This window comes from Leuciscus leuciscus (assembly GCF_965113295.1).
Source record: "Leuciscus leuciscus genome assembly, chromosome: 7".
In the NCBI taxonomy this organism is placed as follows: Eukaryota; Metazoa; Chordata; class Actinopteri; order Cypriniformes; family Leuciscidae; genus Leuciscus; species Leuciscus leuciscus.
This window is the reverse complement of record NC_138731.1, coordinates 2,811,121-2,952,322: the sequence shown is the minus strand read 5'-3', so window position 1 is coordinate 2,952,322 and position 141,202 is coordinate 2,811,121. Positions and strand designations below refer to the sequence as shown.

Sequence of the window (141,202 nt, the reverse complement as noted above, 5' to 3'; positions counted from 1 at the left end):
TTCACATGCAATAGAAAGTCACTCTGTGTGCATCTCACAACAGTTCATATATGAGCAATTTATAGATTTATCATGACAGAATATCCTAATTGAAGATAGTTAACTCCACATCAGTAACATAAATTCATCAACTAACCATTCAGAGACGTCCTGTTGCATTCTACATGTTGTCACTTCTTCTTGAGTCTCTCCATCCTTATCTGACTCCGTTTAACATTAAAGGCAGAACAGTTTCTGTCATTTTAGTGTGTCTGCGTGAGGTAACAGCAGCTGCTAACAGACACGAGCTCTTGAAACCCCGCCCTCTGCAGCAGCTCATTTGCATTTAAAGGGCCAGGCACAAAACGGTGCATTTTGCAAACCCTCAAAAAGTGACAACTTTAACTTGCTATATAAAAATATCTGTGGGGTATTTTGCGCTAAAACTTCACACACACACTCTGGGGACATCATAGATATATTTTACATCTTGTGAAAAGGGCATTATACCACCCCTTTAATACACACAAATATCGAAATGAAAGAATCTTTCGAGTCGAATCTTTTTAAATGATTCGGCTGCGATTAAAAGCTATCAAGAGGTAAGCTCATCAGTGATTATAATATAACGTTAACGACTTAAATTGCAGTTTGTTCGTCACATAAAGCTATCATATGAATAAATAACGATATTAATATAACGGACGAGTCGTATTAGATCACTTTTATGATACTTTTGTGATTTTTTTTTTGTCTTTTATTATTATTATTTTTTGCGTGACAGCCCCCAGTAGGCTAATCTAATGTTACTCATTCACTTTCATTACATCGACAAGAAGAGTCTCCATTAGGCTACATATACAAAAATGTCCCTTTGTCTTCCACGGAAAGTAAACTTAAGGATTTGCACATGAAGGTGAGTAAATGACGGCAGAATTATCATTTTTGGAAGAACTAGTCATTTAATATGCATTTCAAGGCTGAGATTATGCATCGTCTGCAGAGCTAACGTTAACGTTACTTACACAAAATAACATCTAAAGCGCATGTGACGAAGACAATATCTTTATGAACTTCAGAAAAATATTTATTAGATTTAGGTAGGTATTAACTAACAGACAGACAGACAGTTATATTCAAAACAACCCCAAATCTTACTAACTTACCATGATAAAGTGCATTTAAACAGATCCAACAATAAAATGAAGACAAAACATTATATGTCGATATCTGTCTGTATAATGTTGGCCACTGAGAGTATAATTGAAATATAATTAACCACAAACCAACATGAGACTTCAAGTCTTTTAAATAAATGATTCTCTCTTCTTTTGGTATAGAATAAAATACCAGTTCAGGGTTCCTCTTGCGGCTGTTGTTGCAGCCAACTGCACAACATATTGCAGGCATTACTGACACCGTCGGTCGCAAAGATGGCGGCGCAAAGCTACAGTGACGTCATGTGAATCGAATGAATAGGCTATTATGTTATACCCAGATATGACGACGCGCTGGAACACGCATCACCGCAGATGAGCAACTGCATCAAGCCAACGTGCAAATATCGCAAATCAAAGTGAAAGTAAGTCGCAGCCCAGATAGCAAACAGTCATTGAAACTATGTTAAATCAACATTCCTTTTTCAACAATAAGTCATTGAATCAACATCGAAATCTGATGTTGATTCTACATCATTTTGCACCCTGTTTTAATATTGAAACAACGTTGAAATCCTGTCCATAGATCAACGGAATTTCAATGGTATTACAATTATCAGGAATATTGAAACAATGTTGAAATTTCAACTAAACTAAGGATCAACGTGATTTCAATGGAATTTCAATCATTTTTAAATGTTAATTTTAAATGTAATGCCATAATTTAAATAGCCTGCTTTATCTACAGCCAGTAGTAGGAGAACATTTGAAATCTCGTATAAAACACTGAACACACCACACTAAAACAAATTCATTTTTATAAGCCTTTTTATTGAATTATTTGTACTCTTTATTTACACTTCAATGTCCTCTGATGCCGAATATTTTGTCGTCCAGTCCCTCCTGCCCGGTCTGGCGCATAGCACAGCCACTTTTGCACAGCCTGTGGGTGACGGCGGCTGTCCCCATCTGCTGAGTAGAGCATCTAAAACAGAAAATAAAATCACAATGCAAAAATTAGCATTTAAGTTAAACAGAACACATATTTAAACACTTGGAACAAATTCAAATTCAATAATAACGGGATACTTATAACTAAGTAAATAGTAAATGTATTGATTAGAGTTACCAGACAAAAGTTTTTTTTTTTAAATGATTAATTTCTGCTTAAATACTGGGTGCATGGAGGAATATAGCATACGCCCGAGCACATGCGTAAATCTCACCGCAAATCTCAGGCAAAAACAGGCTAATAATAATAAATAGGCTATTTCTTTAAAATTAACGAGGCATTTTAATTGTTTCTATGAAGTATTTGGGGCTAAGCCCCCCTTGTCGCCAGGCCTGGTTGTCAGGCGCTGACAGTGCGCGCGCGCTTCCCCGCGCTCAGAAAAGGTGCAGAACAGAACGCCAATGAAATGTTTTCCTCAAAAGCAGATCTTGGAGAAGATCATCAAAAATCGTGATATCGCATAAGCACTAGTATAAAACGATTGTTATCATTTCTGAAAACAAACACAATTGAGTTACAAAACTGTATCGCACACATATCGCAGCCCTGCTCGAGGATTATTAATATTTTGTATTTGTATTACGACGAGATGGTCTAATCGGCATTTCGTGGCGGTGCTGTGTTATTAAATTTCACGACACTAGCAATGGGTACAGACATGTATTTTGAGCTATCACAAAAATAGACTGGACTCTGAGGTTTTGCTAACTTTATAGCCTTAGATGAGAACCACATAGTAGCCTAGTAGGCCTAAGCAAAAACTTTTCTCTTTATTTCTCTTTACTGGTATCTTTATTCTATTGTATTTATTTGTGCTACTTTTTTCAATTTAATTCAAAGATTGAAATCAAGCTTCCTTGTGTTGTGTAAATTCTTTAGACCAAAAAGTCTAAACTCCCCCCTCAAATTACCCCCCCACCCCCCATAAGAATCACCTAAGGGGGGATTTCCCCCCCATTTTCCAAAATGAAATTCAGGCCCTGAGTGAATATTAAATTATTTCAATTACTTAGGTTAAATATTACATATACTCATGTAATATAATGTGCATTTCCATCACAGGTTTGGTCTTAAATTTCATTCAAAGTGGCATTAAAAAGGTCTTAAAAAGTCTTAAATTTAACTTGTTTGTATCTGTAGACACCCTGGCCTACGTTTGGCAGATTTTGACGCATGGTAAAACAAAAATCTATTTCAGTGACCAGCACTGCGTCGGTTACACTAAGCATTATGTTAATGATCAGCCTAATAGTATTTGATTAGGTACAATTCATTCATATGATCGAACATTAAGCAAGCTTACCTGTACGCTTGTGGCAAGGGTCCAGAAACGAGCTGTGTCCGGTGCTGTATGTTGGTGTTGATCTCTCGGTCAACCAAAAATCGATAGATTTTCAATCACATTTCCCGGTCAACTATATATCGATGCATTTTCAATCATATTTCCCGGTCAACTATATGTCGATGACTTTTCAACAATGCGTCGTTTCCCGGTCAACTATAAATCAATGACTTATCAACACATTCAGTGATCGCCCGGTAAACCAAATACCAATGCTTAATCAATCATAAAGATAACTATAGATCAATGTTGTTCCAATATTGTTGCCATCAACATTAATAACATCAGGTTTTCATCGATATGGTAATGTTGATTCAACATTTATTTTACATTGAAATTTCAATATCAACCATAATGATGATTCAGATGGAAAAACAATGTTTATTCAATGTTGGCTTGCTGTCTGGGAGACGCTTAACACACAATCTTCATCATTAAAAGTAAAGAAACGAAATGATCTTACATTTACATTTAGTCATTTAGCAGACGCCTTTATCCAAAGCGACTTACAAATTAGGACTAAATTCAGCGAGTCATCATAAAGAGGCAAAAGCAACAACAACGCAGTGCTCAAAAGTGCTCAAAATACGAAGTTCAGGTATTATTCAGAGTAGCCTAAGCCTGATAAGTGATGTTTCAAAGGGAAAGTTTTTTTTTTTTTTTTTTTCTATAAGGTTAAGTGCTCACGGAAGAGATTGGTTTTCAGCTGTTTTTTGAATGTTGTCAGGGATTCTGCATTCCGGATGAGGGTGGGGAGAGCGTTCCACCAGCATGGTACTGTGAATGAGAATGTTCTGGAAAGTGATTTTGTGGCTTTCTGTGATGGAACCACGAGACGTCGCTCGTTGACCGATCGTAGGTGTCTGGTAGGGATGTAGACTCGTAGGAGTGAGTGAAAGTAGGAGGGAGCTGAGCCTGTGATAGTTCTGTAAGCAAGCGTCAGTGCCTTGAACTTGATGCGAGCAGCTAGAAGTAGCCAGTGCAGAGAGATGAACAGAGGAGTAACGTGGGCCCTCTTGGGCTCGTTGAAGACAAGACGAGCTGCAGCATTCTGGATCATCTGTAGGGGTTTGGTTGCACATGCTGGAAGTCCAGCCAGAAGAGCATTGCAGTAGTCAAGCCTAGAGATGACCAGGGCCTGGACGATAAGTTGTGTTGCATGCTCAGTTAGGAAAGGCCTGATCTTCCTGATGTTGTGCAGTGCAAACCTGCATGATCGAGCTGTCTTTGAAATGTGATCTGTGAAGGTCAGCTGGTCATCAAACGTTACTCCAAGATTTCTGACCGATCTTGATGGGGTGATTAATGATGACTCTAGCTGGATGGTGAAGTCGTGCTGTAGAGATGGATTGGCAGGGAGGACGAGAAGCTCAGTCTTTGCCAGGTTGAGCTGCAGGTGATGTTCCTTCATCCATGTGGAGATGTCCGCCAGACAGCTTGAGACCCGTGCAGCTACTGTGGGATCATCTGGTTGAAAGGAGAGGAAGAGCTGTGTGTCATCAGCATAGCAGTGGTAGGAAAAACCGTGTGCCTGTATGATGTGTCCCAGTGATGTGGTGTAGATGGAGAAGAGGAGGGGACCAAGAACTGAACCCTGGGGAACCCCTGTGGTCAGCTGATGTGCTCTGGATACCTCACCTCTCCATGCGACCTTGAAGGACCTACCTGTGAGATAGGACTCAAACCAGTGGAGTGAAGTTCCTGTGATGCCCAGTGATGAGAGGGTGGACAGAAGGATCTGATGATTCACCGTGTCGAAGGCAGCAGACAGATCCAGGAGAATGAGGACTGAAGATTTGGAAGCAGCTTTTGCGATCCGTAGGGCTTCTGTGACTGACAGTAATGCAGTCTCAGTTGAATGTCCTTTCTTGAAGCCAGATTGGTTGACATCCAGCTGGTTGTTTAGAGACAAGAAGGATGTTAGTTGGTTGAAGACAGCTCTTTCAAGTGTCTTCGCAATGAATGGTAGGAGAGAGATAGGTCTGTAATTCTCTACAAATAATGTGTTTAGCGTTGGTTTTTTGAGCAGTGGAGTAACCCGAGCCTGCTTGAATGCTGTAGGGAAGGTGCCAGTGTGGAGGGATGAGTTGATGATGTGTGTGAGTGATGATCTTACCAGGGCTATTACTGCTCTCTCTTATTGCGGTCTTCGATTTTGAAATTTTAGCTGATGATCTATAAAATGCAGCTCATATCTCGGTGACGTGCACTCCATTAAATCTGCATATAGCGCGAGAATTGAAGATCGAATTTAAATCCGTTTCGCAAAAATACATTTATGTGACCAGGTGTAAATGGAATCGTTTTGATAAATCAGATAGCTATGCCTCACGAATTAGTTTGCCAGCTGAACTCAGGTGTTGTGAGGTGTATTTATCACGTAGTCCTGAGGGATATCAAACGCTGTTGATTGATTCCTGCGATTATCATGAGAACAGCTTTCAATATCTCACATAATTATCATAAATAAGCCTAACGTAGATGTTGTAAATAGTGTAAACGAGCACAATTTGCAAACTATTATGATAAATTGCAATAATCATGTCTAATGACATCATAACGGCCAATGTTATGAAATAATGCGACGTACATTTAACTTAATTGATGTTATCTGGCATTTTGTAATGTTTACATTCCAATAAAAACAACACAAATTAAATTATACAGTAGGCCTAGACTATAGACTATTTACTTGTGATTTAGCTGCAATCATGTAAAAATGTTATAATATAATTTACGACAGTGCAAGTATTCCACAGCGACTCTAGGGGTCGCTGTTTGACAAAAACACAATTTCTACTTAGTGTGGCTTTAAAAGTAGAAATGATTTGAACTTGAGCGCAGAGTTTTTAGAACACCATGTCATGCGTGAGTTTTACAACATTTGTGTGTGTTTACTCGTGGTTTATGAGGACATGAATTGGTTTATGGATTATTGTATGTGACTTAGCAGTAGCAAGCGGAACAGTTTTGCACATCAGACCAGTATTTTCATAGAAAAACAATGGAATAGTAGCGCATTTCAATGAAGAAGCGCGCTTTGTGTGAACTAGGTTTATTATGAAATAATTCATTTATTTCAACATATTTTCACACTCTTTGTGTATTGTTGTTTGGAGTGGTTTTACAATAAACAAACAGACACCTACAGTGGCCAGCTAAACAAATGTATTTAAACACACACACACCATACATCACATGCTCCATAGATACATTAACTATGTGATCATGTTGTTTACTTGCTGTGCTTACGCGCCGATAGCTAACAACACACAGACATTTGAAGCAGTTTTACTCACCGCCTGCGGTTCCAACGCACGACCGTGAACCTTTATCGTTGGGACTGCTCCATCCTTAAGCATAACGCCTGGTTCACACCGGACGCGGAAGCGGCGCGGAACGGAAAATCACGCGCGGTCCGGCACCTGCCTGTTCACACCAGACGCGTATTCTTCGCGGAGGTCGACAAGCGCTTCTGCTCAGTTGTTGTTTATACAGAGCTATTTTTTACATCATGGGTAAGTAAATAACCTCATAAAATGAATACACCATGTTTCTGTAACCAAGAAGTTTGTACACTTCTTTTATTAATCCGTTGTCGAGACACACACGCAGCCAGCGTATCAACTCCTGTCTGCCTCTCTCTCTCGCTGTTTCCCTGTTTGTTTGTGTGTTCGCATTTGTTACTTGCGGTATTTTAATTTGAAAATTGCTTATATTTTGACAATTGACCGGATTGTCTCGTGTTTCTTGGTGTGACTTCCTGCCGGAATTGACGCGGATCACTCGCGGCTCGCGCAAAAAATAGACCAGACGCCGAAACTGGCGCTTCACGGCGCGGGCCGGCCGTGGCGTGCCGTGGCGCTCCGCGTCTGGTGTGAACGACACCATAGGTTAACATGGGCGCCGAAAGGAAGCGGCCTCCGTTCCGCGCCGCTTCTGCGTCCGGTGTGAACCCGGCCTAAGACGATCTGCAAATCCGGCAAATACTTCCCTAAAGCCGAGCACAGCGCTTTGATGGGCGTACTGCTTTCGCTCTCTCGCTCTGGTCTACGGGTGTGCGCGCGCGCCCTTCCGGGAGAAGTGCCCTTAGGACCCGTATGAGAACTAAGCTACTGAAAGAGATGCTTCCAGAGGTCACAGATCCTCTTCTTAATATCATTAATTCGTCTTTGTCTCTAGGATATGTACCAAAAACTTTTAAGCTGGCTATGATTAAACCGCTTGTTAAAATACCGCAACTTGATCCTACAGAATTAGTCAATTACAGGCCGATCTCGAATCTACCTTTTCTGTCAAAGATACTAGAAAAGGTGGTATCCTCACAACTATGTTCCTTTCTAGAAAGAAATTATATCTGTGAGGATTTTCAGTCAGGATTTAGACCGTACCATAGTACTGAGACAGCTCTCATTAGAGTCACACATGATTTGCTGTGGTTGTATCTCGCTATTAGTGTTACTCGATCTTAGTGCTGCATTTGATACTATTGACCACAACATTCTTTTAAATAGACTCGAAAATGATGTTGGCATTAGTGGAATTGCATTAGCATGGTTTAAATCATACTTATCTGACCGTTATCAGTTTGTAGCAGTAAATGAAGAGATGTCTTATCGATCACAAGTTCAGTATGGCGTACCACAAGGCTCAGTACTAGGACCGTTGCTGTTCACTCTGTACATGCTACCCTTAGAAGATATCATTAGGAAGCATGGCATTAGTTTTCACTGTTATGCTGATGATACTCAGCTCTATATTTCTTCAAAACCTAACATAACCTACCAATTCACAAAATTAACGGAATGCATAGCTAATATAAAAAAATGGGATGATTAGTAAATTCCTACTACTTAATTCTGAAAAAACAGAGATTCTAATTATTGGGCAAAAACTTCCTCACTTAATAATCTAGAATACTGTCTAACACTTGATGGCTGCTCTGTTAAGTCTTCGTTGTCGGTTAGGAACCTGGGTGTGCTCTTTGATACCAATCTTTCATTTGAAAGTCACGTGTCTAGTATCTGTAAAACCGCATTTTTCCATCTTAAAAATATTTATAAATTATGTCATATGCTGTCATTGACAAATGCAGAACAATTAGTTCATGCGTTCATGACATCAATGCTAGATTATTGTAATGCTCTAATGGGTGGTTGCCCTGCATGTTAATAAACAAAGTACAGCTAGTTCAAAACGCAGCAGCTCGAGTTCTTACCAGAACCAGGAAGTATGACCATATTAGCCTGATTCTGTCAACACTGCATGGGCTCCCTATTAAACATGGTATACATTTTAAAATATTGCTGATCACTTACAAAGCACTAAATGGTTTAGCTCCGCAGTACTTGAGCGAGCTCTTAACGCATTATAGTCCTTCACGTCTATTGCGATCTCAAAATTCCGGCCAGTTAATAATACCTAGAATATCAAAATCGACTGTTGGCGGTAGATCCTTCTCCTATTTAGCACCAAAACTTTGGATCAGTCTTCCTAACATTGTCCGGGAAGCAGACACACTCTGTCAGTTCAAAGCTAGATTAAAAACACATCTCTTCGTCTACGCTAATATTAGTCTCTCTGTTTATACCGAGGTTTACCTCAGTCCACCGGATCCAGGCCGTATCCAGACCTGATGAACGACCTGTGCCTGGACGCGACGACAACGCAGTGCTGAAGTGTCAACCAGTCTCTCCGTTTCCTGAAGTGAGGTGGACCCCGGCCGTATCCAGATCAGATGGTGGATCTGCACCTGGACCCAACCATGACGCATCCCTGAAGTGCCAGCCTCTTCAGCCCTGTGAAGGCCTCATCGACACGACCAATCTGACTTCTGACCTGTAACACTGCCTGGATCATAATCATACACTGTTCGCTCGTTGGCCAGAGGAGATCTGGCCCCCAACTGAGCCTGGGTTCTCCCAAGGTTTTTTTCTCCATTCTGTCACCTGATAGAGTTTTGGTTCCTTGCCACTGTTGCCTTGGCCTTTGGCTTGCTTAGTTGGGGACATTAAGGCTCAATCCCAATTCACCCCTTGCCCCTACCCCTTGGCCCTACCCCTCCGTTTTACGCGTTCCCGTGAAGGGGTAGGGTTGTCTCGATTCTCTTTTGGATTCTCTTACGCTCTGCTCGCGTGCAGTGTGAAACCGGCGTAACTCTGTGCCACCGCATAACTATAGATGTGTTAAAAAATAATGAGAATATATATACATATATATCCGAGTCCTGATCGGGAGGTAACGTCCGATTCCGATCAGTCTGAAAACACGTGATCGGGCCCGATTTCCGATCACGTGATCGGATCGGGACATCCCTAATTTTCACCCCTACGCCTTGCCACTCTGTTTCAAGGGGCAAGGGTAAGGGGTAGGCGAAGGGGTATAAAATAGAATTGGGATTGGGCCTTAATATTCAACAATATTATTGATCTGCCTTATTTGGGGTGGACGATGATGCAATTTTCTTCTAGAAACAAACTTTGTTGTATTATTTTCATGTTATCACTGTGAAGCTGCTTTGATGTAATCTGTATTGTAAAAAGCGCTATATAAATAAAGGTGATTTGACTTGACTTGACCTCTTCCACGTCTGGCATTCAAAACAATCAGTCACCAGCGGGAATAAGATAAAGTAAATTCACAGAATGGAAGTACATAGTTTTTTTGTTGTTTTTTTTGCTTTGTTAAAAACTCTGTGAATGCCAATAAAATAAGAAAAGAAAAAAACATCCACATTCAAAGAGTGAGTGGATGTGCTTTTATTTGTTTGTGGGAGGTGTGATCATGATCAGGTCATGTTCACACAGTGACTACGTTTACATGCTGTCAAATATCGGGTTATGGTCGGGTTAAGGTCACTATTTGGGTTTCTGAAACATTCAGAATAACCCGTTTACATGCGTGAGTAGAGAGAGTTACTCCTGTATACATGGAATTTGTAATCAATTGGCAATATCCCGATGTAAACGGCGACGCACGGATAGCGTCTGGACGTACGGACAACGTTAAGACGCAATGTGCGTCATTTCCGATTCTTCTTCCTGTATCCAAAGGCAACAACAACAGCAGCAGCATGCGGATAATGAATAGTTCGGGGCAGATAGCGATCGCCTTTGTTTGCGCTTTCCTCCTCGCTCCAAAAGTGTGGTGCTGTGCTGCGTCTCGCCATGTTTACCTCTACTTCTTGTTTACTTCCGGTATACTGCACGCGGGTTTTTGTATGCGCCGTCTCTACTCAAAAGACCAAGATTCCTTGCGAATAGAACATGCGCAGAACACAAATCAATGTTCCTTGTGATGGGGATATGCCGATACGCGTTTACATGACCAAATATTCGGGTTAGAAAAGGGGTACCCCAGGGATAATATCCGGGTTTTTAAAAACCGGGATATGAGCATATCCGGGTTTTTGCCGGTGTTTACATGGCCGTGCGCGACCGGGTTATTGCTAATATCCCGGTTTTGAACGGGTTATTGGCTGCATGTAATGGTCTCACTCTCTCCTTCTGCTCTGGGGTGAACAGCAACAGATTGTCTGACATCTGAAACACAAGGTTATGGACAAATAAAAAATGTAAATGCTGACAACTCTCAGAAAGAGTGATAGAGTAGTCGTCCCCCCAGTCATGGAAAACAAAATGGTTTTCTTTTTTTTTTCTTTTTCTTTAGGAGAACAGGGAGGCCCCTTGGGTTGAGTGATTTGGCTGCCGTCCCCAATTTCCGTCGCCAGGAGTGTCCAATTTTGAATATCCTTTTTGTTGATAGTTTTTTTTTTTTATTATTGTTTGGATCATTTTAATCAATAAAAGTGATTTTATTGTTTGTATACCTCACCCACGTCTCATGCCTGACTCCAACCGATACGAGCCTGTGAGCTCGTGTGTGCTCCTAGTGTGTCTTGGGCGATTCCCTGGTAATAAGCCCCCGGGATGGCGTAGTTGTTTTATTTATCTGGTATCCCTGTTTCTGAACCCGATCGCCACACTGGGATAAACTCTCTTACATCATAACTCAGATATCCCAATCTTACTTTCTTTGGCATAACTTTTCCAAATTCAAGAACTACTGATAGGCTATCACAGTTTTCACCCCTTTTCTTTGTGTTTGCAGTCTTGTGGCTTTCACCACTTTTCCTCCTTTCACTTCCTGAATTATCTCCTCCATTGTCATTGCCAAAGGAACATCATAAATAACACCTCTAAGCTTTGCTGCATTTCCAGGGATATGAGCACTGATCCTTTCCCCATTAAGTGTTTCTGCTCTGAGAAACCTATCTCTTTGCAGTTGATCTGTAACAAAGACCAGCTGCCTCCTATTACTCAAATATTTGGCAAACTTGATCTTACCCATTTCCTTCTCAATTGCTTTTGTTAGTTTTAGTGGGTGAAAATGCCCCCCTTCTTTTTCTAATGTTATCATCACTTTCCATTCAGTTTGTTCGTCCTCCTTTCTCCCATTTATCATTGTAGACTTCACTTTTTTGGACATGTCGCCCACCTCCACATCATTAGGTTGAACTTCCAGAACTATCGCACCTTCCTTTCCTCTTATTATTTACATCCTGCCATGGCATACTATCACCATCTCCATCTGGAATATTTCCCATGATAATTACACTCATGGTACAGTTGTTGCTAATTCGCCAAATACCAGCGCTCGTTCCCTGACTGAGTACTGATTCTGAAGTCGTTTGATGTCTGTTTCCTTTGTATCCACTCAACACTTTCACCTGCCGGCGGTCCTCTCCGTCGCTCGCACTGCTCGTTTGCTTTGGCCAGTTTAACAATACACACATGCGAGTAAACCTTTGTTATGCTTCCCTATAATGTGTAAAGTATGATTTAGATTTGAATGTCCTGTTCTTAAATGTGTGAAAATAACTTGTTCTCTTCTACTTAAGCTGTGAATTATATTGCCACTCTTTATGGTCTTTTGGACCTTGTAATAGTGCCGACCTGTATGACACGAGTCCCGAACTGTCTGCCATTTCTTATTGCACGCTTCTGAAATAAAATGTTTTCCTCTGATCTACTGAGTGAAATGTTTATATTTGGTTCTTTCATTTTTAATGATTCTTTGGCTATTTTGTCTGCTTCCTCATTACCTTGAATTCCCACGTGTGCTGGAACCCACATAAATCACATTATTATTCCCACCTGTCGTAAGCTGTATAACCTGATCATGATTTCTGTTAAAATGTCTGTTCTATTTGTTTCCAATGATTGTAAACTCCCAAGAACTGCCACTGAATCAGATCATATTATTACTTTATCAGGTCTAACTTCATAAACCCACTCTAGTGCCATTAGAATAGCTGTGATCTCAGCTGTATATGCTGATGTCTGTTATCATTCCAGCCTTCCTCACCTTAAACTCTGGATCATACGAGTCTCTGACCTTCCAGTCTCTATACTCTTCGAACCATCTGTACAGTATATATTTGAAGAAATGAGTAGTGTGAGTTTTTATATACTCATTAACATATTTGTTTATACTTAAAATTCATCCATTTCCCTTCTGTTCTCGTGTAATTTTATGTCAATTTCAGATTGAGCTAGAATCCAAGGTGGAATTGGGGATATTACTACTGTTGGTGCAAATGATTTTGAGTCTAGACCATCTTCATTAACCCAGCCCTTTATTTTCCATGCAAAGCCTTTACCTGTTGCATTTAAAACTTCCCAGCAATCATTCAGGACTTCCCTTACAGGATGATTATCTCTTTGTCCCTGTAAATTTATCCAGTATGCCATAGCCAATTTTTGTCGTCTTATAAATAATGGCATTTCTGCTGTTTCTACTTGCAATGCTGCAATGGGTGTGCTTTTAACTGCTCCTAAAATGATTCTTAATGCCTTAGCTTGCATGACATCTAGTTTCTTTAACAACGTTGACGATGCTGACTCATTAACAATGCATCCATAGTCTAATGTTGATCGCATAAGACCAATATAAATGCCCTTTAATGACTGTTTGTCAGCACCCCAATCTTGTCATTCAATTTAAAACTTTACCACATTTCTTTAATATATAATCTATATGGTCCTTCCAGATTAATTTGTCATCAAACCACAATCTTAGATACTTAAATGTTGTCACTTTCTCTATAAAGACCCATATAATTTTAGCATTTTATTCTCTTTAATTTTCTTCCTTGTAAATATCTGGTAACATGTTTTAGATATTGAGAATCTGAAACCCCATTCTAATGACCATTTTCCAACTACTTCTACAGCTTCTTGGATTTAATACATTTTAAAATATACAGTATATTCCCTCCTCTTTTCCACATTATTCCATCGTCTGCATGTAAGCCAGTGTTAATTCCCGGAGCCAATTTTCCAAAAAATTTCCGTTAATCATAATATTAAATAATATCAGTAGTATATATGCTATGGCAAGTGTCAAAATGATTGATGGCTTCCGGTTGTCATTGACCTTTCCGGTCGCCCTTCCGGTCACTATTGTAATGGATTGACCTATTGCCCCTTCCTATCCGTCGATCATGTGGTTTTGACAGTTAGTTTTGACCTATTGCCCCTTCCTATCCCTTCGATCATGTGTTTTGACAGGTTGACCTTCCGGTGTCTATCCGGCATATGTTGTTATGGTTTGCCCTATTGACCTAGCTATTCTTTAATCATGTGTTTTTGACATAATCTTTTGCCCTATTTGAACCTTTTTAGCCCTAGATCATGTGTTTTTGACAGAAGCTTTTGCCATTTAACCTTTTTAACCCTAGATCATGTGTATGACAGAAAGTTTGAAGGCGCTGTTAGGATATGTGTCAGCATCTCCTCCGCATTCCAGCACATTGTGTGCCCCTGCGGAAAAGTGAGAAGAAAAAGACTGTGTAAGTGTGTCATACTACATTGAAAAACAATTATACAAGCAGTTAAATGTTTATAGAGCGCTGAAGAAAAAACTGTTTATGAAAATCAGTGTGGTGTCTATCACACAAAAGAAAAATGATTAAGGATAAAAAGAATACATCACACAATATATAATATCATACTAAAACATACCACAAAAAGTTGAAAACATACTGTTCTTTAAAAGTATAAATGAAATGGTTATAAAATAATTTAACTAAAGTTGAAAAACATTCTGTTCTTTAAAAGTATATAAAATAAAAAACTACTGAAACCAATTGTTTTAGTTTTAGATAAACAAAATAATAAAATCACAGAGTGGTTCTCTCTTACAGCACCACCTGACGGTCTCTGACTCCTAGGGTTTATTCAGCGATCAGAATGAGACATTGTGTTAGGGCTAAAATTATTTCAAAGTTTAAATGATATCTTTATAAAAAAAATGTAATAAAATTTAATACATTATTAAAAGTCGTAATAATGTTTTAATAAACAATTTTATTAAAGTCTTAATAAAAAAGTCTCTCAAACAGGGGCCCCCGCTCGTGTCTGTCAGCAGGCGCGCGTCTATCTATCTCACCAGTAAAGGAGCCACGCGCGTGTCTGTGTGTCTCTACATCCTGACACCCCCCTCCTGCTCCTCCGCATTCCATAGGTAACAGTGAATTTATAAAAGTATATAAATTAAATGGTTATAAAAAATATCTACTGAAACCAATTGTTTTAGATAAACAAAAACAATAAAATCCATCTTACATGTTTAGAGAGTTACAACGAAAATGACTACATAGGACTATCTTCAGAGAGAGCAACCATGAAAACATTTAGAGACTGTCCCGCTGATAGGATACTTATAAGGTCCTTCCGATCAGCGCTGCGTCTTCTGAGAAAGAAGTTACTTGACAATAATGATAGCTTCAGGATATCGGGTGACAGGTCAGAGGAGCCTCATGTCACAGTAAATCTAGTCTGCGTTCCAGAGTACATCCAGAGTTTTATACTAAATTCATTTCAAAATATAATCGTAAAAGTTTAAATATGATCTTTTAAAATGAAAGACTGTTTAAATTAAATCTTTAAAGTTTGAATACATACGCATCTTCTATTTATCTTTTAGAAGATTACTGTAATGATTTTGTTTAACGGTGACTTAAAGTATAATTGTTATTAAACAATGTCTGTTCAAAAACTTTAGATTGGTGAAAAACTGTACTTAGTCGTCTTAAATCTCATTTATATGAAGAGATTCAATCAGCATTTTTTGTCCATGCGGGGTTTCAATTTTTATGGCTTTCCATAGCCATAATGATTTTTGTACCGTAACTGCATATTCAATCTTGTACACCTAAACACGACCATCACAGAAAACTATAAAATAAATTAATAATTTAATATAATTTCGGGGACAATGTCACAGTAAATCTAGTCTGCGTTCCAGAGTACATCCAGAGTTTTATACTAAATTCATTTCAAAATATAACCTTATAAATTAGATATTTAAAAATTAAAGACTGTTTAAATGAAATCTTTAAAGTTTTATTAAAATCATATCTTCTATTTATCTTCTTAGAAGACTTATGTATTATTTTTACTAAACAGCATCTGTTCAAAAACTTTAAATTTAAATAAAAGCAAAAAGTATGCTTAGCCATCTTAGATCTTATTTATACAAAAATATTTCAAACAGTAGTTTTGTCCATACAACATGTAACATGTTGTCAAAGTTTGTCACAATGTTTTTGTTGCTGTTATGTTGTTTTAAGAAATCCAAGGACTCCACGTTGCTCTTATTTAGACTAAGTTTGTATCATTTGGAAAATCACCACACAATTTCAGAGACGCGATGTGTGATAAGTAAAGTTGGTCTTGAGCGAATATTTAATTTTACTCGTCTTAATTCAAAGCATGATCTTACTGGTAGCTATGATCTATTACACGTATAAGATCATTTTTACTTGTATCTCCCGAACCATCCTTAAACTTAGAATATAAGCATGTAATTTTTCATATACTCCTGAGTGTTTTCCTAGGTTATATTCACTTTGTTTATGACGTTTATTTGAATGAACAAACCTTAAATGTGTGTAATTATGCATATCTTATGTAACTTGGTGTCCCTACAATCTTCATATGACAAGTTTCATATCTCTGTAAACCTCGCAATCTAACAGAGTTGGATTTCGATAGCAGAATGCAATAATGTACATTGTTTTACACTTTTCATATTTCTGGAGCTGAACAGCTTACTTTCATCTCCTCATGACTCATTCAAGTGGGCGTGTCTGACAAGACAAAGAAAAATCTTCCCGCCCGAGATGCTCTAAGACGATTGGTCCGCGTACGCAGAGTAGGTGTGAACCCATCTTCTCCATAAAAGACCGACTCATGAAATCTTCAGGGAGCACTTTTACGAACCCTCTTCGTCAGCGAGAAGATCCACATGGCTCCCTTTTAGGGAGCATTCTCCGTTTTCTCTTTTCTTTTCTTTAAGTCTTTTCTTTATTTTCGTCTTCGGACTCTACCTACGTTCAGTGAAATTAACGTAGCCGGCAACCTCAACTTTAAAGAGACTTGAACATCCCGCGGCCGCGCTCACAGAAGCCAGCCCTGCTTTCTTAAAGAAACACGCACGCTGCTCTTAGGACACACGCCCGAACACGACTCGGCGTTCTTCAGCAACAAAGAGAACCATTTAGCAAGATAAGTTATTGAACTTTTAATGTAATCTGATTTCTTGTTGTCTCTCAAGGTTACAGTGCCTGTGATTTTTCCATGCTGAGATCATCTCGGTGATCTCTCATCCTGAACTTTAGTTTCACTTTCTCCCTTTCATCCTCTCCCTCTCTCATCTGTTATCCGTTTAGTCTTGTATTTGTTTACGTGTTCTGTATATACATACATATTTACTCTGTGTGAATCGTAGTTATGTATTCATTAGTTCAATTGTATTAAAACCTATATACTTGATTGATCCTGTCTATAATTCTCACATTACGAGTCCCTGAAATGTTTGATCTAGCTACAGGCTTTACAATTTGATTATGGTTTAGTAACCTAAATTTATAAGGAAAGGAGAATAGTTTTCATTGTGATGAAACAGAGAGGTCCAGAGACGAGAAGCAGGTACAGTTCTTTTAATGGAAACAAGGTAGACGCCGTACAGGCTGATAACAGAAAGTCACTTCTCAAATAATCAAACAAAGATATTGTTCGCTGCTTCTCTCAAAGTATGTAGAAACTGAAGAGAACACTGTCGATCTGGAACACTCCTGAGTAACGAGGACTGGGTAGCAGGTGAGCAGTGGAACCCTCTGCTATTCTCCACGGAGAACACTGGGTACACTACAGAAGAGGTAACTCACAGCAGTAGGTAGCAGTTGAACAGTATTCAGTAGGACCAGACAGGACAGGACAAGACAAGGTAATCTTTCAGCGCAATAACAGCAGACGTGCATCACAGAGAAACAATAATCCGACAATACAGACACGAAAGGGAGAACTAGATATAGCGAAGACAAAAATGACAGATAGAGAACAGGTGTGTAGATGGGAGGCGAATGAGAACCAGCTGATGGTAATGAGGTGAAGCGTTAAAGAGTGTGTGCGTAAGTGTGTGAGAAAGGAGGTAGTAAGGCGTAAAACAGCCAGCAGAGGGAGACAAAGGGAAGAAAAAATAGAAGGAAAGAGCCAGGATCATGACATTTCATGGCCAGAAAACTGATCTTTCTGGAATTATAAGAAGTGGTAACTTTTATGGGAAAGTTGGTGAGTTAATCTTATGGTCGTTTGCGGGACAAACGACTGTTCGGTAATTACATTAATTTTCCATTAAGGGTTATCTCATAATCGATCTGAAATAGGATTATTGATATATGAATGATGAATTAGAATTCGTTGTGATTGATTATTCATATATACAAATCGATCTATTTTCAACTTCGAATAAATTAACGTAACGGTAATATGCAAAATATTAATCATATTCATGATTAATTATTACAATTCCCTATAGATCATTTGAGCTAATATTAATATTAATGTACAACCCATTGTTGCTACATGGTCAAGGAGAGGGAGCTGTGGATGATGGAGGATCACTGCGGGATTCTTGCGTCTCTTGCTGACAGATTTAAGAAGAGGTGCAATATTTCAGGGACCAGAGCACCAAAACAAATTGTCATTAGATGTAAATAGTATGTATTTACAGCAGTCACTGATCCAACATATGAAATAATTTAGTAACTGGTGTAACCATAACCAGTTTATTAAGATTAATCAGAATGTTATACATGTAATCATCTACTAAAAAGTTACGTAAGGATCTAATCAAAACACTATTACAGCCATAGAGTCAAGTCATCTTCATTTATACAGCGCTTTTAACAATATAGATTGTTTTAAAGCAGCTTTACAGTGATAATAGATTACAGTAACAGAGATTGTTTTGGCTTTACAGCAGCTCTAGAATAAAGTTATTGTCCAGCTAAAGTTAGTTTTGATTGATTCACTTCCGTTGCAAAGATCATTAGTTATTATCTTAGGGGCCGCTAACACACACTGTTCTCACAGAAAACCCTTAACACGCTCCGGCCGCTCATTCACACAACAGTGTCTGGTGACTCGAGAACACAAACCTTGAAACAAGAGTAATATAAAGTATGTATGTGTAGGAATAAGGGAAGAATATGTAAAGTTTGGGGAATAAAGGGGTTACAACCAGGAAAATTAACTAATTATTTACACTGAAAGTATTTTAGAAATAAAGGGGCACTTATTCTTCTATTATGATACAACACTCCTACATTTGGGAGCAATTTAGCGAGAACATACTGCATAGCTTTTTGTTATAATAGTGTACTAATATGTAAAGGCTTATTTAAAATTACGGGGTACATATCTGTACATTTATACAGTAATTTTTTTGATAGCAAAAGTGCACTGATTAAGTTTGAGCTTCTGTGTTTCAAGGCAAGTAAAACTAAACCTGTTTCAACTTTTTAAATACTGGGGAAATACCCTCTTGTTCATGTAGTTACAGGGTCAGTGCGGGCTGTACATTAAAGTGCTGCTTGTTTCACTCTTTTGTAGTCGACTCTCCATCACTATCTGACCAGCACAAATACAAGTGTGTTTATTCCAGACTGATTCACAACAACATCCCATAAAACCCTGAAACTGAGAGATTCCTCTGATCTCTTATTCATGAAGACAAACATGTGACACCCCACAATCAGAAGATTCAGGAAATAATAAGTAATATTACATATAAAAACACATAAAATGACATGAATAATAATCAAATGAATGAATGATAAAGTGTGTAAATCAAATGACAGCTACATACGATTATACATGATTTTAAAATCAAATCAAAGAAACTAAAGCACAACACAGATGTATGGTTGAAGTAACACACACACACACACACACACACACACACACACACACACACACACACACACACACACACACACACACACACACACACACACACACACACACACACACAGGTTTGAGATCCTCAGATCCTTCAATTACACAGGAATTGATCAACAAACTGCGACTGATTCATTCTCTTGAATTTGTGTCTTAATTCCCTCAACTCTGATATTCTGTTCCTGTATTTCTTTCCTTGTTGCTTCTAAATTAACGTCTTTGTCTTTTGAGATCATCTTTGAATGTCTTAAATTCAGTTTTGAGTTGAAAGTCTTGGATTTGCTCGTATCATCCAGACATGTTTGTAGTGAGTCTCTTTGTGTCTCCATCTTCTTCTGTCTCATATTTCCTCTCTCTTCTCTCTTAGTATCCTGGCCTGTTTCTTCACCTTGTGTCTCTCACTCATCCTTACACCGTGTGCTAACTACATGCGACACGATAAAAGCCTCTTTTCCATGTTAATTCGAGTTTTTGTCCTAACCAGTCGCGACACGCGACGACTATTTTAGAAACGGTTTCTATTTTTCTGCGACGCTGGAACAACAAACACAAAGTGTGGCAATGATGATCTCAGGTACTGTTTATGTGCTTTAATTAATGTTAAAAGCATGTAATGTGACTTTGAATATCATGTAGTGCTCCAGCTTTGTAGCTGTAAAAGCAACAATGGATAATTCACCTCAGATCTTAAAAATTAAACAAATGGAAACACGAAAGTTCAAACTTTGAACAAACAAGTGTATTCTTTGACAAAGATTGTTTTAGTAACTCAGTATGTATTTTTACTAATGTTTAAGGGGCTGTTTACACCTGGCCACTTCATGCGTTTTCTGTGATCGGATAGCTATCCGATCGTGAAAAGACCAGGTGTAAATGCCCTCCGAAACGCATTCGAGACGGATTTGAATCCGATCCCTCAAACCACTTCAGGAGGAGGTCTGGGCCGCATTCCAGACGAAGCTGGACAAGTGTAACTGCATCTGGTTGTTGAAACTAGGGCTGCATCTAACGATTATTTTTGTTGTCGATTAATCTATCGATTATTTCTTCGATTAGTCGACTAATCTAACGATTATTTTTCCGGTTAATCTAATGATTATTTTTGGGATTAGCTGATGTATGCATTGGCAAACTTTCCAATAAATAATAAGTACAACAATATATCAGCTGTATTTTGAAGAGGGTAGTCCATCTGTATATTATTTTAACATGAAATCTATAAATGATGACAAAAAAATTGTATTTCAGAAAGGGTAATTGTCATTTTATAATGAAATATGTGAACAGGAAGCATTTTTAACTTTATTTTTAACTAACGGTACTATTTCATAAAATGTAAGATACACAGGCCTATTTAGGAAATTTGTTTACTATAGTCTGTTATTAATTACCGTAGTGGGAGTATGATTTACTCAATTAACTTGTCCGAAAATGCACTTGTGTTTATCTGCAAAAAGGTTCACATACACTAGATTGCAGCCTAGGCTACTGTTAATGTAAATATAACGTTAGTCGTTTGTTTTTAAAGTCTACATTAGAGACCTGCGCGGGACGGATTTCTCCCTTAATAATTCCTAAAAAGCTGACATCTCAGTTCATCGCGATCTCACAAATCTCTGTTATTATCAATGAAACTGGCTGCACAATGAATCTTTCATAATATCTACACTTTGTTTGCTATAATCAGATGATTTGCCAGTATGCAGAATTCAGCACTGAACAAAAAGTAAATTTTGAGCGGTGAGGGGATTCTATCTTAAATGCATCTGATTGGCCATTGCGTTCAAGAAATCAACACATATGTCTGTGATTGGCTACATTGTTCAACGCTGCAAACATGTTATAAATAGATAGAGACTCTGGCCTGTAAATCGTTTTTATTTTGTTTTAGTTGTTCTTGTTGCTTTTGTGCAACAGATGAATGACAATTTATTAGTTTTTAGATGTTCAATTTATAGATAATTCTATTTTGCGGGAGTCCCGCGAATCGTTTTATTCTCCCGCAACCAGCACACACACGAGTGCATTACCGCCCGCGCCCGCACTCGGCCATCAGATCTATATTCCCGCGCCGCACTCGGCCATCAGATCGTGGGTCCCGCGGGAGTGCAGGTCTCTAGTCTACATGTGCATACACAACTTTTAAAAACTGGCAAATGCACTGAAAGCTTCGTTAACAGATTTAAGTTTAAGTTATAAATTAAAGTCCATTTTATCGTCGCCGAATGGGGCATAGTTTGCATAGTGAACAAAGCACCTTTCTGTTCGGCCGTAGTTTAAAGTATTCCCATACTTTGGATGATCGTGGTCTGTCATTTTCACCATAAGAGGGAGCAGAAGCTTTTAGAATACACTCAATATTTAAACGTAAATAATTAATGTGACGCGTCGACGCATTTCATGCGTGTCGACGTATTTTCATAGTCGACGTAATCGATGACGTCGACGCGTCGTTGCGGCCCTAGTTGAAACCACATATGTAAATTTTACTTCTCCGAAAATGGCAAAAAAAGTGTCGCTTGAGAGTGTGTTATAGGCTATATGTCTTGTTATAGCCAGATATGACACATGCATCACCGCAGATGAGAAGCTGAGCATCTATTCATCAAGCCAATGTGCAAACTATCACAAATCACAGTGAAAGTAAGTCGCAGACGCTTAACACACAATCATCATCATTAAAAGTAAAGAAACGAAATGACCAGGGCTGTTACTGCTCTCTCTTATTGCGGTCTTTGATTTAGAAATTTTAGCTTATGATCAATAAAATGCAGCTCATATCTTTTGCTTTCAGTGACGTGCACTCCATTAAATCTGCATATAGCGCGAGAATTGAAGATCGGATTTATATCCGTTTTGCAAAAACACATTTATGTGACCAGGTGTAAATGGAATCTTCTTGATAAATCGGATAGCTATCCGATCTGAGAAAATGCATGAAGTGGCCAGATGTAAATAGCCCCTAAATGGTGTAATATTTGTGAATCTGATTATGAACTTATCCCTTTTCTTGCGAGTGCCGTCAAGATTACTCTCTGGTGCTGTGCGCTCGCCGCGAGACTCCGCCCACACGCTGTTCTGATTGGCTGTGGGTTTTGATTGATTTTGACCCATCTCGTTGTCGTGTCGCTTCTGGTGTTGACTGGCAAATAGCTTGTCCCTGGAATTGCATCGTGTCTGGTAGGACACAGTGTTAAACATGCGATGGGAGTGAAGTATTATAATGGTTATTGAGATGAATGCATTTTTGATATACATTTTAATGTTATATTGTTGGTTCATTGATCAAGTGTTGGTATTGCCAAGCTCGTTTTCCTATAATACATCTGTTGACAGACTAATCAGTGATCCAGTGTGATAGGCTGGTTAGGAAACAGGTGGGGACTGTTGCCCTTTAAGACCGTGCTTAATGGAGATGTGTCGTTTGTGACTGCGTCAGTCACGTGGAGGTCGACGTCCTGTAGAGCGGTGGTGCGCAGGCGCTGGCGTCTGAGAAGGAACACAGAGTGGCAGTGACAACCGAACATTGTACGGCTGTGCGGTGACGAGTGAGTCGAGGTGTGGTGAAAACGGCGACGCAGAGTAATCACGTTCACAGCTGTTTGGAGACGAGCGAGTCAGAGAGTGTTCGGAGACGAGTGCATCAGCGGGTGGTGAGCACAACGGCGACTCAGAGTAACCATGTTCACAGCTGTTTGGAGACGAGCGAGTGTTCGGAGACGAGTGAATCAGCGGGTGGTGAGCATGACGGCGACGCAGAGTAACCACGTTCAAAGCTGTTTGGAGACGTGCGAGTCTGCGAGTGTTCGGAGACGAGTGTATCAGCGGGTGGTGAGCACGACGGCGACGCAGAGTAACCACGTTCACAGCTGTTTGGAGACGTGCGAGTGTTCGGAGACGAGTGAATCAGCGGGTGGTGAGCACGACGGCGACGCAGAGTAACCACGTTCACAGCTGTTTGGAGACGTGCGAGTCTGCGAGTGTTCGGAGACGAGTGTATCAGCGGGTGGTGAGCACGACGGCGACGCAGAGTAACCACGTTCACAGCTGTTTGGAGACGTGCGAGTGTTCGGAGACGAGTGAATCAGCGGGTGGTGAGCACGACGGCGACGCAGAGTAACCACGTTTACAGCTGTTTGGAGACGAGCGAGTCAGCGAGTGCTGTTCAGAGACGAGTGAGTCAGCGGTTGGTGAGCATGACGGCGACGCAGAGTAATCACGTTCACAGCTGTTTGGAGACGAGCGAGTCAGCGAGTGTTCGGAGACGAGTGTATCAGCGGGTGGTGAGCACGACGGCGACGCAGAGTAACCACGTTTACAGCTGTTCAGAGACTAGTGAGTCAGCGGTTGGTGAGCATGACTGCGACGCAGAGTAATCACGTTCACAGCTGTTTGGAGACGAGCGAGTCAGCGAGTGTTCGGAGACTAGTGCATCAGTGGTCGGTGAGACGGTGACGCAGAGTATTCACATTACTGGAAATTGACTAGACTTGGTAGTAGGAACTGCTAACTGGTCATATTGTGAGTACAACCCCAGTGAGTACAACCCCAGTATACCTCTGATATTTGAAGATCATCTGATGGATATTGTTGTGATTATTTTGCATCTAAATTCATAACTTGTAGAAACTAAGAACTAATTGCCAGTACACTAGCCATAGCTCTTGGTTTTTCTTTGTAGTGCTGTGATTTATTTGGGTTGTGGTGTGTATTGGTTGGTGTGGGTATTTGTGTGCACAAGTGAGAGTGGTAGTAGGCTAACGTTAGCTTTGTGTTTGCAATTGACTGGAGATACTGGCAGTTTGTTTATTTTCCCTCCAGTAAACTACTGCCCAGATATGTTGTGGCATACGTGCTGTGGGACCAACCCAGGACATTCATTCGTTGACCATAAAGACATCATACTGGACTGTGCTAAGGACTGCATCTCTTTTTGATAACTTGTTTTAATATCTAGGTTATCCTGGTTTTATGGTAATAAAAGATGTTGTAATTCAATCTACTGTTTGAGTGTCAATAGTGTCCAGCCCTCCGTGAGAATAATTGAATTGGGTTAAATTGAGTCCTGGGTTTCAGTAATCAACCTAGGTGGCGTAGTCGGCTACTTTATTTGGGTTTAAAACCAACAGTATTGCTGGTTTCTGTCATAGGAAGAAGTATTATTAAAACCTTTTATCATTCCGTTTTCCACTCCCTATCACGCCACATCTGGCACAGTCGGCAGGGTTATCTGTTGAACCTGTGTGAGAGACTGAGGATGTTTTTTGACACTCACGTGATAGATTGAACTAGGGTGTTGCAAAAATGTTGATGCCAGTTTTCCCTGGGGCTCCTTGGGTTCCCAAATTTAGTGGGACAGGTGGTGATTTGAGTTATGGGGATTGGAAGGAGCAAATGCAAGGACTTTTAGAGGCTCAAGCATAGGCGCAATTTGCGGGTGGGACGGGTGGGACATGTCCGTTGCGGATACTCTCTATTCGTTCTGGAGAAATCACAAAACGTAATGCACACAAACGTGTCCCTGCTTGATATAAAACCACTGATGAACATAATCGGTTTTGATGAGAAAAAAAAAAACAATATGAGTGCGGATTAGAACCTAGAACCTCTGACACGCTTGGCGAAAGTTCTACCACTGGACCATTAAGATACATGTTGGTTACATAGGCGGATCTATGTATTGATCTACGTCTTATTAAACGACTAATTAAACCCCATGTAGCCTACAATTTAAATCGATTGCTGGACATCGTAATGTTATTGTACATATATCTGATTTAGCATTGTATTAGCAACCCTCACCCCACCTGTCCCACCCACTTTTTAAAACAAAGTTACGCCACTGGGCTCAAGAAATGAATGAAGCAAAGAAAGTAAAGATTTTATTAGGTGCTTTGAGTGGGGATGCAAAACGAGAGATAAGTGTCTTGGCAGAGGAAGAACGTGATAAGTTGACCAAGATTTTTGACCAGTTAGATGCTCTGTATGTTGGAGAAACCCCTTTGCCTGTTCTCCGGTCACAATTTTTTAGCTGCAGGCAGAAGTTAGATGAGTCTTTTCAAGCTTTTGTTTTACGGTTGAGAGAACTCTTTCATAGGTTACAGCGGCGCAGCCCAGAGGGAACCCTTGTGGAAGACCAGCTAAAGGAACAGCTATTGATGGGGATGGAGGATGGGCCGATGCGGAGAGCCTTGAAGACGTATGCCTGCCATCACTCAGAAGGGACCTTTGCAGAGCTGCATTAAGGGGCGTTGTTGCTGGAGGTGGAGTATGGCCATGGGAGGTATGAGATTGCATGTGCTGCCATAAGTCAGTTTGATGCACCGAATCCATGCCCACACAGGCCTGACAGGAAAGCTGAGTTAAAGCGTGAGGAAGTTATGGAGGAAGTTAAGGGCCAGATTCAAGAGTTGACTCAGGAAGTGGTAAGACAGATGATGACTTCTAACTCTGCAGCCCCTGTAAATCATGCCTCCTCACAACAGTCGGCTTTTCCTGTGCCTAGGAGGAGAGAGTATTACCGATGGGACCCTGATGGTAGACCCATTTGTTGACGCTGCCAGCAGCCAGGTCATGTGGCCTGTTATTGTAGAGAGAACAGAGAGCCCAGACAAACTTTAAAAGAGAATGCCCTGTTGTAGAGGTCCAGACGACAGGGTTACGTGCTCCAACTGATAATCAAGGGACCCACTCCTTTATTGATAACCACTCCTTTATTGCTGACTGCCCTATGGTGGATGTTGTGATTCAGAGTGTTCCTTGTAAAGGCCTGTTAGACACGGGGTCGCAGCAGAGCAATTTCGCTCCGCTCACACCACGAGTCTGAAGCATGCTCAGTCAAGCCTGACCCAGAATCCATCTGTCTTGCACAGTCATCAACAATAGACTATTTTCATTCAAAACTCGGCTCAATAATGGAGTTCAAAAAGTACTTCAAAAAAGAAAACGAGAAGTCATACAGGTGTACTATTAAAATAAAACTAACTAACAATGATAATGTGGTACAAGAAAACGAATGTGGAGACATCGTTTCAGTAAGTAAAGATTAATTTTGGAATCTAAAAAGACACATTTCTCGAAAACATGAAAGTGTGCTACGTGAACACGCTGGGAAGAAAGCAAAAGGTTACCAAATTGAATACGGTAACTTGTAACAAAGTGTAAATTAAATATAGCGTAATATTCAAACAAATTCGTTTTGTCATTCAAGTAGGCCTAATGGTTTGTTTTATTTCATTTGTGTCATCCGTGAATTTGTATTTGATAGAGCGAGAGGAGGAGCAGCAGCAACAGGAGAAAACGGTTGAGGAATTCAAGTTTCTTCACTGCACGCAAAGGCCCAACCATAACAAGAGAGAGAAAAAGAGAGCTGGATGTAGCATTTTTTTTAAATATTTACATGGACTATGAACCGCTGAGTAAAGGAGAACGCGAAGGGATGCAACACGCCAGCGCAGCTCAACCGGGCTACACACCCCCATGCTACAACACCGTACGGGACACGCTCATGCCACATGCCCTTGAAGAGATGGAAGCCAAACTGCAAGACCTACTGCAAAATGGTGTTGGGCTCGTTCTGTCAGCGGACATTTGGACCAGTAGAAGAGGGCACAGCTTCCTTGGCATCGTGGCCAGTTTCATTGATGGGACGTTCCGGGGGCACACGGTTTTGTTGGGCTGTGAGCACATACAAGGGCACCACACCGCAGATCGTATTTATCAAAAGTATGAAAGTGTACAGAAATATTGGAACGTGCAACAACGTGTGATTCGGGTTGTCACTGACAGTGGCAGCAACATGATCAAGGCGTTTAACCTCCTCTCTGGCACTGAAGAGGAGGCAGAGGGTGAAGTGACCGCGGATGCCAGCAGCAGCGCAGAACATGAAGAGGAGGATGAGGAACCACCTGCGCCCTCGCAAGTCCATGTGGAAGTGATAACAACTAATGTAGAAACTATGATAAATCAGTACTTTACTGTGTCAAATTTACATCTGAGATGCCCCATTCACATGCTTCAGCTGGCGATCAAAGATGCCGTTAACGAGCACAACAACATTAATAGGCTGTTAGTGAAAGTCGGCAAGCTGGTGAAAAGTGTACGCAAGAGCACTCTGAACACAGAGGAAACAGACCAATTAGGGGTCCGCCTCACATATGCCTGCGCCACTCGATGGAGCAGCCAGCTTCGGATGATTCAGTCGGTCATCCAGTTGTTCCAAAAAGACCCGTTATAACAAAACAAACTCAAGTCTAATGTTGCTAACATCACCCTGAATCAAGTACGCCAGCTGACGCACCTTGTCAGTGTGCTGACACCTCTGGCAGACCTCACAGAAAAAATGCAGAAGGAGCTGGGGAACCTGGGGATGATCCTCCCTGCTGTCACAGAAATAAAATCCCTGCTCACCGATGACACTCACGCTGCACCTCCAATGGGCATCACTGCTTTTGCAGAAACATTGGCAAACAACGTGTCAACTCGCTATGGAATATGCTATACTGATAAACATCTAATTTTAGCATCAGTGTTAGATCCCCGTTTCAAGACAGAATGGATAATCCGAGATGAGTCTGTATGCAACAAACTCGGGGAGATCCTTGACCTCCTCATAAAAGAAGTGGAGGAAATTAACGCTCCCAGTGGGACACCCGAGACCCATTCATTCGTTAAATTTTTTTTACAATTGATATAAGCCAATTTTCATTTTAATCCTGCGCGCTGCACAAAAGTTCAGTTATAAGAATTTTGGCCTAATAGTAAATTTACTTTTAAAACGTTTATGTATATTTTTTTATATTCTTGTTTATATACATTTTTATTTATATTATTAGGGCCATTTATTCGTTTAATTTTACAGGACTTTTTGGGACTTTTTTTTTTACATAGGCCTAATTTGTAATTTGAAATAAAACATTTCTATTTGAAAAATTTTGTTGTTGCTCATTAGTTCTTTAGGAGGTAAGGCTGTGGTCTAAGCTAAAAGTGATATACATGTAGATTTTTTTCCTTTTTTGGAGCGAGTGGGGGAGATTTGAGTGGAGCACGAAGCAAACTGCGTTGAGCGCTGAGCGATAATGAGCGGAGCGGCCTGATGTAACCGGTGGAGCGTAGGGGTGAACAGTTCCGTGAGCGATGAGCTGAGATTCTCACCGCTCCACTCCACTCATATGCTCTGGGTCGCAGGTAACCTTAATGTGACAGAGTATGCTATTAGAGACTTTTCCTAGCTATAGATTGGGTGATACCCCTCTGTTGACACTGAGAGCTGCAAATGGCCTGGAAATCCCTTACGTGAGGTATGCACTATTGGACTTTGAAGTGGCAGGCATCCAACTTCAGGGAAGAGGTGTTGTGATTGTGAGGGATACATTTTCCACTAATCCTTTAATTATTGGAAGGAATGTTATCTCCTCATGTTGGAATGCTCTTTTCCAGGGCTCCTCTCAGTCTTTCTCATTTCAGAACCCTACAGAACAGCGGGTGTGGAAATGGGCCATGGCAACATGTCAACGCATTGCTGCTTGGACTCGAGATAATGGGTTCCTAGGCTATGTGTGGCCAGCTAGTCGCCGCAGGAGATGGATCCCACCCCAGAGCGAGGTCATTGTTTGGGGCCGTGTCCTAATGGGCTGACAGAACCGCAGTTACTGTGGATTGGTGGAACCCTTGCTAGAGCCGGATGGGTTGACTCCTGCCCGGACTGTGGCTATCATTAAGGATGGTAGGATCCCTATCAGATTGTGTAATTTGCAGCCTTATAAAGTGTCTGTAGGCCGTTACCAGAAGCTTGGTCGGCGTCGATATCTATGTCCAAAGAGATCTTGATTTGACTAGTGTAGTGGAAGCTGGAAGCCCTGAAGAGGAGGAAGCTCAAGTTTTTGATGTACTTTTGAGGAAGTGGAGTGGAGTGTTTGCTAAGAGTGAGGACGATTTGGGTTTTAATGAGACTGTCCTGCATAGGATCTATACTGGCGCTGCACCTCCTGTCCGGGAAAAGTTCCACCCCCTACCCCCAATCATGTATAAGGAGATGAAACTACTGTTGGCAGGTATGTTGGAAAGAGGAGTAATTTCTGAGAGTAAGAGTCCATGGGCAGCCCCAATAGAAAGATGGAAGTTGGCGCTTCTGCGTTGACTACAGACAGTTGAATGCCATTACACACAAGGATGCGTTCCCCCTTCCCCGAACAGAAGAAACGTTGACCAACTTAACTCAAGCTGAATGGTTTAGTACCCTGGATTTGGCAAGTGGCTATTGGCAAGTGGGGGTGCATGTGGACAATCGTCCAAAGACTGCGTTTACAACTCCCCTGGGGCTATTTGAATTCCAGCGTATGCCATTTGGCCTGTGCAATGGACCAGCTACATTTCAGAGATTAATGCAGCACTGTTTGAGTGACTATATTGTAGATTTTCTGTTGGTCTATTTGGATGATGTCATTGTATATTCCATAGATTTTTGACACCCATCTTCATCATTTGGAGCGAGTATTCCAGCAGCTATTACAGTATGGACTGAAGTTGAGGCTGGACAAGTGTCAGTTCCTTCAACAACAAGTGAAATTCCTGGGGCATGTAGTGGACAAGACCGGCATCAGCCCAGATCCTGGTAAAACAGCGGCTGTACGAGAGTGGCCTGTTCCCACCACAGTTCGAGAGGTGAGGGCATTCTTGGGCCTGGCTGGCTATTATAGACGGTTTATTGCCAATTTCGCTCGGCTAGCACAGCCGTTAAATGCCCTTTTAGTAGGAATTCCAGCCAACAAGAAGTCAAGCAATAGTAGGATTGAGTGGACTGCAGAGTGTCAAGCTGCATTTGAAAAACTAAAAATCTGTCTCTCTCAGGCTCCTATTCTAACATTTGCTGATTTTTCCCTGCTGTTTGTTCTTTATACTGATGCTAGCCACCAGGGACTGGGAGCAGTGTTATCACAGGTCCAAGACGGGCAAGAGCGGGTGATCGCCTACGCAAGCCGCAGCCTCCATCCTGCGGAACGGAACAATGCCAATTATAGCTCTTTTAAGTTGGAGTTGCTAGCTTTAAAATGGGCCATTACAGAGATAATAATCCGGTGGCCCACCTACAGACAGCGAGACTTGGAGCGGTGGAACAGCGCTGGACACCCCAACTGGCGAATTTCGACTTCACAGTGAAATATCGAGCTGGGCGTGAGAATGCTAATGCTGATAGTCTGTCCAGTTTCCCAGTAGATCGAATAGCTCCTATTGAGGTACGACAAGTTGAGGCAACAGAAGATGCCTGTCAGCCAGTGATTCACCTCCCAGATGTTGAGGAGTGGCGTAAGAGCCAAGGTGAAGATGAGGAACTTCAACAGGTATGGAAGTATGTGGAGTTAAGTAGTGTGCCCACAGCTATGGAGCGAGCCAATATGTCTCTGATGGTGAAACAACTATTTCCACATAGTGCTAAGCTTGTGATTCAAGATGGTGTGTTATACAAAAGAATGATTGACCCCAGTACCCATGAGTTGCACCTGCAGATTATCTGTCCCTAGCTCAAAGTAGGCTAACGTTAGCTTTGTGTTTGCATTGGACTGGAGATACTGGCAGTTTGTTTCTTATTTTCCCTCCAGTGAACTACTGCCCAGATCTGTGGAGGCCTACGTGCTGTGGGACCAACCCAGGACATTCATTCGTTGACCATAAAGACATCATACTGGACTGTGCTAAGGACTGCATCTCTTTTTGATAACTTGTTTTAATATCTAGGTTATCCTGGTTTTATGGTAATAAAAGATTTTGTAAGTCAATCTACTGTTTGAGTGTCAATAGTGTCCAGCCCTTTATTTAGCCCGTAGTCGGCTACTTTATTTATTTGGGTATAAAACCAACAGTATTGCTGGTTTCTGTCATAGGAAGAAGTTTTATTAAAACCTTTTATCATTCCGTTTGCCACTCCCTATCACGCCACAAACATGCTCTGACTTTTATTATGGAGTTTAGTGGGATCTCATCGTTCACTCCACCAACACGGCTCTAGCACTCGACCGGAACGACCGGAACAACCTGAACATGTTATTTTACTGACAGAAGTTCAGCTGTAGTATTATTCCATAGCAACCTTTGTTTGTAACCATGACAACTTATCACCATCACCTGTCCTTCATTCAGTCTCTTGTTATCTAGTGTATATAAACCCTCAGTCATCTGATGTTCATGTCCTGTTCAAATCAGAACTGCTCCCACAATATCTATTTTTAAATCTAAGTTAAAATCTTTTTTATTTGATCTGGCTTATAATTCATGAGTTCAGTCTTTCTATGCTTTGTTGTTTACTTGTGTCTTTGTCTATATTTTACTTAATGGTTATTCATTCTGTACAGCACATTGGTCAATGGCAGTTGTTTTCAATTGTGCTTTATAAATAAATTCAAACTGAAATTGTGTTAATGTTTTGTGCTGGTGTTTATTAAATGTAAGTGTTCATCGTCTTTCTGCGTCAAGCCTCTTATCTTGGATTATCTAGTCAAGCCAGTGTGTGACAGTCACTGATCTATCATGCAGCTCAAAGCATTATGGGTAGAATCTCTCTACAATCTATCCTGATTCATCAACAAAGTTTCACTGATCCATTATAAACCCAAAACCCAGGATAGAGCGGTTGAGTGAATGTGGTCTGGACTGTGTGGATGAGGCTCATTGTGTCAGAGACGCTGTAGAAGGACAGAGTTCCTGCACTGTGATCCACATACACTCCTATTCTCCTGTGATCCACACACACTCCTGTTCTACTGTGATCCACACACACTCCTGTTCTACTGTGATCCACACACACTCCTGTTCTACTGCTGATGGGCTTTACAGGGAGTTCAGTCTGTATGTTATTGTGTATGAATGAGTAACTGGAGGAAGAGCAGATCAAACTCCAGGACTGATCATTACGTCCAAACACACACTCATTACCCCGTCCCTTCCTGCTGATGCTCTTATATGACACTGATATATACACACCATATTCACCACTCCACTCAATTTCCCAGTAACAGTGTCCACACACACTCTCTCTACACAACACCTGAGGATACACATCAAATCTGTCTGGATGATCAGGATACGACTGAACTTTGAAAGTGCAAGTAATCACTCTGTTCTCCTCAGACAGACGGAGGAGTTTATTCACTGTGTTCAGATCCAGAGTGAGCTGATGGGAATCTGATGGAGATAAAACACATCAGAATCAGGAATTATGAATCTGTCTGATCTTTTAATGTATCTGAACTCTTCATGTTCAATATATCATCAGTGTCTCAGTGCAGTTTACCAGATATCCTGAGCAAATCATCATTTACATGATCAACTCTAAAACTCTTCTGTCATGTTTTCTTTCACTTCTCCAGGAAGAACCTGAACACACTCAGTGAGTTTTTCTGCTTGTTTTCTCAGTGACTTACATTGTAGGAAGTCGTTCCTGGTCCTGGTCCTGGGAACAATGTTGGAGAAAGTGACTGTGGAAATCAACAGACATGAAGAGTGTGATTATCATGTCAAGAGAAAATGATCCCTGCATCCGTTCCTAAGACATTTCTAATATGATCTTCTACATGATCTGAGATGATGGAGGATCATTTCTGAGAGCAGAATCTCCAGGACTTTACCTCTGTCAGAGATCTTCTTCAGCTCCTCTTTGCAGAAATCCTCCAGTTTGTCTCTCAGCTGACGGACAGATTCTCTCACGCCATCAAAAGAGGAGAGAGAACTGAAGAGATTGTCATTTACGTCTGTAGATTCAGGAGGAGCTGAGAGAGACTGGAAACTCTAGAGAAAACAGAAATCAAAGCTCATCACCTCCACACTTCATCAATAACCTGCTCTACTGTCAGATTTGTGCGGCTCTTGTTGATCTTTAGTAACTCTCCTCAATCCAGCACTTTCACAGCATCAGCTTCATTCTTCTCATATTCATTATGTGACATTAGAGACACAAGTTCTAGTGAAGGTGAAGAAATGATACTGCTGTATTAAAGGAAATAATATAACATTTCTCATTTTATTCTATTCCTTGTCCATTTATTTTTCGTTGAATACATCGTGTGTCTAGAGATTGGCTTTATTTAAAAGCACACTGGATTAATTTTGACATGGAGTGAATACAGAGTGAGGTTTTTTATTAGTGATCGGCAGCGAGTGATGATGAGAGAGAAATGATCAACTAGAAATCTCTATAGAAAATAAACTGGACAATCAATTTACTAAAAATGAGTTTAGATATGGATACTGTGAACTGGAACCTGTGAAACTTTCATTGATAACAAACTACGCTGAACCACCGAACGTGTTGTTCCTACAACCAATATGAGAACAGAAAAAAATAATGAATGTACATCAGTTGGGAATCATTTCAATGTTAACCCTCTGGGGACCAAAAACGCGCCCGCGCGTTTTGCTCGTTTTTTTTTTTAGCAATGAAAAATAAACACAAAATGCTCTGTTAATTTTGATCTTTCATTTTCGTGTAATACATCAATCGATCCTGTTCAGTTTCTATTTTTTTTCTGTATACTCACAATACAAATAAAGTGTTTTGCTTTTTGACAAATAAAGAAAAACTAACATGATGCTATTTCTGCCTTCTCTCTGTCAGTAAACTCCCATTTGAAACGCGTTCGAAAATTATCTATAACTCCGCGAAAATTCAGTCAAACAGGCAAACAGACCCACGGGCATAAAGCTTGAGATCGCAGCTTTTAAATGAAGTAATTTATATAAAAAACAAATATTATCAGCTTCTGTAATCTGTATAAAAAGAGAGCGACTCCAGTCGAGCTCATTAGGAGCCATTCAAAAGTAATTTGACCACGCCCCGGAGAGCGCGTGCTATTCAAACGCAAATTCTGAGAACCATTTCAGTCTGTGAAACGCCCCCACATCAGCTGTAAACAAAGAGGCATAATATAGCCTACCTTATGGAGAAAATTTTCCGTGCTGATATGAGGAGCAGATCCCGCTGAGGAGTGAGGTAGGCTAAGTTATCCTTTCTCAAGTGTTAATGTGGAATAACGTTATGGAATAACGTTGTAGGCTTATGTAAACAAAAAGATGAATCGCGTTTCTATAATATGAATCGCGTTTCTGTGAGATGAATGAAGGGTACATATTTGTAAAGACTGTTTAGCCTAAATATGAATCGCGCGTCTGTGTGTGAAAGAATAAACTGCTTTTACAGTTACAGTTACTGCGTTACAGTCAGGCGAAGTATGAAAGACAACATTTTGTTGACTAGATTTGGGTACAGTTTTTACTGTAGAATATACTGTCACATCAAATAAGCTTTTCTGCTCATATATATAAAATACTATTTTGTCAAAAATAAAGTCATAGACTAAGATGTTCCAATGTTGGCTATATTCAAACTAATGAATACATATGATAAAATGTAGGCCTATAATCTTTTTTTTTTTTTTTTTACAAAGAAAGAGTACTTTTTTTGCAGAAATATTGCTGAAATTGTAATTATTGTTGTAATTGTAACCTTTTTAATAAAATAGCAAAACATATTTACAAGATAGATGTAAGCAAAATCTTAAATGGTCAATATAAGTCTTCTTCTAAATATATAGGCTATTTTGTCCTTGCATTGTGGCTCAGTCAGTGTCACACCTGAATGAATGGCTAATTATGCAGAGTCATTATGCAGAGTGGGTGGGACTGGGTAATCTAAGGTGTAAACTACTCCTCCCCCTCGCATATTGGCTTTCCAAGCAAAACCTGTTTTACACCATTTAAATCAATGTATTTTTTTTTTGTGAACGATAAAGCAAGACTATTTTCACATAATTTTGAAGCTAGAACTCCAAGAGAAAACATCCATTAGTCAAAAGTCTTGTGGGCACATATTTTGTATGAGTTTTGTGGTCTTATTTCAGCAACTTTCATTTTTATTTTTTTAAATAACCACGCATAAACATTATTCTCTTAAAAATACAAACATCTACATACATGTTGCTCGCATATTATGGTAGGCCTGTTTGTGCTATATAGAGTGAATTTACACCTTTGCCATTAACATGTTTATAAATAACTGAAAAAAGCACAAATGTCAGAGCATGTCAGAACATCTCAAGGGCCCCAAAAACAGCTTGGTCCCCAGAGGGTTAAGAAACAACCTATTTATATAATTTGTAAAAGTACCAAATCAATGCTTAGAAACGTTGCTATTTAAGTTTTGAGAGTGTAAGTTTTGGGAAGGGGCAAAATGTTGAGAAACGGCCCTGGTCTCATTGTAGACTTGAGTAGATTCGCTCAGGAAAAGCAGTTCAAAATCTACGAGCAGATTGAACATTATTTATAACTTTTGAGCAGTTATTGACACTGAAATCCACAAGGACTCTTAGGACACGATCCCAAGGTCAGGTTTTGTGTGGTTTCAGTATGTTGAAGCATTGCTAATATACAGACTTCATGTTTAGGGTCTTCATGGTCAAATTCATCAACATGTTAAAGGCAAACAATTATGAAAATACTGTCAATTCTGTCAAGTTTGAAGATCATCTGATCCAACTTTGATGAATATTACTCAAATTGCTACCATGAAGTTCACTGATTTCACCATTATATAAGAAATCAGAAGGAAAAATGAGGTAAAAAAGTTGAAATGTGAGTGAAGATGATCAGATGAGAGTCTGACTGATGATTCTATAATAACCGAACACACAGATCAACACTTCAGTCAGCGGCTCATTCTGCTCTCATGAAATGTTTCTCTGAGAGTCTCTTGCTCAAGTCCACTATGATCCTGTTCTTCTCGATCTCTGTTACCTGCAGGAAATGTATGTGATCCTGTGTGTGTGAAAGCTGCTCCAGCTCAGCGTCTCTCCTCCTCAGATCATTGATCTCCTGCTCCAGTCGCTCCAGTCGTTCTTCAGCTCGACTCACTGCAGTCTTTTCCTGATCTCTGATCCGCTGTGTCGCCTCAGAGCGGCTTCTCTCAATGGAGCGGATGAGCTCAGTGAAGATCCTCTCACTGTCCTCCACTGCTGTGTGTGCAGAGCGCTGTTAGGACACACATCACAATCACACAGTGAGCTTCAGTGAGTCCTGACTGAGACTTCTCAAACTTCTCTTCTTCTCCAGACTCACCTTATGAGACTCTACAGCCTCTCTCAGCTGCTGAAGATCTTTCTCTCTCTGCTGGATCCTCTGCTGGAACGACCTCTGCGTCTCCTTCAGCTGCTTCTGCAGCACAAACCAATAACACAGATGGCACTTTATACTGGCACTATATCATCATGTGAAGAGTTGAATCCAGTAACAGTAGAATTAATAATATGGAAATAAAATAATGTCAAATGTTTTTGAAATAAAAAGCCTGTTGAATTGCACTACTTGAAAAAAAATAGGCATTGCATTAACCATGCTTGCATTTTAGTGCATTGTATTTTTAGTGCTTACATTTTTATGGGCTGAAATTCAACATGATTGAATATTTAAGCTGTGAATATTTCAATTAAAAACATTTCAAACACCTTTTCATTATTAAAAATTCAATAATCCATATTCACCTTTCATATTTCACTTCCAAAATATTCAAACTGTTTAAAAATACAACCAATAATATTCAACAGGCAATTTTCGGTCCATTTTATTTCGCTTTGCAAATTCGCTTCCACAAATTCAGTGGTTCAAATTCGACAGTAAATTCAACATTGACGTCCAGGAACTGCAGGAAAAGCAGTAGATTGCCGAGCATACTCTCCATCTGCTGTTAGTCGACCTCACCAGCAGATGGTGCAAAAGCGCGTGTTGAAGACCAGCAACAGTTAGAACAAGTCATTCATTCATTCATAAAACTCATTTACAGCAATGTAAGTGTATTTGTGATTATTATGACGGCTGTTTTATGTTAAATTCAGTGCCTTCACGGTTACTTTTCCTGTGTAGCCTACATGCATCTTTCTCTACCGTGAACGAGATTATAATGTCATTCCCCGATGCGGATATACAGATCCAATGTTACATTTTTGAGGTTGACATATATTTCTCTTGGTTGTTTAGTTGCCTTAACTTTATATTGTGGCGATGTGCTGCATGCAGGCTATTAGGGTTTCTGCTGGATACAACGCTTAACGTAGCTTAATGGACTACAGTGATGTAAAAGACCAAACTCGCAGGCAAGCAGATGGACTCAGAATAACGCGCAAAGCTTAATGCTGAGCGTTTCCCAGTGATAGATTGGCATACAGATGGCTTGATGTTGGACATTCGCACATTTAGGGACCGTCTCTAAAGTGTATACGACTTTGGTATACACGTTTCTAACTCCGATAGCATTTGAATAGAACGACTTACAGTCATAAAACCAACTGTAAAGTGTTCATTTAGTGTCAGGCATAATGCGCACCCTTTGTATTTTTGATATTTATTCAAATAAATGTAAGTTTGCTATTGAAGTTAGAAACGTGTATGCCAATGTTGTATGCAACTTTAGAGACGGTCCCTAAATGTGCGAATGTCCAATGTCAAGCCAATTTTTACATTTAGTCATTTAGCAGAAGCTTTTATCCAAAGCGATTTACAGTTAAACTAACAATAGGAGGACAATATGCAAGTGCTGTGACAGTTTAAGCTAATGCAATACACGAATGCATACTATATATATATATATGTATGTGTTGATTTTATGCCAGTAAATCACGAAACGCTCAGCATGAAACTTTGCGCGTTAAGTTCATATTCTGAGTCCATCTTCTTGCCTGTAGCCTATATAATAGCCTACAGCCTACTTCCCTAATAAGGTGCAAGATTGGTCAAGTCAAGTCAAGTCAAGTTTATTTGTATAGCGCTTTTCATAATACAGATTGTATCAAAGCAGCTTCACAGTATTAAATTTAAATAATACAACAAAGTTTGTTTCAAGAGGAATTTATTGATTGATCAAATTAAAGTAAATATCCCCAACTGAGCAAGCCAAAGGCAACAGTGGCAAGGAACCGAAAAACTCCATCAAGTGACCTAATGGTGTCCTAAAACTCCATCAGGTGACCTAATGGAGAAAAAAAAACCTTGGGAGAACCCAGGCTCAGTCGGGGGCCAGTTCTCCTCTGGCATTTATGAGCTAGAGGCCGGATTGTAGTTTGAACTGTAGGATTATATGAATGCCTGGCTGAAGAGATGCGACTTTAATCTAGTTTTAAACTGGGAGAGCGAGTCTGAGCAACGAACAGTATCAGGAAGACTATTCCAGAGTTTTGGAGCCAAATGTGAAAATGCTCTCCCTCCTTTGGTGGTTCTGAATATCCTAGGTATGACCAAAAGCCTTGAATTTAGTGATCTTAAAGAGCGCGATGGATTATAGGGTGATAGAAGATCCGTTAAATAGACTGGAGCTAAGCCGTTTAGGGCTTTATAAGTCAGTAGCAATACCTTGTAATTAATACGGAACTTTATAGGTAACCAATGCAGTGATGATAAAATCGGTGTTATATGATCATATTTTCTTGATCTCGTAAGAACTCTAGCGGCGGCATTTTGGACTAACTGTAGCTTGTTTATTGAGGATGCAGGACAACCAGCTAATAAAGCATTACAGTAATCCAGTCTCGAGGTCATGAATGCATGAACTAACTTTTCTGCATCAGAAACTGATAGCATATTACGTAGCTTAGCAATGTTTCTAAGGTGGAAAAAGGCTGTTTTTGTAACATATGAAATATGATTTTCAAAAGACAGGTTGCAATCGAGTATAACACCCAGGTCTTTTACTGTAGAGGATAAAGTAACAGGACATCCTATGATGTTAAAGTTGTATTGTGCGAGGTTTTGTGGGCGGTTTTTTGAACCGATAAGTATTACCTCTGTCTTGTCTGGATTTAATAAAAGAAAATTACGCGTCATCCAATCTTTTATATCTTTAACACACTCTGTCAATTTGGAAAATTTAGCGTTTTCATCCGGCCTTGATGAAATATATATTTGAGTGTCATTTGAAATATATATTTGAGTGTATTTTGATTGGTCTTTCATATCACTATCAACGGAAGGGAAATCCTTGAGTATGAGGTATTGAGGGAAACCGATTATAATCCTGTTCATGGTAGAGAAAGCTGATGACATGTAGAATACACAGGGAAAGTAACAATGAAGTTATTGAATGAAACATAAACACAGCTTTTGTGTGTTTATCATCTTTTCCGCATATACTGACACAGATAATCATTTTCATTTTATGAATGAATGTCTTCGTCAGCAACAAGCACTTTTGCACCATCTGCTGGTGAGGTCGACTAACAGCAAATGGAGAGTATGCTCGGCAATCTACTGCTTTTCCTGCAGTTCCTGGACGTCAATGTTGAATTTACTGTCGAATTTGAACCACTGAATTTGTGGAAGCGAATTTGCAAAGCGAAATAAAAATGGACCGAAAATTGCCTGTTGAATATTATTGGTTGTATTTTTAAACAGTTTGAATGTTTTGGAAGTGAAATATGAAAGGTGAATATGGATTATTGAATTTTTAATAATGAAAAGGTGTTTGAAATGTTTTTAATTGAAATATTCACAGCTTAAATATTCAACCTTGTTGAATTTCAGCCCATAAAAATGTAAGCACTAAAAATACAATGCATTAAAATGCAAGCATGGTTAATGCAATGCCTATTTTTTTTTCAAGTAGTGCAATTCAACAGGCTTTTTATTTCAAAACATTTGACATTATTCTACTTCCATATAATAACCACTGGCTGGAGGTTCAAACTCCTGAAGGGATGATTGATCAGTTTTACCACCATTGTACATGAATTTACATGAAGCATAAGGCCTGTTTCACACAAAAAGCATCAGTATCATAAAAGTGAAACTGACTCAGATGTAAAGCTTCACAATGACAGAGTTTCTGCTGAATAACACTATATAACTGCGGCTCTATATAGTTAAAATGGACTGAGTCAGATTTACTGAACAGAAACTCTGTGTCTGTCGCTGCATTGAACTTGCGTTATTCTTGACAGAGATATTTTGTCAAACAATGGGTGAATATTTTCCATTATTTTATGTCGCTTCATTAAAGGGGTCATGAACTGCATTGTTTTATCATTTTATAATGTTTCCTGGGGTGTGCACTTATAATGTTAGTATGATTTTGACATCACAAATTGTCATAATTTATAAATAAAAGGCATTTTTGCTACCCTGATTTTAGCCTCAGCGTAAGTCACTGATAAACTCACGATGTTTGATTGACAGTTCCAGCGATTATATAATTTATTCACAGTTTAAATAACAGAATATTTTAATCCTACTAAGAGAAACTATGTGAAGTTGATCGTTTAGTCACTGGTTTGATTGACTGACACATAGACAAAGAACATCTGACTGTACATAAATGATTACATCAGAAATCACTGGTCACAGATCAGGCATTAGAATTAACAGTTACTCACATGTTGTGGCATTACTATCGAGTCCATATCTTAGAAGTCTGTTTGCAATGCCGAAATTCCACAGTGAACTGTAGCGAATACACATAAATAATGCTCAACTGGCACATTCACATAAATAACCACATTCCTAGCATTACGATCCTTTAGAAGATAATGTTGTTTTTAGTCAGTGATCCTGCATCTTCTCTCCTCGTGATCTGATCTCTCTAACACGCCAGTGGACGGGGCCAACGTTACGATGATGAAGTAGGCCTTGATTGTCTTCTGCAGAGGCGTCACTATTACCTTATAAAGAGGCACATTCCACAACCAGTTGTTCGCTTGGATTGGTTACAATAAAAACTGTTTTTAGACTAACAAGAAAGTTTTCAGTTCTGAACTTACAGGACATTCTTATAGAATGATGACGTATTATATGTGAAAAGCTCAAGGAAAATTTGAATTCTCAGTTCATGACCCCTTTAAAGCCTGTTTTACAAAAGTTTGTGTTGATCAATGTTTACGGTGTATTTTCAGCATATTTTCTGTTAAGTTAAATGCGAAGCTCAAATACGCTCAGCAGTGAAAGTCCACTTACAGCTTCTGTTCACTTCTGTGACGTCTGCAGTGTGAATGATGTTTCCTGATCATATGGTGCCAATATAAATAGTGTCAAAATTATTTCATCAGTGTGTAGTTTCATACCTGTTTCTCTGTCCTCTGTGCTGCAGCTGATACAGTGTTGTGGTTTTTATGATCGTCCATCGTACACAGCACACATATAAACTTCTGGTCAGTGCGACAGAAAACCTCAAGGAGTTTACCATGTGTTTGGCAGATCATCTCCTGCAGTCGTCCAGTGGCATCAGTCACTTTATGTGGCTTACGGGAGTGAAAATCCTCATGACGGTCAAAATGAGTTTGACAGTAAGACTCCAGACACACCAGACAGGACTTGACGGCTTTGTGTTTTCTTCCAGTACAGACGTCACACTGCACATCTCCAGCTCCAGCGTAACAGTCAGCAGGAAGTTTAGTCTTCTTCAGTTTCTCCACCAGTTCAGCCAGCATGGTGTTTTTAGCTAAAGCAGGTCTTGGACTGAAGGTCTGTCTGCACTGAGGGCAGCTGTAGACTCTCATCTGATCCTCCTGATCCCAGCAGCCTGTAATACAGATCTTACAGTAACTGTGTCCACAGGAAGTGGTCACTGGATCCTTCAGGAGATCCAGACACACTGGACACAGGAACTCATTCTGATCCACTGAAATTCTGGCTTCTGCCATTTTACTGCATGAGACACACAAACACACCTAACAGCTCAACTGCACTTCAGTTTCTCCTTCCCTGAACTCATGTAATTCCTGGTTCTGTGTTTCAGTGACGTGTGCAAAACAGGTTTATCTGCAAGTCTGTAAAGCAGGTTCCTCATTCCTGGTCCTGGACAGCCTTATTCCTGTAGAGTTCAGTTTCAACCGTACTCCCACACACCTGGGCCCGTATTCTTAAAGGCTCCTAATTTAGCTCCAAATAGAGCAACTCTGAGCAAGGAAAAGACAAAAACTTTCATCTTAGTGAGGAGGCGGGGCTGACCTCGTTGCTATGTCTGAAACAATCTTTTGAAGAATGTGATTGGTTGGTTGTCCAAGAAGGAAAAAAAAAAGAGTGATTTTAAGTATAGGGTCTAAGTATGAGCGCCTCATTCCCTGCCTTCTGCTCTAACACCATCCCTAATAGACAAAACACTGGAGATAGAGATGGATGTCCTAAAGCAGCAGAAAATAGTACTCCATTTACAGGAGGAGGACTACAAACTAAAAAATGAGCTACTCAAAAATAAAATGGTGCGGACCATGGTAATCTGTTTAATGGTGCGGACCATGGGAATCTGTTTAATTAAAACAAAGCATCACGAAGGCCCCGGCGGGTGTTGACACGATGTGATTTCTGCCCAGTGCTCTGAATCTCAAAGTGAAGTAATTCAATGAAGCGTGTGTAAACGGCGGGACTAACTATTACTCTTAGGGAACCTCTTAAGAAGGGAGACGCCCAGACGGAGGTCCCGGCCCGCCGCATGTCCAGAGTCGCAAATTAGTAAACTGGGCTCTGTAAGGATTTCCACTTTGGGACAGATCCCTCCCTTGTGGAGGGTATTCTTCATCATCCTCTTCATCAGCCCGATTGTCCGTGGGAGGGTCTGCAATTTGTCTAGCTTTACAGATGTAATGAAGCACTGCACAGGCTGTTATCACTTTGCAGACCTTTCCTGGCGCCAGTCGCACCTCTCCATGCAAAATGTGAAAGCACCTCTTTAGTTGACCAATACCTCACTCAACTACGGCTCGTGTTTTCTTGTGAGCTCTGTGAGTTCATGAAAATGAACAGAATTCAGTTGATATTTTCAAAACATAATGGTAGGCTATTTATGGGAAGTAGAGTAGCCTACATATACTACTGCAACACATTTGTTGTTCTCTAAATTTGAAGTCCACACACATTAATTGTATGTTGTCACTGTTACCTGTTGTAATTTAGCTGTGACTCCTGGTCGAGACAGAGGTAAGGTGTGAGGAGCCATGGTTTACAAGGATAACCACTGTCCCCAAACAAGTGGCAATTCATCACGATTCTACGTCATGAGCGTCTGAGCGACTCTCTGCATTTATTCTTTAGTGTATGTTTCCTCAGTAACACAAGAGTGCCGTTTGCATTTTCCACACGATGCGTTTAGAGTTGGAGTTTGACTGCAAATACATGGGAAATATGTAAAATATGACTTTTTGGCATGTTGCCATGCAAATGCATCTAAAGTCCTTCGTGTGAATTATGTACAAATCCGGGATATAGTTCAGAGAATATGTGATGCGATCTGGGAAAACCCACCACATGGTGAAATTTTACGTATTACAGGTTTTGATATAATATGGAATCTGTTTTTATTTTTATCATAGCTTGTTGGTAGCAAAAGTTATGTTTATCTGAAGTCGGCTGATCGCTATGATTTTCTGGAACGGAATTTTGAGAAAAACAGGTTTAATAACACGCTTGGCACTCTTTTTTTTAAACAGGATTGGCGCGAAATGCACACTAATGCACATTCACTGTACATGTTATGTGGTTTATTTTATAGGTAAACTATCTTTGTAGTGTTAAGAGACGGACAGGTGTATGGGATATACGGCGATCACCTCTGCCGGGCGTTAGAGAAAATGGTCGCATAGAATGCATTAGAGAAAGAGAGTATTTTCAGCTTGACACTATCGCTGTTTTTCTGCACTAAACAATGGAATTTTGCCGAGATATTTTCAGAGATAAGAGAAAAGATGTTATAGAATAATAATTTAATGAAAAAAAAAAATTTGACAAAAAACTGACATTCAAACTATTTTGGAATTTACTGAAAATGGCCCAGCACGACATCCGACGGGGTTTCCCAGATCGCATCACACATGGTCTGATACAGGAGACAAACGGGACAGGCAATGAGACAGCAGCACTGCTCAAAATTGGGCACTCTTGACGTCAATTGACTGTCATTTCGAATTTGAATTGACATTTCAAGGTGGATTGACTTGACTTAAAAAATTTTCATAATTCCTGACACAAATTTAGACATAACTGCCACTATAAGATTTTCAGAATAAGATAAAGATCAAAATACTGAAGCTTGAGTCTTGAGATTTTCTTAATGTTGTATAGTTTGTCGAGGTAATTACAATCTTTTACATTAAAACTTTGAACTAGTATAAACAAAGAATGCTTCAGTGCGCCATCATTCTTGTGAAGCTTAAGAGGTTAACTTCTGTTCTTGCACAGGCGCAGTGAGGGATCGTGAGGGATCAATGAGTTCGTAGCTCTGCTTCAACTGTGCGATATCCTCACGAGGAGCGACCAACATTTCTGACAGGCCAGAAATTCATTCGACCATCCGATTGCCGATCCGGAGAGGTTTATCGCCTCTCGTTTCCCCCATATACACTGCACAAACACTGCACTACAAACGACACACAACAAATCTAAAAATCAGCCTGACTAAAAAAAAAAGAGTCGCATTAGTCGGAATTTGGCTCAAAATCGGTCGAAAATCACACACTGTATGCCCAATCTTAATTGGTTCACATGTATATTTAGTAATGAACATGCATGTTATTGCTATCGTATCCAATTCAAAATACTACTAAGCTACAGTACATGAAATCATGGTATTTGGGGTTTTATAAAGGGCCCCTGATGTGGAACTCGGTAGCTTTTGTCAGAAAAATAGCTGGTTGACTTTAAAAAAAATTTCACATGTATATTTCAGTAATGAACATACATGTTATTGTTATCGTAGTCAAAATACTATTAAGGTACAGTACCTTATTATCTGAATAGATTTTTAGAAAGCACATTAGCTTCTTTTCCATCAATCGGTTCAAATGTATGTGCTGTATAATGGGCTGAATGAAACAGCAAATTCACTCTTTGACAGTAGGTGGCGTTTATGGAAAAGCAGAAATACCCTGGTAATCCTGGTTACACCTGATCATGTTGGGTTAGGGATGTTTTCATGCAATATGCAGACAATTAACATGTTTCTAAAATGCTTAAATTTTATTTTCTTAGAAGCTTACCCAATATCAAAATAATGAATCTTTCTTGTCTTATTTACAAATGCTTAAACACAGCATGACTGTTACATCCGCGATTGTCTGTATTTCTCCTGTTCTGTATTTCCGTGTCTTGTTATCCTAGGTCAGTTCCTGTGCTTAATTGATGGGATGTGCCGGCGCGCGAGGCGTGTCCCAGCTGGTGGCATAAAGAGAGCTTGGTTTTGGCGCGTTGGGCAGGAGAGAGCGGCTTTGTTTTGTGTTTGAATTGTTGTTTTAAGTTGATCCTTGGTTATGTAAACTTTTGAGTTAACAAATAAATCCTTAGACATTTGTTTGCCGAACTTTCTCCTGCTTATTTTGTTACTATTTGAGAGCCAGTAGTAACAAAGTGGGGGCTCGTCTAAAAACAATTTAGCCTATAATCTGGCGTTGTTGGGTTTTTTTGGGGCGATTGCAAGTAATGTGAACAGCGGAAGAAGCTGTGCGGTCGGACAGTAGGCTAAACCTAAACGTTATATATTGTGCCTTGTGCGTTTCTGGGACTAATATGAATGTTTGTTGTCTTGTTGAAGCCAGGACAATAGATTTTCTATTGTAAACAGAGGCTACACGGGAATGTTGTACATGGAGGGTAAGTTCAGCGATATGTATTTAATCAATTAGCCATTACCTTTCTTTTTGTGCTTACATGGTAGGTTCCGTGTTTTTGGGTCGTGTGGTTTTTTGTTTTTGAACAGGTCTGTGGCTAGAGCATTGGTCTCGGGGGCACTACCGAGGAATTGGGGAAATCGCCAGATTACTGGTTGTTTAGCCACTCCTGCGGGCTTGGTGTTTAATCCATCCCACCGCAGACCTGTTTGAAGATCCGCGCCTAGTTAAGTGGTATGGGGTATTTTTGTAAGCTTAAGAGAAATGGTTGTATGGTTTTTGAAAATGTCGCTGGTCTGCCCGGCTCATGTTTGATTCATTCAGATTGTACAGATTGTAATAAGAAACGTTGATTTGAGTTCTTAATAATAGCGGTCTGCATGGTTTGAAGGATGGCGTCACCGGTAAAAACCTTTGTAGAGGAACCCTCGAAGTTTTTGTTAAATGCATTGACAAAAGAGCAATTAATAGAACTTGCTGATCATTATAAAATAGAGCTTATAAGTAAGCGATATAAAAAAAGAGATCAAAAGTATAGTGAATGGAGCCTTGTGCGCCAAGGGTTTGCTGATAGCGTCTGCCGATGCATCTGAAGATGATGATGATGAAATAGTTTCTAAGACTTCAGTTCATGCTGAAAACTTAACCTTTGCTGAACAAAAAGAATTGTTACTCTTACAATTAGAAAATCGTAAGTTAGAACATCAAATGCATATGGACAGGTTGCGTCTAAACGAACAAAATGAACGTGCGAAACGAGCACTAGAGCAGCAAAAGCTTGAACTTGAAGCTGAACGTTTGGATCTAATAAAACAAGGGAGAATGTCTGGTTTAGGGGATTCGAAGTTCGATATCTCCACTAGTTTACGGCTTCTTCCCTCATTTAATGAGAAGGATGTCGACACTTTTTTCCTGTTATTTGAAAGGGTGGCAGACGCGCAGGGTTGGCCTGATATACATCGCGCTCTTATGCTGCAGTGCACTCTCACGGGGAAAGCACAGAGAGCGTTTTCCGCTCTCAGTGTGGATGATGCGAAAGACTACGAAATCATAAAGGCTTCAGTTTTAAGAGCATTTGAGTTGATTCCAGAAGCCTATCGGCAGCGATTCAGAGGTATGCGAAGACGTTTCGATCAGACCAATGTGGAGTTTGCGAGAGATTTGCGGTTACAATACCAACGCTGGTGCGTCGCCTCTAATGTTCAAACAGTTGATAACATGACAGACTTGATAGTCTTAGAGCAATTTAAAAACACATTGCCGGAGCGTGTTGCGATGTATATTGCTGAAAAGCAGGCAACAAATGAGGCTGATGCTGCTGTGTTGGTAGATGAGTACGAACTAACACATAAAGCTCATTCTGGCGAACGCGTGCGTTCAGTAAGTGGACAAAGAGATGCATTTTCTTTTCGCAATAAAACTCCAAACGTTAATCCTCTACCAGTAAATCAGCTGTTCCTAATTATCTTCCATTTATTTCAGATGGATTTGTTTCACTACTTGGCAACGAGGAGAAGTTTCCTGTAAAAATCTTGCGTGATACAGGAGCATCAGAGTCCTTTATTTTGGAGTCTGTGTTGCCGTTTTCTTCTTCCTCAAGGTCCGGGAGGTCACTTTTGGTGAGAGGTATTGATCTTAGTACTTTAGAAGTCCCTTTCCATAAGGTTGTGCTCTACTCTGAGTTGGTAAAGGGGGAAGTTGAGTTGGGAGTACGCCCGGCCCTCCCTGTTGATGGGGTGTCTGTTATATTAGGGAACAATCTGGCTGGCGGCCGTGTTTGGCAGACTAGTCCTATTCCTGTGGTGACTGATTCTCCTCAGCTGGGGAATGAATCTGATGACTGCTTTAAAGAATTTCCTCAGGTGTTTGCTGCTTGTGCGGTGACTCGTGCTGCTAGTCGTGCTGACGTGGAGGACCTGGGGGTTAGGGCTGCTGCAGGAAAGGTTAGCTTTACTTTAACAGATTTTCCCTTGACTCTTTCTCAAGAAGAGCTAGTCAAGGAACAGCATACAGATCAATCTCTGTCTTCGTTGTTTGAGCGAGCTGTTCCTGCTGACTGTTTTGAGAGCGTGGATCATGGTTATGGAGTTCTAGATGGCTTGCTAGTGAGGAAATGGACACCCGCAACAAACATTTCACTGGGGGAACCATGGTTTCAGGTTGTTGTGCCTATCACGATTCGACAGGTGGTGTTAAAGACTGCTCATGACATGTTGGGGCATTTGGGGGTGAGAAAGACGTATGATCGCATTATGCGTCATTTCTATAGGCCAAAATTAAAAAAAGATGTTGCGGCCTACATTAAAACCTGCCACATTTGCCAGATGACTGGAAAGCCCAATCAGGTTATAAAGCCTGCACCTCTGCATCCAATACCTGTTGTAGCTGGTCCTTTTGAACATTTACAGTTGGACTGTGTAGGGCCATTAGTTGGTGCTAAATCTGGGTCTAGGTATTTGCTGACCGTAATGTGTCAGGTAACCCGTTATCCTGCTGCCTACCCACTACGCTCTATCACTACCAGGGCCATTGTAAGGGCTCTTACGCAGTTTTTTTCTATATTCGGTATACCAAAAGTTGTCCAGACTGACCAGGGCTCAAATTTTATGTCTGGTGTTTTTGCTCAGGTCTTACGCCAGCTTCATATTAAACACAACAAAGCCTCGGCTTACCATCCTCAGAGTCAAGGTGTTCTTGAACGTTTCCACCAGACACTGAAGTCCCTTCTCCGTGCATATTGTATGGAGTTGGGACGTGACTGGGAGGAAGGTTTGCCATGGCTGTTGCTTGCCTCTAGGGAAGTCGTTCAAGAGAGTACAGGGTTCAGCCCTAATGATTTAGTGTTTGGCCATTTTGTACGTGGTCCTTTGGCTGTCCTAAAAGATGGTTTGGACCTTAAAGAACCACCAAAAGCCTTGTGTGATTATGTCAATGGTTTTAGGAGACGTCTTTATGAGGCGGGGAGGTTGGCCCGTGAGAAGTTAACAAACACTCAGTCTAAAATGAAGGAGCAGTATGATAAGCGAACGGAGCGTCGGGTTTTGGCAGTCGGTGATAAAGTGTTGGCTCTTCTGCCGGTTGTGTCATCTCCTTTCCAGGCAAAGTTTTCTGGACCGTATACGGTTGTTAAGAAGGTTTCAGATGTTAATTATGTAATTGCCACTCCGGACAGAAGGAAAAGTACTCAGTTGTGTCACCTTAACCTGCTTAAGCCATATCACGAACGTTCAGTTGCATTTAAGAGTAAAACTGCTGCACAGCCTGTAGCCCTAAGTGATGCCAGGTTGTCTCCTGTTTTTTCTCTTGTTCCTTCGGTGGCAGCGCAGGAGCAAGAGGAGATCAGAACTCCTGATGATGGGGTTTTGCGTGCGCGTTTGCACAATTCTGAGACATTGAAGCAACTTCCACAGTTGCTGCAGCACTTGTCTGGGGAGAAGTGTGCTGAGATTATTAATTTAATTACTGACTTTCCAACTCTCTTCTCAGATACTCCGACTCAGACGCATCTCTTGGAACATGATATAGATGTTGGTGAGGCTTCTCCAATTAGGCAGCGGTTTTATCGTGCTTCTCAAGAAAAGCGGAAGTACATCGACACAGAGGTAGAGTACCTTCTCGACAATGGGCTGGCTGAACCTTCTGCATCAGCCTGGGCATCACCATGCCTTCTGGTTAACAAGCCAGATGGTACCTTTAGGTTTTGCACCGACTATCGGAAACTTAATGCGGTTACAAAGCCAGATAGTTTTCCCTTACCTCGTATAGAGGATTGTGTAGACCAGGTTGGTGCCGCGACATTTGTTAGTAAATTCGACCTCCTTAAGGGCTACTGGCAGGTGCCCTTGACTGACCGTGCAAGAGAGGTGTCCACTTTTATCACTTCACAAGGGTTGTTCTCGTATAAGGTAATGAGTTTTGGGTTACGAAACGCTCCTGCCACCTTCCAGCGACTGATGAACACCGTGGTCGCTGGTCTAGAGGGTTGTGCAGTGTACTTAGACGATGTGGTGGTCTTTAGTAACACTTGGGGTGAACACTTGGACTCTATTAGAGCTCTGTTCCAGCGCCTTGCACAGGCTCACTTAACTATCAATCTCGCAAAGTGTGAGTTTGCGAGGGCGACGGTAACCTACCTGGGAAAGGTGGTAGGCCAAGGACAAGTGTGTCCTATTCGTGCTAAGACTTTAGCCATAGATCAGTATTCGTCACCTACAAATAAAAAGGAGTCGATGAGGTTCTTGGGTATGGCGGGGTTTTATCGTTGTTTCTGCCCAAATTTTTCTTCGGTTGTTGCTCCGCTAACTGACCTACTTAAGTCCGGTGTTAAGTATAGCTGGACACCTGTTTGTCAGTCTTCCTTTGAGACCGTTAAAGCTCTCTTAACCTCCTCTCCTGTCCTTGCAGCACCACAGCTGAACCAGGCGTTTAAGCTGCAAGTTGATGCTAGTCAGGTAGGAGCTGGGGCTGTTTTGCTCCAGGAAGATGAACACGGTGTTGATCGTCCGGTTTCTTTTTTTTCTCGAAAGTTTCTTTCTTATCAGGCAAATTATTCTGTCATTGAGAAAGAGGCTTTGGCGTTAATCTGGGCGCTTCAACATTTTGATGTATATGTAGCTGGTGCCTTTTCTCTGGTGGTCTTTTGTGACCATAATCCGTTAACTTTCTTGCACTCCCTTCAAAATCCAAATCAGCGCCTAATGAGATGGGCTCTTTTTCTGCAACCATACCATTTGGAAATTCGTCACATTAAAGGCACAGATAATGTGATTGCAGATGCCTTATCTCGTGCTCCCGCTGGTTAATGTTTTGCTGTTTGTTACCCTATGTGTTTTTTTGTCTCTTCTGTCTTCCAGGGCCCGGATTACAGAAGTTGGACAGTTGTGAGTTGCGTCTGAATAAAGGGGTTACAAAATTTGTATATAGTATGTTTTTGTACATATCTTTTGAATGTTTTCCACATTTTTCTGCACTAAATTTTCACTTTTAACACCATGGTACTACGGTTCCTGTAGTGTTATTCACATTATGGTTGTGGTGTAGCATAGCCTCCAAGACCCATTTTTTAAGGGGGGGGGGTGTTACATCCGCGATTGTCTGTATTTCTCCTGTTCTGTATTTCCGTGTCTTGTTATCCTAGGTCAGTTCCTGTGCTTAATTGATGGGATGTGCCGGCGCGCGAGGCGTGTCCCAGCTGGTGGCATAAAGAGAGCTTGGTTTTGGCGCGTTGGGCAGGAGAGAGCGGCTTTGTTTTGTGTTTGAATTGTTGTTTTAAGTTGATCCTTGGTTATGTAAACTTTTGAGTTAACAAATAAATCCTTAGACATTTGTTTGCCGAACTTTCTCCTGCTTATTTTGTTACTATTTGAGAGCCAGTAGTAACAATGACAGAAATGAAGAGCTAATGCTCCAAACCTTAAATATAGTAAAAAGCCTCTATTTCTGCAACCACTACAGCACAAAAGTTTAGAAAAAAAATTTTAAATAACAAAAACTTTGAAACAGCAGATTTTAAGTAACAGATCACTGAAATATTGAGTCAGTCAGAGGCATAGTCAGGTTTTGAAGTTCTTTCCATTACATGAACATACACAGTAAACAATGACTCTTTTAGCAGCCATTAGCAATCATGGGATTCTCCAAGCACATGCAACCCTGGGGCCATACAATACTGAACATCTTCTCACATTTCTGGATGGTGTAAGAAATGTTTTGTTTGAGCGAGAGCAGCAGTGCTTCCCGTCTATGTCGTGGTTTGGGACAATGTCAGGTTTCACTGTAGTGTCCGAATACGACAGTGGTTTAGCATCAACGACCAATTCATAAATGCATTCCTTGCACCATACAGGCCTTTCCTCAACCCAATAGAAGAGTTTTCCTCTGCGTGGAGGTGGAAAGTCGATGACCCAAACCCATATACCAGGGAACATCTACAGCAACTGGCCTGTGTCGACATCAATGTGCAGCTTGTCAAGGCTCCGCCACACCTGAGGGGTTTTTGAGCATTACCTGGGAAGAGCTAGCAGTGCCTGTAACGCAGATGAAGTCCTCTGGCCGAACCCAGCTCTAAGACATGATCCTGAGGCAGAATAAACGTCCTCATTTTTCTTTTTTCTTTTTTTGAGAGTAACATGGTTTGAGTATATTCACCATACTTGGGTGTGATTTTATTTAGTTTAACATGACAAAATGTGTTTACTATACACAATAAAGATTTTTCTTTGTAACTACATGCTCTGGACACTGTGTTCTCCATTTCTTGATGTAATGTCTATTGCATGATCTGTAGTGTTTATATATTGACTGGTTGTGTGTATGATTTGAAAGCACAGATTAAAATGGTTTTGAGGCAATTGTTTAAATGTAGTTTAAAGATTTGGTTTTGTGTTTAAGGTTTTGAGAAAGTTGGCGAAGCTTTCAAGAAATGTGTTTACTATTATAGTTTTGCGTAGGAGCGCCGTGGGCGCTGAGCGAGCAGGTACGAGTAGTGAGTTGTTGTCGAAAAAGATGGACAAAGCACAAAAGCTGTCGGGGACTAAAAATAGGAAAAGAAAGAGGGAAAAGGAGAAGGCATGTCAACAAGGGGTGCGACTGCAGCTAAATAAGGGGATGGTGAAAGGCAACAGGTCGGATTTAAAGTGTGACGTCTGTGCTTGGAGGCTTGCAAATATTCATGTTAACAGACTAGCTAGCGTTTGCTAACACTGGGAATGTAGCAGCCAAATGGGGGTTTAAATTACGGCTAGCTTAGAATATGTAAAACTGAGGTTGCTGAGCTCAAAACTGGAAAATATAAGGTAGCATGTACAATAAATGACTAGAAGCTGGAAAACATAACTTATGCCATAAGTCTGGTTTACCATGGAATCATTAATAGATTTCATGTTATGGCTAGTTCACACTACAGGATTTTAAGCCCGATTTAAGCCCGATTTAAGCCCGATTTGCAAGTTAACGAGCTCGCCGACAGGTCGGGCTGTAATCGCGTGAAAATCTGCGTGTGATCCGCTCTCGCCAATCTTTAAGTGTGAAATACTTAACGACGCATCAAAAAAGCTCGCTGACACATCGCCGACGCGTCGCTGACGCCAGACAAATATCTAGCATGCCAAATATCTGGAGCTGTCGGCCGACTCGATAGCCTGTGGTGTCACGTGTCGCGACGAGCAACAGCCAATGATCAGCTTGTTATGACATTACAAAAGCCTTTTGTATTTGTAACCATCGTTGCCAAACCACAACAGGCAGCTGCTTTTTCATTATAATGTTTTACTCACCTCCAACTCTCTCTGACAGACAATCCCTGCTGCCCGCGTGTGCTTATCCATCCTTTCAACCCATATTCTTTTTTTTTTTCGGGGTTCTAAACAGATCATTGCGCAAACAATATATATATATATATATATATATATATATATATTCAGAATTGGTGATGACGGTTATGACGTGAGTCAAATGACAAAACTCATCATCCGCACCAAAGTTTTTTGACAAAATTTCAAAGCCGCACCCGCCCGCCATCCGCTGATTGTTTTGCGGTCTATGGACGATAGAGCAATGCTCTGCTGATGCGAGCCGCAAGAAAGCCCTTGTCTGTTCTAGAAAGGATTCAGCAAAGATATTTAATGCTAATGTATGAGGCATTGGCCTACGCTGAGTTTCATTCATTCCAGTGAGATGCGCTCTAGTTCACAATGCAATGAAGTGAACGTGTCACGGTTATTATATTGTCTATTTGCTTTTTATTTATTAAATACATGAAATTGGTTGATGAAACATTTATTAAAATTAAGATACAATTTGTACAAAACGAAATTCGCTTTAAAGAAAGGCTTTTAACAATGCAATGCAAGTGAACGCAGCGCACCGGCGCCTCAATGTCACGTAAGGGTCACTACGCGAAGCGGAGTGGCCGTTACACCTCGGGTGTGCATTATTTTTCTAATAATTCAACGGCCTAAAGTCAATTATCCCGCTTATACTACAGTTACCACACCTCGAAACTTTGTTCAGATTATGTATTTCAAGACGTTTGTAAAGTTTTTGTCTTTAAAACGCTCTTGTATGCTAATTCCAAAACGTCATTTCAGAGTTAGTAACGGAGGTTTGAGCCACTGATAGCAGACTAATGCTGGGGACACACGACTAGCTGACACATTCTCTGACTGTTTTCATCGACTGCAGCAGATTTTAAACACCGACTTTGAACACAGACTGAACGCGCTGAACACGTGTTTGGGCATGATCAGTCATAAGTATCAAATTACATTCATAACCGGCCTTAAAGTGTGTTCCCGGCTTTATGCAGTTATTAATGCAGTTATTAGAGAGAAATGTTGCAATAATGAGACAGAAAAGCATGTGCGTCAATATTATTATTTATTAATTAATTCAATTAGTTTTAATTAATTCGTTAATTCTTTTTTTTTTTCTATTATTGACAGATGACAGTAGACTAGCCAAATAAATGAAACCCAAAGCCCTTTTGACAAGTAGGCCTATCAATAATTATTTATTTGTTAAATTATCTGCCATAAAAATCCGTGCTGCAGGACTATCCATTTATTTAGCCTATATTCAGTTTAATTTTCTATTGATTATAGATATGACTTTATAGTTTATTTATTCAAATTAAACTGCATGTTTCTATTGATTGTGAAGCTAGACATTGAAAATTGCAGATCAAGCGCATGGGGCGAAATGCTTTTTCTTGTTATGAATTGTATCCTATTTTCCGTTATTACAGTTGACTACGCGAAGTGATATGGAACTGTAATGCGGTCGAGACCTGCCTGGAACTACTTTAGCCGTGCGTTTCCCTGAAAATAATGCACACCTTAGAACGTTCGTCAACCAATCAGATTCAAGCATTCAACGGCCCTGTAGTATAAGGTTATATAATGTCTGCTATATTTGCTTTTTATTTATTAAATACATGCAATTGGTTGATGAAACATTTATTAAAATTAAGATACAATTTGTACAAAAAGGAAATTCGCTTTAAAGAAACTGAGAAGGGTCATAGCACTTACATAGGCCTATTGTTGTCCTGGATAAAAGCGTCTGCTAAATGAATAAATGTAAAATGTAAATATATGTATATGTATGTATGTATATATATATATAATTTTTATTTATTTTTTACCGCCAATTTTGTCCCGCCGTCCATTTTCAAATAGACAATGCGCCATTTCCCATTCCACTTCTTGCGCATGTTTTCGTGACAAAATGTGGTTTTGGGACCGGATAGAGTCGTTGTGTGACAGAGTTGTTGTCAGCTCGTGTAGTGTGTAACCCCCTGTTGCAGATCATTTACATAGTGTCACATAGTGTGAACACCACAACGACTTCAAGACTCCAGAGTAAGTCATGTAGTCTAAACAGCACAGCGATCTGCCGACGTTTAAAGTTGTGTAGTGTGAACTAGGCATCAGCTGTGCTGTCAGACATACAGGCTATAGTTACATCTGTTGGGTGACATGGAAACACATCTCTCTCTCTCTTCAAAGGTCTGTGCTATATATATATGTGTGTGTGTGTGTGTGTGTGTGTGTGTGTGTGTGTGTGTGTGTGTGTGTGTGTGTGTGTGTGTGTGTGTGTGTGTGCCATATTTGTACTTTTTACAATCCAAAATGTGAATGTAATTTCAACAGCAGCACAACCTTACTGGCATATCTGATGCCATCACTAGGCTGATTTAAGAACTGAAGTTAGTCTGCTATATTTAACAGTGAGTTAATTTCATTCAGGCGTGAGGATGGTGGATCAGGAAAGACAGGGGAAGGCCACAGGTAGGGCTAACATTACTGTAGGTGGAAGTGTAGGGGGAGCCACTTGATACCAACAGATTCAGTTCTTAATATTATTAATATGGAAAAAGTAATATGGAAAATCTATTACATAATGTTTGTTTGACAAAGAACACAGGGAAGGAGTAAAAGAGACATGAGGTCGGTGATGGCATCGAGTAAAGACGAGACCAGTGATGAATACTAGATTAATGGGCAAGTGAAAAGGCACGCCATGTTACAATTTAATAGTAACTAAAAAATAGGAGTAAAGTCTTTTTTGATTAATTCAACGATTGTCTTGTCATCACTTCATGCTATACATTTGAAAAGTTTAGTGTTCGTATGTTTAGAGACGTGCTCCAGAAAAAAGTTCAGGGAGAAGGAGAGGCAGAGGCAGAAAGCACCCTGTTTATTTTCTTTCTTTTACAAAAGCACAATGTTTTATTTCGATTGAAAGTGGAAAAAGTAGACATTTAACAGTTTATTTTTTCATATTTCTTAAGTCTGTAATCTTTATGACCAAAAATGACGGAGTGTAAGTCTAATTTGCTGCTATGTGAAAAAAAATCGAGCAAAACGCGCGGGCGCTTTTGCCGACTCAAGAGGGTTAATGACGAGTTAGCTTTGTAGACGTTAGCCACATTCTTTTCTCAGTTTTAAACTTTACGTTTTACACGATTTATCACTAATTATGCCTAAAAACCATGAATATGTCACTTAAATCATGATCTTTTTGTTTAATATTTGTTATTTTGTGTGCAATTTTCTTTATAGATGACAAATATTGGCCACGAATTAACAATAGGCCTAAGTGAGAAGGTTCTCGTTCCCTCATCTTGCACAATATAATTCATTTCCTCATTCATTTGCTAAATCGTGCACACGGCCCCTGCTTTTACTAAATCGTGACCACGTTGTAAATGACAATAATTCGTACTCCCAAATTCCTAATTCGTAGCCTTGATATCTGCTGTGTGTCACATGTTAGCATTAATGTGTGTAAATGACTATGAGAGTAAGGTCATGCAGGATGTTTTTAATGATTTGGTATAAATGAAATGAATAATGTGAATGCAAATTAATTAACTTTTAATTTAAAAGTATTTGCTGTTTACTGATTATTGTTTTTTTCTCTCTCTTTTCTTAATTTCAGGATATTTCTCAAATGCATTCAGTCCTTTGTGCCTCCGTTGCTGTAAACCGGTTGAGAGGGACAAAGAGAGAGACCGAACACACTGAATTGTTATTATTGTGATTATAGGTTTCTGTATATGCTTATTTCTTAATAAATTACTCTTAACTGCACATTGTCACAGTATTATTTTGTCACATTATAAGAGTAACATTTAATTTAATTTAAAATAATTACCAGCACTGCATAAAACAAGTAAAATGTATTTAAAATATCAAGTGGTTTTACTTAAGTATATTAATTATATCAGATTTGTAAGTAAAAATTACTCAATATAATTTAACAGGCCAAGTTATATGTACTTATTCACTTTGTGAATTTTACTCGGCTTAGCTAAGTAGATTTACTTAATTTCCATCAATGTGAAATTTACTTGAAAAAAATTCGTGCAAAAACTTGCCTTATAAAAATTGAGTAAATTCTACTTATTGTTTTTCTCAGTGTGATTTTACACACAAAATAAATACATAAAGCAAATTTGCCTGTGAACGCTTTATATAAATACATTATAGGTAGATCTAAATCCTAGAGATCATTTATATTAATTATATTTATATCATCATATTGTCCAGCCCTAAAACTTGTATAGTTTTTGGATAGAAAACATGTTACAGAATGATCAGATATTGAGTCGTGTTTGCCGTGTTTCAACAGAATTAGTGTCTGTAGAAAAGGGCTTTTGTATTTTGAAATGTAGAGTCAGTATTTAATGAACAAAATGTCATTTTGGACAGAAGATTAACTATTTGGTGTGTTGATGTGTTAAAAGTTTAGAAAAAAATATTAAGTAAAAATAAGTAAAAGCTTGTTAGCAATTGTAAAACTCTGTATTTGTTTCTCAATCACTTTGGCTGATTTTTAAAACCAGTCTTAACTTTCTCTAAACTGTACGTGTACGACTGATCGATGGGACATCAGAACTCTGTCTGCAGAATGTAGAAACTCACATAAAACATTTAAAATATCATTCACACAGGAAACATTCTCAGTCACTTTGGTACATTTCTCAAATCATGCATTTGTAAACCAGTAAGGTCATTTCTCGAAACAATTACACAAATCTCATTGTGGAAGGTAAAGTGGTAACTTCAATTTTTTTAACTTTTACCATTTCCTTCTCATGAATCTTGTTTTGTGTGGTCAAGTGTAGCGAGATAGGATGTTTTTTTTAGCACAGCTGACTGTAATAGTGATGTTACATTTGACACTGAAGCTTCAAAGTGTGTATCAAGTACGCAGAGCAATCTCTCATGAAGCTTTGTGCCGGAGCGCGTATTGTTTTCAGAGAAACACGTGATCAGTGAAAAACGAAGCCTCACTTTCTTTCCAGTCACGTGAACGCTTCACTCTGCGTGTCGGAGTGTTTGAACCCAGAACACTACTCTACAGGGTTTAGGAAGTTTAAGTCCATTTACTAACCTTTAAAAAAACAAAAAAAACATAAAAAAGCCTATAGCCTATGTTACATTATCATATTCTGACACATAAACAGCGTAGAAACCATAAAATAATTAGACCAACATTTACTTGCATCAAGCAACTCTGTTGGTATTTTTATAATTAGTATTAATATAATTGTTTTATTGTTTTATTATAATCTTATTTATTGCTACACTTTAATATGTGAATTACATTATCAGAAAACTGAATATTTGCGCACTCGGCTGCTCATAAACATGACTACAATAACTTTGACCTGCCACAAGATGGCGCTGTTTCAACACTCTTGGGGAAAGCATCAGTGCTTCATGAGGCTTCATTTGCCCATCCCTAGACTGTAATATAAGTAGGGATGGCTGACGCGAAACTGACATTCCCGAAGCGCAGATGTTTTGAAACACTGATCCGAAGCGTGATTCAAAAGTCAAGTCAAGTCAAGTTTATTTGTATAGCGCTTTTCACAATACAGATTGCATCAAAGCAGCTTCACAGTATTAAATTAAAATAATACAACAAAGTTTGTTTCAAGAGGAATTTATTGATTGATAAAAATTAAATTAAATATCCCCAAAATATCCCCAACTGAGCAAGCCAAAGGCAACAGTGGCAAGGAACCGAAAAACTCCATCAAGTGACCTAATGGTGTCCTAAAACTCCATCAGGTGACCTAATGGAGAAAAAAAACCTTGGGAGAACCCAGGCTCAGTCGGGGGCCAGTTCTCCTCTGGCATTGGATAGAGGCCGGATTGTAGTTTGAACTGTAGGATTATATGAATGCCTGGCTGAAGAGATGCGACTTTAATCTAGTTTTAAACTAGCATGTAACAAGCATATTACGTAGCTTAGCAATGTTTCTAAGGTGGAAAAAGGCTGTTTTTGTAACATATGAAATATGATTTTCAAAAGACAGGTTGCAATCGAGTATAACACCCAGGTCTTTTACTGTAGAGGATAAAGTAACAGGACATCCTATGATGTTAAAGTTGTATTGTGCGAGGTTTTGTAGGCGGTTTTTTGAACCGATAAGTATTACCTCTGTCTTGTCTGGATTTAATAAAAGAAAATTACGCGTCATCCAATCTTTTGTATCTTTAACACACTCTGTCAATTTGGAAAATTTTGCGTTTTCATCCGGCTGTGATGAAATATATATTTGAGTGTCATCAGCATAACAATGGAAACTAATTCCATGTTTCCTTATAATATTTCCAAGTGGCATCATATATATTGAAAATAACAGAGGGCCTAACACAGATCCCTGCGGCACTCCATAGTTTACTGGAGTTATGATCGATTTTTCTCCATTTAAATAGACAAAATGGTAGCGGTCAGATAGGTATGATTTGAACCAGCTTAATGCTTGTCCTTGAACACCAGTATAATTTTGTAGTCGATCTAAGAGTATTGTGTGATCTATAGTATCGAACGCAGCACTAAGATCAAGTAAAACTAGTATTGAGATACAGCCTTGGTCAGAAGCTAAAAGTAAATCATTTGTGATTTTAACGAGGGCAGTTTCAGTGCTATGATGCGGTCTGAATCCAGACTGAAACTTTTCATAGATCTCATTTTGTTGCAAGAAAGAGCCCAGTTGAGCGGACACCACTTTTTCTAATATTTTAGACATAAATGGAAGATTTGAAATGGGTCTATAATTTGCTAGATTATTATGATCTAATTGTGGTTTCCTAATGAGAGGTTTTATAACTGCCAGTTTAAATGTTCTTGGAACATGACCTAGAGATAAAGACGAGTTAATAATATTGAGGAGAGGCTCTTCCACTACAGGTAACACTTCTTTCATAAAACACCCATGTCACATGACTACAGCTAAATTAAGCTTTGGAGTGTTTCACAAGTGTTTCATCAGGTGTGGTCCGCCGAATCAGCGTTTGATTGACAGGGTCGGAAACAGACCACACAATCGCACATCTGTATAAAAGTGAAGTCAACGCATCTTGACCTCGTGGGTTTTTGTGAGAGGAGTTTGATTTTGAGATAGCGGATTTTTGGTGATATAGTGACATTTATAGTGCGATTTGTTTAGTTATATTTAAGCTTACAATTAAATGTACACATTGACTGATAGGCTAGAGACAGACAGAGTATACATATAGTGACACATTAATAGATGCATAGATAGAAATATATATAGACAGATAGATTAATAGATAGATACACATATAGATACATAGATTAAGAGATAGATAAACAAAAATGGAGGCTCCACAGAAGAGTACATTTGGAATTTGGAAACCCCAAATAAAGTGAGATGTGTGTATTGTGATTTTTTTTTTTTTTTTTTTGATCAGTTTAGTTTCCCTTTCTTTTTTTTTTTCTTTTTTTTTTCTTGAGGAAATATAAAAAAAAAACTATAGAAATACAGTACATTTCAAATGCTAGGGGGAGGTACATTCAGCATTATAGGAATACCTTAAAGAGTGTACATGCTTGCAGAATTCTAATAGCTTTTTGTTTCTTCGAGGGCAATATTGACTCAATATAAAGCTTCACTTCATTTTTAAATGCAACAAAACACGGCATTTTCCCTGAAAATTTGCATTTATGAATGTGGAATTTAGCCGTTAAAATAAAAAATTTTATAAAATAAGTGCGGGGTTGTTTATCTTTTGAGTTTACAATACCTAGTAGAACAACTTTCCACAGTAATGTAAAATTTTCACCAACATTTCCAACAATGAAATAAAGTACATTTTGCCAAAAAAAAGACACAAAAGGGCAGCGCCAAAATAAATGAACAGCTGTCTCTGGCTTCTTTTTGCAAAAACTACAACTTTCATCAATATCTTTTTAAAATTTGGTTAAATAGTGTTTAGCAGGGTATATTCTGTGAAGGAGTTTAAAAGATACTTCTTTAACCTTGTTTGTTAAGAGATAGCGATTGGGAAGAAGCCAGACTTTTTTCCAGTCAACATCACTCACAAACTGATTCCAGTAAGCAATAACATTTGGTCTCGAAACAACATCTTTCTGGAAAAGGGCTCTTATTGACCTGTTATAAATATAAGGACATGAGAAACATATTTTACCTACAAGGGACTGATTTGGTGAGAGGGGTGGAAGTTGCTGGTAATCTAATCTTTTTTGTTGTTTAAATAACATACATATTTTAGAAGAAATTGCTCCAAAAACAGTTGCAAATTCCCTTGGTGGTATAGGAATATTATATTTGGACAAGAATTCCTTATAAGTAAAAAGAAGGCCATCTGAATTAAATAATTGGTCTACCAAAACAATATTATTTCGAAACCAATTTTCAAAGAAAATTGTTTTTTGTTTGAAAAGAATGTCCTTATTATTCCAGATAAAGTATTTGTGTGGTGAAAAGTTGTGTTTGTAAATTAAACTCCATGCTAGAAAAGCTTGACGATGAAATGCAGAAAGCTTGACAGGTATTTTGTTAATATCAAAATTGGAAACAAGGAAGAAATTTATGCCACCCAGACTAGATAAAATATGGAGGGGAATAATATTCCAAATAGAGACTGGATACCTAACAAGTTGTCTAATCCACTTGATTTTAAATGTATTGTTTAATGTAGCAGGAAAGTTCAGGAAATTGAGACCACCATTTTCATACGAGTTCATTAATACTGATTTTCTTATATAATGTATCCTATTTTTCCAAACAAAACCAAAAAGCATCTTATCAATCTCCCTCGATATTTTATCATCAACCTGAAGAGCCATAGCAGTATAAGTTAACCGGGATATGCCTTCTGCTTTGGAGATCAGAACTCTCCCTCTTAATGATAAGTCTCTTAGAAGCCATTGATTAAACGTCCTCTGAGTCTTTTGGATAACAGGATTAAAGTTTAATGAACTTCTATTCTTTTGATTCTTATTTATTGTAATTCCTAGGTATTTGACTTCTGTTTTTACTGGAATGTTACAATAAGATGCCACTGAACATTCTTTGACCGCCAAGAGTTCACATTTCTTTACATTCAGATAAACACCAGAAGCTTTAGAAAACTCCTCTATTATTTTAATTGCAATGGGTATTTGGTTATCGTTTTGGAGAAAAAGGGTGGTGTCATCTGCTAATTGTGTTATAACTAGTTCTCTATCAACAATAGTCATACCTTTAATCATCGAGCTGGCTTTAATATGATTCGCAAGGAGCTGACTTATTATCAGAAATAAATAAGGAGAGACCGGGCAACCCTGCCTAATTCCTCTAGACAAATTAAACCTACTAGAAGTGCCACCCAACAATTTAATTGAACTGTTGTTGTTCTTATAAAGGGTTTTAATTGCGTTAGTGAAGAAATTTCCAAAACCAAATTTTCTAAGTGACTCAAAAATAAATTCATGTCCTACGGAGTCAAAAGCCTTACAGAAATCAAGAAAAAGAATGAACCCATTATCTTCATTAAATTCAGGATAATCCATAATATCTAAAACTAATCTTATGTTGTTTGTGATATGCCTATTCCTCATGAAGCCAGATTGTGTTTCATCGATAATTGAATCTAATACAGCTTTAAGTCTTTTAGCGAATATCAGGGCAAATATTTTATAATCATTATTCAGTAAACTAATTGGACGCCAATTATCAAGAGAGAGCAAATCTTTTTTTGGTTTGGGAATTAAAGTGATTAACCCTTGAGTCAATGTGGGTGGAAGGCATTGATTGTTAATACTTTCAATAAACATCCTGAGCAAAAAAGGGGCCAAATCTTCAATAAATTGCATATAAAATTCGGCGGTCAAACCATCCGTACCTGGCGATTTATTATTTTTCAAGTGATGAATTGCCTTTATCACTTCCTCAACAGAAATGGGCATATCACAGAGTTCATTTTCATTTTTGTCAATAGTTTTCACCTCTATAGCACTCAGAAAGGCATCAGATACCGCTGGAGAATAATTGGATGCATATATTTTCTTAAAAAATTCACAACAGTAATTAGAGATTAGTTTATGGTCCTTTGTTACAACCCCATTCACATTTAATTTACCAATGATGTTATTAATATGGTGTCTCTCTAAATTAAAGAAGTATTGTGAATTTTGCTCACCTTCTTCGAGCCAACGTCTCCTTGAACGGACAAACGCACCTTCAGCTTTTTTTCTATATAGATCGTCTAGTTTAATTTGCAGATCTGACAATTGTAATTTTTCTTCATCCATCAAATTGTCTGGGCATTTATTTGCTAGTTTTGTTATTTCAACAACTATGTCGGTTTCTTTAGCTCTTTTGTGTTTGGCTATCTGGCTACCAAATGTCCTTAAATATTTAGAGACTTCAAATTTCAGAAGTTCCCAATTTGAACAAAATGCATCCTCCTTATTTGCTTTATACCAAAAGCTACTTATCAACCCAGTGACTACTTTTTTTTACTTCATCATATAGTAGCAGATAATTGTTAAGCTTCCAATATGATCCATTCATAGAACAACTTGCAGTAGAAAATTGTATATTAATGCTAATAGCTTTATGATCTGTGAGCGGAGTAGAAATAATATAAACTTCTACGTCATCTTTGTTAAATCTCTCAGACAATAACCAGAAGTCAATTCTGGATTGACTAGATCCTGATTTATTACTCCATGTAAATATCTTATTATGTGAAAATTTGGCTCTCCAAATATCTGTAAGGTTGAATTTATCCATGAAGTTTTTAAGATTGTTGTTGTTTATGTTAGGTCGACCTGGTGGCCACTTATCCATAGTTCCATTTAGTATAATATTAAAATCCCCTCCAACTAACAAAATGGCATTTGGATATTTATTTAACCAATCAATAAATATATTTTCTATGTTTTCGAAAAGATTGTTATTTTCCAAAGTGTTATTATACCCATATAAATTTCCTAATATTAGTATTTTATCAACATACATAATAACTTGGCAAATAAAATGTCCTGCAGGATCATATTCTGTATGAAGAACATCTCCAATAAATCTATTCTTTAAAGTAATTACACCAGCGGAGTGTTCAGATCCATGAGCAAACCATACTGAGTTACCCCATTGTGAAGTCCACAATTTTGTATCTTCTTTAATAGAGTGAGCTTCTTGTACAAAACAAAAATCCGCCCTAAACTGTTTGGCAAAGAGAAATAGAGCTTTCCTTTTAACTATATTTCTTAATCCCCTAGCATTGAACGAAATAAGTGACAAATGTGACAGATTAGTTAAGGAATAGAGAACTAAAATGTCTGGACAAACTGATATAAAAGTTGAAATCAAAGTGGTATCGAGATCAGCGCCCACTGAAAAATTACAGTAATTATGTGAAGGAAAATACTACTATTTAATTACTCACGTTGGCTGTCTAAACGTAAACTCTCTCTTATTTCTTGCTTAATATTAACATTTTGATAGAACAGAAAGAACAGTATAACATGGCTGCTGTTAAACTTTTTAACATTATACCTTTTTGAACACAGGATATTGCCCGAACATAAGTGTTACTAGTATTGTCCATTGCGAACGAAGATTACAGCAGCATCTAGGCGTTCAATGCAACAAATGAACTCAGATTTCGGAGAATCTTGAAACAGTAGGCCTATCCTATAGAAAAATAGATCTTTGTCTCACCCCGTGACTTCAGTTCCTTCAATAAAAGCACGGCCTCCGACAAAGTAAGCAGATTTGCCATCATCGCGCGCTTTTTTGATCAGAGGCCACAACTTCTGTCTGCTGTCTCTGTCCTCCTTCGTCAGATCCTCCTTAAACTGCATGCCTTGATTCCGGAGAAACTCCTGGCAGTGAACCGAATGATTGTTGCGCGAGGCCTCGTCTCATTAGCACGTTTGGTTCCCAGCCGGTGAACGACATCTATAGAGTCTGGTATTTTCGCTGCTTCTTGTGGTAGCACTTCTTGGCACACGCGGATAACCTCCTCTCGCACCTTCTCTGTAGTCGTCTCTGGCAGACCTTTGAGCCGCAGGTTCCAGCGCCTACCATACCGTTCCAAATCCGTCACCCGCCTGTCCATTCGTTTCTCCATGTAAAGCATTTTGCCTTTTAGCTCTTTAATTTCTGCACAGGCGTTTTGTACCATCGTTTCCAGGGCATCACTCCGTGTATTGATAAGATTACCGAGCGTTGTTACAATCTCATCGGCATTAGATACATTACCAGTGTGAGCTTTGACGAGTGTTGGTTTTTTTGCAAGTGGAGGTTTGCTTGGAGTTACGGGGAATTGTGGAAATTCTTCATCTTCTACCAGAAGCGTGTCTTCAATCATACTGCTTTCGTAGTCATGGCCATCTTTAGCCGACACACGTGAATCCGGTTTCCCGGAGTCGCTGGCCCTTTTTTGTGCAGATTTAGGCATGTTTAAGGTCAAAGATATCTTACGATCTAAAGCATATGAATTCTGCTGACAACTATGTTAACTGCTTTCCTACAAAAAGTTAGGCACCGAGAGCTCGAAACTTTTGACTGTTCACGCCGCCATCTTGAGCGCCCCCATGTGTGTATTGTGATCGGCAGCTAGCCTACTGCAACAATACATCATCCATGATGCGCCATTTGAGGAGCACTCCTCCTGCCATTGTGCAGTGTGCAGAGGATGGTAGCATTCCCCCTGTACCTCGGCCTGCTACTGACACTGCTGGGCCAACTAAGCAAGGTATGCATTGTTTGAAATATAATTATTTGTATGTCCTTGCTAAAAAAATATCATTGCATGCCAGCAACAAGTGTCCCTTGTGACAGGATTTTTTCAAAGGCTGGAGAAATTATCTGTAAATTTTTTTTTATTGTAGACAAGTATTGAGAGAGTTTTCTCATGTTGAAATGCTCAATATAATGTTTGTCACATAATCAGATGGTTCAGATGTGACCCTGATACCCTAGTAAAGAATGGGTTGTATTATTTGGAGTGTTTTTTAAATTTATTAAAAGTGCATTTTTTCTCTGGACAGCCTATAGTGTGTGTTCTACTTCAGTCAGGAATGCAAAACTGTTCTCGTTTTAAATGGTTATTATGTTGGATATAATTAATGGAAACCTGTATGCAATCTGTTGATAGGTTATAGACTTTCTACTGATATCAACTGTTTTTCACTTTAATTAGATAGTCCTAAAAGATATCTACTAATGCTTAGTGGAGAATGTCTATTAATAGTCTACTGATCATAAACAATATATTTGTTGACAAGCAACAGATAAACAACTAATCTTTAGTTACTATCAACAGATTATCAACAAATGGTAAACTACAGATTTTTTAAACAGTTTTTAATCAGTTGAAATAAGCATTAATTTGATGCATTTGAGACACCTTGAGTAGGATATACAGTATCATATACAGATCATAAGCTGACATGACTGTGTACTTTCAACTGACAGATTGATTGAGTTGTTGGTAGACAGCTTAGAAGATGGTGACTCAATCTACAGAAAGTTAGTTGACAATTGGTTAATAACCTGTTGCAAAATAACATTGATAGTCAACAGGCACTTTTGTAAGATCTGTAGATTAACACTTGAAATGTACCTTACAGTCCATAGGCAGTCAGTTGAACGTATGTTACTTGTCTGTTGAAACAGTATTGTTGAATGTCAGCTGATGCACTGTTGACAAGCTACTGAATGGCTACTAATAACTAGTAGAGTCTCAATGAATGGACAATCAAAATAAAGTGTTACCCACTGTGCTGTTACAACACATACATGTACTGTCGCTGTTGCCCTATACTACTGTAATAAAAAGAAATGCATCAGATTGCCTCACATACAGATAGATCCATTATGTAAAAAGGATGTGTTACTGTTACAGTAATCAGTACTTCTATTTTTACCCAATATCAAAATACTGGATCTTTCTAGTCTTATTTACAAATGCTTAAACACAGCATGACACAAATGAAAAGCTAATGCTCCAAACCTTAAATATAGTATAAAGCCTCTATTTCCACAACCACTGCAGCTCAAAAGTTCAGAAAAATATATATTTTAAAAATACTTTGAAACAGCAGATTTTAAAGGAACACATCGACTTTTAGGGACTTTATCTTATTCACCGTATCCCCCAGAGTTAGATAAGTCCACACATACCCTTCTCATCTCCGTGCGTGCCGTAACTCTGTCTGATGCACCCACCGCTAGCCTAGCTTAGCACAAAGACTGGAGGTAAATGGCTCTAGCTAGCATACTGCTCCCAATAAGTGACAAAATAACGCCAACATTTTCCTATTTACATGTTGTGATTTGTATAGTCACAGTGTGTACAAATAACAAGGTCACATGAGACACAGCCATCTTCTAACCGTATACATACTGGGAACTATATTCTCAGAAGGTGAAGCACTGCTACTTCTGCAGAGTGATTCAGACATGAAATCAAACCAAAACGTGACACTGACATTTGCTTCTTCTGTTTCAGTCTTTGCTTAAAGGGACATTGTGTAGGAATTTCTCCCATCTAGTGGTGAAATTGTATTTTGCATTCAAACGAATAATGCTCTCCAGCGCCTCACTTTTTCAAATGCGCGTTGCATCTACGGTAGCCGTTATGTACCTAAAAGCTATGACATGATGTCTTATAATAGCACTTCGAGTTTTTCTTCGGGTGAACATGTTTGTTATTTAAAACAAACTGAAACTTGAAACAACGAAAAAAAGAATGTTACAGTATGAACTACTGACTGTCAAAAACATTAACTATGGTAATTAGTAGTAATGCCTTCTTTACTCGTTATATTTTTTGAAGTATGTGCATTGTTAGATATCATCATCATCAGAGCCTTCTCTAACGTTCCTTTACTCAATAGCTGCTATTCATCAAAGAGCCTGTTTAACTTTTAACTATAAATGTTCGACTGTCTATATAATAAAGTACACAACCAAGCAATGAAAAAAAAGCTTGTAATTAAGACCGTAACATTGACTTACCTGTCGAGAAGAAAGCAGGCAACTTCAGGGTCTCTTTTGAAAGCTTTCTCCTGCATTAGCTATCCTGACAGTAACCCTTGTTTTTGTAATCTCCGGTCACGTTTCCTTTTACGATCTATTTTGGACTTTTTCGACGACGAGGACTCCTTATCCTGTGACTCATATGTATGTATGAATGAACGGTGTATAAATAACCGTGCAGTGCAGCCTTTTAAACTTGCCGCGGCAGTGACAAGCGCCTCTCACTGCTCTGCTCCTCCGCTTCTGCTGGCTTCAGTCACGTGACGCTGGCTCTGAACGAAACGCGTTGTGGAAACGCGTTGGCCTAGTACTTTTTGTCCCTCTCTGCTATTATAGTTTTTCAAGATGGCGGAACTACATGGAAGCCTCCGTGGACTTACCCGTCCCATGTATATAAAGATAATAAATTCTTCGTTTACGAGGATTAGTCTGAACATTGGCATAGGTATTTGTACACCATTGAGGGCATATTTATGAATAAAAATATAGATTTTAGATAATAAAATACCTAAAAAGCTACACATTGTCCCTTTAAGTGTCCTTCCACTAAGTATCCAAAGCTAAATCCATTCTTTCTTAGAAAGTCTAATTTGTCTTTATATGTCTTGTCACCAAACTGATAACATCGCTCCAAGGTTTGGCCTTTCTCCCAGAACGCACAAGGTTAAGTGAAAGCACTGGTAACTGGTGCTCTGTTGTTCTTCATCATTGTCAAGTCTTCATGAGTTTCTCCAGCCTGTTTGACATCAGTTGTAAAACTGCTACTTCTTTTTCCTTCTCTTTTCAGCTTGGTTCCTTGAAGACTTGTTGGTGTGTTTCTCATCCTCTGCCAAAGCATCCAAATCTCCAAAAGTGGGTTTGATATTACCTTTGCTTGGCGATCAACAAACTCCACGGACTGAATGAACTTGGCTCTTCTTCTGTTGTGCTCCTCATACTCGTAAGCATGGGCTCTCCATCTTTCACACAACTTGTAGGGCAGCTTTGAGATAATAATCCTCATGTTGGTAGGATTTTCCAACTCTGTAACCGACCACTTTTCCAACCATATTCAATGTCCTCCATTATGTTGCGCCAAGTGACCAGGAACAATGAAAATGCACTTCAAGATTTTCCATCCTCTAGGATATATTATGATAAACGGTCAAAAGCTTTGTGTTCTCCCTCTATGCGTCTGCACTTATTACATGTGTGTCAAACTCTTTTACATGCGCTACAAAATAGACGTCACTGAACATGCTCAAAATATAAATCAAAGAAATATATTCAACAGTAAATGAATAATTAACAAAAATAATTATTATACCAAATTTGTGTGATAAAAATATGAAAATATACATTTTGAAATTTGAAATATGGCTCTTACATCAACTATATTTAAATGTACACAACTAAGAACAGTGTGAAAAGAGTTTCCTTATTATATCTATCTGAATTTATAGACAAAACAGGTTATATGTGACTTTTTGGAGGGCTTTTATTTTAGAATAAGACAGTCCTGACATTGTGTGAGTGATTTCTACTATCATTGTACTTTCATTCTGAAGTGAAATTGATGTTTGGAAACAGGGAGTTTCTTTTTATATAACTTTTCTTGAATGAGCAAAAAGGCAAAGAAATAGACATTCTCTCATATGTACATATACATCCACATACATATTTACACAAGGCACACATAAGAGATAATGAGACAAAACAATATTGTTATTGAGTTTAGCGTGGAATATTATATCAGATTCAAGATCACCGCTTACTCAACCATAATCTGAACATGTTATTAATGTAATAAAGAGAAAGTAAGAGACTTGATTTATAGTGCAGCTCAAAGCATTATGGGTAGAATCTCTCTACAATCTATCCTGATTCATCAACAAAGTTTCACTGATCCATTATAAACCCAAAACCCAGGATAGAGCGGTTGAGTGAATGTGGTCTGGACTGTGTGGATGAGGCTCATTGTGTCAGAGACGCTGTAGAAGGACAGAGTTCCTGCACTGTGATCCACACACACTCCTGTTCTACTGTGATCCACACACACTCCTGTTCTACTGTGATCCACACACACTCCTATTCTACTGTGATCCACACACACTCCTGTTCTACTGTGATCCACACACACTCCTGTTCTACTGCTGATGGGCTTTACAGGGAGTTTAGTCTCTATGTTATTGTGCCAGAATGAGTAACTGGAGGAAGAGCAGGACAAACTCCAGGACTGATCATTATATCCAAACACACACTCATTACCCCGTCCCTTCCTGCTGATGCTCTTATATGACACTGATATATACACACCATATTCTCCACTGCACTCAATCTCCCAGTAACAGCGTCCACACACACTCTCTCTACACAACACCTGAGGATACACATCAAATCTGTCTGGATGATCAGGATACAACTCCGCAGGGAAAGTGCAAGTAATCACTCTGTTCCTCTCAGACAGACGGAGGTGTTTATTCACTGTGTTCAGATCCAGAGTGAGCTGATGGGAATCTGATGGAGATAAAACACATCAGAATCAGGAATTATGAATCTGTCTGATCTTTTAATGTATCTGAACTCTTCATGTTCAATATATCATCAGTGTCTCAGTGCAGTTTACCAGATATCCTGAGCAAATCATCATTTACATGATCAACTCTAAAACTCTTCTGTCATGTTTTCTTTCACTTCTCCAGGAAGAACATGAACACACTCAGTGAGTTTTTCTGCTTGTTTTCTCAGTGACTTACATTGTAGGAAGTCGTTCCTGGTCCTGGAAACAATGTTGGAGAAAGTGACTGTGGAAATCAACAGACATGAAGAGTGTGATTATCATGTCAAGAGAAAATGATCCCTGCATCCGTTCCTAAGACATTTCTAATATGATCTTCTACATGATCTGAGATGATGGAGGATCATTTCTGAGAGCAGAATCTCCAGGACTTTACCTCTGTCAGAGATCTTCTTCAGCTCCTCTTTGCACAAATCCTCCAGTTTGTCTCTCAGCTGACGGACAGATTCTCTCACGCCATCAAAAGAGGAGAGAGAACTGAAGAGATTGTCATTTACGTCTGTAGATTCAGGAGGAGCTGAGAGAGACTGGAAACTCTAGAGAAAACAGAAATTAAAGCTCATCACCTCCACACTTCATCAATAACCTGCTCTACTGTCAGATTTGTGCGGCTCTTGTTGATCTTTAGTAACTCTCCTCAATCCAGCACTTTCACAGCATCAGCTTCATTCTTCTCATATTCATTATGTGACATTAGAGACAAAAGTTCCAGCGTTTGGCATTTACACTATATGTGAACTTCCTAGGAAATCAATTTAAGCTCAATATTAGCCTGAGAAATATATGATTTTATTAGAAATGCTGCGATCATAAATACAAATGTTTAGTGTGTTTTGAAATTATATGTAAAAAAAATGTATGACAGCAGCAGTGAAATAAAGCACAAAACACACACACAAAAAACAACAACACAATTGTCCAGGAAACATGAAAGTGATTAATTTAGATGTGGAAATAAAATCTAGAGGTCAGTAATATACCAACATCTCTCTCACATTAAATATTGTAAATAATCATATAATTATCCTGATCAAATGCATCAATCTCCATATTAGCTATTTTATATTGTGTACATTGGACTCTAAAAAAAGTTGACATTCACTGGGAATGTCATTAAAATCTTTGTTTTATTCACATAATTAAAGGGCAAGTTTGCTAAATTCATATTTGTGTGATGACAAGGCATTAACATGTGATATTTTTGTCTTTGTTAATTTAATTTACTCTGAAGTGTGAAGTACTAAACAATCATTTAATATGTGCTTGGATTTGGGGTAATTTAACTTTTAATAAAGCACTTTAAGTTTTATTGAAAAAAAATAGTTTCATTATTAAAAGTGAAGAAACAATACTGTTGTTTTATTAAAGAAAACAATATAACATTTCTCATTTTATTCTAAACATTGTCCATTTATTTTTCGTTGAACACATCGTGTGTCTAGAGATTGGCTTTATTTAAAAGCACACTGAATTAATTTTGACATGGAGTGAATACAGAGTGAGGTTTTTTATAAGTGATCGGCAGCGAGTGATGAGGAGAGAGAAATGATCAACTAGAAATCTCAATAGAAAATAAACTGGACAATCAATTTACTATAAATGAGTTTAGATATGGATACTGTGAACTGGAACCTGTGAAACTTTCATTGCTAACAAACTACGCCGAACCACCGAACGTGTTGTTCCTACAACCAATATGAGAACAGAAAAAAATAATGAATGTACATCAGTTGGGAATCATTTCAATGTTAAGAAACAACCTATTTATATAATTTGTAAAAGTACCAAATCAATGCTTAGAAACGTTGCTATTTAAGTTTTGAGAGTGTAAGTTTTGGGAAGGGGCAAAATGTTGAGAAACGGCCCTGGTCTCATTGTAGACTTGAGTAGATTCGCTCAGGAAAAGCAGTTCAAAATCTACGAGCAGATTGAACATTATTTATAACTTTTGAGCAGTTATTGACACTGAAATCCACAAGGACTCTTAGGACACGATCCCAAGGTCAGGTTTTGTGTGGTTTCAGTATGTTGAAGCATTGCTAATATACAGACTTCATGTTTAGGGTCTTCATGGTCAAATTCATCAACATGTTAAAGGTGCTCTAAGCGATGTCGGGAGACGTTACTTCTTGTTGACATTCGAATTGTTGTCAAACAAAACGGAGGCTGGCTAGACCCTTGTCGGTGATTGGCTGGAGCACTGTTTGTTGTGTTTCGTGGTGCGGGTGAGCCCAGTTTGTTTTTGTTGCTGTTTGTGGAGCCTGTGGTGTCTAGAGAGACCGCGGTTTTTTACAGTGTGTTCAGGGGACAGGCAGCTAGCGGATAGTGAGGAGATGCTTTGAAAAGGCAAACAATTATGAACATACTGTCAATTCTTTTGTTTGAAGATCATCTGATCCAACTTTGATGAATATTACTCAAATTGCTACCATGAAGTTCACTGATTTCACCATTATATAAGAAATCAGAAGGAAAAATGAGGTAAAAAAGTTGAAATGTGAGTGAAGATGATCAGATGAGAGTCTGACTGATGATTCTATAATAACCGAACACACAGATCAACACTTCAGTCAGCGGCTCATTCTGCTCTCATGAAATGTTTCTCTGTGAGTCTCTTGCCACTAAAGTCCACTATGATCCTGTTCTTCTCGATCTCTGTTACCTGCAGGAAATGTATGTGATCCTGTGTGTGTGAAAGCTGCTCCAGCTCAGCGTCTCTCCTCCTCAGATCATTGATCTCCTGCTCCAGTCGCTCCAGTCGTTCTTCAGCTCGACTCACTGCAGTCTTTTCCTGATCTCTGATCCGCTGTGTCGCCTCAGAGCGGCTTCTCTCAATGGAGCGGATGAGCTCAGTGAAGATCCTCTCACTGTCCTCCACTGCTGTGTGTGCAGAGCGCTGTTAGGACACACATCACAATCACACAGTGAGCTTCAGTGAGTCCTGACTGAGACTTCTCAAACTTCTCTTCTTCTCCAGACTCACCTTATGAGACTCTACAGCCTCTCTCAGCTGCTGAAGATCTTTCTCTCTCTGCTGGATCCTCTGCTGGAACGACCTCTGCGTCTCCTTCAGCTGCTTCTGCAGCACAAACCAATAACACAGATGGCACTTTATACTGGCACTATATCATCATGTGAAGAGTTGAATCCAGTAACAGTAGAATTAATAACCAATGGCTGTAGGTTCAAACTCCTGAAGGGATGATTGATCAGTTTTACCACTAGGGGTGTGACGAGACACTTATCTCACGAGACGAGAAATGAGATTAGAGATTGGGTTTACGGGACGAGACAATATTTTTTTCACAATATTTTATAGAAATCCTCAATGACAAAATTCATGACTGGAAAATTAGACTGCAGGTTCATTTTGAAATGATTAACTAATAATCTTGTAATGAATGTCATTTCAGTTCTACTTTATGAGTATGAATTCAAATGCCACAAACTCAACTGACTGGCTTTTCTCCTGTATGATTTCACATGAGTCTCTTCAGACTCTTACTGTACATTACATATGAGCTTCCAGAACTTCTGATTGAGGCTGTGTGTGACCTCATAATTTAATTCCTTTCTACAAATTGAACATAGAAATAAAAACAGTTTAAATAACAAAAGTAAATAACAGTTTATTCTTAGTCTTATTAAGTGCAAACTATTAGTACAAGGACAGCCATAATCAAAGTACTCTCTTAATATTCAAAGGCAAGGCAAGGCAAGGCAAGTTTATTTATATAGCACATTTCATACACAATGGCAATTCAAAGTGCTTTACATAGAAGAAATTTAAATAATAAAAAGAAATAAGAATAATTAAAACAGTTTAGAAAAATTAAAAAAAATACAGTACTTTTAAAAAAAAATAAAAAAGAATATTATTATAGATCTTTCCTTCAAAGGATTCCCTTAAGACTTAAATCTTTCAACCTTCTTTTAACCTTCAATCTTCTTACGACTTCCATCTATCAACTTTCCTTTAACTTTCTTTTCTCCCTCATTTACTCACACGTTCTTTTCACTTTCTTTAGCACTGCGTTCACATTCTTTCTCAGACGAAAACTTTAATATCGTCATTTAAATACTGTTCTACTTTCAAACCCACATTAATACACGTCACTTTCACATTATCACTTTCTTTTACACCTTCTGAGTGGGTATTTACAGTTACGGGCTAAATGCCCTGCTGACCGGATCAAAGTGCAAACAGAGTCCAGAACTAAGAGGTGGTTACAACTACACAGTCCAGAGACAGGTTATTGTAAGCAGCCTAATTTGTGTGCATCAGGGAGCTCGCGTTTTACTTTCACTTTCAAATTCCTGACTTCGTGTAAAGAGCAGTGGTGCTGAGTGCGCTTTCTACAAGATAATACATTTATCAGATGCTTAAGCTCTGTTGCGCAACAAATCCTCCGCCATTGTCACGTGATCAGGGAACTGTGCAACTCGTGCTGGATGAGCAGAGCAGTCGTTTACAATGGTTTTTATTTTTAAAAACAGCAAAACGACAGTGGAGGCGGTGCGGCGGTGGGTACCGTAATGTAGTGAATGTAGCGGTGGCGATATCGTGAGACAGATTTTCACTCAATGAGAAATTTTGTCACATTGTAGTCTCGCGAGATCTCGTGGCATTAGATCTCGTCACACCCCTAGTTACCACCATTGTACATGAGTTTAAATGACGCATAAGGCCTGTTTCACAACGCAAGCAAAAGTATCATAAAAGTGAAACTGACACAGATGTAAAGCTTCACAATGACAGTGTTTCTGCTGAATAACAGTACGGATCCACTTTTGCACACGACTGAAGCGTGGTGTCGCGACGCCTCCCCTCATTTGTACATTGATTGGCGTTCCTCAAGTTTACCGCTATGGGTGTGGTTTTGAGCCAGCGGGGAATGTTGTGTTTTTAAAACATAGACTGTAAAAAAAGATGGACAACGCCCCTTCGCTCTCTTCCATTGGTGAGAAGTGAAGCCGTTAGTGTCCCAATATGGCGTTGACGTCTCGGGACCAGAGTCTGCGCAGTAGCGATCTCGGGACCGGAGTCTGCACAGTAGCGATCTCGGGACCGGAGTCTGCACAGTAGCGATCTCGGGACCTGAGTCTGCGCAGTAGCGATCTCGGGACCGGAGACTGCGCAGTAGCGATCTCGGGACCAGAGTCTGGGCAGTAGCGATCTCGGGACCAGAGTCTGCGCAGTAGCGATCTCGGGACCGGAGTCTGCACAGTAGCGATCTCGGGACCTGAGTCTGCGCAGTAGCGATCTCGGGACCGGAGACTGCGCAGTAGCGATCTCGGGACCAGAGTCTGGGCAGTAGCGATCTCGGGACCAGAGTCTGCGCAGTAGCGATCTCGGGACCGGAGACTGCGCAGTAGCGATCTCGGGACCGGAGTCTGCACAGTAGCGATCTCGGGACCTGAGTCTGCGCAGTAGCGATCTCGGGACCGGAGACTGCGCAGTAGCGATCTCGGGACCAGAGTCTGGGCAGTAGCGATCTCGGGACCAGAGTCTGCGCAGTAGCGATCTCGGGACCGGAGTCTGGGCAGTAGCGATCTCGGGACCGGAGTCTGCGCAGTAGCGATCTCGGGACCGGAGTCTGCGCAGTAGCGATCTCGGGACCGGAGTCTGCGCAGTAGCGATCTCGGGACCTGAGTTTGCGCAGTAGCGATCTCGGGACCGGAGTCTGCGCAGTAGCGATCTCAGGACCGGAGTCTGCACAGTAGCGATCTCGGGACCGGAGTCTGCGCAGTAGCGATCTCGGGACCGGAGTCTGCGCAGTAGCGATCTCGGGACCGGAGTCTGCGCAGTAGCGATCTCGGGACCGGAGTCTGCGCAGTAGCGATCTCGGGACCGGAGTCTGCGCAGTAGCGATCTCGGGACCAGATCTGCGCAGTAGTGAGCAGGAAGTAAAGCCATGAAATCAAGGCCCCGCCCTCACTCTCGCAGAATCAATTGCAAGCACACGCTCCTGCACTTTTTTAAATTAATTATAGAAATTTAGATATTAAATTTAAAGCTCCAATCTCCTCAGTCCTCCGAAGATCCCGAAAAAAAGTCTGTTGGTGCTTCAGTGACTACTTCGCTCAGAGAACCTGTCAATCACAGCTGTCAATCATGTCGTCACACCACCGCATCAAAAAACTAACTAAACTTATTCTAAAAACAAACACTTGAACTTACATCAGCGTGATAAAAACTACAGTAATTCAGAGAAACCATCTTTGGAAAAAAGATATTTGAAGTGTAATTTAATTGTTTAGTTGGTCTCACGTGTCGTTAAATAAGGAGGCGGGGCTTAAGACCTATACTAGGACCAGTCACCGGGGGGCGATCGAGACGCTTTGGCTTCACTTTTCAGGGCTTGTGTGGCACGCTTGTTTTAAAACATTTGGACCCACGAGAGACTTCCCCCAGTCTCCATGTGCTCTACTTCTATTGGATAGTCGCGTCGCGTTCAACGGATTAATTTGCATAAAGATGGGCATCGGCCAGCTTTTTGACGCACAGCATTTTTTTTAATGCAGCGCCGCCTTCCCGGGATGCTTTGCGGACGCGTTAAAGCAGTAGCGCGGGAAGGGGGGTGCTGCGGGGGATGCAGCCCCCTCGTCATAGCATCAGCACCCCCAAGTGGGGGGCTGTGGACTAACATAATATTGTAATTTAAAAACATGAAATAAAAATAAATAAATGGACAGCGTTAATAACTCTCTTATGCCTAATGTAGTGAGTGTTCAAGCTACGGAGAAAATTAAATAAAGTTTGAATTTGTCATGCTTTGTTTCCGATCAGAGCACGTGAGCGGAGAGCGCATTTCTGAATATTCCGCTCCGCTCGCTCATTCCGCTCAGGGTTTCTCGCCCCAACCCAGAATGTCCTGCTGGTTCGAAAATATGTGGAATAAGGGCTGCCTCCGACTAAAGTTTTTTTCTAGTCGACTAGTAGTTGTTCATTTAAGCCATTAGTGGACAAATCGCCCCTTTATATTAATTTTATTACTTAAATAGGCTATATACAGGATAATGAGTGTGTACATAATATAGCCGCACTCAAGAGCACGGCGGCACGCATAAAGATTGCCACAAAGAAGAACCGGCAAAAGTATGAATGTGTCAAAAATAGCAAGGAGACATTTAATTGTTTATTACCAGAGAGAAATGCATGTGAAATGCACATTTATGGATTACATATTCAGAGAGTAGCCTATTTCTTTTCGTTTTGAATAGTTTCGTTTAAAAGTAGACATTTCAAGCTTTCTATAATAGATAGCATATATTTCTCAAAACTGTGAGGCACAAGCTGAGTTACGGCGCCCTCAAGTTCACGTGCAATGCAAGTGATTGTGCCGGTGCCTTATTACATTGTCTGCTATATATTTGCTTCTTATTTATTAAATACAGGCAATTGGTTGATAAAACATTGATCAAAATTAAGATACAATTTATACAAAATGAAAATCTTTTAAAAATAGTCTTTCTACAAAACAAAACTCAATGAAGTGGTCAAAATCATGTCTTACCCACTCCATGTCTCCAGTCATATTGCGCATCTCATGATGTATCTTTATCTTTCTCATGCTGCATATGCTCACTTTCATAATCAACATTGATTACATTAAAAAATAACATTAGCCTATAATATTTTAACATAAATATGAAACTAAATGTTTTCTTTAATGGCTACAACACATATACAGTACAGAGAAATTTCATGTCTTGTTGTCAGCCACAACATAATGACGTCACATATTTTCCACCCCAGCCCCCCTCGCATGAAACAGCTTCCAGCGCGCCTGCATTAAAGTCACTTGACGTCACCCATAGGAATAAAGTGGACTGCGTCACGACAGAAGTGGATCCGTACCGTAACAGACCTGCGGCTCTATATAGTTCAAATGGACTGAGTCAGATTTACTGAACAGAAACTGTGTTCAAACTTGCATTATTCTTGACAGAGATATATTTTGTTAAACAACAGGTGAATATTTTCCATTACTTTATGTTGCTTCATTAAAGCCTGTGTAGCAACAATGACATCTGCTTTTCGCATTAAGTAGATCATGTGATGGCAAAACACATCGTCCTTGTCCTTACTGGTTAATAATTACTCCACAAGGACCAATTTGCCAGCGCCAGTTTGGCTGGGTTTCCCCCAACCTCACAGCCTCGAGACATTCCAGAACACACACACACACACCAAGAGACCCCCCCTTTATGTGTAACTCAGGATAAGCAATATTTAGTAAATATATGTACAATTCCATTATGCATGTGTGGTTTCTAATCTGCAGGTTTGAATTCTAAGTGTCTATCGAAAGAATTTTTCCCCCAATTTAGGGTCTCAAATAGAATCATGGTTTTGTAACCCTACCTCAGACCATAAAACTTTACGACCCAGGAAAGCAGACATTCTCAGCAGTCACGTCCCAAACGCACCACACACACCCACAGATTTTCCCTTGACTTACCATAGGACGTTACCAAAATGTTGATATATTTCTGAGGTGCCTTTTGTTATGACCATGTCATATTGGGGTGTCTACGATTTTGTCATGTGGTAATCAAGACTTTAAATGTGTGTAATTCTGCATATCTCCTGTAACTTCGCATTGCTACAACCTTCATGTGACGCGTTTGATGTCTTTGTAATTCTCTTAATCTAACAGAATCGAATTCCAATAGCAGAATGCAGTAATATACATTGTTTACACATTTCATATTTCTGGAACCGAAAGGCTTAAGTCAATCGTCACTGTAACTCGAGCCAGGAGACCGTTCCAAACGAACAAAGGGATCTTCCCGCCTAAGAAAATCTCGACAGCTGATTCGTCCTACACGAAGGAGGGGACGGCACATGGGACACTGATAAAAGTCCAAACCTTCAGTTTCCTCTCTCTCTCATCCAACTCAACTCTCTCATCCAACTCAACTCAACTCTCTTAACTCTCTTCCTCGGCGCAGCGCTTCTCCAAAGGAACATCTGGAGGAGGCTCTGGTCTTCTCTATCGAGCGAGCACATGTTCGAGTCGTAGCTGCGTCCCTTGCAACAAAGACTTTAAACCTCTCCCATCCCGGGAGATGAACCTTATTTTCCGGTAACATTACATTCAGTGAGCCTTTCAAGCTTCCCGCGACACCGGAAGACGCAGCAGAAACAGGACACCACCCTCGCTTCCTGCATCAGCTTCAGCCTGACCAGAAAGAGCACTCGCAAGTATATTGATTCCTATAAAAGCTGTTCCAGGTGTCTCGTGAACTTAGGTTTCTGTATGTAATAATTACTAGCTTTTCCCTTCTCTCTATATCTTTCTTTCTTTCATTTCATTTCATTCTGATCACGCTATGTTTTATGTTTTGGTTCGGTTAAATGTTTGTTTGTTTGTTTGTTTGCATTTTTACGTACGTTTATATCTGTAGTTTATATAACCTCTAGTGTGTGCCATTTTATAAATAAATCCATTTATACTTTTAATTGTCTCTGTGTTTGAAAACCCACCTTATAAAGTCAATGAAACTAAAAGATCTAAGCTACAAGCTCGATATAAACTACATTTAGTAGTTCTTAATTCATAAACTCAGAAAGTTTGATATTTGTGGCCAGAAGATAAAACTTTCTCGGAGTTTGTAAAGGGATACCCCCTTCTTAACCCTCTGAGGTCTGAGCTGTTTTCTGGGCTCTGGAGGTGTTCTGACATGCTCTGACATTTGTGTTTTTTTCTGTTACTAGTGACATTTTCATGGCTAAAGTCTGATTACACTGTATTCAGCACACACTCTGCTACAATTATATATCAGCAGCATGTATGTAAAAGTTTGTAGTTTTGAGATAATGACATTTATGCATGGTTTGTGAAAATACAAAAAAAAATTGTCACTGAAATAAGGCCATGAAACCCATACTGATTATTTCTTCACAAGACTTTTGAAAATTGTATGACATAGCCTAGAATATTTGCTCCAAAACTATGTGAAAATCACCCTGACTGCTCATTCAGATAAGACAATATATTGATTTAAAATTTCTAAGACGTGTTTTGTGTGACAAAGCCATATGCGAAGAGGCGTGATCATCTCATGAATATGTAAGCTTTTCACACCTGAGAAAGACAAAGACACTCCCCTAACTGCCCTATTAGGAGCGATCAGGCCCTGTCATTCAGAGCAACCTTGCACAAAGAATGAGGAGATTTAAAAAAGAATGGCTTTTAGATTGTTTGGATTTATTTACAACACAACACAATCCAAAAATACAAATGACAAAAGAGCACATTGAAAACAATGATCCAAAGACAGAGACCTTTGTGCCATTCCTAAAAACATTGTACATACCATTTCCAAGGTGTTTGATTTTCACTTTACCATGTTCATGTACAGAGACTCATGTGAATGTTGAAGTCAGCAGGACTCAGTTGCATCTGGTCCCTGAAAGAAAAGAAAAAAGTGAACATACTGGTATCAAGAGAAACTAGGCCTGCACGATTTTGGGAATACATTTTAGATTTTTCTGGTTAAAATTGCTTTTTAAAATTCACAGAATACACACACACACACACACACACACAAATGTTTCCAACAATATATAATATAAAGAACACCATATTTGTTGTGCCTTGTAGGCATAAGCTATGTGCAGTACTGCATAAAATAATTTTATTTTACAAAGCAGCCTATAAATCTTCCAAAAGATTTCAGTAACAATGCTAGAGAAAAATATATTGATTATCTTATGTTACTTCAAATGTTTCCATTCGTTATGATGATATGAAATGAGATAATAGTAAAAACATAAAGCCTAATGTTTGGTGCATTTTTCCTTTCAAACGCGATCACGCTCCAAAATATGATACATTAAAACCCACAGCGCGCTCCAAAATATGATACATTAAAACCCACAGCGCGCTCCAAAATATGATACATTCAAACCCACAGCGCGCTCCAAAATATGATACATTCAAACGCGATCGCGCTCCAAAATATGAACGCCATCGCGCTCCAAAATATTAAACATTATGGTTATACATATCTATGCTTGAGCAGATATCCACAAACAGTATTTAACAGTAAACACGGGTCTAAATAGTATAATATTCACCATATATCTAGCAACAGTTCAACTGCAATGTGAAGTTTATGCAACAATACCATAAACTAATAAGTAAGAATTTCTTACCTTACATCTTTCTTGTCTTCAAATCGCGTTCTTCTTCTTCTGGGGGTAAATCCATGTAAGCTCAGACGTGTCTTCCAAACTCGACGAAAAGCAGAGACTTGTGAAGTGTTTTGGTGTTTTGTGTTTGAGGTAATGAGCGCGTTCGCGTTCCATGTGGAGATTTGCATGTGAATCACTTTTGTGCGAGTGGGCGTGGCCGAATTAAAAGTAATTAGCAAGCGTTTGAGATACTGGACATCCTGTTGGTTTTATACAAATTACTTAAACAGAGAATATTTGTTTTCAGTTTGAATCCGATCATTTAAAAGTACACACTTAAAGGTATAGCGGAGGATGTTTTACTTCCTGGTGGGTAGTCTAAACTATTGGTCCTCCTAATTGTCAATCATTCTGGTGAATCAATCAAACTTTTCAAAAAGTGGAGAGGGCGGGTCTTATCTAAAATTTGGAAAGATCCTCCGCTATACCTTTAAATGTGTATAAAGGTGTATGGCTCATAAATGTGTGAGAAGTATTCGCTGAGTTTTGTTTCAGTTTATAGACGTGCTCAAGAAAAAAAAGTTCACCGCGACGGAGAGGCAGAACGCACACCCTGTTTATTTTCTTTATTTTACAAAAGCACAATGTTTTGATTTGATTGTAAGTGGACACATACAAAAGTAGAAATATCACAGATTCTTTTTTTATATTTCTTTTTTCTGTATAACCATAAATGACGGAGTAATTTAAGTTTATTGTACTACAATGTGAAGAAAATCCAGCAAAACGCGGGGGCGCGTTTCTCGACCTCAGAGGGTTAACTGTAATGATCTTACATTTATTCGCTGGACGAATTAAATGTTGGTCAGACCAGTTACAGAACAAGGTAATCTCGATAATTGATAAAATAAATGTACATGCGACTTATGAATTATGACCATGAGTCATAATTATTAATATTCCCATAATTCCCCATATTCTTGAGCTAATTCACATTTACCCCGAGTCGTTTACGTTACACCTGTTTTACAAAAGTTTGTGTTGATCAATGTTTACTTGTGTAATGTGTATTTTCACCATATCTTCTGTTAAGTTTACACTTCATTTCACTATATTTTTTGTTAAGTTCAACGCGGAGCTCAAATACGCTCAGCAGTGAAAGTCCACTTACAGCTTCTGTTCACTTCTGTGACGTCTGCAGTGTGAATGATGTTTCCTGATCATATGGTGCCAATATAAATAGTGTCAACATTATTTCATCAGTGTGTAGTTTCATACCTGTTTCTCTGTCCTCTGTGCTGCAGCTGATACAGTGTCGTGGTTTTTATGATCGTCCATCGTACACAGCACACATATAAACTTCTGGTCAGTGCGACAGAAAACCTCAAGGAGTTTATCATGTGTTTGGCAGATCATCTCCTGCAGTCGTCCAGTGGCATCAGTCACTTTATGTGGCTTAGCCTACGGGAGAAATATTCCTCATGACGGTCAAAATGAGTTTGACAGTAAGACTCCAGACACACCAGACAGGACTTGACAGCTTTGTGTTTTCTTCCAGTACAGACGTCACACTGCACATCTCCAGCTCCAGCGTAACAGTCAGCAGGAAGTTTAGTCTTCTTCAGTTTCTCCACCAGTTCAGCCAGCATGGTGTTTTTAGCTAAAGCAGGTCTTGGCCTGAAGGTCTGTCTGCACTGAGGGCAGCTGTAGACTCTCATCTGATCCTCCTGATCCCAGCAGCCTGTAATACAGATCTTACAGTAACTGTGTCCACAGGAAGTGGTCACTGGATCCTTCAGGAGATCCAGACACACTGGACACAGGAACTCATCCTGAGAAATTCTGACTTCTGCCATTTTACTGCATGAATACTGAGACACAAACACACAACAGCTCAACTGCACTTCAGTTTCTCTTTCACAAACTCTTCCTGCTTCCTGGTTCTGTGTTTCAGTGACGTGTGCAAAACAGGTTTATCTGCAAGTCTGTAAAGCAGGTTCCTCATTCCTGGTCCTGGACAGCCTTATTCCTGAAGAGTTCAGTTTCAACCGTACTCCCAAACGCCTGGATGTTATTTTAAATGCAAAAAACCTTTCTTAGTTGATTCAGGTTTGTTCAGTAACAGCTGAAATGAAACTCTATTGTCAGGGTTTTTCCTGCATAGAGAATTATGAGGCGGCCGCCTTCGTCAAATTTCGTGCCGCCTCCGGCTCTCGACAAAACTCGGGCCGCTTGTCCATTCTCAAACCGTATAGTGCTGCGCGCAGTGCGCGGATAATCCGCGGGTCGGGTGGGCCAAGTAATAAAAATATTCCATTCCAATTAATCGAGGGTGGATGACAGATAAATCATTTTGTTTTGAGTTTAATAAAGACACGGAACTCTCATCACGCTAATGAACGTGCGTCACTCTACTTTCGTTTTCAACAACGTAATTCTCTTCAGGGAAAACCAATCAAGGAAAACATATCAGGACTCGACAATAACCATAGACTGTGTCCGGGACACGTTTTTTTTTTTTTTTTTTTTTGAAGGGAAAAGTGAGAGAGAATTGTAGCCCATCCGGACAAATGCCCTGATTAAAACAATTTTTAATATAAAAATAAATAAAAAACTAGATAATCACCGAAAACGTGAGGATGATTCTGTTTTATTTCTTTTAATAGTTGATAATAATATAGGCCTACCTAATGTAGGCTACTAACGGTAACAAAGGTGCGCTGTTGAGGCTTGCGATGTTATTTATAACATATTATAGTTAAGAAAAAACAATATAGCCTTGGCTACACACGACCAGAGTGCTGTTTTCCTGAATGCCATCAAGATTGAAACCGAGACTGATTTCATAATCATAACAGTTCAATAAACAAATCATTAAAATGAAGTCACTTACATTTTAGACGCAATGACTGTTTTTGTTCTGTTTCAGCAGCGAAAATAGTTCCAAACAAAGATCACAGCAGAACCATAGCACATCTCACAGCAACACTCAGCCATGTTTCATTAATGAATGATTCAGCGTTTTGAACGAATCGGTTGAGTCAAAGATTCAATTACCTATTCTTAAACTGCCTCATTCTGAATGAATCAGCCTTTTGAACGAATCGTTTGAATGAATGACTCAATGACTCGCTCATTAAGGCGGTCTCCTGCCGCCTCCTACTGGCGGTTTAGTTTCATAAAGTATCATTCTTTTCAACATTCCTTATTTGTATATTCAAAAATATATAAAAGAATCTAATTTAATATACAGTTATAATTTTCAATGTAAATTATTTAATTTGATTGGTAACAGCTATAGTGTTATTATTTTAATTTATTTTAATAATAATCAAATTTAAGAATTTGAAACGAAAGATGGATTAAAATTAGGGAAAAAATGCCCTTTAAAAAAGTTTTTTCCAACAGTGATGTAATGAAACATTGACAATTTAAGTCTGAAGGGAGTAAAGCCTCTGTTAAGGCTATTAAGGAATTGTAATTTTGCCAAAAGAAGAACTTTTATTTTAAATAAATGTTACTTTTTAATTAGCCAACTTCAGTGTGATATGTTAACATATTATCATGCTTAACACTGAGAATTTGAATAATTGTATTGTGATGATCAGATGCAGATATATAAATCAAAGAATAAGGGCGGTTTGCGGATCGATTATTTATTTTTAACAGTGGATTCGGGTGACTCAAAGTGCACCAGATTAATTAATTTATCTTTAAAATTTACAAAAATTTCTTCCGGGGGGGAATGCCCCCGGACCCCCCTAGGGGTACCAGGCTACACCCACAAAAATAATGTGGGAAACACATTAGGCTATATGATGATCTATGAAAAATAACATTTAATGACCTTATTATTAAAATACATTATTAGGATTTTACCACCTCCACCTCATTTTGAGCCAGGAAAAACCCTGTCTATTGTGTCTCTCCAGGAATAGAAAGAGGAACCCTGCTGTAGAGTCACAGATCATAAAACGTCCACTAGATGTCAGTCTCAGACAGTCACTCAAAACACTCCAAAAGTTACTGAGAATCAGGAAGACTGCATCCTAATGGTGCGTTCACACCGGACGCGAATAGAGCGTCAAATTCGCGCCTGCCGCGTCTAGTTTGACGCTTGACCACTTTGTGTTAATTCGCGTGTCTAACGCGCGTAAAAACAAAAGTTTGAAGCGAAATTTACGCGCGTCAGAGGTGAAAGTTTTGGCGGCCATCTTTTTTAGATGTTTATCGAGCATTAGCATTAGCATTAATCGAGAGAGTCATCGCTCGTATATGCTCTGGAGAGCAGAAACAGCTGCGTAGGGGACATCGTCGCTGTACTCGGGTCCACCAGACCCTCCGGAGGGTTTCACAATTTGCTCCAGTAGCTAGGTTTGGTGGACCTAACGGTGAGGACGCTGACGAGGACAGCGTAGGCCGTATAAGGCCTCGGCCTCGAGTGGTCTATGCCTGACGAGCCCGCGCTCTACAGCCCGGCGCGAGGTTCACCCTCGCCCGCACCCACCTAATCTGTCATTTATTTTTGTTTTGATAATAAATGGAGTCAGCCTCCAAAAGTGAAACCTGTCCTGTGATTTTTTGTTTTTATACACCAAATTGTGTTTGTTGTCTTTACATTAGAATAATAATGTTTCATATAATCTAGAATAGATATGGAATAAATAGCATTCAATACAAAATGAGTATCTCTCATATATTGAAATCGAGTTTTTCTGTGAAAGATTTGCTTTGTTGTGCATTTTAGTCATATTACAAAATAATTTATTGAGGCCAAACATAAAATAACATTGTAAACTGTCACTTCACCACGTGACAGCAGCAAGCAGGCTCCTGATTGGTTAACGCGGCGCGAATTGACGCAGAAGTTCAGATTTTTCAACTCGGGCGGCAGACGCGAATTCGCGTCAAACACGAGAATGCACAAAAAGCACTACTTAAAACATTCGCGCGTAACGCGCTTAACGCGCCAGACGCTCAATTCGCGCCATTCGCGCGAACTTGACGCGCGAATGAGGCGTATTCGCGTCTTCCGCGCCGCGCTCTACGCCTCATTCGCGCCGCAGGAATTTTTTACGCGCGTAACGCGTCTTTGCATTGACTTAACATTGAAATCACTCGCGCCTGACGCGCTATTCGCGTCCGGTGTGAACGCACCATAATGACTACACTTGTACGGCATTAAAAGTGTGTCCAGTTCCAGAGGTGAAAAGTAATTATAAATACTTCAGTTACACTACTAGTACACTAGTACATTTTACTAGTACATGACGTTCAATCACTGGCACTTCTTTTTCGAATCAGTATCGCTAATGTTACAATATTTGAGTGAATGTAAGTGAGCTATGTTGATATTCAGAGAAACAGCGCTGACGTGTAAACCAGGAGAAACATTGTGCCATGAATTCCACAGATCCACAGATCTGCAACATTCACCACAGATCTGCAACATTCCACAGATCTGCAACATTCACCATGGATTTACTGTAGTAACACTAACTCTAACCATGGAAGTTTGGCAGGAATAGTCAAATGCTTTCAAGTACGTTACACATCTTTTTTTTTTTCTTTTTTTTTTATAAATATATATATTTTTAAATACATGGAAATTTCTCTGGCATTTCTTTCTTTTTGCTGTATCGAAAACCTACTGAACTGTGACACCACTGTGTCGGATTGAACCGAACCATGAATTTTGTGAACCGTTACACCCCTTATATAAGTATACTATGCATAAGAATACAATTACCCTGGTTATCTGTTTATAGTAATAGCCATCTGTATATTATGCTCACATTCTGCTTATAGTAACACCCATCTGTATATATATTCAGTACATATCTAGCTGTAAAAATTCTGTTTATAGTAATAGCCATCTGTATATTATATTCAGTACATATCTAGCTGTAAATTCTGTTCACAGTAATAGTTATCTGTATATTATATTCATAGGACAAATCTATCTGTAAATTTTTGTTTATAATAGTATTCAACTCTATATTTATTCAGTACATATCCATGTTCTGCACTTATGGAACCACTGTATATCCTGCACTTGCTGCTATTGCACTTCTGGTTAGACCTAAACTGCATTTCGTTGCCTTGTACCTGTACTTGTGTAATGACAATAAAGTTGAATCTAATCTAATCTAATCTTATCTCAGACAAAAATCTATAAAGATCACAAACAAAACAACACAAACCCAAGGCCTAAACCACCCAGAGGCAACCAAGCTCTGTTACCAGCAGTCTACACATATTCCTTCACCACTACCAAATTTACTATAAATAAAAATAAAATTACCAAACAATACTGGCACCCATCCAACGTTGCTGTGTTCAAAGGAAACACAAACCTTCGGGATGTACTGGTTCACAGCCGACTATTGAAATATCAAGTGGAAGAAAAACCTCAGAGGCTTCTAAGAACAATGAAACCCTGGAGATGTCTGGAAGTGGTCACATTACAAAATATCCCGCTGATAAAAAAAATAAACTGCATATATGCCATTACATGTACCCTATGCAAAACACAATACATTGGACAAACTTAAAATAGCATTAAAAAACAAGACTTCACCACCATAGATAAAACGTCAGAACCCAGAGAGATAAAACCAAGGGGACTATACTGATAAACCACTTTAGCAGACATGGTCTACATAAAGTATACATTCAGGGAATAGATCGCAACCCCAACTGGACAACCAATGAAAAAACTTTAGAAGGAACATTGGTGGATCCAAAAACTCAACACAAGATTCAGCAGTGGCTTAAATGAAAGAGAAGACATACAAACTGTGGGCACTTTTTTAAGTGGGATATGGATGGGTGCCAGTATTGTTTGGTAATTTTTAGTGCTGTCAAACGATTTAAATATTTAATCGCGATTAATCGCATTAATGTCATAGTTAACTCGCAATTAATCGCACATTTTTATCTATTCTAAATGTCCCTTGATTTATTTTTGCCCCATTAGTTTTTCTCATTTTAATGCTCTTATCAACATGGAAAAGTGGATCGGCTTGCTTTGTGCAAATTTTTTTTTTTATTGAAAACAACATTGGCATATACTGTAGTGTTCAATTTCACTCTAACATTCACACTTGGAGCAAATAATCTTTCACACAATGTAACACTGTCCATCAATAAAAGGGTGAAAAAAATACTTTGTCACACAAACAGCCACTTCAACAGCCCTTTCTAAGCGATCAAAACAGAGCGATACAAAATAAAATTACAAAATGCACATGTAATGTAAACTAGGACTTATATAGTGCAGTTAAACCATGGCTTAATACTTTCTTTTTCTCAAGTTTGCTTTGAACATAGCAGTCAGGCTACTGCTCTTTATTCACCAGAGGCTCATCGACCCAGCCTCTTGTTTCAGAAAGAATGAAGAATGAAAAGGTAAGCCTACTACTTATTTGCTTTGAGCCAGTTACTCAAACAGACAAGCCTGTTGACATTTTCAGACAACAGGGAAGCTTGCTTCTATTGTACAACATGCCCAGACAGTGAAAACAACCTTTCAGAAGGTTCATGTGTGGACCACCATTCCTGGGGACAGTCACATCCATGCCAGTAAGAGGCTCTGCCTTGTAGCGCTCCCTCCTCTTCATCAGACGAAGACTCGTGTGCAAGCATGAGAGTTGGTTTCTTCGTAGGAGGCTCAGGCGTGACTTGGTTATCCGGCTGTGCAGGTCTCTCCATCTCCATCTCCTGGAGCAAGGCGCGGATCGTACCCCACACCTCAGCCCTGTCAGGTTTGCTCAGACACTTGAGGTCCTTAAACCTTGAAATGAAATGCAATGCAACTTTAATACAAGTACAGGTGCAGGTATAACAAAATTGCGACAATACCCTTATCTCTACAGTGCTAAACTCAAAAATACAAAGTAAAGAAGCAAGCAACCTAACAAAACAAACACACTGGGAGAAACACAATGCTGAGAATGAGGATGAGTGTAAGAATGAAGCATGGCAATCTGACCTTGGGTCAAGTGCTGTCACAACTCTCAGCCATGTGATGTTGGTCTTCTCCTTGCGACCCTCCATGTCTACTGCGAAGGTTCCCTTGAACTTGATCATGTAAGCTGGGTCGTCCTCATTGACCTCCATCACTCGCGACAGATGACACAACGCTGGCAGCACTGCTGCGCAAGACACAAACTTCTCTCCACCCAGAAGTTCAGACACATACCTGCAATAATATAGAGAAGCACTTTAGTGGGGAATTAGTTAGGCCTACTGTCATTCACACAGTTCTCACACACACACACACACACACACACACACACACACACACACACACACACACACACACACACACACTCACACACACACACACACACACACACACACACACACACACTCACACACACACACACACACACACACACACACACACACACACACACACACACACACACACACACACACACACACACACTCACACACACACACACACACACACACACTCCAATCTTTCACACATGCATAGCCTACCCGCACGCACATAAACACACACCCAATCATTAACATTAGTGTTCTGACACAGACCTACTTTGATTATTAAACAAACAGATACACACACGACACGGATAGACAATAAATGACCTGCAGTGCTCCAGCCCTTGTCTATGAGTTTGATTTGTATAGGTGTTAGTTTGACAATTTTTGAAAGGTTGATAACTTTTTTTGTTTTTTTTTGTTCTGCTACCCTCAGTGTGCCTTTTAGTTGAAAAAAGTGAGTCAAAGGATCATTATGGCGGCTGCCGTCGCCGGGGTCCAATGGATCTTATCTTTTACTGTTCTGAAATGATTCCAGTTTAAGGGTGGTATGCTCAACCTTGTTTCTTGGATTGTGTCATTTAGGAACTTGATATTTTTGACACTTGTCATAGTTTATGATAGGGATCTTGATCACTGCATTCGGGAATGTTTGGTGAGCCGCTCCCTGTAAGAGTTGTACGCAATTTTGTAGGATGGTTGGGTTACTGCGTTCTCTGTCATTGAGACCGAAGGCAAGAAGTACCTGTTGTACTTCCAGAGATGTCGACGCTCGTTTCTGATGTTTTCTATAGGCCTTAGATGGATCCTCGGACTGGAGGTTCATCTGTAGTTCATCCTTTCTTGGGGAACTGCTTGGCTTGATGACATTATGGGGTGGGGGGTTCCTATCTCTGACTTCTAGTGATACTCCGAGAATTATAGAGTGAGGAGATTTCGGATGGTTTTGGGGAATTAAATGGTTGGGAGACCTTGAGTATGTTGTAGTTCTGTATGGGAAGCTTATTTCTGGGTGATTTGAATTTGAAAATGTTTCCTTTTTGTGTTGATTTGTTGTTGGGTGGATGATGGTTTCTCCCATTCCTGTTCTGTTTGTATTGTTGTTTTTTGTTCTGGGGTCGCTTCTGTATCTTGTTGTTGAATTGTGTGTGGAGTTTCATCTGAATTGAGTTTTGTTGTGTTAGGGAGGTCATTTCTGTTGTGGCCTGTGCAATAGTGTTTTCTCGGACTGTGGTAATGCGTCTGGGGTTAGGTTCTGTCTTTGATTATCGTGTATTCAGCTAGATTCAGGCTATTTCAGTTAGGTACGTGGTCTTTGGAGTTGTTGTTTTATGTTAGCAACCTGTTGATTTCGGGCAGGTATGAATTATTTATTTACTTACTTATGTCCAAGGCTTAGTTTGCACTATTGGTGTTTTTATTTTATATATACGGGTTTGTTGCTGTTGGGTTTAACATGGGTAGGTTTAGTGGTTAGGTAAATCTATTTTATCCTAAAATGCTTCTTGTTGGTCCTGATTTTAACCCTATAAAGTTTTGTTGTTGGACGGATGTACTGGAAAATTAAGGAAATCAAGGATTCTCAAGATTAGCCAGTCCTATTTTAAAATCCCGAAAGATCTCTGTTTGAATAAATGCGTGGCCTGTCTTAAACTCACACTTTTCAATCTGTCTAGGTTTGGTTCTTTTCACCGTCCACCACCTCCACCATACACAGTGCAATCTCCGCCAAGGTCACCAGTAATGCAGAGGACTATCCTAACAAAAGAATAATTGAAATGGTATATAAACATCTTCTAGTACACAAACCAAAAAACAATGGTTTACCTTCGTGTCATGTTTTTATTTTATTTTTTTTATTTTATTTAAATTATATATTTAAATTTATAATTCTTTATACATATTTTTACATTCTACATGTAAAAATATAACATTTAAATGTGATCATATTTATAGGATAAATAATTAAACTACTGTTAAAGTGAATTATCGCAGTGCTTGAAGTGTGCTTACTTTTTACTGTACAGTGTTTTAGATTATTACACAGTAAAGATGTGCACATTATGCCATAAAATGAAAACGATAGAAAGGTGGATTAGCATCATTAGCTAACTAAGGTCGCAAGTTCCGTCGTTACCAACATTATTCAGTGATTCTGTCTTTACGAGAACCACGGTTCCAACAAACATTTACAAACGGCATCGCAAACTTGGAAAGCTCTCCAGTCGTGGTTAGAAGCATGTAATGCGTCCCAGTGTGTGTGTACGTATGCTCCATTCAAATACATGTTTAATATAAATAGTGCAAGTAGTGTGTTCACACTGAAAATCTCTACAAGATAAAGTGCACTTTAAATTCCCAGATGATGCACTAATTTAACCATAAAAACTATGTATTGTTGGACACTTCATGCACTCGAGAGTCCCAGCGGCCTCATACATGTGTTACTGGTTCAGGACGTCCCTTCATAGTGGAGTCGTAGTGGAGTTCACTGGTAAGTGTACAGACGATGGAAGGTGTTTGATGGATTAATGGTCCAGAAAGAAAAGAATGCGTTTGACCGGTTGGATTACTAGTCTTTTGTGCGGTGGTTAATCCACCAAAGTGTCCTCCAGATGGCATAACACAGGTTCACATGAGTATATATCATTATATTATAACTTCTGATGACTGAGATATAGAGTCTGTTGAATCAACAGAGATGACAGGAGTGGCTTCTGCTTCTTTCTCAGTATCACTCACTCATCGTCTGGGAGGCTGTTTATACTCTGGTAAAATCTTAGTTTTAAGTTCTGTGTAGAGTAAGAGTTCTCCCACATTAATGTCGTCCTCCAGCACTGATCCTTGACAATCAGAAACGTCATGAATAAAGTTCTCCCATGGTCCTCTCTCAAACACAGCTCTTGGGAAGAACAGTTCCTCGGCTTGATTTAAAACGTCAGATTTCTTTGCATTTTTAGAGATTTCAACGCTTCTAGTTCCTCCACCTGAGCGCTTCCTTGTTTACCCTGGTGAAACCATCCTCTCTCTTTTCCTTGTTTTCTCTAACATCTTGTTGTTCTTCATATGCCGTCTGTTTTTCGGGTCATAGTCCTCAGCCTTCGTCAGCTTCTGTCTAGTATCATGACTGTTGTAACAATCGGCCTAATCGGTTTAGTTACATGAGCAAAACATGGGCTCAGATTAAACTGTGAGAGTTTTTGAAGTGTTTTAAAAGATGAGACGACAACAGAAATAAAGTGAATAAATGAAGTGTATTTACAATTTCTACAAGGAACTTAATACAACACAGTACAACATAGAAGCCTTAGGCTGTTTAAAGCATAGAGTCCATTGGTCCCATACCATAAAACAGCCCTTAAGAGTCCTCGTGTGCTGTAAGTCCCAATGTGTAAGTGTCCAGCGGTGTATATACAGTCCAGCTGTAGTCTTAATCCAGTGAACAGTGATGGGGTTAGCTGGAATGGAAACAGGGACAGTACTTGGGCAGCGACTGATGACGTTTCACAAGTCCACAAGTACAGACAAGAACACATATTGAGAAACAGCCCCTGTTTGTTTGCCATGCTGCTTCCTTTATGCTGGCTATTTCCTATTTCCTGTCATGTGATCAGTCTAATACACATACACATAAAGTCATCATGATATATAGAGTGTTTAAAACATGTGTCATGTGTGACAGTGTCACAATGTGATTCACTTGTTCTGCCGTTGTCCTCACAGAAGCCCCTCGATCCCGTCTCCATAGATGGGAATGATCCTTGACCAGTTCATCATCAAGCTCTCCTATAGTAGTATCATCTATCTGATAAAGGATATTAAAAATACGATTTAATTCATACTTTGCACGTGACATCACAAGTACTGGCTGGCGGGCAAGAACGTCGTTCTCCAGCAACGAAACCCAGTAAACTAATCAAGGATCTTGCCAGGACGTCGCCAGTATCTATACAAAAGTTGGTGTTTTGAGGTGTAAACGACATGCCAGATAGTTGTTGTGCGATTGGATGCACTGACCGCAGATGAGATAAGCAACCTTCACAGTATACACGTCTGTGCATTGATCATTCCATCACTCCATCAAAGGTCATTTCAACATTTGTTTGAATACAATGAGTGTATGGTCATGTAATTAATCGTGTCTTTAAGTTACCCTGTAGTTTCGTCAATCAACACCACCAGCTGTTTGTGTTATGAGTCTAAGCTAGGCTAACTAGCTTAGACTAGCTTGTTGCCTTTGGCTTGCTCAGTTGGGGATTTTTTGGGGATATTTAATTTAATTTTATCAATCAATAAATTCCTCTTGAAACAAACTTTGTTGTATTATTTTAATTTAATACTGTGAAGCTGCTTTGATACAATCTGTATTGTGGAAAGCGCTATAGCCTACAAATAAACTTGACTTGACTTAACTGCTCGTTCACACCGCCGCCGGCGAGAGCGGCAAAATTCATTGAAAATTATGACTTCCGGGCACTTTGACGCTCTCGCCGGTGGCGGTGTGAACGCACAGTAACAGCTGTCATCTTTTGCTAACAACAACAAAAGTGTGTGATAGGTTGTTTTGAGGTTTGTGATATCTATGGTTTTCAATGAGAACCAGAGATGACTCAACAGTAGAGCTAGATTATTTACAGAGGAATTATTACTGCTCGATTATCTTAAAAAACCTTGTCTGCTTTACACAATTTAGCTACCTTGGAGTTAATCCTAGTCCATAGTTATGCAGCTAGCTCGCTAACAGACTTGAAAGCTACTAGAAAGACCTGGAACTACTACTGAAAATACCCGTTTGTTGCCCGCCAGGTATCCATGGATGTCACGTGACTGCAAAGTATGAATAGGTATAGATCGCCAGACTGGAAATGTCCAACAGATGGCATAAAAACACTTTTTAATGGTAAACAATTATATGTCATAATAACGAGATGTTGTGCCGTTTTTACGACATATGACGTTTTAACGACAACATCTCATTATTACGACGTTGTTTTAATGACATAACATCCCGTTATTACGAGTAAAAATGGCGTTTTTACGGCATAATATTTCGTTATTACGACATAATTGAGTGGAAAAAATCGTATGTGCCAGCCATCGTAGTGTTTGACCCATGTGACCTTGTATTTTAATAAAGTTGCTACTTGTTACAAGACTGATGTATTAAATGCTTGCAATTTTTCATTTTGAAACGATAGAGACTCTGTAGCTAATAGTGGCTAATATGAATTCTGGGAAATGTTCTTGCGCACATCTTGCAGAAGTAAAGAGAAGCTGTTGCTCGAACACAGACGTCTCGAGTGTATTCTTTAAAATAGAAGCTTCACAAAGACTAACATTTTAGACACCAGTGAAAAGTCTTAGTTCTTGACTAAAATCTGCAAGCCATATATTATGCCATGTTCATGAACTCTCAACAGCGAGTGTGTGTTAAATGTCAAATGTGTTAAGCAGCATGAGCATGAGTCATTGCCATGTGATCGGCTTCCCTCACACACACACACACACACACACACTCCGGGGAGAAGATGCACGACACAAGATTAATGTCTAGAGTTGTGCGTCAGACGTAGAACTCCTGTTGCGTGTTGGTCTTCATTCTGCAGCTGATCTGCTTTACACACGTCCTTCTGTCTGCATCTGTACTCGTGTTGCAGATGTTGGAGGAGATCTGATCCTGATTTCAGCAGATTTACAGATCATACATGGTTAAAGGTGTTTAATGTTACACTTCTGTGCACAAGACAAGTCAGTTTTATTTGTATAGCCTTTCACAATACACACTGTTTCAGAGCAGCCGTACAGAAATGTGTGATATAATGCCGAACACTCCACAGTATAGCAGGTTACAGTTACAGTAAAGATCTGCTCCATGTATATTTTAAATAAAAAATAAGATTTAATTGATATTGAAAATATCATCAGTAACAACAGACGGATGTCTTTCTTTGTTCGTAATGAACGGCAGCACAAGATTTAATACCCGTTCACACCAATAACCAGAACTATACAAACACGTTTTGTCGTCTACGTGCTTTTTAAACTCGGATGGATTCTGATGGTTTTTACATTTACATTTATGCATTTGGCAGAGGCTTTTATCCAAAGCGACTTACAGTGCATTTCAAGAACACATTGCTTTCCCTGGGAATCGAACCCATGACCTTGGTGTCGCGAGCGCCAGCGCTCCACTGTTTGAGCTTCGGGAAAACTTTCTAACATTCATCAGCTGTAAAGAAATTGTGTGATTCTGGTGTCGTTATAGTTATAGTTATTGTTATAGGCTGCATTTACACTGCAGGTCTTGATGCCCAATTCCGATTTGCTGACTATATCCGATTTTTTTTGACGACCCGCTTACATCATCTTTTAAAACTGACCCGTATCCGATATTTGCATTTACACTATACACTGCCAAAACAACCCAATGTAGACGTTCTGACCCGGAAAATGAAGTAAAACAGCTCGATATGCAATGGATGCAGAAGCAGAAAAAATTATTATGGTGATGCGCGGATCGCGGTTATATCCGCGGGCGGGTCAAGTAATAAAAATAACATTAATTTCGGGTGGGTCGCGGGTGGATATGATAAATCATTAACGAAAATAACTAGCCTACATTCTCTAAAATATGAGCATATATGTTCCATTCCAGATTAAGTTTCAAAGGAGTAAAGCCTGTTTATGCCATTAAGAAAATGAAATTCTGTCAAATAAATTTTGTTTTAAAGAAATGTTCATTTAAAAGCAGCGCTCATTCATCAGTGTATTATGTTACCATTAGAGATCATCAACCGTCGCCTTGAGTCCGCTGTTGAAGGAGATGATCATCCATTTATCCTCACGCGTAACAACACATAAGAATAATAGTAATTTGACCATCGGGTGCACAGACTTAAATCAGAGAAAATTATTGGTGCGGGTGGATGATTTGATTCGGGTGACGTTGGAGCTCATCCGCGCATCTCTAATTATGCAGTGTTTTGCTTTCCGCACTATTTTCAAAGGTCAGCAAAACATTGCTCTCGTAAGGCGGAGAAAAAATGACTTCACTGTATTGAGCCTTCGTCCTCCATCGCGCCATTAATAATGTGATCGCAGTTGGTGTCCACCTGAGTTGACGTCCCTTTTTTAATGACGTACAACTCACATTTACTGGGGAATATCCGATTTGTCTGCTTACATGGCACACGCAAATGCACGTATCCGATTCATATCCGATTTATTTCCACATATGAGTGAGGCCTGAAACCGATCTGAGAATATCAGAATCCATGTGCTTTTTTCCTGCTTACACGTTCGCCGGTCATATCCGATCTGTGCCACATGAGAGGAAAAAATCGGAATTGGGTCACGAACCATGCAGTGTAAATGGGGCCTTAGTTATAGTTTTAGTTCTTGTTATAGTTATAGTTATAGTTGTAGTTATTGTTAAAGTTATAGTTGTGATGTGATGTGAACTCCACAGTTCTCAAAGAATTAGAACAATTATTTAAACTTTATAGTTATTGTCTATGGTGTGAACGGTCCTGGAGACCTAAACATATCCAAGAATACTGGAAAAATGACTCAATAAATGAATATGAAATTATGTTTGAGATAAACACTTTCTGTTCCTCATCCGGCAATAAGAATAATGTTTGTACGTCATCATCTCCATCAGAATGCATATTCAAAACGACACTAAAAAAACAAGAACAATAAAAAAAAAACTTTAAAAAAGTATAAAAATACATGAATCATCTTTATATGCTTGCGTGTCCTTTAATATTCTCACGTCTACTCTCAATAATGCAGAGGATTTAGTTCATTTCCCAGGAACCTAATTTCGACTCAAGTACCCTGAACATTCATCATTGTCTTCCTCTTCTTCCTCTGGAATGTGTTTCCCAGTGGAGTTCAGTGACTGTGGATGGGTCAGTAACTGGTTCTGAGGATATAACAGCAGCTCGTCTATAACACAGCAGGTTTCTTCAGGTTCAGCAGAAACTCCTGGTATGGTCACTGAGAACAGGTTCACATCCGCAGCGTTCTCTCCGTCGTCCTCATGTGTGTGCAGAGCGATGCTGGAGCTCTGAGGAGGACTCGTTCCCTGAGGAGAAGCTGTCGGCTCAAACACAATCAGACTCTGAGCGTCTGTGGAGGAGCTGAGGCTCGCGTGAACATCGCCACTCCACTCACAGCTAGAGGACACTGGGAAAACCAGCAGAGGGGAACCACGAGCGTCCAGATAGTGTGCCACTATTCTCTCGTACTTCACGCTCTCCTCCTCGTCTTCCTCCTCGCCGCTGCTCTTCGTCTTCTGGACCGAGTCTCTGTCCTCAAAGAGTGTGTTGATGAGCTCAGCGGGAGTGAAGAGAAGGACTTTATTCCCGCTCTCGATCGAGCTCTGGAAAACAACAGGCATTGGTTATACAGGGTCAGAATGACAGAAGTTGAGCTGATGAGGCGATGTTATGCTAACACTTTATATTAATGTTCATTAGTTTACATTAGTTTAATTATTAACTTACATGAACTAACAATGAGCAATACATTTGTTACAGTATTTATTAATCTTTGTTAATGTTAGTTAATATAAATACAGCTGTTCATTGTTTCTTCATGTTAGTTCACAGTGCATTAACTAATGTTAACACATACAACCTTTGATTTTAATAACGTATTAGTAAATATTGAAATTAATATTAACTAAGATTAATAAATGCTGTAGAAGTATTGGTTATTATTAGTTCATGTTAACTAATGAACCTTATTGTAAAGCGTTGCCAATGTTTTTTGCACATTTGCACTGTTCTGTCTCTAAGTAACTTTAAGTTAAGACGAAGTGAGCAGCGGCGAGGAGGAAGATGTATCGCGAGATCTTGGCAAACAACCTTCTTCCCTCAGTAAGAGCATTGAAGATGGGTCGTGGCTGGGTCTTCCAGCATGACATCGACCTGAAACACACAGCCAGGGCAACTAAGGAGTGGCTCCATAACAAGCATCTCAAGGTCCTGGAGTGGCCTAGCCAGTCTCCAGACCTGAACCCAATAGAAAATCTTTGGAGGGAGCTGAAAGTCCGTATGGCCCAGCGACAGCCCCGAAACCTGAAGGATCTGGAGAAGGTCTGTATGGAGGAGTGGGCCAGAAGCCCTGCTGCAGTGTGTGCAAACCTGGTCAAGAACTACAGGAGACGTATGATCTCTGTAATTGCAAACAAAGGTTTCTGTACCAAATATTAAGTTCTGCTTTTCTGATGCATCGAATACTTATGTCATGCAATAAAATGCAAATTAATTACTTAAAAATCATACAATGTGATTTTCTGGATTTTTGTTTTAGATTCCGTCTCTCACAGTTGAAGAGTACATATGATAAACATTACAGACTTCTACATGCTTTGTAAGTGGGAAAACCTGCAAAATCGGCAGTGAATCAAATACTTGTTCTCCCACTGTAAAAGGGATATATTCTGACAGAGAACACAGATCCAGGCCTTCGATCCGAGTCCAGATATTACTCTCCTGCATCACTTCATCAAATCTAACATGTCCTGCGTCATGTAGAGTGTGTTGCTCTCACCAGGACAGCTGGAAGCGGCGGCTTCAGACAGAAGCAGCGAGAGATCAGTCTCGGAGAACACATCACTAACAGCAGCGTCAGCAGACACAGGACGACAGAGATCACTGCATCTGAAACACACAAAACACTGGACTTCAGGAACACACACACACACACACAACACTGGACGACAGAGATCACTGCATCTGAAACACACAAAACATTAAATATTGAAAAACTATCAATGTTTCAAACTGTGGTACGGATACCACTGTTGGTGCTCTTTCTAGTGATTCTCACTTTCTAGTGATACTCAGTTTACTGCTATATTGAATATTATATTCTGCTATATTGCTATACTCCATTTTGAATGAGTGACTCCGGGCGGGAGTTTATCCCGTCACTTCACCACGTGACAGCAGCAAGCAGGTTCCTGATTGGTGAACGCAGCGCGAACAGACGGCAAAATTCAGATTTTTCAACTCGGGCGTCAGACGCGAATTCGCGTCAAACGCGTGAATGCACAAAAAGCACCAAATAAAATCATTCGCGCCAGACGCTCAATTCGCATCATTCGCGTGAACTGGACGCGTGAATGAGGCGAATTCGCGTCCACCACGCCACGCCTCATTCGCGCGTAAACGCATCTTTACATTGACATTGAGCATTGAAATCACTCGCGCCAGACGCTCTATTCGCGTTTGGTGTGAACACAGCATTAGTTCTCATTCATTCTCAGTTGCCATGGTTACCATAGCTTCACACCTGTTCCCTGTTCTGTTGACTATCTTTCACTGTGTATGTACAGCATCAGCTTCTTCAGTGTTTGCACTGCCACACCTTTGCTACTGTTTGGATTCTCTTAGTTTTTTTGTTATTAATTAATAATATTGCTGCGTTTAGATGCTTCCTTCTTGTTTTTGCCTGACACATACTGTATATTACATATACACACATTTATATTTTGTGCTTGATTTATTCAGCAATTACAGTGATAAAGTAGCTAAGGATTTGTTAAGCCTAGAATAATAAATGTAGATTTTCCCCTCCCATAACATTATCTCCAAACAGTTGTCAAAAATAATATGTTTGATTTTAACTGTCATTTATCACTGGGTATTATGACAACACAATCATCAGAGACGAACCAGTAGCTTCAACCCTCACTGAATGCATATTTATATTCATTTGTCGTGGGTCAGATGAGGCCTCTAACTGTTTAAAAGAACATGAAACAGGAAGGGAAGGTGTTTGTATCATTGTATTGTGCAGTTTCCTCTCAAGTGACCCGATGCTGACGGTTGTTCTGCCTGTTGTTTCTATATAAAGCTTTGTGCAATTAAGTCCCACTGGAAATCCAGATCTGTTAATATCAGGATCAAGGTGATCCAATCCAATGACGCTTTGAAAAACCAGCACAAAACTAAGATGGCTTCCCGGATCCTGGATTGCAAAACATGGGATTTCCAAATCCAGATCACTCCAATCCAGATTCAACTTTTGAACAACTGGGCCGTAACTTCACGAATCACAGCTGGGTTTGGGTGACAGTCTCATGCAATTCATCCAATTCATCAACTTTCAGTTTAGAAGCAGCTGTCGAGGACATGATTATCTGATGCACTTTACTTGCCCATTATATTGAATCTGCAGTATCAGTCTAATAGGGTTAGAGTCTGGAGAAAACTGAATACCTGAGACATCAGTGGAGCGAGGGACGTCGGCACACACTGGATCTCTGTGTGGTGTGCTGCGATTCACGATCCTGACATTCACACAGTACCTTCGGCCAGGGGCCAGATCTTCAAGGGTCACGGTCCTCAACCCTTCAATCTTCTGCTCAAACTACCAGTCAACACAAACAGCAGCAATTACAACACATAACATATTAAATAATGCACACACAACTGTTAAAAAGAGCCGTGAGAAGTCACTCATAAACTTTCGTCTGTCGTTGCATTTTAATGATTTCCTAATTTTCATTCATTCTTTATTTAATCAGGTTAAAAACTCATTGAGATTAAAATCTCTTTTACTAGAGTGACTTGGCCAAGAAAGCAGCTGCAAAAACATGAACATACAAATACACATCAAAACACAATCAAGGACCACAACGCCAGTTTACCAAAGGATAAAACACATAATCGGTTAAATGTAACCTAAACTCGTTCAGTGATGAGGCACAGTCAGCTTTAAGATGTTTGCTAAATTATTCCAAGTTTTATTTTTAAAGCCTTTTGTCCCTTTAACTTTAAGATAACAAATCATTAGAACGAAGACAGTAGCAAACATTTGCATTAGACACGCAGAGAGACGAGTCATTCAGAATATGATCAAAGATTGCATAGGTGGATGTTTTCAGGGAATTCGGCTTTTCCACTCAAATGAACAACATGACGTGACTAAAGATTCGTTTTTTTGCTGAAAGACCTCGAACGAGAGAGTTGATTAAATGATCTAATGGAACTTCAGAGGACCGACAGACAGGGAAGGACAGAGGAAAAGAAGGGAGAGCTGGGCCGATACCACGAAGCCGGTTTAGGTGATCGCCAGCTGTGTTTCAGCTTAGTCTGGGGTTACGGCACCGTGAAAGCGTTTGTCATTAGATCGTAAGAGATCGCAGACCCAAACTGGAAGTGACACGTGTCTGACACAGTAAAGCCACTCCCCAGTTTCTGCTCCACATTAGGTAAAAGATTTTTAAAGACAAAAATGTCTGGCTTTTAGCGATGATTATTTATTATAATTCTTTTAAATGATTTAGATAATTAAGATACCCGTAATCCATTACGTTTAGTTGAACAATTATTATTATTAAGTGTTTAGTTCAAATGAACATAAATATATTCAGGTAATATAAATAAGATTGTGAATCGGTAGATAAAGCTTTATAAATGACTACATGTGAGTCTCTGTGTATATATATATATATATATATATTATCAACTATATAAACTTACTTCATAACTTTCCCTTGCACTGATATAGTAAGATATTTCCTCGCTGAGTAAATGCATTAATATACTCCATATTCTTCAATCTCTTAATCCTCGGCAGAAAAGAGAAGTGAATCTTGCCGACTCTCTTGCGAGAAGTGAATCACAGTTTCCAGGCATACGATTGGCTGTTCACTGATGATGTCACACTTTCATGTGCTCACACTCCATGAACTCAAAGCCTGACTGGATTGGTCAACTGGAAACTAATCCTGTAACCCAGAGTTTGTTCAACTTCCATCATGTTTCGGGCCTCAGGTGAGGTCAAATGAACTAATAACGAGATAACGACGGGCAGATTCACCACAACGCCATATTATCATGATTCTTCAGCCACTAAAACGTACTGCGATTTTAAACATTTACAAAGGTCTGCAATCACATATATTGTGATTTATTATCTTTGTAAATATCTTTGTAAGTGTCTATGTAAATATCCCACATATGCTTTTATTTAATAAGTTATCAGTCACATTTTCATTTCCATCTCCTTCATCCCTTCCTCGCTCAATATTTTCCTTTCTCATATTTTTTTCATATTAATGACACTTGTCAAATGAAATGTTTGCACACTGTGTTTGTTAGTACAACAAATTTTTTAAGCAGTTTTACACACTGATTAAACACTGATGAGCAAGTCAAAGGTGACACTACAAACTCATCTTCAGTTATGAGATGTACTTATGAGCTGAATCATATTTCTATTGTTGTTTTAGGAAGATACTGAACTTTGGCATTAGCAGATACTTAAAAGTGTACAATGTGGAGTGATTTTCGTTGTGAAATATCCTACACAATAACCCATGATAGTCTGATGAGTGCTGTAGTGTAGTGTCTCGCCTTCAGCACTGTTAGCTCATGTCTATTGAGCTGATCAGGTGATTACACACATGTTTGATACGCTCTGAAAAGCAAATAACTCCCAGAATACGTGCCTGGATAATGTTGATGAAGTGCCAGTACAGTGTGGTCGAATGAGCAAGTATATACTGTATTAAAGTATAAAGTATACAGTATTAAAGATGCAGCATGTAAAGTGCTCAGCTGTCCTCTCACCTCTGCTCCATCTTCACTGCTGACCACCAGTCTATATTCAAACCTGTGTGAATTGTAAACGTCCTGCAGTTTCTCAGTAGGAGCTCTGAGACTCACACAGAGCGTGCGATTACACGCGGCGACGGACAGCAGTGGCGCCTCCATCATAGCTTCAGGAGAACACAGAAACAACACATTACACACACTATACAGCACTGCTACCCTCACAAACTATTAGCTAACTTCAAGTATTCTTAACTCTTTCCCCGCCAAACACGGAATTTTCCGGGCTTTATGAAAAAGCGCTTCCCCTCCAAACACGGAATTTTCCGGGTATCCGTGTTTTAGGTGGTATACGGTAAGGAAGACCCGCGCGCATGCTCTGAAAGAGTACGGAACTTTTTGATCAAAGAAACCGACTGCGATCGGCTCAAACATGAATGGAGTAGCGAGAATGTAACGTTAGGTCAAAATATCTGAAATGAAGAGGTTTACGGCTGATCAAGTACTGGAGGTGTTGATGGACTCGGAGTCCGATCACTCCTTATTTGATCATTCTGAATCTGATCGGGACGAAGTAGTTAGTGAGAGAGATGTTCATGTCACAGAAATATCTTTATGCACAATGTTGGATAATATATATATATATAAACACTATAATGTTTGTGTGTGAGTGTGCATGTAGGCAAATATGAGCGTGTAATGCCCAAATTGTTTCTCTCTTTGTGCACATTTACCACACTGTAATATGTATTTACAGGTGGAACTATAGATATAGAATATCGTGCAAAAATTGATGATTATGGCTTACATCTTATGTAAACCCCAAATTCTAAATTAGAATATTGTGAAAAGGTTTTCATAAGCTATATTATGGTAAGCCATAATCATCAAAGTTATAACAAATAAAGGCTTGAAATATCTCACTTTGCATGTAATGAGTCTACATAATATATTAGTTTCACCTTTTAAGTTGAATTACTGAAATAAATAAACTTTTGCACGATATTCAAATTTTTCGAGTTTCACCTGTGTGTATATATATATATATATATATAATGTATGTGTGTGTGTGTGTGTGTGTGTGTATCTATGTCTTTTTTATTGAAAGTAATTCCAATTATTCATATAATTATTTACAGGTAGAACACAGCGAGGGGGAAATGTTTCCACATCCTGGGAAATGTTACTCAGTGTACCACTCAAAAGCAAATTACAGTGCCTAAATTTTATATATTTTATATTTATTTATAATTGTAATTTATTTTGGAAGGTTTTATATATGATGGGAAAGACATCTGAATGTATTCTGCTTGAAAATGCACTTGTTTGATAAAAATGCCTTTTTCTCAGCTTTTTGTCCAGAATGTTGTGTTTTTGACAAAACCTATCTATGTTCAAGTGGCAATAAAAAAAGAAAAAATGAAGATAAAATATATATTTTTTTTTGTTTAAAAGCAGACGCTCAGATCTTTATTTTGATATGTAGCATGTTCATATATTCATAGAACAAAATATTCTGTGGGCCATTAAAATTTAGCGAAAATCGTCAAAAACCCTGGCGGTGGCTGGCAACTTTTCAAAAAAATGCTGGCGGGGAAAGAGTTAAGGAAAGTTCAAGTATATTTTAAAGTATACTTGTCAGTGTTTCAATACTAAACTGGTCCACTTTTCAGTGTATAAAAGTAATCTTTGAGTACACAAGTACTTCTCAAGTACATTCCTTGTGTATGCAAATATACTACAAGTGAACTTATCGGTATACTGTCGGTATACCGATAAGTTATCGGTTAAGCGGAACTTATCGGTTAAAGGTGCAGTGTGTAAGTTTTAGCGGCATCTAGTGGTGAGGTTGTGAATTGCAGCCAACAGAAGTTACGGTGGCTGACAGGAAGTGATGTCGTTGTCTGAGACAAGTGTTTTATTCGCTGACTTTAGCTATAGCTTCTTTGCATGAAGAACAACACAGTGACGAAACGAGTTTGTCCGTTCAGGGCCACCGTAGAAACATGTTGATGTTGATGAGACCCGCGGTGTGTGTAGAGAGAAACGCCTCATTCTAAGGTAATAAAAACATGACGGGTTATTATGTAAGGTCTTTACGCACCACTAAAAACATAGTTATGTATATGATATTGCATTTCTGTCAACAGATCCTCCTAAATATTACACAACGCACCTTTACATGTAGTAAATGTTTTAGTTTATGAAAGTACACTGAAGTATACTCTCAGTAAACTACTAGTTTAGTAGTTTTATACTTGTGCATTTTCTTTAGGTAAACTTAACATCAGTGTAAAATCATATATAGTGAACTATAATTACACTTCCTATTTAGGTATACATTTTTATACTTGAAATATACCTTTAACTTTAGTTAAATGTACAGTGTAGTCCACTTCCTATGTACATTAGCAGTGGACTACACAAAAATTCAGATACTCAGAATTATGAATGTTTTCTTTATAAATCAATATGTTCAAACAATGTAAGTTTATAAGACTATGTAAAACTGTGAAAAAGTATTTAATAGGCTTCTCAATCAAAAGATTAAACCTACAATATAGATTACTTAACTATAGTTTTAAGTATATTTTGATCAAAAGATTGAGTAGATTCTGTCAGTTATCTGGACTTATTCATCTTTAGTTTCACTTTCATGGACTTTCAGTTTGTTTTCATTCATCATGTGTTCCTTTGTTTGATTTTCCTGCCACTCATCGGTTGCCATGGACACTCATCAGCTCATCACACCTGTTCGTCATCTCCTCATTATCACGGTGTATTTAAGTTCCTCACCTTCGAAAGCCTGGACACGCTTAATTTACAAATAGCCGCTCTGCTCTCACATTAAAAATAAGATGGATGCCATTGGATTGTCAACACAATCGCTGGTGTGTGCAGTGGCCATGTTTCGTGGTTCATGTAGATAGAAATCTCTTACTGTTCAGAATGGGTTGGAATGGGTCGCAGCTGGAATTCGAGGTGTGATTGCCCAGAGAAGCGGACACATTGACGTAATAGGTTTCCTCCGCATCGGATAAGGCTTCAGTGAGATTACATCGCAGAGGAGACGTCACATTCTCACACTCCTTCACCACCACTTCTGTCCCACTGCAACACAAACACATTCACAGTTAGAACAAGCGTCCATCCAGACATAATCAACACACTCACCCAGTGACACTATCTGTTCAACATCATCTTCGGTGTGAAACTAGGGCTGTTCGAGTCCTCACTGTTGTTTTCGGTGTGAAACTAGGGCTGTTCGAGTCCTCACTGTTGTTTTTGATTCTTGGTTTGTGTTTTCGATTGCAGGATCCTAATCTCGCCATGGCTACAGGATTAAGGTCGTGGAGAGTTGCCTTCTCATGCCTTTGCATACATTTCTACAACATTTTAAATTGTAATTTTGGCTGCATTGTCCCTGAAATGGGCCATAGCTCATAACCCAACAGTAAACCCTAAAGAAAAACGCTTCTTCGTGGACATGCAGTTATTGCATGGATGGAACCAGATATGAGTGTCTAAAATACATGTGTATTTTACTTTACTTTAACTGTATGCTTTGCACTGAATTAAACTGGACACTAAAATAGTCCAGTTATTTTTAGCCAAAATGGGGGTCAACCTTGAACAAATTGCAACAGAAGCAAACTCAACTGATTTTGTATCCTCAATATGTCCTGAGTAAAGAAAAAAAAAAGTCCAGAAGAATCCCATTAGGAGGAAGTTTAGAAAAAGACCCAAATATCGCCTATTCATACGCCTATTCATTCTCTTTCTCACGTGAATAGGGTAAAAAAAAATTACCATTAGATATCACGATGACAATTACTGAGTTGATTACTTGCATCAAGACAAACAAAAAATGTTTTACACGTTTTTTTTAAATTGTTTGTTAACATGGACAAACGGTGCATAATCTAATTACGTATGTGCGTACGTAACAGATCTAAACATTGTCAACAAGATTCAACAAGACATTTTCACCTGGCTATACCCCCAGGCGAAAATGTCTTGTTGAATCTTGACGACACATAACAGTAAAATACTTAATGTTAAGGTCTGAATGGAACACATTTAGGCTACCCATGAGCACTAATACATAGAGGCAGGAAGAAGTACTTTAGAAACCAGCCTTTATTCATTTTTAAGAGATGGGGTTTGGGGTTGGGTCCGTGGGACTGTTTCTGGGGGACGAGTCTGAGGGAGGAACAGGAGACAATGGTAAGGAGAATGCAGAAGACAAAAGGTAGGTAAAATAAAAAGTGAATCCCCAGAAACAGTCCCACAGACCCAGACCCCAAACCCCATCTCTGCAATAATAATTAATAAAGGCTGGTTCTTCCTGCCTCTATATATTAATGCTCATGGGTAGCCGTAATGGGTTCCATTCAGACCGTAACATTAATATTTTACTGTTATGTGTCAACAAGATTCAACAAGACATTTTCACCTGGGGGTATAGCCAGGTGAAAATGTCTTGTTGAATCTTGTTGACAATGTTTAGATCTGTTGTGGTATTTATGCAAATTAGCACATAATTAGATTATGCACCGTTTGACCATGTTAACAAACAATTTCAAAAAACTTGTAATACATTTTTTGTTTGTCTTGATGCAAGTAATCAACTCAGTAATTTTCATGGTGATATCTAATGGTTAAATTGTTTTACCCTATTCACGTGAGAAAATAATGAATAGGCGTATGAATAGGCTATATTTGGGTCTTTTTCGAAACTTCCCCCTAATGGGATTCTTCTGGACTTTTTTTCCCCCTTACTCAGGACATATTGAGGATACAAAATCAGTTGAGTTTGCTTCTGCTGCAATTTGTTCAAGGTTGACCCCCATTTTGGCTAAAAATGACTGGACTAAAATAAAACATCCAGAACATTAACAACAGCCCTGATATAAGAGTGTGTGGTTTATCTGTCAATCAGATGCATGTGGAACTTGTGTTTTTTACTGTAATCTATGCTCTTAACATGCTTTCTTTCAGAATTATCATCAGCTATTAGAAAGAAAGGTTAAAAAAAACTAGCATTTTATTTGAAATGGGAATAAGATGAAGACCCTCGATTACGTCATGGTCTATTATATCCAAATCCGGGCAGCGCTCTAAATTGTGGACAACATAGCCAAAAAAATTACCTTTAAATTGTTTTTTGATCTGGTTCATTGAAAGGAACTAGCCGAAAGAACCTTTTGGTGGAAATGAATCGGACTTCTAATCACTATTAGCGAGAGGCGAGTTAATAATAAGCTTTGCTGAAATGAAACAGATTCTGAATGAGGAGTCGATTCCCCTTCATGAAATCAGGTCCACACTTTGGAAACGACTCTCTAATCGATTCTTTAAGGAATGGATTCCCAGCCATATGTGAAAGGGCCTTTATTAATCATTGTTACAGGTGCTAATAACCAGCCTGTGTATGATTTACAGTCGCAACTACACTCTTAAAAATAAAGGCTCTTTATTGGCATCGATGGTTCCATGAAGAATCATCCACGGAGTCACTAATGAAGAAAGGGTCTTTAGCTGAAAGGTTCACATGTTCTTCACACTAAGAAAACATTATTCTTTAAAGATCTGACCAATGAAAGGCTCTTTGGGGAACCAAACATCGTTGTTTTTATATGGCATTGTTGTGGAAAAAACCCTTTTGGAAGATTTATTTGTAAGAGTGTCAGTCATGCCACATGATTTAGCCCGTTTTCTCTCTCATGCGCTTTTCATTCACAGTGACTGATGACTAACCTCAGGCTCAAGGATTAGGATTGCAATAAATCTCCAGGTCCTGTGTAATTGGGGAACTTCAGGGAAATGCCCAATCATCTCCATATAATGACCTCACCTCTCTCTGCTCCCAGCGCTCGCTCGCTCATTCACACACACTTTCACAACCAATCTGTTTCAGAGCCTGTTTCTCATTTACTGCTTGTGCGTATGCCATACAGGACGTCTTTCTTTCTGATTTATTGTTATGCAGAAATAATTAATACTTTAATACGGTCACTTACTTCCAACAGTGTCTGATTAAGACTAATGGCTAGTGTATATGATGTTCTGCTGTGCTGTGTGTGTGTGAAAGTCAGATTATACCTGAGTGTCCGTATTTTGACGGAGAAGTGGACGCCATCAGGAGATCCGGGACCCTTTTCCCAGGACAATAAGTGGACGAAATACTGGGAAGATAGGACCAGATGTACCGGGGCAGGGATGTCCATGCATAATGCTTCAGAAGGAGAACAAATATTTAGATAAAGTTATAAAATACTCAAGTTTTTCAATTCTACACTGGGTTCCTGGCTCAAGTTTAAAGAATACTTCATGCCAAAAAGGTTCTACATAAGGAGAAATGTCCCACTGTGGTGAAGCTTTTAATGTAGTTTATGTGTTTATGTGGTGTTTTTAATCTGCTTTAAGACAAACTATGTGTAAGTTCATAAGTCGACAGCATTGCTGAGTATTTCCTCCTTAAAACTGCAGTGAACCAAAGACAGTCTCAAACACACACTTTGAAATCGCTGGTGTTTCTGACGTCACAAACTACCTTGTAACCAATCAGATCAACGTGTGATCGTCAACCAGTGGATCTCTGAGCTGAGTGAGTGAGTGGAGGCGGGGCGAATTTGCATATTCATAGAACCGCGCATACTAAATGAGGTGTCGAGTTACAATTTTGGTGATCAAAGAGGAGTTTTAAGGGATAAAATAATTGACTAAAGGGGGACTTTTAAATGATTGCATAACGGGTTACTTCGATTATTTCTAGTTGCTGATTGATCATGAAATGTAATTAAAATAAAATAAAACCTAAAACTAGCCTTTTTCACACCATGACCTTGGCCTTGTAACATTTCACCCCCAAACCCAAAGTACTAATAAAGTACTGTAACTGCACGAGTCGGTTTCTGTGTGTGTGTTGAGGATGAGCTAATCATCAAGCTCATGTGAAACAGTGAAACCCTTCAGATAAAGCTGCTGCTGTCAGCTGCTGCTGTAAGACTTTTCTGACATCTTCTTAGTTTCATGATACTTCAAGAGCCATGGACACAACGAGCTCACTAACATCTCAGAGCTGGAAGGCATTGCTCAAGTGAGGCTACGACATTTCCCAAGGCAATAAACAAGTGAACGCGGGTCTGTTAAGAGGCCGACAGCGACATTACAAAGAGTTACAGAGAGTGTTTACTCCCTACATGTGACGATTATCTCTCGTATCCTCTATGAGACGCAGGCCTGTTCTGACTGAACAAAACATCCAAAAACTTGGCAAAAACAAATGTCTTATGTCTTATCTGCTCTTCCAAAACCATGTCTTGTGGTCGGATGAGACCAAGATTGAACTTTTTGGGCACAATTGTAAAAGGTTTGGTTCATAGGCTCATAGTGACGTTCATAGATCTTAATTCACACCCACCCCCACACACAACTCTAGAGTATATGAATTATTTAGAGATTGAACCGCTGAATGTTTGTTGCACAGTCATGGTTTACAGCATTGATATCTTACTTGTTTGTGCAATTGTAGGCTATATGTTTCCTCCAACAGCCCAAGCTAAAGGCATTTAGAACGACGCATCAAACAAATTCAGAAGGAATAAAATGTAAATAATAAATAAGAATAATGAGTGAAATGTAAATAATGGATCAGAAGGTAACGGGGGAAGAAAGAGCGAAGTGGAACGGTCAAAATCAAGAGTCTGTTCAGTCTCTAGTCCATCTGATGAAGTGGAGCGCGCTTCAGAACAGCGGACGGGATTCAGGGACGTTTCGGGAATTCTAAACCGCTTTCCAAAGTGAACTAAACTTCAAAGTTAAACACCTCTGAGCTGCCATTGGTCCGTGGTGATGATGTCATAGGTGGGTGTGGCTTTGAGGCTCCGCCTCCTCTGAGGAGTCAATCTTCATTTCTTCTGTTCAGACGCGAGTCAAAACATGAGCCGCTTTATAACTGATGTGACACTGACACTGTTTGTCATGTTTAATACTGTAAAGCTGCTGATTTTAAAGCAATCTATTGCATAAAGTTGCACCAATGCTACATTTGTCATAATCATTTGTTAACAAACAAGTAGGCCTATTCATTACTTCAGTAAACTCATTGTTTCTGCCCTTTAATATTATTACAGTGTTTAAATTAATACTTTTTTAGCTAACTGTGATTTTGTATATGTATATTTCTGAAATACATATCTTAGACAGAGCCCTCTGATAACAGATCACTGTAAATGGTAATATGGACTAGGCTATGTGTATTGTATTGTGCTATACAAATAAATATGATTTGAATTGAATTGAATATAAAGTGCTGAATAAATAAACGTGAGCAAACACATCCACATCTCTCTAATAAGACGCTGTTTCTCATCGCTAGCATTACTGTTGTTAATTAACGTTAGCTACAAACACTGATACACCATTACTGTTGTTAATTAGCGTTAGCTACAAACACTGATACACCATTACTGTCGTTAATTAGCGTTAGCTACAAACACTGATACACCATTACTGTCGTTAATTAGCGTTAGCTACAAACACTGATACACCATTCCTGTTGTTAATTAACGTTAGCTACAAACACTGATACACCATTACTGTTGTTAATTAACGTTAGCTACAAACACTGATACACCATTACTGTCGTTAATTAGCGTTAGCTACAAACACTGATACACCATTACTGTTGTTAATTAGCGTTAGCTACAAACACTGATACACCATTACTGTTGTTAATTAGCGTTAGCTACAAACACTGATACACCAAAACTGTTGTTAATTAGCGTTAGCTACAAACACTGATACACCATTACTGTTGTTAATTAGCGTTAGCTACAAACACTGATACACCATTACTGTTGTTAATTAGCGTTAGCTACAAACACTGATACACCATTACTGTTGTTAATAAGCGTTAGCTACAAACACTGATACACCATTACTGTTGTTAATTAGCGTTAGCTACAAACACTGATGCACCATTACTGTTGTTAATTAGCGTTAGCTACAAACACTGATACACCATTACTGTTGTTAATTAGCGTTAGCTACAAACACTGATACACCATTACTGTTGTTAATTAGCGTTAGCTACAAACACTGATACACCATTACTGTTGTTAATTAGCGTTAGCTACAAACACTGATACACCATTACTGTTGTTAATTAGCGTTAGCTACAAACACTGATACACCATTACTGTTGTTAATTAGCGTTAGCTACAAACACTGATACACCATTACTGTTGTTAATTAGCGTTAGCTACAAACACTGATACACCATTACTGTTGTTAATTAGCGTTAGCTACAAACACTGATACACCATTACTGTTGTTAATTAGCGTTAGCTACAAACACTGATACACCATTACTGTTGTTAATTAGCGTTAGCTACAAACACTGATACACCATTACTGTTGTTAATAAGCGTTAGCTACAAACACTGATACACCATTACTGTTGTTAATTAGCGTTAGCTACAAACACTGATGCACCATTACTGTTGTTAATTAGCGTTAGCTACAAACACTGATACACCATTACTGTTGTTAATTAGCGTTAGCTACAAACACTGATGCACCATTACTGTTGTTAATTAACGTTAGCTACAAACACTGATACACCATTACTGTTGTTAATTAGCGTTAGCTACAAACACTGATACACCATTACTGTTGTTAATTAGCGTTAGCTACAAACACTGATGCACCATTACTGTTGTTAATTAGCGTTAGCTACAAACACTGATACACCATTACTGTTGTTAATTAGCGTTAGCTACAAACACTGATGCACCATTACTGTTGTTAATAAGCGTTAGCTACAAACACTGATACACCATTACTGTTGTTAATAAGCGTTAGCTACAAACACTGATACACCATTACTGTTGTTAATTAGCGTTAGCTACAAACACTGATACACCATTACTGTTGTTAATTAGCGTTAGCTACAAACACTGATGCACCATTACTGTTGTTAATTAACGTTAGCTACAAACACTGATACACCATTACTGTTGTTAATTAGCGTTAGCTACAAACACTGATACACCATTACTGTTGTTAATTAGCGTTAGCTACAAACACTGATACACCATTACTAGGGGTGGCACGGTACATGAAAAAACATCTGAACCGTTCGGTTCGCTTGTCTCGGTTCGGTGCGTGTGTGCGTCGCACGGTTCGACGCATACGCAATGTAGCCTCGTGCCCGTGCTAATACAATGCTAAATCGGAAGTATGTAGAATAACATTATGATGTCCAGCAATCGATTTAAATAGTACACTGGGTTTACTTAGACATTTAATGAGATCTACTCCACTATATGTCTTTCGTTTTTTCACGTGAATAAATCCATAGATCGACTGTTTCACGTATGTACTTTAATGGTCCAGTGGCAGAACTTTTGCCAAGCGTGTCATAGGTTCTGAGTTCTAATATTTTTTTTTTCTTTTTCATCAAAACCGATTATGTTTATCAGTGGTTGTATATCAAGCAGGGACAGATTTGTGTGAATTTTGTTTTGTGATTTCACGGGAACGAATAGAGAGTCTCCTCAACGGATTGAAGCGCTCATCCGAGTGAAGACTGTGCGGTGTGTGCGCGAGCCACAAGAGAACACTGTATCAGCACCACATTGATCACTAATTTCAGCGCTAGATTGCTTTTTATTTAACAAACGAACGAAATGAATAATTAGCTAGTTAACTGGAGATGTTTTATTTATTTGTATTGGTACATCTGTGGCGCGAGATATCGACCCTAGCAAAAAGTGGTGGGGACTGGGGACATGTCCCACCCGCAAATTACGCCTATGATGACGAGACACGAGGAGAAATTGACAAAGAACTGTCCGACACAGCCCACGTAGCTCTCACTACAGATGGATGGACCTCCGGGGCCACTGAAAGTTTCCTCACAGTGACCGCTCACTCACTATATTACTTCGAAATGGGAAATGAGAAGCTGCGTTTTGCAAACATGCCCCATTTATGAAATAAATAATTAGATAATTAAGCTATATATCAAATGTTGAAGTACATTTTTGGAATGTTAAAGATAAAAAGAAAAAATAACAACAAGAACCGTACAGAACCGAAAACCGTGATACGAACCGAACCGTGATACGAACCGAACCATGGGTTTTGTGAACCGTGCCACCCCTAACCATTACTGTTGTTAATTAGCGTTAGCTACAAGCACTGATACACCATTACTGTTGTTAATTAGCATTAGCTACAAGCACTGATACACCATTACTGTTGTTAATTAGCGTTAGCTACAAGCACTGATACACCATTACTGTTGTTAATTAGCATTAGCTACAAACACTGATACACCATTACTGTTGTTAATTAGCATTAGCTACAAGCACTGATACACCATTACTGTTGTTAATTAGCATTAGCTACAAGCACTGATACACCATTACTGTTGTTAATTAGCATTAGCTACAAACACTGATACACCATTACTGTTGTTAATTAGCATTAGCTACAAGCACTGTGATAAACACATTGGATGGCTGTTGTCACAGTTTTATCTATATTTATTGTATCTGTCCCTATACAAATAAAACATTAAATAAATAAATTGTTATTGCAGCACATATATATATTCATCTAAACTTCTTTTCCCCTCTAAGTGAAGAACGACACAGACCTTGGCCGGGAGTATAGGGATATCGACTGACAGAAGCACTAGCCATCAGGGATTTCTTTAGATAAGAATCAAGGGGATGTTATTCATTACATGCATTATCCATCATATCCCCATTAAGATAATAAAAACCTGATTAATTCTCTGAATGTTAACCCATATTCCAATAAGGCGTGTGAAATTCAAGTCCCCCCATTAGAAGTGTATCTAAAACTAGGAAGTTGAAGGGAAAATAAATATACTGCAAGTACACACACACTTTTGTACAAACAAGGCCACATGAGCTGCCATCTGTGTTAGAAGTGAAGGCCGGATGAGTGTGTGTGTGTGTGTGTGTGTGTGTGTGTGTGTGTGTGTGTGTGTGTGTGTGTGTGTGTGTGTGTGTGTGTGGTTCTACACTTCTCTTCAGGTTTCCTGTCGTCTTTACCACACAAGCTGCTTATCGTGCCAGTGCCACCACACACTCATCCTGGCAAACTTATCAAACGACACCCTTTTAAAGCCTCAGAGTAAAACACAAGCTTTTAACACACACATTTCATGGCTTGTTTACTAGAAGTGGATGAACGATAGGCAAACCAGTGGCTGTGAATCATCTCAAACATAACACAGCTAAATCTAACCATGCATAGAGTACAGATTAAATCTCAGTTTATGACACTAAAACAACAGTTCTGTTTCTGTGATCCAATGAAATAGTTCAAATTCATTACTTTACAGTAAGTTATTTTACTCCATTTTCTTTTTTTAAACGATTTTTAGAAGTTAAAGTGTGATGAATACTAAAGGGTTTAAGCTTTCGAAGGATGCCTCATTCATGATGATTATTAATGTGAGATGTGAAAAGGTCAACACGACAAAACTCACTTGGTTTTAGTTTTTATGTTCTTCCTTTGTACAAACACTTAATGCTCCAAAATATATAATTTGCATTCCTAGTAGAATGGACGCAAAATAAAGAATAGCTTACTTTTTTTTTGATTGATTTTCAAGAATTAGCCAAACAATATAACCGACATGTATTTCAGAATAAAAGAAATCCGCATGAGAAGTATATTATTATTATTCGTTGATTTGAGATGGAATAACCCTGTTTCAGATGTCATACATGTCATTAGCTGTAGTGTGTCTCCTCTTAAACAGAAGAGTATTATGATCATAACTGGCCGCACTCACCGATGTGAAGTAGAACAGCGGCTGCCAGTGCTCTTGTTACTGCAGACATCGCGCGAGGCTGTCAGGCTAACATCGGTCCAGTCTTTCCTCATGCCGTGATTTATCCTCCACAGGCTCGACTCCACTGTCTCACATAGCACCGTTTAAACACTGCGACATTATACGCGTTCTGTTGAGGTTGTAAAACCAAATGTTTTAGAGTGGAGTTCAGACACTTTCATTTTCTTGTATAACATTTCCGGTTTTGTCTTGATGTTTGAAGTCTGGCGATGGGCGTGGTTTGTCCGTTACGTCAGTGCGCATGCGCAGCATTCAGCGTGAGACACGCGCTCTCAGGCATTAGAGAGATAATTATATTGTAATAGTTTCAACCTCCACAAAATACCACATTTGTTCTTTTTTTTTATATATTACCAATTATTATTAACAATGAATTAACTAATTTTAATTTGTTGTATTATATTTAGTTTAATTTTCTTTTCTTGTGCTTTGATATAATTCTGCAACTGTCCTAGTACAGTTGTTGTAATTTGACATACATTTGTGTCCTGTACATGTAAAAAATAATGATAATAATAATTAATAAACTGTGGCAAGAACACAATTTTTACAAAAGCAAAATACAATAAAAGTTTGCAAAAGGTCTAGGTTATTTAACTATGAATTCATGCACAACACATACATAATTGTTTTGCATATGCAAACATACAAGGATCATTTGTTTACTATTAGTTAGCCTGAGTATTATTGTTAATTCCAACACATCATCAGTGGACTTTTATAAGTGTCAGGTGTGTATTCTGTATATAAGCCAGTCTGCATTACACATTTCCATCTACAATCACGCTGAAAACGATAGTGTGTGTATCCTGTGCCCTATCGTCACACCAGAACACGACCAGCGGCGCTCGAGTCGATGAAGCATGAGTGTGTGATAGTGTGTCTGTCCTGTTCATTTGCACCTGCCCACACTGCCAAAATAACCAAAACCTGGATCAATGACCATGGTATCACTGTGTAATTACTGTGTGATTTCATGTAATATTCAAATTTTTTGAAATCCTGTTTTCGTGGGTTTTATGAGCTGGAAGCCCAAATTATGTACAAATAAACAACTAAATACTTGAAATCGTTTAAGTTGTGGGCCCTGAATCTATCATCTATGGAAGTTTAACGTTTTGATATTCAAATTTTTCGGAAAGGGTCTGTATAAAATATGATATCACCAACACGTCATGTATTTTTTTCATGTATGGGATTGGAAGTATTTCAGAGTATGTTGCCTTGAAAGAAATCAAGCATCACTGGGCAAAGGCTCAGAAGAGACCATGAATTTCTTTCTAAAAGATCTTTTAAAAGCAGATTGTTTGTGTTTTTTGTTTAACTTTTAGGACCGGAGAACATCTGGCAATGGGATGTGACGACTTCTTTTCTGTTTGTTGAGAAAAAGCTACACTACATCAGTGATCACATCTTCTTTTCATCAGTCAGGGTGCAACTGAACAAACTGTTCTGAAGAAGAAGAACATGGTTGCTACACTTGCAGACAAATCAGGCAACATCCTCCGCCAGAAAACCAGTTTGTCCCAACTCAAACCATTCCTGCGGCGTGACAGTAACCTGGGTGGTGAGAAAGGCAGTACATTACAGTAGATGGTCCACTTTTATGGCAAATTTAAAATATTACATATACAACCTTTTTCAGTGAATATTCATGATGATTACTGCCTGAAGACAGACATGGCAGGAGGTGATGCATCACGGACAGGTATGCTTTATTTGAAGATTTCGAGACACTGTGTCCACAGAAGAAAAGTTTCCCATGGGCATGGCTGAATGACGACAATTTGATACAATTTCGAGACATATTTGTAATATCTCTAGTTAGTCCCGGTTTCCAGAAAACGTCCAAACAAAAAGCTGCAAAAGCGTCAAGTTTCATCCCAAAATGTCACTGTCTGCGAGTCTCTATCAAGTGTACAGTTGCACGTGACGTGTTGCAGCATGTGTGTGTGTTTTGCAGAGTTCCCTCAACCCAGTCCATGACACCCAGTCCAGCCTCCTCTTCTACCAGGTCACGACCCCACCCTGCCTCGGCACATCTCAGCTGACTGCATCATCTAGGCCTTAGGATGGTTCCTCAAAAGTATTGACTGCACATACAACATGAATTTACTTCAAACTAAAGATTTTACTTTACATAAGCTAATCCAGGATGGACCTAAACAATACTTTAACCTTACAGTTCATTCAATATTTTAACACAGCTAACTCAACATTAATTGTTTTTTAATCTTCACAATGTATAGCCAGAGGACTATCACAAACGTATTTAGGAAAGTAAAGACATACTAGAGTATGTCTGTTTAAAGCTGCTTTGTATTGTTGTGTATTTTAAAAAGCTCTATAAATGTCCTAAAACGATGTGCATTTTGCTTGTAGTTTTGTGTTAATACAAATTCAATATATTACATCTCATAATTCAGTTGAATTCATTATGTAATGTAATGTATTGTGTAATTTAATTTAATTTTTAAATAAGTTTTGGTTCACTAATTTTATTACATTAAATGTTATTGTATTGTATGATGTTCTGTTTTAAGAATTAATTATGACATAAATCATATGCATTAGTACACAAATGACATGCTTGTAATAAAAAGTATATTATGCCCTGTTGCTTAATAACAAATAACTTTGTCACAAAACATACCTAAAAATGTTATTTCTTTCATTAATTAGGATAAAAATAAAAGATTATTATATGAATTAAGGGGTTTGATTGATTACATGAAGATTTGTGATTCCGTAATTTTATTATACTGTTCTTTAGTCAAGGCTAGACAACCAATTCATATTTATACTAAGTACCCACTGCAAAAGTGGCTAGCTAGCATTCTGTCATTTATTTAAATGTCAAACGTCATTTACATGTAATACTATTTAAAAATAGTAATATACACAAATAAACATTATTTTATGGTTCTTTTAATAATAAAAAAGTGTACTTGTAACATATTGTGCTGATTATTACGATAAAAAAATAATGACAATTATAATTGCATTATGAATTGCTGTAAATACGGTAAAGCAGTATCAGGGCAGTATAAGCTCAGCTAAAGCTCAGCTAGCACGATCATCGGATAACATTAGCTGTATGCTATGCTACTATCTAAGCTAACTAAAAAACACACTAACAACGAGAAATGTTTAATTTCACAATCTATAGCTTCGGTTAAATACTAGTATATGAAATGTATAAGTTAAAATACATTAATGACTCGTTATAACGTAGTACAAACGTCTTCTATAATAAAGTGATTTTGTATGATTTGTAACCAGGCACTAAAGTGATTACCCATAAAACGTGCTTTGAACCAATCGGATTGCTTGGGTCCTAAGCTCGGACTCATCTCTTCAGTAGGACTCATTTGTTCACCACACCGGCTCTTTCCGGTGCCAGTATCCTCTGTTTGCAGCTGGTTCACACAGGAACCATTAAGACTGCAGCCCTGCGTCAGCAGATCATACAGTTTCCAGATGCACAAGACTTTAATGAGCTTGTCCTTCACTTTGAAAATTTAGCCAACAGCCCCATCTTCTCCAAGTGTGTGTGTGTGTGTGTGTGTGTGTGTGTGTGTGTGTGTGTGTGTGTGTGTGTGTGTGCTACACTGAAAAAAATGAGTCGTTGGATCAAAGTGAAATAATTACTTCAACTTGTTACAAGTAATCGGTTTACTTTATCTCAACTTAAAAAAAATTAATTTACTCAAATCACATTTCCATAGTCAACTGAAAGTAAAAATACCCTTTGAACCAAAGAGATTTGTTTAATTGGCATTCAATGAAAAATCTTTATTTGGATTAACTTAATTTTTCACATTTTTAGAAAAGTTTCATTTTTCATTTTTAGAAAATAAATACAAAACAAAATTATACATAACATGAAATATCACTGAATTTATGTTTGAAAAAAGAAGCCTTACACTCTGGAATCAAACATTTAACTGTTTATTTGTTGCAATCTTAAGAAACTCACAAAACCCTGAATTTCCACTCATTTAAGCAAGAATTCAATTGATTTACAAAAATCAGTGCATGACAAAAAAACAACAACAACATTCAATAAGAAAATAGTCAACAATGACATTTTGTAAAACAAAATCATCAATAATGTAACATACATTTGCAACAGTAAATCAAACAACTGTCACATTGGACAAATGATTTTGCATTAAATTCAGCAATATTGTCAAGACTGAAGAATTCATAACGTGTAGTTTATAAAAGTTTTTGTTTAAAATAAAGTTCGTTATAGAACAAAAACATTAACAAACAATTGACATTTCAGATTAATTGATATCATTAAATTTAAGAGTAACTGTTAACACCAAAGTCCTTGCCACCAAAAAGCAAACATAACATAGTAGCCATTTGGTTAGAAATTGGCATTGAATTTGTAATGGGACTTGTGGTCAATTGATATTTTGTACAAGCATGTACTTAGAAATAAGCTAAATGTGTATCTATTTACACACCTGAGGAATGTTAATTTAAATCTTCCCATAAAACGAAATCACTAACATTTCTGCTATTTGATAATCAAGAACTACTTGTTCTGCACTGTAAAACAATGTGGTTTTCATACCACATTGGTATGAATTTTTATTCATGGACTCAAACCATGAAAAAACAAAACAAAACAAGCATGCTGGTTCAGACTACTGGGTCTTAATTGAAGATTTTACTCCTGGAGCTTTGAGAAGAGGTTTTGCACCTTCCGCGACATCTGCCTGCTTTCTATGTCCATGATGATTTTTTGAATTGCCTCAAAGGTATATTTAAGTTGTTCAGGATACCTCAAGTTCAGGACGTAAATGATGCCAAACATCATGGGATAAGCAGACGCTACCGAGGACAATTCAGGCAAAATCTCCATCCCATCAATGACAATGCTGCACTCCATGGGAGTGCTTAGACCATTTTCACGGAGCAGAAAAACCGCCATGGTGGCCTGTCCAAGTTCTCTTTGTGCTTCGTCTTTCTGGGCAATCTGAAAGACACACAAGCACAGAGAAAGTGAGAGACTGCAAGAGAAAGATTCAGTGTTTTTTAAAGGAGTCATATAATGCCTTTTTTGTACGAGTTAATATGATTCTTTAGGGTCTAAATGAAAAGTTTGTAATATACTTTAATTAAAGGTAGGGTAGGTAATCCTGTTCAGAAACACTTTTTTTTATACTGGGTGAAATGGTCCTTCCATCCTGATAGTAGTCAATACATTATGTGTTTAGAAAAAGGAATGAAAAAAAATCAGACCTCTGTAGCAGCTGCAGGACAGTAAAAACTCTGACCAATCACTGCCATTCGGTGCGAATGTAAAGAACCAATCAGATGCCTTCATGTCTCGTGCCCGCCCCGAGCCCCACTGCGCGCGCTGCCCTGCGTGCACTCATCACATGTCACCGTTCCCGGAAATATTCAGCTCAAAGCACCTGCATATGCAGTCAGCGAAGGCAAACAAGGCAAAAACTACTTCCTCGGACCCTGCCCGCACTCTTGAACGACCTCCTCTGCTTCGCCCTCAACCCCGGACCTGTCCTCGAGCCGACGATGCGGTACTTGTCTCCGGACTCGGAGTGTACGTTAGTCTTCATTAGAGTCAACAATGTTTTCATCATGGAAACTCTTACATGCAAAACACCGTATATGTTATGAATCTTACACGAAATTCATCTTCATCACAGTGTAACTGATGGTAATGGAAAAACGTGTATCAATGCAACCTGTTTTTAGTTTTGCCTTATAAATATAGCTCGTTACCGAATGAAACTTTACCATTATCGATATGCTAGCTTGATAGTGAGTACTAAAAGAAATCTTATTTGTTTATATTCATAGTGATAAAGTTAGGTATTTTATTACATGTGATTCTGACATGATGTCACTGTATGTACTGCGCTCCTTCCTCTCCACTCGTCTCAGGTAATAAATGCGTCTTGTTCCAGCCTGAGCGTTTGGCGTCGCGCGTTCATGTGTTTTGGGGGCGTGGCTTTGGAAGGAGCTCAGAAGGGAGGGGGTGGAGTGAATGGAAATAATGAGCTGTGTTTATTGCAGATTAAAAGGTCTACAGTCACTCGATTTTTATATTTTCTTTTTCAGAGTACTTACATTTTAATTATGTATTGGTATATAAAGACAGTTTAAACAAATTTGGAATGTTTTTTTTTTTGAAAAATGATTACCTACCCTACCTTTAAAAATTATCATTAGTATTGTAAGAAAACACTAATTTTACCTGGTCAAAAACAGCTCTGTTTTCAGCACGCCATTATAGTGCATACCGTATGTCTTTAAATGATAATGAGCTTTGCTCACCCCGCCCCGTTTTGACACAACACACATGGAGTGTTGCCTTGACAACAGTTGAAGGTATATTGTGGAGAAAGAATGGCAGCGGGAGTCTGAGGACACTGTGCAACCGTATCAATTTGAACAAGATGACCCGGAACAAGATGACGGCCCGAAGAAGTTCAACAATTAAGGCTCGAACAGGACGTTTCTGAATGGTTGGTTAACGTAATGTCACTTTGAACTATCTTTGTATGTACTGGCAGGGTAGAGTAGTGAGATACGAATGCTATGTGTTCACTGATGTATACGTTAGTTTATTGACAGATTGATGTTACAGCTAATGTAAATGTGTTAATCAGTAACTGTTATAAACCATCTACAAAAGTAAGCTTAGTGTAGTGTTACCATGTTAACTTTAACACCTGCGTACACAGTCTTTAATAACACAATAACCATAACGCGTTGTTCATTATAAACATGGGATTATGAATTATATTGAGAACGTCGTACCGGTACATAGAAAACATGCCGTAATGTACCCTGAGTGTAAACAATAGCCGTATTCATCGTGAAGCGTGCAAGCGATTTGCAAAGATTAATATAAAGGTTAATAAAACGTTACACTCACGTCTTCTGGAGGTGCAGCAGGAACACAAATAGCTTTAGTTGGTACCGATTCTTTTTTCAGGAGCAGCTTCTTAAAACCCCCTTTAAAGGGGTCATATAACGGTACATGCACTTTTACAAGCTGATTGTACTGAAGTGTGTGTTGGCAGTGCCTGTACACAACCATCATAAAATGATAAAAATCCATCCAGTGTTTTTTTTTTTTTATCTACTTTATACGTTCCCCCCCCGTCTCAAATCGAGCCGTTCGACCTAGTGACGTCACATGGTCGGACGCCCCTCCCACGATTGTTGATTGACAGCAGCGTTTCAACACAGACCCACCCTCGCTCATGAGCGAGCTGTCAATCATAGTCCGCGGACTCCGCACGTCATTGTTGATACGCTGGAGCAGAATGGTATCTAAGCGATTGTGGTGTTCTGTTCTTGGGTGTAATAAGGAACACAGCATCATTTTGATGTTCCTAAATCCGAACCGCTGAAGACGCAGTGGCTGAGTTTGTTTTCGAAGGGAATATTCCCCACGATCAACGTCAATGCTTTCATGTTTGCGCAAATCATTTCACACACCAGACTGCTTTACAAACGAGGCCAGTAAAGCTGGTTTTGCTAAGAAGCTGCTCCTGAAAAAAGGATCGGTACCAACTATTCGTGTTCCTGCTGCACCTCCAGAAGAAGAAGTGAGTGTAACGTTTTATTAACCTTTATATTAATATTTATATTAATCTTTGCAAATCGCTTGCATGCTTTACAATGAATGCGGCTGTTTACACTCGTGTTTTCTATGTACGACCTTCTCAATATAATTCATAATCCCACGTTTATAATGAACGACGCGTTATGGTTATTGTGTTATGGTTATAACAAACGGTGTCCGCACAGAACAGAGGGGCGGGGTGAGCAAAGCTCATTATCATTTAAAGACACGTGCACTGAAACGGCGTGCTGAAAACAGAGCTGTTTTTGACCAGGTAAAATCAGTGTTTTCTTACAATACTAATGAGAATTTTTAATTAAATTATATTACAAACTTTACATTTAGATCCTAAAGAATCATATTAGCTTGTACAAAAATGGCATTATTTGACCCCTTTAAGACTACAACCTTACCGGGAACTCTTTGATCAGGCAGCTCACATCTTCACCCAGATACACGACGAGGCACTTCAAGAGGCACTCTCTTTTGATGTCTATGTCTTGACTCTGCAAAGCATGTCATAAGATTTATAGCTGTTGCCTTACCAAAACAATACTTAAAGATTAGTTCACACAAATTTTTTATTTCTGTCATTCATTTCTCACCCTCATGTCGTTCCAAACCCGTAAGACCATAGTTCATCTTCAAAACACAAATTAAGATTTTTTTTATGAAATCCAAGAGTAATAAAAAAAAAATCCTAAATAGAAAGCAATGAAATGACCACATTTAAGATCCAGAAAAGTAGTAAAGACACGTTACAATAGTCAATATGACTACTACAGTGGTTCAACCTTAATATTATGAAGCGACAAGAATACATTTTGTGTGTAAAGGTGTTGATTACATTATTACTCCAGCAGTAGGTGGCAAAAATCGACTGTTTTTTTTTTATTGAATTATTTATTGAAGAAGACTCGTGTTTGAATTAATTATTCAAACTAGTTTAAAAATAAATAAATAGACTATTATACTAAACATGTTATTCTGAGTAGTTGTCTGATGTATGTAATCGTGATCTCCATTTTAAACAAAACAAAAATGATTTTAAGCCACATAGATTCCTGAATTAGGGACCGTTCACATATCGCGTCTAAAAATGCATGGAAAAGCACGGCCTGCCGTTTTCTCCTTCTTTCCACAAGCACTTGCGCTCCCGTGGCGTCTGTCGTTGCTATGCAACCAACCATTTACTAGGCTACTACTAGATATATTTATGGAGATGAGAAATAAAAACCCGCCCTATTCAGCTATGATCAGCTGTTCAGCCGAGCTTTTAATGTTACAAAAAGGTCGGTTGTTTTTTGTCACTTGACCTGCGCACCGCTTGCGCCATTCTGAAAAGTTTAGATGTTTTCATCTCGCTGAGGCATAGGCGCGCCTGCAAAAACGTGAGGCACGCACCGTATGCTCGTCGCGCCCACGGCGCTTCTATTATGAACGGATAGTCAGGAATCGATAAGAGGAATCGTAATGCGTGCGTCTTATCGAATACCCGGTTTTTGGAAATTTGTTACCGGTTCTAAAATGGAACCGGTTCTCGATACCCAACCCTAGTGCTTACAGGTTCTGTTGCTTTCTATTGAAGATAAAAAAAAAACCTCTTGGATTTCATCAAATTATATTAAAAGATTAGTTCACTTTAAAATGAAAATTACCCCAAGCTTTACTCATCCTCAAGCCATCCTAGGTGTAAATGACTCTTCTTTTTGATGGACACAATCAGAGTTATATTAATAAATATCCTGACGTCAAAGCTGAAGAAAGTGCATCCATCATGAAAGTGGTCCACACGGCTCTTGAGAGTTAATAAAAGCCATATGAACCGAAGCGGTGAATTTGTGTAAGAAAAATACCCATATCTGGTCCGCCAGACCGCCTTCCATATTCAACTTACGAAAAAGTGTATTTTGCGTAAATTGAATACGGAAGGCAGTCTAAAAGAAGCTAGATATTTTACTTTTTAAATATATTTTTCTTACACAAACGCATCATTTTATTGCCCCCCATTTATAAAGCTTAGGAGCATCAGGGTGATTATTAAAATAACTCTTGATTGTGTCCATCAGAAAGAAGAAAGTCATATACACCTAGGATGCATTGAGGGTAAATAAAGCTTGGAGTAATTTTCATTTTAAAGTGAACTAATCCTTTAAAGGGATACTCCACCGTTTTGGAGTACCAACCAAACACATCACATCCACCAAACACATCAGCGTTATTTCTATTTTAAAACAGTTACACGAGTAGTTATACGACCAAGTATGGTGACACAAAATAAAACGCGGCGCTTTTTTAAGCGGGTTAAAGAGGATAACTATATATGGCGGAATAGCACTTTTGGGAGTACTTCGACTCGGTGCAGTAAAAAGTCACGCCTGATCCTCTTCCCACTATTGACAGAAGTGAGAGGAAGAGGATCAGGTGTGACTTTTTACTGCACCGAGTCGAAGTACTCCCAAAAGTGCTATTCCGCCATATATAGTTATCCTCTTTAACCCGCTTAAAAAAGCGCCGCGTTTTATTTTGTGTCACCGCGCGCCAGAGCGATTAAGTGCACGCACTGAGATGAGAGAGGTATGTATCAACTCGTCTTAGTTAAGGGAATGACATAGTTTAATATGAAAAAACGGTGGAGTATCCCTTTAATTTGTGTTCTGAAGATGAACAAAGGTCTTAAGAGTTTGGAACAACACGAGGTTGAGAAATTAATGACAGAAATTACATTTTTGGGTGAACTAACCCTTTAATTGGTTAGGACAAATCAGTAGTTCCCAAACATTTGCTAACTTGTAGCCATTTTACAACTACCCACTCTTCGTAAACTAGGGACACATGGGAGTAAGCAGATAACAATTTGAGAACCACTGGGACTAACAATTCCATTCAGATGTATCTAATACCTGATCCATGAGTTTAATTGTGTCCATTGTTTTCTCACGTACTGCTCCACCTTTGGTTTTAATGACTTGGATAAGTGGATCACATAGCCTATCCAAAGAGGCCATAAATCTTGATTGTAATGGCACAGTTGTGATGCGCAAGAATTCTGCATTTATCTGTATGAGAGAGATACAAACAATAGAACAGCAAAAGCATATATAACATATAATCATATATATCTCACAAATTTCACAAAATACACAGCAGTACTTTGATACGAGTTCCTTAAATATAAATTACTGCAATGGAATTATTGTAATCTTTTAAATACTTATCACAACAATTACTGTAAGCCTCATATCTCTAAATGGTGTATTGATCCTCCTAATACTGTAAAACGTTTAGTTTTTAGTTATGTCTAGTATTAGTTATGACATGATTTAGCTTATACCTCTTGTTCGCAAAACAGTGCAGGCCATCGATTTTGCAATTCCTCCACACTTGGTTGTTTCTCCACAACTTCTTGTCTTCGTAGAGCAAATGTCCTGGCCATTTTTTCTTTAATTGTGCCCAGACTGTTTCTTTTTTTCACTTCCTTTAAAAGTACAAGGCGCTCCATTTCTAGTTGCTCTGCTGTCTCTCCAGCTGGAAAGGATGGCATGTGATTGGCCTCTCCACATTTAGGCCGTTTCACATTTTTCGCTGGAAAAAAATCTCCTGTTGCTTTGTTTTTCAAGGAATTGATTGCATATTCAGAGCATCCAAGGAGTTTCAAATGCGTAAGAAGGTTTCCCATCTTCATTTTAAACCTATGTGTCCACCCGTAGCAACCATTGAAAGATCCCTTTTCGGCCAAGCAGGGGTGTTTTTTTACCAGTGCCTCCGATACTTCACAAAAGTCTGCACTGCTGGGGTAAGCTTTGTACTTGTACATCTCATCGCAGACCTTCTGTAAAATGTCAGATTTCATTTTTGCAGTGACGGACAGTCTTGTACCATTCTCCTTGAAAGCAGCATTTGCTTTTTCTAATTGCAGTTCAGTATCAAGAGAAAAGCCAGGAATATTAAATTCTTTTGGTCATTGTTGCGTACGCGAGGAAACTGACTCTGAGGAAGCTAAGGACAGTATGACTGTAGTATCACCAGAGTCACCAGAGCCAATGAACAAAGTATCATCACTAGATATAATGTCACTTGCTTGAGCTGTGTATGGCTCTACATCTGGCAGAGGGATTACCTTCAGAGTGCCAAAATTAACAAGTTCTCCAGTTTGTGTCAAATTGACAAAAGCATCACCAAAGTCTCTGTCCTGATACTGGAGTCTGAAATTACCATTTAATCCACAAGCTTTCCTCACATTATCATTGAGCTCCTCCACTGATTCTGGAATCCCATTTGGCAGCAACAACTTTCTTGAATCATCTGGACTTAGAATTACCAACAGCTTAGCAGATCCTTTTCCTGCCATAGTTGCTAAAAGTTCTGGTGGGGGGATAAAATAGAATCTATTAGTTATACATGTCCCAGATCTATGAAAAAAAAAAAAGTAAAAAAATAAATAAAATAAAAAGTAAGAACTGAAAGATATAACCTTGCCATTGCAGGAAAAAGACCCAGAATTGTGAGAAGTTTCTTATTATTCAATGGCAGAATCAAGCTTACATTTAGCATAATTTTCACAAAATCATCTCTGGCACTTTATAATATGTTAAAGAACCTAACCTCACACATGAATGTATCGCTTTAGAATCACCATGCGTCTGCCTCCAAATGCATATTGAACCAGTGGGAATGGGTCTGTTAGATTATGATGCTCTAGAAGTTCAATTTTCTTGGTAGATGATGGGATCAAGATATAGCCTCTATAATGTTCAGTGTACCATGCGTCAAGTCTTCTCACAATAAACAATGGCTTGTCTTGCAGAACAATAATCTGAATAATCTCAGCAAACTCTGGAAGACCTGAAAGCTCCCCATGAGCAATGACCATGCTTTCTCTGTAGGTGTTGCCTTCATATGTCACTTCCTTGGCCAGGCACAAATTATCCAGGTTTGGGTGGTTCTGTCTTACAGCTTGTGATATTTCTTCATTCAGGACATCAATGGGAAGATTAGAAACATGTGACACTTCCAATTTTGATGTGAGGGAGCTGCACAGATAGAAATGGTATGCCATATGGAACTGATGCCGCTGTGATAATGACTGGAGCACATTTTTGAAGCATTTTGAATGACGCACAACTCTTTTAAAAAAGCTATGCTTTGCCTCAAAGCGCATAGTCCAGAGAGCAACCAGAGGTCCAAACTGCAGAATGAGCTCAGGATAATGCTCCAAATAATGGTGTTTGGGCAAAATTGTGGCACCAGGAAAAACCTCCTGGAATCTTACCCTATGCTCCGATATCTTACTGGCAAGATAGGATATGGATTCTTTGGTCTGGGAAGGAGAGACAACAATATCTACAATGTCCTTCAAGTCATTAAGAACTTGCCAGGCAGGTTCGTTGGCAGGCACTTTGTCTCCAATCAAAAGAGGTAAAAACCTCAACAGGCTCCAGTTTTCGTGGGCATTTCCCCCAATTGTCTTTCTAGCTGAAAATGTGAGAGGAACAGCATGGGGACGATTTACTTTATCATTCCATTTAAAAGGAAATTTCTGTATTGATTCATTAAGGTAGACCAAAGTAAAATATTTTTTAGACAAAAATACAGTCAAGCACAATGCTATCTCAACAGGGACAATGCCCTCAAAGAGGTCATGGACAATGTCTGGGGGGAAGCCTGTTGTAATATTGAAGTGTGATAAATTCTCTGAAAACACACAACCACGTTTCACTCCAAAATGATGTGTTAAGTCACTGTGCCTGACGACCTGAAGATGAGCAGCATGAATTTCTTCAGTTCTCTGACAAAATTTCCCTGATCCAACTTCTGTAGATTGAAATTCTTCTTTCTCTGCAGTGCAAAATCTGCACACATATCTTCCTGAGAAATTTTCCACAAATCCTGCAAGGCTATGAGCACCAAGGTTGTCAGCGGCAATACACTGAACTGTGCCCTTTATTGTCTTTCCCAGACTCGCAATAAACAGTCCGTGTTGCTCCAATGTGACAAGGTCATCTATCAGTGGTTCCAGCACTTTGTTGTACCCATAATGCTTAACATCAGTGCTACTGCACAATGCAGCTAAATTTATAGCAGACTATAGCAGACAGAGATGACTGACATTCAGCATGCAAGTTGCCTAATTTCCAATAAACTGCAAAAATTGTGTGTTTTTTCTTTGATGTGCCAATGGGGTTACATATCTCAAACTCATCAACATACAATATCAATGAAATAGCAGTGTCTGAAAACAGTGCATTCTGTTGGAAGTTACTTGAATCAAAAAAACATGTATATTTACATTTATCACCTCTGTAAACAGATTTTAAATGTAATGTATTATTAAGTATTGGCTGGCAATTTAGAATCTGCTGCAAAGACTTGAGTATGGGAACGTACATGAAATGTCCTTCCATCTCTTTGGTCAAGCACATACTCTATAGGCTCTACAACTGAAAAATTTGCTTTATAGTATGCCTTTCTTTTCCACGTAGAAGAAAGGGAACCTTGCGCTCCAATCGCAGTTTGAATTGGATGTGACTGGCAAATAGCAGAGGTTAACTCCTGCACAACAGCTTTATCAAACTCCAAATTACGTTCTTGCAGTAGCTGGTTTATGGTTTGATTGATGACTGGGACAGACACATCGCTAATTAAATACTCCAATTCCTGCAGAAGATCATCGATGGCCACGCCAGGTACAAGGAACACATGCTCTAACTTTAACAAAACCGAGGCTATTTTACGCTCTATAGCTTTGGGCAAATCTTCTGTACTTTCTGTGTCATGGAAAAAAGTAGTCGTCTCATCAACTAAAAGATCTTCATCTGATTCAAAATTGTCTACGGAATCTTCAACATCGTCTACGGAGTCTTCAACATCTGGTATTTCACCGTCAACAATGCCAGGCTTCAAATCCTTTATGGAGAATGACTTGTGTTTTCTTGACTTGTGTGTTCTGAATGATCCATAAATATTGGTCTTGTACATGCAACCACGAAAAATGCAGGTAACAGTTTCATGATTTTTCAGATGTTGCACAATGTGATGAAGATAATCTTTGAACGATGAGGTGTGTTTGTATTCACAAAGTGTGCATTTAAATGTTGTCAATTTATCTTTTTGGGAATCATGTTCAGAGTGGCTTCTTGACAAATGGCTCTTAAGGGCAGTCCAGGTTTTAAATGAACAAGGACAGCTTGAATAGGTGCAAGGGTAAGCAAGATGTTGTCCAAAATGTCTATGATCAAGCTTATAATGCTTGAGAAGTTCAGATCTCTTGCATTTGGTGAGACCACAGTCTTTGCATTTCCACATTCAATAGCTGAACTGAAAGAAAACAAAGTTGCTATTAGGGCTGGGCGATATGGCCAAAAATATTATCAACGTTTTTTGTTTTTTTCACATTAAAGGAGAACTCCGGTCAATTTTAACATTGAGCTAATTTTTTTGTAAATTTGGAGTGCTGTCAGTACAGAGAACAACGTCAAAAATCGGTGTTGCCTACACCGTGTTATCCTCTTTTTAAAATTTGCACCCTGTTGACTTAAATGGGGCAAGTTTTAAATCTGCTTTTAGCCTCTTAACATCCTTGATGTGTCACTACAAGTGCCCAGCCAACAGTGAATCTGACTGTGTAGATGTGAAAGATATGAATAAAAATGAAGTTAATTCAGCCAGCGCTCATACCTGTATTTATTTCCTGTTTTCGGTCGAAGTCCATAGTAGTCGATTGTCGAGTTCACGCGCGTGATCATAGGTAACTAAGCAACAGTGAACTCGACAATCGACTAATGTGGACTTCGACCGAAAACAGGAAATAAATACAGGTATGAGCGCAGTTCTTACTCACAGACCTAATTCATAAATTCAACTGTTCTTTCCAAAAAGAGATCACTTACCGTTATCTTGTGACTGGACTACGATGTCTCAAAACTGTCATTTAATATCTCTATCTTAAAAAAAAGACAAACGGCAATCACAAACTTTCCTAAAGAAAAGTTAAAAGCATGGATTTACTTTTGCACTTTTTTTTTTTTCACGTTTGTTACAGTGTTTACAATGTTTTATACGCCATTATATTGACAAACAAAATAGAGGTGTAGTTTGAACATTTATCACTAATTACTTTCAAAGTTGCACAGATGTTTTATGTCATACAGATTTAGTAAAATAATGTAATTTGTGTAGCGCATAATGTAATAGGTCATTGCATGCATTCGTGTAAACTTTCATTACGTTATCAAAACCTACTGCAGCACATTTGTTAAAACATCAAATACGTATATGATTAATCAAGTATTTACCATACATTGATTCTTTTAACGCCCGTTTCACACATACTCCGTGTGCGGTCCGTGTTGCGGTGCGTATGCGGTGCAGGAGCAGCACGCCCTATAGTGCTTTCACATATGCTGCGTTCTCTTACGAGAGGTCTCTCGTACTGCGTAAGATATCTTACACTAGGGGGAAAATCCTTTTTCCGCGAGATATTGAAGCCAAAAATTATCCTTAATTTTGTAATAATGCAAAACGCATTGCGGCAGCAAGCAGACATAGGCGAGGCAGCTCGCGCGCCTATTGGCTGCTCTGCAGCAACTGCAGCAGCCTATCGAGCGAGGCCTGGCGTGACGCCAGACCCAATCAGGGCACTTCGCGCCCGCTGCGTCACGTCCCGCCGAAATGGGCGTGGTCTAGGCCTATAAATACCGCTCGCAGGCAGCTATTATCTGATTTTTCATCCTTCAAGCGAAGCACACGCATCGCTGGAGCTGGAGAAGAAGCCGCGCCGTCTGAGAGAGAGCACCTTCAGCGGGACGAGTCACTGAAGTCGCTGGCCGCGCCGCCTTCCTGCCTTCCTGCTGCGCTTTCCGGCGCTTATATCCTTTCTGATTACACTGTACTCTATTTGTGTGTGTGTGTCGCCGCCGCGACACACATTCTAAAAGAGCTAGCGTCTTTTTAAAGATGCCTTCCTGCGGCTCGTGCAGAGCCACACTCAACGACGGGGACCGCCACGTGGTTTGCGTTTCCTGCCTGGGTGAGGAACATGCAGTTCTCGCGCTCGCTGACGGCGGCTGCCCTCACTGCGAGCTGATGGCAATGGCGACTCTGAGGACTCGCCTAGCCTTCTTCACCGAGACTGCTCCCCCGCCCGCCGCGGCGTCGCGCCGTAAAAAGCGCCGTGCCCAGCGGGCCCCGGAACCCTCCCTCAGCCGCCAAAGCTCGCCGGTTCGCCCGCTTGCTTCCCCGGCTTCGTCAGCCTCGCTTCCTGACGGACAGCGGCCGCCGTCTGCCGCCGCTTCCGGTGACATCGTGGATGAGGAAGCCCTGCTGGGAGAGGATGATTCCTGCTCTATCCTGGCGTCAGGCAGTGAGGATTGGGCGGGCTCTGAGGACCCCACGCCCCCTGCCCGCACGTCGTCAGGCAAGAGAGCGTCCATCGAGACGGAGCTCATGCGAGTACTCGCACAGGCCGCGGCGAGCCTCGGCCTCGAGTGGTCTTCGCCTGAGCAGCCCGCTCACAACCGGCTGGATGGATTTTTCCTGCCTGGGGAGCGCGCTTCGCCTGCGTCCAGACCGGCGCCTTTTCTTCCTGAGTTACACGAAGAAGTCGCCAAGTCCTGGAACGCCCCCTATTCGGCTAGAGTGCGTCCTGCTGTTTCTTTGGCATTCTCCGCAGTTGACGATGCCAAGAACAAAGGATACCTTTCGCTGCCGCCGGTCGAAGAGGCGATAGCGGCCCACTTATGCCCGCCCTCCGCTGGACGGCGTGCTAAGCCGGCCCTACCCTCTAAAGCTTGCCGCACGACGTCAAGCCTGCTCCGCCGCGCTTTCTCCGCCGCCGGGCAAGCTGCGTCAGCGCTGCACACCATGGCAACGCTTCAGATCTTCCAGGCCGATCTCCTCCGTAAGCTGGATGAGGAAGGACCTGACGCGATCTGCGTGCCGGACTTAAGGAGTGCCACGGACCTCGCTCTCCGTGCTCCTAAGTCTGCAGCGCAAGCCATTGGACGGAATATGGCCTCTCTCACCGTGACTGAGAGACATCTTTGGCTGACGCTCTCGGAAATGTCCGAGTCTGAGCGCACCGCGTTCCTCGACGCCCCGCTTTCCGCCACAGGCCTCTTTGGATCCTCCGTCAAGGATTTCGCGGAGAGATTCGCAGAGGTACAAAAAGCGTCACAGGCTATGAAGCACTTCCTCCCGAAGCGCTCCAGCTCTGCAGCAGGCCGTGCGAAACCGTCTGCTCAGAGCTCACAGCCACAGCCACCGTCCACTGCCTCCACTTCACAGCGCCGCCAGGCCCGAAGCGCGAGACCGCGCTCCCGCTCATCCAGTCGCCGCCCCGCCGTACGTGGCCCGCGACCTAGGATTACGGTGAAGCCCGAGGCCCCGAAGTCGTCCTAGCACAGCTAGGAAAACGACGGTGTTTAAGTCCCGCTGCGGCCAGACTCACACCAAAGCTATTCGCTCGTCCAGTTCCAGCAAATGTGACTGTTCCAGTGTTTTCTGCAGCCAACAAGTCGGTTCTGTCACCCGCTTGCCTGCACACAAATGCCGTTTTCACGGCTACCCAGATAAATCCCCAAAAGAGTGTATTTTCTGGTGTCCCGGCCACGGCCGATGGTGTTTCATGTGTAGTAAGAATGCCCACTGCCCAGTGCCCATCCCTACACACAAGCACAGCCTGTCACACAGGGCTCGCGCACATAAAACCGACTCAGATCGGTTGCGCTTCAAACATGGTGAATGTGCCCACTACCCAGTGCCCACTAACACGGCGTTATGCATGTCTCACGGTTTCTGTAAAAACGAAACCAACGTGCACTCGCTTCACGCAAGCGAACGATGCTTTCGGTGTGATAAATGTGGCCGCTGTCCCGCGCCCACATCCACACATAGACATGACAGTTCCCACGGGAACCGCCCAGCCCTCCCCCTCGCGGTTGACCACCGCAGAGGAGTCGAGCGCGGGCAATCTGCCCGCTGTTATCAGCGCGCCCCATGCCTCAAATGTCACGAGTGCGATGCTTGTGTTACAGCACGCCGAAGCTTCTCCATCGCTGAGCGAGCGGAGCGCGCTTCGTATTCAACCCCTAGCTATCCATGCAGACGCATGGGCAAAGCTGCCCGGGGTTTCAAAGTGGGTGCTGAACATTATAAAAAGAGGCTATTCGCTGCAGTTTCGCCGACGCCCTCGCCGCTATGTGGCGCGCGTCGAGACCACGGTAAAAACAGAAGTAGCACATTTACTTCGAGCCGAAGTGGCGAAACTATTGAGCAAAGGGGCCATAGAGCCTCTCTCTCAAGTTCAGAGCGAAGGAGGGCTATACAGCAGATACTTCCTGGTACCGAAAAAAGACGGGGGTCTCAGACCCATACTAGATCTAAGGCAACTGAACAAAGTGCTTGTGAAGCGACAGTTCAGGATGCTCACGACCAGACAAATCCTTGTGCAGATTCGCCAAGGAGATTGGTTTGTGTCAATAGAACTGAAAGACGCGTATTTTCAAATACAGATAGCGTCACGTCACAGGCGATATTTGAGATTCGCCTTCGAGGGCCAGGCATATCAGTACACAGTCCTGCCGTTCGGTTTGTCCCTGGCACCCCGTACATTTACGAAGTGCATGGATGCGGCGCTCGCACCCCTCAGAATGAGAGGCATGCGAGTGCTGAACTATTTGGACGATTGGCTGATTCTAGCGCAATCTCGCGCAGTGCTCATAGAACACACGACCATTTTACTCGATCACCTCGAGGATTTGGGTCTCAGTGTCAATTGGGCGAAGAGCTCTCTGTCACCCAGTCAGAAGATATCTTTCCGGGGCACAGAATTGGACTCGCTGTCCATGATAGCGCGACTATCACCACAGCGCGCGGTAGACATTCAACGCACAGCGAACTCGTTTCGCTGCGGCGCGTCTGTCCCGCTCAAGAAATTTCAGAAGATGCTAGGTCTCATGGCCTCAGCATCGTCAGTGCTCCAGCTGGGCCTGCTCCGCATGCGCCCGCTGCAGTTTTGGCTGAAAGCGCGAGTCCCACGCAGAGCGTGGGCATCCGGTTCGCTTCGCCTCAGGGTCAATCAGAAGTGCGTCACAGCTCTGAAACCTTGGAGAGCGAACGACTGGTACCAATCAGGTGTAAGCCTGGGGACTTCCTCGAGGGTGAAAGTGGTGTCCACGGACGCGTCCACCTCGGGATGGGGAGCGCTGCTCGAGGGCAGACCGTTCTTCGGCCAGTGGTCGGAACGGGAGAAGCTCCTGCACATAAACTGCCTCGAAATGCTGGCAGTAGACAACGCGCTGACGCGTTTTTGTCCCCAAATAAAAGGACGCCACGTCTTGGTCCGTCCGGACAACATGTCTGTGGTGTCCTACATAAATCGCCAGGGCGGCCTCAGGTCCAAGAACCTGTACAGGCTGGCAGAACGCCTCCTGGTATGGGCTCAGTGCAACCTGCGCTCGCTCAGAGCAACGCACGTGCCAGGGCTCCTGAATATAGGACCGGACAGACTGTCCAGGAACAATGTTCCGGCAGGCGAGTGGTCTCTACACCCACAGACAGTCCAACTGCTGTGGAAGAAATTCGGCAGAGCGGAAGTAGACCTGTTTGCGTCTCAAGAAAACGCTCACTGTCAGGAATTTTTCTCCAAGAGCAGGAGCGCGCTGGCCCATGTGTGGCCCCGCCGCCCGCTCTATGCTTTTCCCCCCGTCTCTCTCCTGCCTCAGGTGATAGAACGGATCAGGGAAGAAGGATGCTCAGTACTGCTGGTGGCACCGTTCTGGAAAAACCAACCTTGGTTCCCAGTCGTGATGCAGTTAGCAAGTACTGCCCCGTGGCCAGTACCAGTGAGGAGAGACCTCCTCTCACAGGCCCACGGTTCGATCTGGCATCCTCACCCGGAACTATGGTCCCTTCATGTCTGGGCCATCATCGGGTACATGTTGGACTCCCTAAAGGAGTATTAAACACGATCACGCAGGCTAGAGCTCCGTCTACGAGACGACTCTATTCCTCGAAATGGTCAGTGTTTTCGGGCTGGTGCACAGCCCGTGGTGTGTCACCCACAGACTGTGGTGTGACGGAGGCGCTTTCCTTCCTACAAGAGCTGTTGGATGAGGGCAGGGCCCCCTCCACGCTCAAAGTTTATGTGGCGGCTATAGCAGCGTTCTCAGAAACAACGCTTGGTCAGTCAATAGGAAGGAACGATTTAGTCATCCGCTTCCTTAGAGGGGCTAAGAAACTGAATCCTCCCAGACCTCCCCCAGTCCCCGTATGGGACCTTTCTACGGTTCTGGAAGCCATGAAAGGTGCGCCATTTGAGCCTTTACAGTCAGTCGATTTGAAACACCTGTCTTTCAAGACGGTGTTTTTGCTGGCTCTCGCTTCAGTGAAGCGCATAGGGGATCTACACGCGCTCTCTGTGAGCGCGGCGTGCATGGAGTTTGGGCCTAATGACTCAAAAGTTATACTCAAACCTAAGCACGGTTATGTTCCAAAATCCCTCAACACACCGTTTAGGGCGCAGGTTATCTCCCTGTCAGCCCTACCGGTCCCTGATGAGGAAAGAGACGCGAGCCTCCTTTGCCCAGTCAGGGCATTACGAGCTTATGTGTCTCGCTCGTCTGGTTTCAGACAGACGGAGCAGCTCTTTGTTTCGTTTAGCGGACGTTCTAAGGGACTAGCCGCGTCGAAACAGAGCCTATCCAGATGGATAGTTGATGCTATAGCGCTGGCATACGCCTCCAAGGGCATGCAGTGCCCGTTGGGTGTCAGAGCGCACTCCACGAGAGGCATGGCCTCTTCGTGGGCCTGGTCAAGTGGGATTGCCTTGCAAGATATTTGTATGGCGGCAGGCTGGGCCTCCCCGTCTACATTTATAAGGTTTTATAACCTAGAGGTTCCCGCCCTGCAGGCCAGGCTGCTGTCGGTCTAAGTTTACCAGTATTATCTGACCTGATGCGATCAGCTCAGAATGCTGCGTCTACTGAGCACAGCTCAATGTTCGACAGTAAAAAGTAACAGCACGAGATGTGCCTGGGCAAACTGTGTAAGACCCACATTCCCCCATCAGTTCAGGCCGCACCCCGCCCTGTCTGTATGATGAAATTCGCGTCTCAGCGACACTGCCATATGTGGAAGAGTGCGGCTTCGCCCCTCCCTCTTCCCGGACTCCCTGTGAGTTCCCTGAGTGATTGTGCACTATATGTACCCCGGGCTTTCGCCTTTGGGTCTTTGGTGTCAGATCTCAGCATGCACGGCGTTTTGCATTGGGTCCCCTAGCGTAAGATATCTTACGCAGTACGAGAGACCTCTCGTAAGAGAACGTACTCGGTTACTAACGTAACCTCGGTTCTCTCTAGAAGAGGGAACGAGTACTGCGTATCTTGCCGTGCATGCACACGCTCTGGTTGCTTCGATGATGAAAAACCAGATAATAGCTGCCTGCGAGCGGTATTTATAGGCCTAGACCACGCCCATTTCGGCGGGACGTGACGCAGTGGGCGCGAAGTGCCCTGATTGGGTCTGGCGTCACGCCAGGCCTCGCTCGATAGGCTGCTGCAGTTGCTGCAGAGCAGCCAATAGGCGCGCGAGCTGCCTCGCCTATGTCTGCATGCTGCCGCAACGCGTTTTGCATTATTACAAAATTAAGGATAATTTTTGGCTTCAATATCTCGCGGAAAAAGGATTTTCCCCCTAGCGTAAGATATCTTACGCAGTACTCGTTCCCTCTTCTAGAGAGAACCGAGGTTACGTTAGTAACCGAGTACGTTTTCAGTGCGTAACTGATCCGCGGCTGTAGCTACCACAAACACATATAGACCTACTCATTTTTATTTCAAATCCACTAGTTATCAGCAACTTTTATTTTAAAAAGTTTTAGGATTCTCTTTGTACACATCCTCCCTTGTCTGTCTTGGCGTCGCTCTATCTTTCTTTTTGAGCGTGTAGTACGTGCGCTCTCTCCGACGCACCTGTTCGTGATTTGATTGGAGGAGCTGACTAATATAAACGCCAACGAGGAGGAGAGAGAAGCGTCGACAGATCAAACCATGGGCGTCGGAACCATTGTATACGGGTGGGACAAGACCCACCCACTTTTTAAGACCAATGATATTAATTGGACCCATTTACTTTTACCGTCTCTGATTCAGCGCATTTGTCTGTTCGCTCCTCAGAGCGCCGTCAGTCAAATCCATTCCACTTGAGGAATTCCCTAATAAATTAAACTCCATTTCCGCTGAATCGCTACATTACATTTCTCAATGAGCCGCAACTGACGAAAGTAACCGCCCGTTGTACCCTTCCAGTCAAATATTGCGTTGCAAACATCAATAACAGCTTTAAGTTGTCATTGCTGCTGGCAAATGTCCATGGTATTAGCGGGATAATCCACGGATAGCTGTACATTTAATGCACGACGTGGAGGCAAAGAACCGCCCGACGTGAAGTGGAGTTTAGTTTACTTTAATTAAAAGGCACCAGAATACATGAAATGGTATTTACTCCAGTAACATTTTTCTGGGGGAGGACCACCCACTTTTTTTTTTCTTCCGACGCCCATGGATCAAACAATTGTCTTTATAATTGTATTTTTGTTTTCTTTGTTAGTTATTGTCCGTGCTGTTATATTTCTTTCACTGGATGGAAAGTTCGTTATTATTGTGAGTCTTTGTGACGTCTGTTGTGAGTGAGTAAATAAATAATTGCATTAATTCCGCCGTTTACTTGTTCTTGTTTAGGTAGTCTCTTCTCTCAGAGTTGATATTTTTATGAGGTCGTAACATAACTGTCTGTGTCACAGGTCGGGGTGGGCCAAGCCAGACTGCACCCACCCCTGGAGACCGGGTACCACCTCGAGGAGCGTGTCAAGGAACCAAACAGCAGACAGAGGATAAAGGAATAACAATTTCTTTATTGAGTTAAAAGCGGATAATTCAAAAGTCCTAATTAAAATCTTCCTTCTTGTCGCCAGAAGCAATTCGATGGGCCCCCTGGACCGGAGCGAGATGGACGTTCGTGAACACCCTGCGGCTCGTCGGAGAGAAATCAAAGGAGGACACACACCATCCAGGTAGGTCACTGGGTAAGTACTCTTTACAGGGCTCACAAGGAAATCTTGGCTACCCGGACCCCATTCAAACTGGAACCAGGTAAGTACTCGCGGGCGGGGATGGAGCAAATCTCGGATGCTGTCCACAGGTAAGCATCCAGGGAGCGGTGGCCTCAGACTCGGACGGAGCACAGGGACGCAGGTGGCGAGCGGGCCGGGCCAGGAGGGGAAACAGGTGAGTATCCCGGTAAGTGTCCTTGGTGCCAAACCAGTTAGAACGGGGCCTCCAGCCAAGACGTAGGGGATCCTTAGACCACAGGAAGACACTTC

At 39.9% G+C, this 141,202-nt stretch overlaps 3 protein-coding genes and 1 pseudogene across 5 annotated transcripts; all 4 read right to left on the bottom strand.

The window, feature by feature from the left end:
• Window positions 1–31,327: 31,327 nt before the first annotated feature.
• On the bottom strand, window positions 31,328–84,422 carry LOC309503357 (tripartite motif-containing protein 16-like). Its single transcript, XM_082176154.1, has 7 exons — window positions 84,322–84,422; window positions 41,880–42,485; window positions 36,898–36,993; window positions 36,577–36,810; window positions 33,417–33,576; window positions 33,213–33,266; window positions 31,328–32,973 (listed from the first exon to the last, which is right to left on the bottom strand). The coding sequence occupies exons 2-7, from the start codon at window positions 42,456–42,458 to the stop codon at window positions 32,372–32,374; spliced, it is 1,725 nt and encodes a 574-aa protein (XP_082032280.1). The 5' UTR covers window positions 42,459–42,485; window positions 84,322–84,422; the 3' UTR covers window positions 31,328–32,371.
• On the bottom strand, window positions 70,320–84,374 carry LOC309503353 (tripartite motif-containing protein 16-like; annotated as a pseudogene). Its single transcript, XR_014211805.1, has 6 exons — window positions 83,712–84,374; window positions 74,271–74,366; window positions 73,950–74,183; window positions 71,664–71,823; window positions 71,466–71,513; window positions 70,320–71,226 (listed from the first exon to the last, which is right to left on the bottom strand). The product of XR_014211805.1 is annotated as a tripartite motif-containing protein 16-like (transcript).
• Window positions 84,423–89,927: 5,505 nt separating the features above from the next.
• Window positions 89,928–95,071, bottom strand: LOC309502536 (uncharacterized protein; the record flags this gene model as incomplete). Its single annotated transcript, XM_082174937.1, has 3 exons — window positions 94,071–95,071; window positions 90,427–90,636; window positions 89,928–90,228 (listed from the first exon to the last, which is right to left on the bottom strand). The coding sequence occupies exons 1-3, from the start codon at window positions 94,289–94,291 to the stop codon at window positions 89,928–89,930; spliced, it is 732 nt and encodes a 243-aa protein (XP_082031063.1). The 5' UTR covers window positions 94,292–95,071.
• A 1,358-nt stretch (window positions 95,072–96,429) lies between these two features.
• Window positions 96,430–117,413, bottom strand: crfb2 (cytokine receptor family member b2). Of its 2 annotated transcripts, none has more exons than XM_082176199.1 (7): window positions 117,147–117,413; window positions 110,408–110,540; window positions 107,244–107,413; window positions 104,321–104,469; window positions 101,963–102,113; window positions 100,290–100,474; window positions 96,430–99,114 (listed from the first exon to the last, which is right to left on the bottom strand). In XM_082176199.1, the coding sequence occupies exons 1-7, from the start codon at window positions 117,193–117,195 to the stop codon at window positions 98,548–98,550; spliced, it is 1,404 nt and encodes a 467-aa protein (XP_082032325.1). In that variant the 5' UTR covers window positions 117,196–117,413; the 3' UTR covers window positions 96,430–98,547. The 2 variants fall into 2 exon arrangements, with proteins under 2 accessions (XP_082032325.1, XP_082032326.1); XM_082176200.1 differs by having other exon boundaries at window positions 100,290–100,399.
• Between the last annotated feature and the right edge of the window lie 23,789 nt (window positions 117,414–141,202).

Bases quoted from the DNA above. Each gene is read 5' to 3' on its own strand.
- LOC309503357 (XM_082176154.1), bottom strand. From the start codon at position 42,458: ATGGCAGAAGCCAGAATTTCAGTGGATCAGAATGAGTTCCTGTGTCCA. The intron at 36,811-36,897 runs GTGAGTCTGGAG...GTGTCCTAACAG, and splicing joins AGGCTGTAGAGTCTCATAAG to CGCTCTGCACACACAGCAGT. The intron at 33,577-36,576 runs GTAACAGAGATC...TGTTTTCTCTAG, and splicing joins ATCACATACATTTCCTGCAG to AGTTTCCAGTCTCTCTCAGC.
- crfb2 (XM_082176199.1), bottom strand. From the start codon at position 117,195: ATGTCTGCAGTAACAAGAGCACTGGCAGCCGCTGTTCTACTTCACATC. The intron at 100,475-101,962 runs GTATTCAGTTTT...TGTGTGTTTCAG, and splicing joins TCGCTCCACTGATGTCTCAG to ATGCAGTGATCTCTGTCGTC. The intron at 99,115-100,289 runs GTGAGAGCAACA...GTTGTTTTCCAG, and splicing joins CGCCGCTTCCAGCTGTCCTG to AGCTCGATCGAGAGCGGGAA.